Source organism: Xenia sp. Carnegie-2017, unplaced genomic scaffold (genome assembly GCF_021976095.1).
Source record: "Xenia sp. Carnegie-2017 unplaced genomic scaffold, XeniaSp_v1 HiC_scaffold_2, whole genome shotgun sequence".
Classification (NCBI taxonomy): domain Eukaryota; kingdom Metazoa; phylum Cnidaria; class Anthozoa; order Malacalcyonacea; family Xeniidae; genus Xenia; species Xenia sp. Carnegie-2017.
The window spans coordinates 8350206-8456821 of record NW_025813482.1 but is presented as its reverse complement, the minus strand read 5'-3'; the positions used below and the strand labels follow the sequence as shown (position 1 = coordinate 8456821).

General features: G+C 32.3%; 9 protein-coding genes and 1 long non-coding RNA gene across 15 annotated transcripts; 8 read left to right on the top strand and 2 right to left on the bottom strand.

Moving 5' to 3' along the window:
* Nucleotides 1-1785: 1785 nt before the first annotated feature.
* LOC124440811 lies at nucleotides 1786-3022 on the top strand. Its single transcript, XR_006946773.1, has 2 exons — nucleotides 1786-1833; nucleotides 2227-3022. It is a non-coding gene; the product is annotated as an uncharacterized LOC124440811 (long non-coding RNA).
* A 113-nt stretch (nucleotides 3023-3135) lies between these two features.
* On the top strand, nucleotides 3136-7460 carry LOC124440808. The gene is made up of 9 exons (XM_046991247.1): nucleotides 3136-3434; nucleotides 4628-4714; nucleotides 5337-5423; nucleotides 5842-5917; nucleotides 6279-6356; nucleotides 6720-6791; nucleotides 6898-6968; nucleotides 7232-7303; nucleotides 7427-7460. Exons 2-7 carry the CDS (start codon nucleotides 4633-4635, stop codon nucleotides 6950-6952), a joined length of 450 nt encoding a protein of 149 aa, XP_046847203.1. The 5' UTR covers nucleotides 3136-3434; nucleotides 4628-4632; the 3' UTR covers nucleotides 6953-6968; nucleotides 7232-7303; nucleotides 7427-7460.
* Nucleotides 7461-7843: 383 nt separating this feature from the next.
* On the top strand, nucleotides 7844-10077 carry LOC124440806 (relaxin receptor 1-like). The gene is made up of 4 exons (XM_046991245.1): nucleotides 7844-7909; nucleotides 8220-8288; nucleotides 8415-9226; nucleotides 9581-10077. Exons 1-4 carry the CDS (start codon nucleotides 7905-7907, stop codon nucleotides 9772-9774), a joined length of 1080 nt encoding a protein of 359 aa, XP_046847201.1. The 5' UTR covers nucleotides 7844-7904; the 3' UTR covers nucleotides 9775-10077.
* Nucleotides 10078-11308: 1231 nt separating this feature from the next.
* Nucleotides 11309-24322, top strand: LOC124440803 (relaxin receptor 1-like). Of its 4 annotated transcripts, XM_046991240.1 has the most exons (19): nucleotides 11309-11374; nucleotides 11632-11726; nucleotides 12594-12676; nucleotides 14360-14476; nucleotides 15246-15320; nucleotides 15713-16889; nucleotides 18099-18185; nucleotides 18824-18910; nucleotides 19328-19403; nucleotides 19770-19856; nucleotides 20217-20288; nucleotides 20394-20465; nucleotides 20729-20800; nucleotides 20907-20978; nucleotides 21437-21508; nucleotides 21852-21923; nucleotides 22232-22300; nucleotides 22427-23238; nucleotides 23894-24322. In XM_046991240.1, the coding sequence occupies exons 7-19, from the start codon at nucleotides 18104-18106 to the stop codon at nucleotides 24088-24090; spliced, it is 1842 nt and encodes a 613-aa protein (XP_046847196.1). In that variant the 5' UTR covers nucleotides 11309-11374; nucleotides 11632-11726; nucleotides 12594-12676; nucleotides 14360-14476; nucleotides 15246-15320; nucleotides 15713-16889; nucleotides 18099-18103; the 3' UTR covers nucleotides 24091-24322. The 4 variants fall into 4 exon arrangements, with proteins under 4 accessions (XP_046847196.1, XP_046847198.1, XP_046847195.1 ...); XM_046991242.1 differs by lacking the exon at nucleotides 11309-11374 and having other exon boundaries at nucleotides 11385-11726; nucleotides 18154-18185; XM_046991239.1 differs by lacking the exon at nucleotides 11309-11374 and having other exon boundaries at nucleotides 11385-11726.
* A 1301-nt stretch (nucleotides 24323-25623) lies between these two features.
* On the top strand, nucleotides 25624-29499 carry LOC124440054 (heterogeneous nuclear ribonucleoprotein U-like protein 1). 2 transcript variants are annotated; one of them, XM_046990379.1, is made up of 3 exons: nucleotides 25624-25671; nucleotides 25929-26023; nucleotides 27299-29499. In XM_046990379.1, the coding sequence occupies exon 3, from the start codon at nucleotides 27341-27343 to the stop codon at nucleotides 29210-29212; it is 1872 nt and encodes a 623-aa protein (XP_046846335.1). In that variant the 5' UTR covers nucleotides 25624-25671; nucleotides 25929-26023; nucleotides 27299-27340; the 3' UTR covers nucleotides 29213-29499. The 2 variants fall into 2 exon arrangements, with proteins under 2 accessions (XP_046846335.1, XP_046846334.1); XM_046990378.1 differs by lacking the exon at nucleotides 25624-25671 and having other exon boundaries at nucleotides 25681-26023.
* Nucleotides 29500-30375: 876 nt separating this feature from the next.
* On the top strand, nucleotides 30376-35192 carry LOC124440056 (trimeric intracellular cation channel type B-like). Its single transcript, XM_046990382.1, has 6 exons — nucleotides 30376-30670; nucleotides 31040-31193; nucleotides 31719-31782; nucleotides 32185-32305; nucleotides 34377-34461; nucleotides 34696-35192. The coding sequence occupies exons 1-6, from the start codon at nucleotides 30457-30459 to the stop codon at nucleotides 34952-34954; spliced, it is 897 nt and encodes a 298-aa protein (XP_046846338.1). The 5' UTR covers nucleotides 30376-30456; the 3' UTR covers nucleotides 34955-35192.
* Nucleotides 35193-35919: 727 nt separating this feature from the next.
* On the bottom strand, nucleotides 35920-48126 carry LOC124440055 (tiggy-winkle hedgehog protein-like). Its single transcript, XM_046990380.1, has 4 exons — nucleotides 47863-48126; nucleotides 39451-39907; nucleotides 39042-39309; nucleotides 35920-37056 (listed from the first exon to the last, which is right to left on the bottom strand). Exons 2-4 carry the CDS (start codon nucleotides 39748-39750, stop codon nucleotides 36425-36427), a joined length of 1200 nt encoding a protein of 399 aa, XP_046846336.1. The 5' UTR covers nucleotides 39751-39907; nucleotides 47863-48126; the 3' UTR covers nucleotides 35920-36424.
* Nucleotides 48127-51684: 3558 nt separating this feature from the next.
* On the top strand, nucleotides 51685-67121 carry LOC124440299 (tuftelin-interacting protein 11-like). The gene is made up of 27 exons (XM_046990657.1): nucleotides 51685-52007; nucleotides 52283-52384; nucleotides 55344-55386; nucleotides 55471-55528; nucleotides 56342-56383; nucleotides 58236-58325; nucleotides 58405-58479; nucleotides 58666-58713; nucleotides 59228-59281; nucleotides 59357-59447; nucleotides 60174-60279; nucleotides 60437-60556; nucleotides 60742-60841; nucleotides 60917-60961; nucleotides 61055-61197; nucleotides 61684-61746; nucleotides 61969-62086; nucleotides 62502-62580; nucleotides 63764-63876; nucleotides 64538-64643; nucleotides 64838-64932; nucleotides 65101-65153; nucleotides 65247-65305; nucleotides 65649-65760; nucleotides 65937-65982; nucleotides 66071-66139; nucleotides 66321-67121. The coding sequence occupies exons 1-27, from the start codon at nucleotides 51773-51775 to the stop codon at nucleotides 66495-66497; spliced, it is 2442 nt and encodes an 813-aa protein (XP_046846613.1). The 5' UTR covers nucleotides 51685-51772; the 3' UTR covers nucleotides 66498-67121.
* Nucleotides 67122-71485: 4364 nt separating this feature from the next.
* LOC124439909 (ATP-binding cassette sub-family D member 3-like) lies at nucleotides 71486-87814 on the top strand. 2 transcript variants are annotated; one of them, XM_046990197.1, is made up of 30 exons: nucleotides 71486-71645; nucleotides 72561-72618; nucleotides 75522-75571; nucleotides 75812-75863; nucleotides 76038-76126; nucleotides 76439-76508; nucleotides 76608-76634; nucleotides 76962-77032; nucleotides 77362-77431; nucleotides 77510-77563; nucleotides 77675-77731; nucleotides 78002-78054; nucleotides 78127-78216; nucleotides 78358-78427; nucleotides 78610-78679; nucleotides 79088-79185; nucleotides 79836-79927; nucleotides 80122-80228; nucleotides 80867-80936; nucleotides 81040-81103; nucleotides 81317-81394; nucleotides 81591-81656; nucleotides 82287-82400; nucleotides 82536-82586; nucleotides 83034-83078; nucleotides 83720-83824; nucleotides 84389-84445; nucleotides 86038-86117; nucleotides 87286-87300; nucleotides 87546-87814. In XM_046990197.1, exons 1-28 carry the CDS (start codon nucleotides 71491-71493, stop codon nucleotides 86113-86115), a joined length of 2061 nt encoding a protein of 686 aa, XP_046846153.1. In that variant the 5' UTR covers nucleotides 71486-71490; the 3' UTR covers nucleotides 86116-86117; nucleotides 87286-87300; nucleotides 87546-87814. The 2 variants fall into 2 exon arrangements, with proteins under 2 accessions (XP_046846153.1, XP_046846152.1); XM_046990196.1 differs by lacking the exon at nucleotides 87286-87300.
* LOC124439910 (protein patched homolog 1-like) lies at nucleotides 86795-100472 on the bottom strand. The gene is given in 26 exon segments (XM_046990198.1): nucleotides 86795-87726; nucleotides 87938-88037; nucleotides 88104-88246; nucleotides 90285-90422; nucleotides 91441-91632; nucleotides 91793-91881; nucleotides 92024-92078; nucleotides 92214-92324; nucleotides 92397-92533; nucleotides 92607-92682; nucleotides 92889-93125; nucleotides 93233-93911; nucleotides 93914-94003; nucleotides 94115-94233; nucleotides 94300-94425; nucleotides 94559-94813; nucleotides 94909-95043; nucleotides 95132-95300; nucleotides 95565-95686; nucleotides 95835-95927; nucleotides 96065-96179; nucleotides 96345-96439; nucleotides 96574-96640; nucleotides 96732-96915; nucleotides 98260-98452; nucleotides 100107-100472. Coding segments are annotated over 26 exon segments (4251 nt in total). The 5' UTR covers nucleotides 100176-100472; the 3' UTR covers nucleotides 86795-87264.
* Nucleotides 100473-106616: the final 6144 nt, after the last annotated feature.

The window sequence follows — 106616 nt, the reverse complement described above, 5'->3', positions numbered from 1 at the left end:
TCGTCGGTTTCATAATCGATACACGTAACTTGAATATTTTGTAAACACATATATTTTACTTCGACTTTAAATTATATTTATAGTTGCTGTCTAAAATTTAAACATTTAATTTATTTCCTGAGTTTTAATAGATATTTATTGCATTCGCACTTGTTTACAATAAAATGTCCTTATAAATAGCTTCTATTGGATAAATGGCCGTGACATAGCCAGCTCAATAAATGGGGGTAGTGGTCTGTATTCTGTGATTACAGAATTTTTGATGGAGTGATCTTATTTAAGGACGGAGATGATATAAATCTTTTTTGTCGCATAACTTTCTTCCATGAGAATATTGCATTCCGTACAATGATGACGTAAAATGTTTTTCTTTAGCCATGATGACGTAAAATGTTTTTCTTTAGCCATGATGACGTAAAATGTTTTCTTTAGCCATGATGACGTAAAATGTTTTCTTTAGCCATGATGACGTAAAATGTTTTTCTTTAGCCATGATGACGTAAAATGTTTTCTTTAGCCATGATGACGTAAAATGTTTTTCTTTAGCCATGATGACGTAAAATGTGTTCTTTAGCCATGATGATGTAAAATGTTTTCTTTAGCCATGATGACGTAAAATGTTTTCTTTAGCCATGATGATGTAAAATGTTTTCTTTAGCCATGATGATGTAAAATGTTTTCTTTAGCCATGATGATGTAAAATGTTTTTCTTTAGCCATGATGACGTAAAATGTTTTCTTTAGCCATGATGACGTAAAATGTTTTCTTTAGCCATGATGACGTAAAATGTTTTCTTTAGCCATGATGATGTAAAATGTTTTTCTTTAGCCATGATGATGTAAAATGTTTTTTTAGCCATGATGACGTAAAATGTTTTCTTTAGCCATGATAACGTAAAATGTTTTCTTTAGCCATGATGATGTAAAATGTTTTTCTTTAGCCATGATGATGTAAAATGTTTTCTTTAGCCATGATGACGTAAAATGTTTTCTTTAGCCATGATAATGTAAAATGTTTTCTTTAGCCATGATGATGTAAAATGTTTTCTTTAGCCATGATGATGTAAAATGTTTTCTTTAGCCATGATGATGTAAAATGTTTTCTTTAGCCATGATGATGTAAAATGTTTTTCTTTAGCCATGATGATGACACTGCAGAGACCTCAACCAATCCCACTATGCTTGTGCCTGCTATGGTAAATGCAATGTTTCCACTTGTGAGCAACACTCTTTCACAGGAGAATGAAGATACTAGGTTAGTTAGACCCACAACGTATAAACTGTAAGGCTTTACAGGTTAAAAATAATTTTGTAATTTTCTATGGTTAATGCAACTGTGTTTATTTCATATTATTATATGGCAAGCGTCACTTCCGGCTAAATGGCGCGCTTTGATTGGCTCAGAAATATTTTTGCCGGTCCATTATTTTCCCGTAATCGACCACGATCCAAAACGCGTAATTTTGCAGTCAAATGTAAACAAACTTCGTAAAGCAAACAACAAAACGCAAAAAAACGAAACAAAAATAATTTTCGAATGTGAGTCAAAGGAAAACACTCGTAAAACAATTTAACTATCCAGACGATACAATTTGAAACGATTTCTTTTTACTGACAAAAACTGTGCAAAAAACCGTTTTTTTTGTTTTTAAAGCTTGATTCACTAACGACAATGTTGACTTTAATTGTAATCGCAATAATTTTTTGATTTCTTAATTTAATTTTGTTTATTGTATTTTTTGATTGTAATGAAATTTGTTTCCAATGAAATATTTCCACAAAGTTTATTACCTCCAAATAACAACCCAGTGTCTTCACAAGGATTATTATCCAGGTATGAAGAAATTTTTATTTCTTTAATATCTCAATGACACCAAACCACGATTTTGCTGTTTAAATAGAAAATTCGTTGTTAAGTGATTTTAAAATCTTTTTTACATTTGCCACAAATTTTGAACCATACATTATTTGTTTTGTCTAAACTAAAGTTTTCCACTCCTATTATAATGATAAGTTTCTTATTCATGCATGCAATCTTCATTTCGATTAGCTAAAAGTCCCCATCTAACCACACGTCTTGCTAACAACAATTATTTTCAGCTTTCGAGTTTAGTTTAATTTTTAATTTCTGTTTGATTTTTGCATAATATAAAAATTTTCAACTTTCAAACGTAAAATGTGGTAGAAACATTCTCTGCATTAATTGTTGACGATCTGTATTTTTTAGAGATGAACGAGCTGCTGCCCTAAATACTCATATTAATGTTTGCTGTGATCGCTTGGGTAAAGCTGTACGTCTGAGATTACAGGAAATAAATGGCATTTTGAAAGATGATAAATTAAAAGCAACTTTATAAACAAATTTACGATGAAATTGTTTTATCGTGTTTTTTTTTTTAATTATGTGTTTAATGTCAAATGTGTGCAGCTCTTGTACCACAAATTTTACCACATTTTTTACCTACAATCTCCAATTAATTATTCTACATTTGTAAATTAAAACAGTTTATCATTTTTTGATAAGGTTAGCAGAATTATATTGACCGTTACTTTCCTTTCAGGAAGCTACAAAATTCTTTGGTGGGACTCTGCGTTGATAAAGTTTGTTGATTCTAAAAGCTAAAATAGTCTACAAAATTAAGTTTCTGTTTAGCCACAAAATCGTATGAATCTGGTTATTTATAAAAATATAAGTTTAAGTTATTTTGGTTCCAAAACCCTCATTCGTGAAATTTTGTGGTCTGGTGTTTGCCTTGTAGTTAAAACAAAATTTTCTTATGGAATTGATAAGGTTTAACTATGATTTGCCTAGTTTTTAACTTTGACCAGTTTGTATCATAAAATATCTCACAATAATACTAAATATTATCATGGCATTGTAATATTTAGTATTATTAGCAAAAACTCTATTTGTTGTTTTAATATCTAAGCGTTTTAGGCATTAATGAAAGTTCTATGAAATTCTTCAATTTTAATTCAGAGAACTACTACCATATTCTAACAAATAAAAATTGTTCAACGCATGTCTATAACTGCTTTTTTGAATTACCTGCAATTGTATGCAGAAAATTTTGACTAAAATGTTTAAAATGTAAAGAGAAACATCTGCCAACACTTCAACACTATGTTAAGATGATCTGATGAGAGAAAAAGTGAGACACTGTTCGCTGAAAACTAATTAAAAAATTCTTTTGCTCTTTGGTCCTTTTCTTTACTTTTCTAGAAGTCTTTTTGACAATTAAAGTAATTGTTGAGAAATTGCTGTTTGTGAATTTCTCTTTAGCTGTTTAAGCCACTGCAAAGGCTATGACATACGCATGACGAGACAGATGGAACACTTGAATAGACATCTGTTTAAGTTAGCTGTTTTGAAAACGCAACGCATAAAGACCTATACGCACTGTGATAAAACAAGCAAAACGAAGATATAAAATGGTATGAAATACTTAAAGATATTTTTATTTGCAATGATTAATCGTAATGATAAGAATTATGATATATTTATGTGTAAATTCTAGGATAAATAGATGAGCCAAAGTTGTCAATTCATTCCTTTCTTTGTAGAGTACAAAGTGACTCTAAACACAGATAGACTGAATATCGCCTTGGATGTTTGGAGCAGTACTAGTTTTTGGCTAAAGCATGAATAGTTTTGATCTGATAAATCCCCATTATAATAATTTTTGTTTGAGAACGAAACAAAACAAAACACATAAAATAGAAACAAAAAAATAAAAGCGATGCTTTTATGTATACACTGAAACTAGCTATCGTTTATGCAAAGTAATTTTCTTTTGTTTGAATTTTTCTGTGTTAAACATTAAATAAACTTCAATAGTTTTGCGTCTTCAAGATGAAAGTGTCTCACAAACAAAGTGTTCTTTCATTCACTCCCCCTCCCCTTCCACGTCTCCATTTATAACTTAAAGATTGCAACTTGTTAGTGCCTTTCAGTTTATTTGCTACATCGCATTTAAATAATTTGGTGTATTATGAAAGTTTTGAAATCGATAACTTCGTAATCTATATCATTATAAACTATTAGTTGATTATAAAAACACATAATTTATGGCTGTTGCAATATGTGCATTTTCTCCATTTGAAGAAATGAACGTGTAGTTTTTACAACTTGTGGATGGAAGTTGGACAAAATACTATTGAAAAAAAATGATCATGGATGTATCTTCATTTTTCATACTCACTTTTTTCTTATATTTGTCTTGCACAACACAATATCGTCCATATTTCAACTTACATACTAGCTTATTTAATTCAATTTCTTGTGAATACAACTCATTCATTTTACAAAATCTGTCATTAGAGATATTTGTGCTGTGTTTTGCTCAAGATTTGGATTGAAAAAAATTTTGTCGACTTATAAATGACATCTTGTTTTTACCAAAACGTTAGTTTTCCAATTATACTTGTTTCTTTCTATGTCATGCATTCAGACCAGTAAACCACTTGAATATTTATGTTACTATGAACATTTCCTTTTATAAAATTCCTGTTTTTATTTAGAAATCTCAATTAGAAATAGTTTCTAATATTTAGTGAAAGTTTCGCTAATTTTTCGTGCATTTTATTGACATCATCTCATTTACAAAAAATTTGCTATTCCATTGTAGGTACGATGATATCTTACGTAAGAGATTTTTTCATTTTCCTTCTCCTTTCTGCCAGCTCTAAGCAAAAATGTCAGAATAATAATACAGGTTAGTATAACTTATATTTTTGAAGCCTTTTAAGGCGTTTATGTTTTATTCATAAGTAGTTCGCTGTTCATAAGTGATTATTTATAATTTTGATTATTGCCTACTTTACATACAGTAAAATGATATAGTAAAAAAAATTAGTTTCAGTAACACGATGTGCCCTTTAAGACGAGGTCAAGAAAATGAAAAATAGTGTAAACCCCATTCATACATGATGGATGATTGGCACAGTGGAGAAGTCAGTCTACAGGTTTTGGTCCTGCTATGTAAATTTCAGATCAATATTATTGTTAAACTTCTTAATTGGCCGATTATATGGTCAATTTCAACCCGGGCTGAGTTTCAGCCTTGGCTGAAGTTGCTCCATGTACTCGGCCCCTTAGAAACGCTTTGTTTTGGTGAGTGAAGAAACACAGAAATTTGCACTATCGAATTTTATTAATGGAACTTTTTCACTTTAATCAAAAACGATTTCTTAATATGTTGTTTACGTGTAATCATAACATGCGCGTGCCTGTGGCTGGTTTTTTTTAAAACATAGATAACTTTAGCAACTATGTTAAGATACATCCTGGTATTTTTTTGCATTTTGAAGTTCTCGTTGTCTATTGTTTTATTTTAGATGAAAACTGTACATTGGATATTCTTCGTTGCACAGGAAATATTACAATACCACAAACAAATTATTCCTGTGTTCTGTCTAATAAAGGTTATTTTTTAAATCAATGGAAAAAAATGAATAACGCTGCACCTCAAGTGAATGTTTACAACCTTCATTTGTTTCATTGTATCATCAGAAAAACTATTGAATAGGATTGAGTAAAATATGAATTATTTTGCCACCAGGTCAGTGTTTTCACCTTAGTTAAAGGTTGAGGTGATCAACACGGACGATATGCTACGAAGGAAAATTATACATGATTGCTTAATTTATTGTATACGTTCGACATGTTCAAAAGATAAATGTATGAACAAGCAAATCTGAATCATTTTACCTGATTGAATTAACTCAAATTAGGCATACCAGTGACAACAACAGCATGATTTCATTGATTTGCACAATCTTATTTGTCTTTATCCTAATTATTGTCAAACTCCTCGCTGAATTCAATTTTTTGAATTCCTAGATTTTACTGGATGCAAAGACTTGAAAATGAAACACACATATACATCTCAAGTACAAATATGTGATAATGGCGAAATGTAAATAACTTTAAAATAATCGATCAAATAGAAGTTTGCTTCAGAAGAAAGAAAATACACTTTTATTAAGAAAAGACATATTAATTAAGGAAAAGATTTTTATATTATAATAACAACTTCTAATAAACCAAGACAAAAAATGTGCCGGAAAAGTCGTTTTGAAAAAGACTACATGAGACTTTATAAGAACGTTAATAAAGAAAGAGTGTCAATGAAGGTTATCTTTCATGTGTCTTAACAAAAACAAATAATTCACTCATGCATGGAACAATAAAAAATCATTTTAAAGCTTTGTATAAGTGTACAAACTAACAATGCTGCTTACTATAAGTAAAAAACGTAAATTTTGCTCTCTTTTCAGTGATGAAGAGAAAGTCCAACGTATCTGTGGAGATGTATTTCGACAAAAAGAAAAATGTCTTGTTACTGTGAAGGCTTTGTAAGTATTTCTAAGGCTATGTTTGAATATAACAGTTTTATATTCTTTTTAATGTTTAATACCATTCTAAAAGACAAATATTACATTCTTAAATGCCAGCGATGCACAATATTACCATTACATTTAGTGTGACTTATTTACTATTGCAAACTATGATCAAATATTTCCTGAGATATTCGAAGATAACGGGAAAAATTGGAACAAGAAATGCATTCTTTGATTACATAAAAACTTATCATATAATTAATCATAAAATTCAAAGGAAAAAAACAATGTTGTTAAATGTTGGCAAATTTGTGTTGAATAAAGCTTGTATTGTTCATATTTAAACTAGAAGGCTATATTTTTTATTCATTATTTTAGAGATTTGTCAAACAATAAACTTTCATTACAAAACTGTGAGATGTTTCATGGGCTAATCGAACTGGAAAATCTGTAAGTGCATTTGAAGTACATAATCCGATAGTGCACTTATCCATGGTAATGTAACTTCTTTTTTTACATTGAAATTTATTCTTTGCTTTCCATATAATTTTTCTAGCAACTTAGCTGGAAACGGTTTAAAAGAATTCCAACAGACTGTTTTAAAAGTTTGACCAATTTGACACACCTGTAAGTATTTACTATTTTGTATTCTTATAGATTTGTTTTTCTATCTTAATTGTTCAATTTTGGCAATCTATTGTTAAACTTGTCGATCCCATTGTGGTATTGGTCCAGTGGCGCACCTAGGGACGTCGACTTGAAATATAGATTGTTTTCATAGGAATCTGCTTCTTTTTATCAGTTGTTAAATGTTGGAAAATTTGTGTTGAATAAAGCTTTTATTGTTCATATTTAAACTAGAAGGCTATATTTTTTATTCATTATTTTAGAGATTTGTCAAACAATGAACTTTCATTACAAAACTGTGAGATGTTTAATGGGCTAATCGAACTGGAAAATCTGTAGATGTTTTAGAAGTACATTACATAAAGCCCCTTATAGTTATGGACTTATTTTGATTTTCGTTCAAGGAAAACTATATTTTGTCATTTTTCTTGACATGTAGTTCCTATTTCATTTTCTAGTAACTTGTCACGCAACAACATCACGGAAATTCCCAAGGGATGTTTTAAAACTTTTAACAAATTAAGAAATCTGTAAGCATTTTTTTATTTATTGTTTGTTGATTATGTTTTCTGTTTTTATGTTCTGTCAAATTTTCTCATCCCAATTCTTTTTCTTGGTTTACATTTTTAATGAAATTTCAAACACAGGCAGGCTGGTCAATAGTTTTTGAATTAAATTTTTTCTTCGAATATGAATTTACTTTTTCACCCAGCATCTTCTATTTCTTCCTTTTTGTTATTTGATATTGTCCTGCGTAAAAATTTCTTTTATGCATGATCAAAAACAAAATTCAGACAAAAAATGGATCTGTAATCATTTAAAACAGTCTTCCTAAGCATTTTGTAATTTCACTTTCAAATATTTTATAGCAATATTTCTGACAATGAAATAAAGAAAATTGATCGTCACACATTTGATGGACTATGTAGTTTAGAAATGTTGTAAGTGCACCATTTTTGTATATTTTATAACTCCAAATTTGAATCAGTAACTCGTATTGCAAATGATGAATGTATATATCGTCATCATGTGCAGATATTACTGCCATGTTTTGTGATTCATGAACAAACTGAGATTGCTAACCTGGGGTGAAGATCAAGTCTATACCCACTACTAATTAAAGCGAATTTCATCATGATGTCGTTTTCATTAGCCATGGTTTTTTATTTTACTATGTAATATGGTCATAACTGAATATTTTTTTTTTATCAATATTGAGAGTAATAATTAAGATCGTATTTTAATATTTAGATCATTCAATAGCAATGAAACAAAAGTCCAACTTCGTGATATTTTTACTTTAAGAAATTTAAAGTTTGTGTAAGTATACATTGATCAATGATTCATTTATCCAATTTTTGTTAGATTTTCAGGTATATAAAATATAGTTTTGCGTTTATTGCGAGATATAAGTATCCAATAGTGAGCAAACGTTTTCTTTTGTAGTGAAGTGTCCTGTGAAAATTGCTGCCCCTTTCTTTGTTTGAATAATAGTATGATATGTAACTGCAATGGAGACCCGAGAAAGAAATGCCCACGGAGGCTGTTGCATAAAGAAAGTTATCGTGTGTTTGTGTGGATTACCGTTGTTCTCATTTTTGTTGGCAATATTTTTGCTCTGATAATGAGGCTTCTTTTTGCCGAGTTACATACAGTACAAAATCTTTTTATTTGCAATTTATGCTTGAGTGATATGTTGATGGGAGTGCATTTGGTTGGAATAATTTACAAAGATCTTGCAACAGACGGTGAATACCTTCTTCATCAATGTCTATGGCCAAAGGAAACGACATGTAAAGTTCTTGGAGCTATCTCGATTATTTCAAGCGAGGTTTCGGTGTTTACACTAATCTTTATTGCATACGACAGATTTTTGTATGTTGTTCATGGTTTACATCATAAAAAGATCCGATACCGTACAGCATTGGTACTTTTATTGTTTACATGGCTAATAGCTGCTGCTGTTGGTGTTTTGTCTATTTGTCTTCCTAATTACATACCCCAGTGTCAAGGAAGGAAACTTGATTACCAGTATTTCCGGAAGAAATGTGTACCAGTGGAGTTCGAAGAAAAAAACACTGTTTTTTGGTATTACAGTATTGCAATATTTGGCGTTATTAACCCTGCAGCAGCTGTGTGTCTGATCATCCTTTACATGAGAATATTCTTTTCGTTTTACATGACATCAAGAGATGCAGAAAATCGAACTTACGACCATCGCGTTATGGCAAAAAGATTGTCTATAATTGTTTTCACAGGTAAATGAAAAAATATAAAATTCAATTTGATAAATTCAATTTTGTCTATGGAAACATAATTGACCCCAACACCGAAGAACACATTTGGAAATGGGATCTCAAGCTCAAGATAGATTTATTTTGATTGAGCCAAATGGCAACAGCCAGCTATTCTATCTATTTTGACGTTTTTGAAGAAATAATGCATGTTAATAAATGACCGATTCAACCTTCGTTTGGATACAATCAAAAAATATTTCATGATAATTGAATCTTGTGAGCGTAAGGGATATAATTTAATGTTGTTTTCATGGTAACTTTTGATTGCGTCTGTAATTTATATTTTTATATTAACATATAGCTTTATTGTTATAGATGTCTGCTGCTGGATTCCCGTTTCAACACTTTTTTTTATAGATCACGAAAACAGTCATCTTGTTTACAAATTATTTATTTTTGTTGTGACCATTAACTCGGCCATCAATCCGTTCCTCTATACATTAAGTGCTCCCACGTTTTGGAATGTAGTGAAGAAATTCTTTCTCAGAATTTTCAATAAATGGAAGTAATAATGGTTGTGACAAAATGCTATGGATTTATGAATATACTTAATTATTAAGTTGTTTTCGTCAATGGAAATTCTTATCATGAATTAAGCACATTTCACTCCTCTATTTTCAAGTAGATCAGCTCGATTTGACTGATCTAACACTACATAATAATCACAGTTAGTAAACTGCTAAAGTTTCATATAATGTTGCACTTGTAGCTAAATTAACAATTAAAATTTTAGGTGGAATTTTGAACAACTGTGTAACTGTATTGATATTCCTATAGCCATGGATAAATAAACTCATGCGTGTATTTCACAATATGATCACAAGAGATCATGAAAGTGTTTACTAAAACTTTAAGTAGTTCCAAAAAGTAGCTTTTACAGCCCTGTATATAATTTTGATATGAGAGAAGACAACGGCAAAAGATATTCAGTCAGTCTAAAAGCTCCATTTGTGAAATCTAATAAACTGCTATGCGTTTCAAACGAACGAACGAGCATCACCATTAGCTATAGGGCTGCCTCAGGTCAGCCTTGATATGGATTGGAACACAGTAAAATGAAAAACAGTATTGCCTTTTTACAGAAATTTTTCATCTCATATCTTTTCACGCGGTATTGCCACAATGAAGCCAGTAAATTGCTTCTTCCGATCAAGGAAACACTAACAGCAAAGTGGTCCTACAGTTTCCAATTTTTCAATACTGTGTGTTGTTCCATGAGAAATACCAATAAACCTATCATCAGCCGCTCCAATATCAATTGCTCGATCTTTGTGTCTAGTCTGTTCTACCATTCTTCACCGCGATGGTTGTTGAAACAACACTCTCCTCAAATGTAGAGCAAGTGGTAATCTTGTTCAAACGTGTTAGTGAAAGCTTTGAAGTTGCTAAAGAGCTGGTTGGCTTGGACCAAGTCGCATCAAGTGATGCTGAAACTATTTACGGTGTTAACACAGATGTTTTTAAGCGATAGAATCTTGCTATGTCAAAAATACGCGGACAGAATTCCGTTGTGGCAACAAGATTGCAAAGAAAATAGCAAAAAGCCGTTTTAACTTTTTGTTAGGTCATTAGTTTAACTTGGCCTGTGGTGTTACCAAAAAAGGAAGCAAACTTATGCGAGACGCTCTGGACAGAACACACGAGTTAACAAAATTGATTAAGAAATTTTTCTTACAAGATGGACTGTCCGTGCGGAGGCTTTGAATAGCATCATTGACAACCACCAGTTGAAACTATGGAACAATATAATATTTTGATATTATTGTCTTTTGTGTTATATCGTGCAGTTTATCAGATTGTAGTTTTATCTCATCTTTAAAAATTCGTCGACTAATTTATGTAATTTGCCCTACGAGACCAAAGATTGAGGAAGGTGTATCATGTATCACGACAATGCTGTCTAGTTATTCGTGAGAACAGTAAAATTTTACTTTCTAAAACTTTTTTTTACGGTGCGTTACAATGATGCGTTATAACCATATGGTTATAAATTATTCGGGATCTATAATATTATAATCCGGGATTCTAATATTATATATTATATTATATTATATTATTATTATCCGGGATCTAGAATATTATAATTTTATGGCAGATGTAAACACAAGTGTAAGTAAGCTGTAAAATGTGTGTGATCAGAATTGATAACTTCTTTCTTGTATGGTTTCCTTTTTTATAGAGAACAGATTAAACTTAAGTATAAATTTGCTTGGTAAATTACCGATAGAATATCATAGCATTGATTGTCATTTAACTGCGAGTCTATTCTATGTAAATGACGCAATCAAAAAATGGATCGATTTCATGGAAAGACAATGTAAAGGTGTATTTAGATGATTATAACAGTGACCTAAATTTTGTCATAGAAGAAGATGGATTAACTGGTTCCTGTTTGCATAAAGATGGCTTTGAGTTCATTTGGGCCGGAGCTAGAGCTACACATGGCGTATCAAGGGGAAAGGTAAAATTTTCAACTTTTATCTTTTTTTTTACTGACAATGTACGATTTCAAATACCATACTATAACATAATGTTGTCTTTGTAAGAAATTTGATTAAATATCTCGAACATAAAGTGTCTTATACAAGATATTGGCAAGATGGTCTTCTATATCCAAAATATGAAAATAATTATTCAGCTGTCATGTTAAATTAATTGTAATGCATTTGTCATTGGAGGGGGGAGGGATTGAGGTTAGGGTTACCTTGGTAAGTTTGGTATCAGCTCTCTAGTAGATAATGAATATATTCTAAGTTAGACCCTGTTTACACTAGCCCAGGCTGATATTCAATGTGGTTCAATTTAACAATGTAGTAATCTTTGTCAAATGACTTTAGTTTCGACTTATTTTGAACTCACAAAATTTTGCATGAAATAATTTGGTATCTTACTTTTTATTTCACTTACAGACCTAGACATGCCCAAATACAATCTCTGATGATTAATAAATGTATGCACTATACTAGCTAAAATAATTACAATCAAACCTGTATTAAGGGCCCTTCATCAAGCAGACACCCTGTATTAAATAGGACACTTAGTAAAGTCCCGAATTAAATCTCATATAATTTGTAGTAATGAAACCCTATCAAGTGGACACTGACACAAAACTTGTCCAATAATAACACAAAATCTGTGTTTAACAGACTATTCTTCAAAATATTTCATGTTATCTACTGACTTAATGTTGTTCACACAGCTATGCAATTTTTCTTTCTCTCTATGCTGTAAAATATATATATATGAACTTAATTATTATGGCCGAACTACAGTACATGCGTTGTATATGCAGTTAGGTCACACTCACCTTGTTCATTTCTATTTTTAGAACAAGTCCATTTCTTGAGGACCTCCGCCAGAACCACCTGCACTTCTTCAAGAACTGCCAGCTGATGACGTCATGAGGGATTTGTATGTACAATATTTGACAATATTGTAGTTTTTTTTTATCTTTTTACCTAGTTTTCACCCATCATTTTATCTTTTTTTACCAATTAATGGATATTATCCTTTTGTTTTACGAAGCGTCTTTACTTAAAATGGCTCCCAAAAATTTAAAAAAATCACTTTGTCGTCGGTTTCATAATCGATACATGTAACTTGAATATTTTGTAAACACATATATTTTACCTCGACTTTAAATTATATTTATAGATGCTGTCTAAAATTTAAACATTTAATTTATTTCCTGAGTTTTAATAGATATTTATTGCATTTGCACTTGTTTACAATAAAATGTCCTTATAAATAGCTTCTATTGGATAAATGGCGTGACATAGCCAGCTCAATAAATGGGGTAGTGGTCTGTATTCTGTGATTACAGAATTTTTGATGGAGTGATCTTATTTAAGGACGGAGATGATATAAATCTTTTTGTCATAACTTTCTTCCATGAGAATATTGTATTCCTACAATGATGATGTAAAATGTTTTCTTTAGCCATGATGATGTAAAATGTTTTCTTTAGCCATGATGATGTAAAATGTTTTCTTTAGCCATGATGATGTAAAATGTTTTCCTTAGCCATGATGATGTAAAATGTTTTTCCTTAGCCATGATGATGTAAAATGTTTTCCTTAGCCATGATGACGTAAAATGTTTTAGCCATGATGACGTAAAATGTTTTCTTTAGCCATGATGATGTAATGTTTTCTTTAGCCATGATGACGTAAAATGTTTTTCTTTAGCCATGATGACGTAAAATGTTTTCTTTAGCCATGATGACGTAAAATGTTTTCTTTAGCCATGATGATGTAAAATGTTTTCTTAGCCATGATGATGTAAAATGTTTTTTTAGCCATGATGATGTAAAATGTTTTCTTTAGCCATGATGACGTAAAATGTTTTTCCTTAGCCATGATGAAAATGTTTTTCTTAGCCATGATGATGTAAAATGTTTTCCTTAGCCATGATGATGTAAAATGTTTTCTTTAGCCATGATGATGTAAAATGTTTTCTTTAGCCATGATGATGTAAAATGTTTTCCTTAGCCATGATGATGTAAAATGTTTTTCCTTAGCCATGATGATGTAAAATGTTTTTCTTTAGCCATGATGATGTAAAATGTTTTTCTTTAGCCATGATGATGTAAAATGTTTTTCCTTAGCCATGATGATGTAAAATGTTTTCCTTAGCCATGATGATGTAAAATGTTTTTCTTTAGCCATGATGATGTAAAATGTTTTTCCTTAGCCATGATGATGTAAAATGTTTTTCCTTAGCCATGATGATGACACTGCAGAGACCTTATTGCATTTGCACTTGTTTACAATAAAATGTCCTTATAAGTAGCTTCTATTGGATAAATGGCCGTGCCATAGCCAGCTCAATAAATGGGGGTAGTGGTCTGTATTCTGTGATTACAGAATTTTTGATGGAGTGATCTTATTTAGTAGATGATATAAATCTTTTTGTCACATGACTTTCTTCCATGAGAATATTGTATTCCCTACAATGATGACGTAAAATGTTTTTCTTTAGCCATGATGATGTAAAATGTTTTTCTTTAGCCATGATGACGTAAAATGTTTTCTTTAGCCATGATGATGTAAAATGTTTTCTTTAGCCATGATGATGTAAAATGTTTTTTTTTAGCCATGATGATGACACTGCAGAGACTTCAACCAATCCCACTATGCTTGTGCCTGCTATGGTAAATGCAATGTTTCCACTTGTAAGCAACACTCTTTCACAGGAGAATGAAGATACTAGGTTAGTTAGACCCACAACGTATAAACTGTAAGGCTTTACAGGTTAAAAAATAATTTTGTAATTTTCTATGGTTTATGCATTTGTGTTTATTTCATATTATTATATGGCAAGCGTCACTTCCGGTTAAATGGCGCGCTTTGATTGGCTCAGAAATATTTTTGCCGGTCCATTATTTTCCCGTAATCGACCACGATCCAAAACGCGTAATTTTGCAGTCAAATGTAAACAAACTTCGTAAAGCAAACAACAAAACGCAAAAAAACGAAACAAAAATAATTTGCGAATGTGAGTCAAAGGAAAAACACTCGTAAAACAATTTAACTATCCAGACGATACAATTTGAAACGATTTCTTTTTTACTGACAAAAACTAGAAAAGTGAGAGTCAACCCGTACAAAACAGCAAAGACGAGAAAGAAAACAAGCTTCGTTTCAGTTCAAATAATGCCATGTAATAATCCTTTTAATAACCTCGCTTTCTCGGTCTTTACTGAGAAATATCGGACCTCTGTCTTTTTGTACAAACCTCGCCCTACGAGCTCGTTCTGTACAAAAACATCTCCGTCCGTTATTTCTCTGTAAAGACCTCATGCTCGGTTATTAAGGGCTTAATATTGATTTACCTGTTTTACTCAACTGTCCATGAAACCATTTTTCATTGTGGTCTTTAAAGCTGTCAATTCACTAACGACAATGTTGACTTTAATTGTTTGTTACGATATCAATACTTTTTTTGATTGTTAATGAAAAATTTGTTTATTGTATTTAAGTAATGAAATATTTCCACAAAGTGGACGACTACCACCAAATAACAACCCAGTGTCTTCACAAGGATTATTATCCAGGTATGAAGAAAGTTTTTATTTCTTTAATATCTCAAAGACACCAAACCACGATTTTACTGTTTAAATAGAAAATTCGTTGTTAAGGGATTTTAAAACCTTTTGTTTACATTTGCCACAAATTTTGAACCATACATTATTTGTTTTGTCTAAACTAAAGTTTTCCACTCCTATTATAATGATAAGTTTCTTATTCATGCATGCAATCTTCATTTCGATTAGCTAAAAGTCCCCATCCAACCACACGTCTTGCTGGCTACAATAATTTTCAGCTTTCGAGTTTAGCTTAATTTTTAATTTCTGTTTGATTTTTGCATAATATAAAAATTTTCAACTTTCAAACGTAAAATGTGGTAGAAACATTCTCTGCATTGTTGACGATCTGTATTTTTTAGAGATGAACGAGCTGCTTCCCTAAATACTCATATTAATGTTTGTTGTGATCGCTTGGGTAAAGCTGTACGTCTGAGATTACAGGAAATAAATAGCATTTTGAAAGATGATAAATTAAAAACAACTTTATAAACAAATTTACGATGAAATTGTTTTATCGTGTTTTTTTTTAAATATGTGTTTAATGTCAAATGTGTGCAGCTCTTGTACCACAAATTTTACCACATTTTTTACATAAAATCTCCAATTAACTATTCTACATTTGTAAATTAAAACAGTTTATTATTTTTTGATAAGGTTAGCAGAATTATATTGACCGTTACTTTCCTTTTAGGAAGCTACAAAATTCTTTGGTGGGACTCTGCGTTGATAAAGTTTGTTGATTCTAAAAGCTAAAAAAGTCTACAAAATTAAGTTTCTGTTTAGCCACAAAATTGTATGAATCTGGTTATTTATAAAAATATAAGTTTAAGTTATTTTGGTTCCAAAACCGTCATTCGTGAAATTTTGTGGTCTGGTGCTTTGCCTTGTAGTTAAAACAAAATTTTCTTATGGAATTGATAAGGTTTAACTATGATTTGCCTAGTTTTTTACTTTGACCAGTTTGTATCATAAAATATCTCACAATAATACTAAATATTATCATGGCATTGTAATATTTAGTATTATTAGCAAAAACTTTATTTGTCGTGTTAATATCTAAGCGTTTTAGGCATTAATTCAGAGACCTACTACCATATTCTAACAAATAAAAATTGTTCAACGCATGTCTATAACTGCTTTTTTGAATTACCTGCAATTGTATGCAGAAAATTTTGACTAAAATGTTTAAAATGTAAAGAGAAACATCTGCCAACACTTCAATACTATGTTAAGATGATCTGATGAGAGAAAAAGTGAGAGAATGTTCGCTGAAAACTAATTAAAAAATTCTTTTGCTCTTTGGTCCTTTTCTTTACTTTTCTAGAAGTCTTTTTGACCATTAAAGTAATTGTTGAGAAATTGCTGTTTGTGAATTTCTCTTTAGCTGTTTAAGCCACTGCAAAGGCTATGACATACGCATGACGAGACAGATGGAACACTTGAATAGACATCTGTTTAAGTTAGCTGTTTTGAAAACGCAACGCATAAAGACCTATACGCACTGTGATAAAACAAGCAAAACGAAGATATAAAATGGTATGAAATACTTAAAGATATTTTTATTTGCAATGATTAATCGTAATGATAAGAATTATGATATATTTATGTGTAAATTCTAGGATAAATAGACGAGCCAAAGTTGTCAATTCATTCCTTTCTTTGTAGAGTACAAAGTGACTCTAAACACAGATAGACTGAATATCGCCTTTGATGTTTAGAGCAGTACTAGTTTTTGGCTAAAGCATGAATAGTTTTGATCTGATAAATCCCCATTATAATAATTTTTGTTTGAGAACGAAACAAAACAAAACACATAAAATAGTAACAAAAAAATAAAAGCGATGCTTTTATGTATACACTGAAACTAGCTATCGTTTATGCAAAGTAATTTTCTTTTGCTTGAATTTTTCTGTGTTAAACATTAAATAAACTTCAATAGTTTTGCGTCTTCAAGATGAAAGTGTCTCACAAACAAAGTGTTCTTTCATTCACTCCCCCTCCCCTTCCACGTCTCCATTTATAACTTAAAGATTGCAACTTGTTAGTGCCTTTCAGTTTATTAGCTATATCGCATTTAAATAATTTGGTGTATTATGAAAGTTTTGAAATGGATAACTTCGTAATCTATATCATTATAAACTATTAGTTGATTATAAAAACATACATAATTTATGGCTGTTGCAATATGTGCATTTTCTCCATTTGAAGAAATGAACGTGTAGTTTTTACAACTTGTGGATGGAAGTTGGACAAAATACTATTGAAAAAAAATGATCATGGATGTATCTTCATTTTTCATACTCACTTTTTCTTTGCTATTTTAAAGAAATATTTGTCTTGCACAACACAATATCGCCCATATTTCAACTTACATACTAGCTTATTTAATTCAATTTCTTGTGAATACAACTCATTCATTTTACAAAATCTGTCATTAGAGATATTTGTGCTGTGTTTTGCTCAAGATTTGGATTGAAAAAAATTTTGTCGACTTATAAATGACATCTTGTTTTTACCAAAGCGTTAGTTTTCCAATTATACTTGTTTCTTTCTATGTCATGCATTCAGACCAGTAAACCACTTAAATATTTATGTTACTATGAACATTTCCATTTATAAAATTCCTGTTTTTATTTAGAAATCTCAATTAGAAATAGTTTCTAATATTTAGTGAAAGTTTCGCTAATTTTTCGTGCATTTTATTGACATCATCTCATTTACAAAAAATTTGCTATTCCATTGTAGGTACGATGATATCTTACGTAAGAGATTTTTTCATTTTCTTTCTCCTTTCTGCCAGCTCTAAGCAAAAATGTCAGAATAATAATACAGGTTAGTATAACATTTTTTTTAAGCCTTTTAAGGCATTTATGTTTTATTCATAAGCAGTTTGCTGTTCATAAGTGATTATTTATAATTTTGATTATTGCCTACTTTACATACAGCAAAATGACAATGTAACATATTGATATAGTAAAAAAAATTAGTTTCAGTAACACGATGTGCCCTTTAAGACGAGGTCAAGAAAATGAAAAATAGTGTAAACCCCATTCATACATGATGGATTATTGACACAGTGGAGAAGTCAGTCTACAGGTTTTGGTCCTGCTATGTAAATTTCAGATGAATATTATTGTTAAATTTCTTAATGGGCCGATTATATGGTCAATTTCAACCGGGGCTGAGTTTCAGCCTTGGCTGAAATTGCTCCATGTACTCGGCTCCTTAGAAACGCTTTGTTTTGGTGAGTGAAGAAACACAGAAATTTGCACTATCGAATTTTATTAATGGAACTTTTTCACTTTAATCAAAAATGATTTCTTAATATGTTGTTTACGTGTAATCATAACATGCGCGTGCCTGTGGCTGGTTTTTCTTTAAAACATAGATAGCATTAGCAACTATGTTAAGATACATCCTGGTATTTTTTTGCATTTTGAAGTTCTCGTTGTCTATTGTTTTTATTTTAGATGAAAACTGTACATTGGATATTCTTCGTTGCACAGGAAATATTACAATACCACAGACAAATTATTCCTGTGTTCTGTCTAATAAAGGTTATTTTTTAAATCAATGGAAAAAAATGAATAACGCTGCACCTCAAGTGAATGTTTACAACCTTCATTTGTTTCATTGTATCATCAGAAAAACTATTGAATAGGATTGAGTAAAATATGAATTATTTTGCCACCAGGTCAGTGTTTTCACCTTAGTGAAAGGTTGAGGTGATCAACACGGACGATATGCTACGAAGGAAAATTATACATGATTGCTTAATTTATTGTATACGTTTGACATGTTCAAAAGATAAATGTATGAACAAGCAAATCTGAATCATTTTACCTGATTGAATTAACTCAAATTAGGCATACCAGTGACAACAACAGCATGATTTCATTGATTTGCACAATCTTATTTGTCTTTATCCTTTTATTGTCAAACTCCTCGCTGAATTCAATTTTTTGAATTCCTAGATTTTACTGGATGCAAAGACTTGGAAATGAAACACACATATACATCTCAAGTACAAATATGTGATAGTGGCGAAATGTAAATAACTTTAAAATAATCGATCAAATAGAAGTTTGCTTCAGAAGAAAGAAAAGACACTTTTATTAAGAAAAGACAAATTAATTAAGGAAAAGATTTTTATATTATAATAACAACTTCTAATAAACCAAGACAAAAAATGTGCCAGAAAAGTCGTTTTGAAAAAGACTACATGAGACTTTATAAGAACGTTAATAAAGAAAGAGTGTCAATGAAGGTTATCTTTCATGTGTCTTAACAAAAAAACAAATAATTCACTCAAGCATGGAACATATAAAAAAATCATTTTTAAAGCTTTGTATAAGTGTACAAACTAACAATGCTGCTTACTATAAGTAAAAAACGTATATTTTGCTCTCTTTTCAGTGATGAATCCGAAAAGAAAATCCAACGTATCTGTGGAGATGTATTTCGACAAAAAGAAAAATGTCTTGTTACTGTGAAGGCTTTGAAGTATTTCTAAGGCTATGTTTGAATATAACAGTTTATATTCTTTTTTAATGTTTAATACCATTCTAAAAGACAAATATTACATTCTTAAATGCCAGCGATGCACAATATTACCATTACATTTAGTGTGACTTATTTACTATTGCAAACTATGATCAAATATTTCCTGAGATATTCGAAGATAACGGGAAAAAATTGGAACAAGAAATGCATTCTTTGATTACATAAAAACTTATCATATAATTAATCATAAAATTCAAAGGAGAAAAACAATGTTGTTAAATGTTGGCAAATTTGTGTTGAATAAAGCTTGTATTGTTCATATTTAAACTAGAAGGCTATATTTTTTATTCATTATTTTAGAGATTTGTCAAACAATGAACTTTCATTACAAAACTGTGAGATGTTTAATGGGCTAATCGAACTGGAAAATCTGTAAGTGCATTTGAAGTACATAATCCGATAGTGCACTTATACATGGTAATGTAATTTCTTTTTTTACATTGAAATTTATTCTTTGCTTTCCGTATAATTTTTTAGCAACTTAGCTGGAAACGATTTAAAAGAAATTCCAACAGACTGTTTTAAAAGTTTGACCAATTTGAAACACCTGTAAGCATTTACTATTTTGTATTCTTATAGCTTTGTTTTTGTATCTTAATTGTTCAATTTTGGCAATCTATTGTTAAACTTGTCGATCCCATTGTGGTATTGGTCCAGTGGCGCACCTAGGGACGTCGACTTGAAATATAGATTGTTTTCATTGGAATCTGCTTCTTTTTATCAGTTGTTAAATGTTGTCAAATTTGTGTTGAATAAAGCTTGTATTGTTTATATTTAAACTAGAAGGCTATATTTTTTATTCATTATTTTAGAGATTTGTCAAACAATGAACTTTCATTACAAAACTGTGAGATGTTTAATGGGCTAATCGAACTGGAAAATCTGTAAGTGCATTTGAAGTACATAATCCGATAGTGCACTTATACATGGTAATGTAATTTCTTTTTTTACATTGAAATTTATTCTTTGCTTTCCATATAATTTTTCTAGCAACTTAGCTGGAAACGGTTTAAAAGAAATTCCAACAGACTGTTTTAAAAGTTTGACCGATTTGAAACACCTGTAAGCATTTACTATTTTGTATTCTTATAGCTTTGTTTTTGTATCTTAATTGTTCAATTTTGGCAATCTATTGTTAAACTTGTCGATCCCATTGAGGTATTGGTCCAGTGGCGCACCTAGGGACGTCGACTTGAAATATAGATTGTTTTCATAGGAATCTGCTTCTTTTTATCAGCTGTTAAATGTTAGCAAATTTGTGTTGAATAAAGCTTTTATTGTTCATATTTAAACTAGAATGCTATATTTTTTATTCATTATTTTAGAGATTTGTCAAACAATAAACTTTCATTACAAAACTGTAAGATGTTTAATGGGCTAATCGAACTGGAAAATCTGTAGATGTTTTAGAAGTACATTACATAAAGCCCCTTATAGTTATGGACTTATTTTGATTTTCGTTCAAGGAAAACTATATTTTGTTATTTTTCTTGACATGTAGTTCGCATTTTATTTTCTAGTGACTTGTCACGCAACAACATTGCGGAAATTCCCAAGGGATGTTTTAAAACTCTTAACAAATTAAGAAATCTGTAAGCATTTTTTTATTTATTGTTTGTTGATTATGTTTTCTGTTTTTATGTTCTGTCAAATTTTCTCACCCCAATTCTTTTTCTTGGTTTACATTTTTTAATGAAATTTCAAACACAGGCAGGCTGGTCAATAGTTTTTTGAATTAAATTTTTTTCTTCGAATATGAATTTACTTTTTTCACCCAGCCTCTTCTATTTCTTCCTTTTTTGTTATGTGATATTGTCCTACGTAACAATTTCTTTTATGCATGATCAAAAACAAAATTCAGACAAAAAATGGATCTGTAATCATTTAAAACAATCTCCTAAGCATTTTGTAATTTCACTTTCAAATATTTTATAGCAATATTTCTAACAATAAAATAAAGAAAATTGATCGTCACACATTTGATGGACTATGTAGTTTAGAAATGTTGTAAGTGCACCATTTTTGTATATTTTATAACTCCAAATTTGAATCAGTAACTCGTATTGCAAATGATGAATGTATATATCGACATCATGTGCAGATATTACTGCCATGTTTTGTGATTCATGAACAAGCTGAGATTGCTAACCTGGTGTGAAGATCAAGTCTATACACACTACTAATTAAAGAGAATTTCATCATGATGTCGTTTGCATTAGCCATGGTTTTTTATTCTACTATGTAATATGGTCATAACTGAATATTTTTTTTATCAATATTGAGAGTAATAATTAAGATCGTATTTTAATATTTAGATCATTCAATAGCAAGGAAACAGAAGTCCAACTTCGTGATATTTTTACTTTAAGAAATTTAAAGATTGTGTAAGTATACATTGATCAATGATTCATTTATCCAATTTTTATTAGATTTTCAGGTATATAAAATATAGTTTCGCGTTTATTGCGAGATATAAGTATCCAATAGTGAGCAAACGTTTTCTTTTGTAGTGAAATGTCCTGTGAAAATTGCTGCCACTTTCTTTGTTTGAATAATAGTATGATATGTAACTGCAGTCGAGACCCGAGAAAGACATGCCGACGGAGGCTGTTGCATAAAGAAAGTTATCGTGTGTTTGTGTGGATTACCGTTGTTCTCATTTTTGTTGGCAATATTTTTGCTCTGATAATGAGGCTTCTTTTTGCCGAGTTACATACAGTACAAAATCTTTTTATTTGCAATTTATGCTTGAGTGATATGTTGATGGGAGTGTCTTTGGTTGGAATAATGTACAAAGATCTGGCAACATACGGTGAATACCTTCTTCATAAATGTCTATGGCCAAAGGAAACGACATGTAAAGTTCTTGGAGCTATCTCGATTATTTCAAGCGAGGTTTCGGTGTTTACACTAATCTTTATTGCATACGACAGATTTTTGTATGTTGTTCATGGTTTGCATCATAAAAAGATCCGATACCGTACAGCATTGGCACTTTTATTGTTTACATGGCTAATATCTGCTGCTGTTGGTGTTTTGTCTATTTTTCTTCCTAATTACATACCCCAGTGTCAAGGAAGGAAACTTGATTACCAGTTATTCCGGAAGATGTGTATACCAGTGGAGTTCAAAGAGAAAAACACTGTTTTTTGGTATTACAGTATTGCAATACTTGGCGTTATCAACCCTGCAGCAGCTGTGTGTCTGATCATCCTCTACATGAGAATATTCTTTTCGTTTTACATGACATCAAGAGATGCAGAAAATCGAACGTATGACCATCGCGTTATGGCAAAAAGATTTGCTGCAGTTGTTTTCACAGGTAAACGAAAAAATAAAAAATTCAATTTGATAAATTCGATTTTGTCTATGGAAACATAATTGACCACAACACCGAAAAACATATTTGGAAATGGGATCTTAAGCTCAAGATAGATTTATTTTGATTGAGCCAAATTGCAAATTTTTGTGTGAACATACCACATGCAAGTCACGATACTGACCATTTTGTTGAATGAGAGTCTCCTGTTAACAATCAGCTACATTACATCTCATGTCATGTATGTTACTGTAGAAAGTACATAAACCTAAAAATATAATAAAAATGGAATTTGAGATCTTCCCTCAAATCGGAGCTACTGTGTTGATTGGGTTGACGGGGCAAGATCAAATCACCTCTCCTCTTAGGCAGTCCAGCATGCAACGTTCAACTTTGTATGTGGGTTGTGTGATATTTTGATTTAAAACAAAAAGTATTTGGCAACAGCCAGCTATTCTATCTATTTTGACGTTTTTGAAGAAATAATGCATATTAATAAAGGACCGATTCAACCTTGGTTTGGATACAATCAAAAAATATTTCATGATAATTGAATCTTGTGAGCGTGAGGGATATAATTTAATGTTGTTTTCATGGTAACTTTTGATTGCGTCTGTAATTTATATTTTTATATTAACATATAGCTTTATTGTTATAGATGTCTGCTGCTGGATTCCCGTTTCAACACTTTTTTATATAGATCACGATGAAAATCATTTTTTTAAAGAATTATTTATGATTTTTGTGCCCATTAATTCGGCCATCAATCCGTTCCTCTATACATTAAGTGCTCCCACGTTTTGGAATGTAGTGAAGAAATTCTTTCTCAGAATTTTCAATAAATGGAAGCAATAATGGTTGTGACAAAATGCTATGGATTTATGAATATACTTTATTATTGTTGTTTTGGTCAATGGAAATACTTATCATAAATTAAGCACATGTCACTCCTCTATTTTCAAGTAGATCAGCTCGATTTGACTGATCTAACACTACATAATAATCACAGTTAGTAAACTGCTAAAGTTTCATATAATGTTGCACTTGTAGCTAAATTAACAATTAAAATTGTAGGTGGAATTTTGAACAACTGTGTAACTGTATTGATATTCCTATAGCCATGGATAAATAAACTCATGCGTGTATTTCACAATATGATCACAAAAGATCATGCAAGTGCTTACTAAAACTGGAAGTAGTTCCAAAAATAGCTTTTACAGCCCTGTATATAATTTTAATATGAGAGAAGACAACGGCAAAAGATATTCAGTCAGTCTAAAAGCTCCATTTATGAAATGTAAGAAACTGCTATGGGTTTCAAACGAACCAACGAGCATCACCATTAGCTATAGGGCTGTCTCAGGTCGGCCTTGATATGGATTGGAACACAGTGAAATGAAAAACAGCATTGCCTTTTTACAGAAATTTTTCATCGCATATCTTTTTCACACGGTACTGCCACAATGAAGCCAGTAAATTGCTTCTTCCGATCATGGGAACACTGACAGCAAAGTGGTCCTACAGTTTCCAATTTTTTCAATACTGCTTGTTGTTCCATGATAAATACGAATAAACCTATCATTAGCCGCTCCAATACCAATTGCTCGATAATTTGGGTCTAGTCTGTTCTACCATTCTTCACAGCGATGGTTGATGAAACAACACAAGTCTCAAATGTAGAGCAAGTGGTAATCTTGTTCAAACGTGTTAGTGAAAGCTTTGAAGTTGCTAAAGAGCTGGTTGGCTTGGACCAAATCGCATCAAGTGATGCTGAAACTATTTACGGTGTTATCACAAATTTTTTTAAGCGATTGAATCTTGCTATATCAAAAATACGCGGACAGAATTCCGGTGTGGCAACAAGATTGCAAAGAGAGTAGCAAAAAGCCGTTTTCTTTTTTTGTTAGGTCATTAGCTTAACTTGGCCTGTGGTGTTGCCATAAAACGAAGCAAACTTATGCGAGACGCTCTGGAGAGAACACACGAGTTAACAAAATTGATTAAGAAATTTTTTTTACAAGATGGACTGTCCGTGCTGAGGCTTTGAATCGCATCATTGACAACCACCAGTTGAAACTATGGAACAATATAACATTTTGATATTATTGTCTTTTGTGTTATATTAGTTACCAAAGATTGAGGAAGGGAGGGGTGGGGTGTATCATGTATCACGACAATGCTGTCTAGTTATTCGTGGGAATAGTAAACTTTTTTTAGGGTGCGTTGCAATGATGCGTATAATTTATAGCCATATGGTTATAAATTATTCGGGATCTATAATATTACAATCCGGGATTCTAATATTATATATTATATCATATTATTATTATCCGGGATCTAAAATATTATAATCCGGGATTCTAATATTATATATTATATTATATTATTATCCGGGATCTAGAATATTATAATTTTATGGCAGATGTAAACACAAGTGTAAGCAAGCTGTAAAATGTGTGTGATCAGAATTGATAACTTCTTTCTTGTATGGTTTCCTTTTTTATAGAGAACAGATTAAACTTAAGTATAAATTTGCTTGGTAAATTACCGATAGAATATCATAGCATTGATTGTCATTTAACTGCGAGTCTATTCTATGTAAATGACGCAATCAAAAAATGGATCGATTTCATGGAAAGACAATGTAAAGGTGTATTTAGATGATTATAACAGTGACCTAAATTTTGTCATAGAAGAAGATGGATTAACTGGTTCCTGTTTGCATAAAGATGGCTTTGAGTTCATTTGGGCCGGAGCTAGAGCTACACATGGCGTATCAAGGGGAAAGGTAAAATTTTCAACTTTTATCTTGTATTTTAACTGACAATGTACGATTTCAAATACCACACTATAACATAATATTGTCTTTGTAAGACATTTGATTAAATATCTCGAACATAAAGTGTCTTATACAAGATATTGGCAAGATGGTCTTCTATATGCAAAATATGAAAATAATTATTCGGCTGTCATGTTAAATTAATTGTAATGCATTTGTCATTGGAGGGGGGAGGGATTGTGGTTAGGGTTACCTTGGTAAGTTTGGTATCAGCTCTCTGGTAGATAATGAATATATTCTAAGTTAGACCCTGTTTACACTAGCCCAGGCAGATATTCAATGTGGTTCAATTTAACAATGGTGTTCTACAGTAATCTTTGTCAAATGACTTTATTTTCGACTTCTTTTGACTAGCAAAATTTTTCATGAAATAATTTGGTATCTTACTTTTTATTTCACTTACAGACCTAGACATGCCCAAATACAATCTCTGATTATTAATAAATGTATGCACTATACTAGCTAAAATAATTACAATCAAACCTGTATTAAGGGGCCCTTCATCAAGCAGACACCCTGTATTAAATAGGACACTTAGTAAAGTCCCGAATTAAATCTCATATAATTTGTAGTATTGAAACCTCTATCAAGTGGACACTGACACAAAACTTGTCCAATAATAACACAAAAACCTGTGTTTAACAGACTATTCTTCAAAATATTTCATGTTATTTACAGACTTAATGTTAGTCACAAACATATTGTCACAACAATTATGAAGCTATTTTTCATAATACAAGTGCATTGAAGATTAAATACTTACATCAAACATGAAATTGATGACAAATTATTAATTAACCTAACTTGTCAATGTCAAATGTAGCTTGTTGTTTGTCTAAAAGACTCACACGAGATCACGTTTCAGTAACATCTTCATTCAGCCACTTATTACTTACTATATGTTACTAAATATTACTAAAAGTATTTCTCAGTTTTGTTATTATTAAATGAAGTCATTTCTAAATATATCTTCGCTGTTTAGTATTTGATTTTACCATTTATGTTATTTTCAACCGGGAGAGGTCTGGTGACGAGAACCTTTGTTAAACAGTCACCTCCATTAAGTGAACACCAGTCCATTCTCCAAGGGTCTGCTTAATACAGGTTTGACTGTATATCTATAGGAAGAAAGAATTATATAGGTGGATTAACAAATTTAGTTCATCAATAATTTATTTATCTTATTTATTATATAATTTTGTGTATATAATTGATTTACTTTAGGCATGCTTTGAAATTTTCGTGAAGGATAAATTATCTGTTAAGATGCCAGAAAGTGAAACAAAACCGCATGTGTTGAGAGTTGGTTGGTCTGTTGATGCATCATCTCTTGCTCTTGGTGAAGTACCATATTCTTATGGTTATGGTGGTACTGGAAAGGCCTCATGTAACAATAAGTTTGACAATTATGGAGAACCATATACTACCAATGATGTTATTACATCATATATTGATCTAGACTCATCTCCTAAAGTAATATTTTTTGCTAAAAATGGAAAGTATCTTGACATTGCGTTTCAATTGGATTCTGATGTTCATGGAAAAACATTTTATCCACATATTTCAGTAAAAAATATGAAGTTTGTGGCAAATTTTGGAGCATTCAATCCCTACTTTTTACCTTTACAAAGTTTTAGTTTTATTCAGCATCTTCCCCGTGAAATGTTAGACACGACTTCTCCTCCTCCCAGAACTGCAGGAGAATGTGAAGTTCTCATGATGGTGGGGTTACCCTCGTCAGGCAAAACAACGTGGATAAATAAGTACGTCAAAGATAATCCTGAGAAAAAATATAACATTCTGGGAACTAATGATGTTCTTTTAAAGATGAAAGTAATGGGTCTGAGTAGAAAACGAAATTATCATGGACGATGGGATGCTTTAATAAAACAAGCTTCTGAAATTTTGAATGAAATGTTGAAAATTGCCAAGAATAAGTATCGTAACTACATTTTGGACCAAACAAATGTTTATTCCGGCGCACGACATCGAAAGATTAGTAGTTTCATCAATTATCGTCGTGTCGCTGTTGTTCTTGTAAATGATAATTCTGTTCTTATGTCTAGAAATGCGGAAGTAGTTCGCAAAGATGGTAAGGTGGTTCCACAGTCGGCTTTTATGGAAATGAAAAAAAACTTTACACTTCCTGTACAAGGTGACTTGTTTCATGAAGTATGGTACATTGAAGAAAATGAAGAGAGAGCTCGTTATCTTGTGAATGAGTTTAACAAAGAAGGTCGAAAGTGGAATGAAGATGAGAATAAAAGACTAAATGATGTGGAAATAAAAACTGAAGATGGCGGGGCTTTGAAAAGGTGCAAATATGATCATAACGATCATTGCATTGGTAGTACGAATGAGAGAAGATTTTGTGATAGACAATCTTCATACAGTTATGAAAAAAAACCTCGTATACAAGAGAGCCACGATGAACATAAAAACAGAGAAGCTCAACCTTTCTTTAACTCAGCACAATATAAAAATTTTGATCAACAGTCGTATGATAATTCAACAACTCAGTCTGTTCGTGCATTTCATCATTCCTTACCGTTTTCATATCCTTCGAAACTTAACTGCAATCAACCACAATCTGGAATAATCCAACGGAGCCAAAGATATCACGAGGCCAGCGAGATGTACAATGTAAACTGGGGAAGTAACGAAAGAGGAAATAATGAAAAGATAAATAGAGGTGAAGCTGAGATGCAAGAACGTCGCTCATATTTGAATCAATGCAATACGTCAAATGATTGTGGTAACCAACCTCCATATGGTTATTTTATGGAAAAGAAAAGTTTAGGATCTGTTGATGAGCATCATGAACGATGGAAAAATATGACTTCTCATTTTCACAAAAATCATCCTCATCAACATGAACAGAAAGATACCCAAATACATAAGGATGGTTACGTTCAGGAAAATACAGGTACTTTTCATGTACAGAATGAATGGCGTCATCAATTACCTTGGCAACGACATGAAAGGTATTTCCACCAAATCTCTACAAATAGAGGAAATACACGTCCTAATTTAAATAATTCTCATGGTTTTCCCCGCAAATTTCTGGATGCAGAAAGACCATCCATTTATTCATTTCATTCACAGAAGAACTTTAGTGGCGGACCTTTTTATCAATAAAGGATTCGATCTTGCTTATTATTTTAACTATTTACCAACTAAAACCTCCTTTTTTGGGTTTATACCTTTACAGATGAACTAAATTTCTTATTTATAGGGTTAAGAAAATCAAACATTAATCTAATCCTGTTTCTGTGTCTTAATCCTTGTTTCGGTTCCGACTTTCGGTTGGTTGTTCAGACGGTTCGATAATTTTGTTGATATATACATATATATATATATATTTGTTTGGATATTTATAGTCGTGTAAACAGCCATTTGTTTTATCCATTACATTTATCGATATATTTTTCGTATTTTTGTTCTTGTTTCCACGCGTTATTCAAATCTATGTAATTTGACTAGTTGGCTTTCTCTGATCTTGTATGATGAAAATAGAGCAAGTTCTATTTCCATCCGATTTCTCATACTGACGGATCCGACTGTCGAAGGCTCACTTTATATGTGTTCACACGATCCGTTTTTTAGGATCTGACTAAATCGGATCGTGTGAACGGCTCAGATTTCCTATTACGGGTTGATTTGTAACTATTAATATTTATGAATTGTAATTTATTAAATTTTCTTTCTTATTTTTTGCAGTTAGCTGTGAAACGGTAAAAATTTGTAATTAAGCCGATAATTTATCTTCCACTTTGCTAAAGTAATTGTAGTTTTCTAGCTTTAGAGGATGCTAAGCTCCTTACTGTGATATTTTTTGGTGTGAGGATGTGGGACAAAATCATTCTTCGTTGGCCTTTATAGATACTTAACATGCTGTGTGTTTTGTGCTTAATTAAAATTCCATTAATGTTTTTTGACCAATCATTTTTCATAAGTCTCATCGGTATTTTATCTTATCATCGGTGCTACATTTGTGTTTGGTATTACTTTGTATCTTCATTGTTTGTGGGTTTTAATGGTGTCCTAAAATAACTTTCAAAATCTAGCTTATTTATCTCGCAAATGTACAATTATACATTTCAAACACATCTTATCGTCTCTCATCTCTGGTCTTCTTCCCTTAAAAATAAAATTACGACTTATGGCATTATATTGCAATGAAATATTGACAAAAATTGTTAAGCCAATTGTCCATATACTGAATAAGGGAGACGCGAGTGAATTTTTAGCAAAAGATTTATTTAGCAGCACGCGAAAGGGCGGGAGTCTGGGCACAAGCATGGTGACTGCTGTTCACAAAGCTGTTCCTAAATTTTAAATATACTTTGTTTTATCGCTTATAAACAAGGAGGAATTTTAAAATGGATGATTTGGGGATATTTTATGAAGAAGCAAGCAAAGTACTTATCTTTCTGTTCAATAAAGTTGTGAATATCTGTGAACATTTTATACATGTGTTAGGCTTACATGAACACTTCCATTCAGCAGCAAAATCACTTCATCATTACCCAACGACAACATTGCTTATTGTTTCTCATTTTTTAATTTCTATCTTGAAGATCAGATCTTCTCAAGGTAAGGGCTAGAATAAATAATTTTTTCTACGTACGAGCTTGGAAAAATTGTATGATTTGCATGGCATTGCTAACTTTAACGACGGGGCTTGCAGACACATTAGATATGGAAGTTTTATATACTTAGTTTTAATGTATAAATATATGTACAAACATATAATCTTAATTTATAATTAAACTGCACATAATTGCCCTGTTTAAGCTCACACTATTTCAAAGCGGGTATTTTTATTTTTGTGCAAGCTACTTCATAGTCGCCATTTTGGAAGATTTTAACAAAGGATTTTCTTTATTTACAATGCAAATGTCATCCAACATTTGGACGTTGGCATAAAAGTGTGTCAGGCTTTGTGAGAGACTTTTTTTTCAGGTTGTAATTTTGCACGTTCGAATCCATTTGCTAGCGTTTTATCATCAGTGTTGCTTTGTTTTGCTGGATCAACTTTACAAAGTCTTCTCTTGGGAATGCCATTGGTAAAACCATATGAAAATACACATTTAATTGTGGTCCTAATTTTAATTTGGTAAGCCTATTATATATGATCAAATAAGGCATGGCCATTAGAAATTCCTCAATGTGGGCATTTTGGCATTCTGTTTTTGAAAACAAGAGTAACAATGATAAAATATGTGGTATGTTAAACTATGGCTAAATTATGATGAATTGCAAAGTGCAAAACAAATCAAATCACCCCTAGTAAATAAGTATTCAACTTTAGTAACTAGTCAATATCTAAATCAATAAGTAAATGTTATATAGGAACATTGATAAGTAGAATCTTTGACTGTCTGTACCATTTGGTACTATAGGCATATTGCTATTGTTAAGGCTGAATATTTTAATGCTATAATTGGCAGATATATTGTGTGCCAATTGTCAGTAGTGATTATTCTTAAGTTCTAAAATGACTTTTGAAGACAATAGGACTTATGGACATGATGTAGACTTTTACTTTGTCAATTCATAACTTACTTTTTCAGTTTTCAAAATGCAAATTTATACGTATCGTAAAACCAAAATTGAATTATTGAATTTTACTTTATTTTAGGTATTTAATGTATTTTTGTCCAATGGATCTTTTTGCAAGACTAATAGCATTTCTACCTGTGCGGGTAACAGATATATATTTATATATTTATATATTTATATTTATATTTTAGTTTTATTTATATAAGTTTATATATTTATATATATAAAATGAACTAAAATAAAATGGACAATTGTTTGCTGTCGCTACTTGGAGTTTCACGCCATATGGCAATCTTCAGGCAACTGACAGATTATATATTATTTGCTGACTATATACATCGAGTAAAAGGTGTTAAGTTACATGAGGGCATACATTTACGGCATATGCATGTCTATATACATTTAGGGTAACAGTTATATATGTATGTATTTTATATTACTTTTCATTTGTCTAGAACTATATCATTGGTACAGAAGGGTTGGTGTTATAATCAAATATACTTGTATGAAAAATAATGGGAATGTTTTGCAATTAACTTTTTAAGGTTGGATTGACAGCTTTGAAAGAAGTATATAGAACAAAATGTATCCTTGCTGGACTACAACTTGCTTATTCTCAATACCCCAATGCTTGGTTTATTATTGTTGTATCTGGCTCCATTCGAGGTAAGAAATTGATGTTCTCTCCTTTGTAAGTGAAATTGATAGATTTTTAAAAATATAGAAACAGTATTTTTTGTGTTTTGGTTGTTTCAACTCTTCCTATGAAGTTTTAATGTAACATAAGTCTCTCATGATTCATCATTATTGTTTGTAATGGTTTCAAATTGTTTCTGCATTCCATACATCATCAAAATAGAAATTATTATTATTTATTTATCCTTGTAAATTATCAATCCAAGAAAACAGTTGACCGGTAACATGCAATCTTCAATTTTTAAACTGCTATTTTCTGCATTTGCTATTACCAAATAACTTCTGCACTTTGAATTTTTTTTAAAAAAGATTTTTTGCAAAGTTAGGTGGAAAATGTTTGTTGTCAGTGCTAATTTAACATCGTGTTAAAATCCGACAACACTTACCACTGGCAACGTAAAGAAATTTTTTGATTTCATGAAAATAAAAATTAGAACTGTGATATAAGGAAATTGGGATGGAGCGTCTTTCTGACTTCATGCCATCATATCACTGTTTTTTTCTCTAACTGTCGCGAATATTGTAAAACATAGTGTTATAGTCATTTTGTTGCGTATTTGGCATGATTCAATTTTACGACGCATTTAAGTGACGTTAGTTAAAGGTGCTAAAGAAAGAAGTTACACATTGGACTGTTATATTCATCTCAACCAGTTTCAGTAATTATTGTGTTAATCAGATTTTAAATATAATGTGACAGGCAGTGACGTTAGGTCTTGTAAATATAAATTTTTTTACATTTCGTTTAAGAATTATTCAAACGACGGCTACATTGATTTCCAATGGAGTCGATTTGAGTTTTCCATGAGTTGACTTTTTATAATTTATTTCAATGCATCAGTAACTAAATTATCACGAGTCGCTGATTACCAAAGACACCATTATCTCACTGTAAAATGTTATCGACATTTTTGCTTAGCATTATTGATCATTTGTAAGATGGTTTAATTTGTATAAAACTTTTAGTCAAATGGATTGTTTGAAATGCAAAAGTATGAAAAATAGCCACTACCTTTTTCATTGACTATGTACTAAAACGTAACGGCGCTTTATTTCGTATTTCGTATGAAACAATCAAATTAGGCGAAAATTCTTTTACACATGTCACTCGGATTATTATTTGAAAATGAAAATATGGCTCAGCCTCTGACGTTCATATCTACTTTTTTTTATTTGATAGTAGTTTTTTTTAAATTTTTTATCAGTAACCTCTTTAAAAGTAGCCGTAGTTGTTAGTAATAATGTTAATTTGACTTTGCATTATGGGAGTCGCCTTCAGATTCACGCATGTAATTTACAATTTTTTAACAACTGTCCCCTTTATACTGTTTAGTTTACAAGGGCATTCTCCCGAATCTAGTGCATTTTAAGCTTGGAAATTCCCCTCCCTTATCTCTTTTGACTGTCTCTCCTTTATGCGATATCCTGGCTACACCATTGGCAACAGAACGTCGCTAATTCATTTTAACTCTTGTGTTTTTGACATTAATTATGAGACTGTATCGTTGTGATAAATATGTGCCAAGATTATCAGAATTTCCAGAATTTCTTAAAAGCACTATATATATCAAGCATTTCAAAAGTACGACAATTCTCTTTAAAGTAAACATGTTTCGGCGTACTTATGCCATCTTCAGTAATTCGATACCTCTCACATAAATAATATAAGTATAGCTGTAAATAGATATCATAATACCTTGTGCTGAAGATAGCATTAGCATGCGGAAACATTTTTACTCTAAAGAAAATTGTCGTACTTTTGAAATGCTCAATATCAGAATTGTCATAATACAGAAAGAGTACATAAATATACACGAATGCAATATATTACACAAAATATTAACGACTAAAAGATCTGATTGGTGTTTTTTTACTGTTTTGTAATAATTGCTCAATGTGCTTTGTTCACCAACCGTGCACATCGTGTGATCAGATTTAGTTATTTTTTTATGAAATTTCATTGTACTATAAGAATTTTGGCGTAAGATTACTTTCGTGAGAAAAATTTTGTAGAAAATAACGTGAAATACCCAATTTTTAGGTTGTGCTGGTTTGGTTTTGAAACCTTTTATTCATCAGATTGTTGGACTCGGCACTTCTCATGTTGAATTTCACAGGCCAACTTTGTAAGTAAAATAGTTATGGCTTATCATTTCATAGAAATTATGTTAAGAAAAATTGTAATAAATCAGATCAACGTTTCACATTCTCCAGTTAATAATGAAAACAAATCACATCTGTTTACTGTACAACGAAATTGAGAATTTTGTAAGATGTTTTCATGCTTAAGAGCAAATTAATATTGCAGTAACTTTTCGTCTATGTTGGGCCATTAATCATTAAAATCACTTCTCTTTCAGCACAACAAAAATGTCAATACTGATAAGTTGGATATTTGCAATGCAAGTAAAAGGAGTTCTCGACACGAATCTTTCTTCTTTGTCTTTAGTATTTACTGTTTTTATGATTTTGTTCCAACTTTTGCTCATGTTCACTGATATAACTAACCCTTTCCGCAAAATGGAAGATTTTCTTGCTGCAATATTTCTACCGAACCGTCGTCATCAAGCTGAAACATTAACCCCATCCAACAAAGAGAAAAAGACCAAATCCGATTAATGGCATGAAACAATTAGTTGTAGAATTCGTACATATGCATAACTTAGTTTGGTTTGACAGCGATTCAATGGTCGATATCATCAATTGAATAATTATGTCTTGTTTTTCATCTAACACATATCGTTATCTTGCAAGATGACTATGTTTACCGGAGTGTTTCATCCCTCTTGAATCGTCAGAATATGGAATTTTGAATGATGAAACTTAACTATTGATTTAACATGTTATGTGTATTCCACTTTTGTTGCAGTTTGTGATGTTTACTGCTACATTCAGGAAACGAGGAGAATATTTTTCATTGGGGACTGTTGACTACCAAAGTATGATGCATGTAGAGATGTAAAGTACAGCACAAATTACAAAAATTCAAAATGGTGGGAAATTATGTGGGCTATAGTACCTGTCTATATAGTACCCTGCTCAAGGCCGGCATTACAACGTTAATTGAGAATGGGGGGTGTAGTATTAATGTATTTAGTTGTGCCTGACTAATTTTTTTGAAATTCAATGTAAGGACAGGGCTATGACAGCTGGTGTGGCGCATAATTTCAATCGAAAGCTTAAATCGTATTACACATAACCATTTGCAAGGTACCGTTAAGCCGTGCATTCCGATCAACGTTTTAAAAAGTTATAATTAATATGTTTATCGTACAGACGACGGTCATTTCTTTGAGCTGCCAAACATCTCACTTTTACTGTAGTTTTGTGTCCGTACCTGAACGCTACGCTACGCAGATATTACATTTGAAATTAACTAATTTCTGAGATTATGTGAAAATCCGCCCCCCGATGGATACATTTAGCAACGCTTGCTAACTTTGTAATCAATACTTGCGCATCTTCCATTCGTTTAAATGAATACCTAGCAAGTTTTAATGTTTGGAATGCCCGTTAGTGAAGATTTAAAAGGATTTATATCAGTGTGATAAACGACCTCACTATTGCAATAAACAACAACAGACTCTTGGGAAATGATATATTAAATATGGCACACTTTATATCATTGGTAGTTAACGCAAACAATACTTTTCTATTTACACTCAATATAACATTGTGTTTTAGGCACTGTTAAATTTGTCACGACAAAAGTTGACTTATCGTTACACTGAACACAACTTTACATTCATTAATATATGATGTCTTACAGCAACATTAACTTTGTAGTTGGGAATATTTTTATATTATGTTATTTCTTTCGTGTTCTTACAAATGGAACAAGCGCGAAAGTAAGCATCGCAAACGATTTTAAATCATTGAAATAAATTAGAATATTATATTCGTTTTGACATATTATTTTGCCTTAAGGGGTCTCTATTTCATTGAAATAATGGATAATCAAGAAAAGGATACATCAACATCACAGACTATCCATTTCTTTGATAAACTCATCAAGTCGTTATTAAGATACACGTGAGAATGGATAGTCGTTTGTATTATGTTGAGATCCTCTATAGCCATTACATATAATCAGGTTATAACAGAAATATATTGATTAATATACAGCAATAGCTTTGCGTACCAATGAACACCTTCTTGACTCTTTTCATTGTTCAATAAACTTGGAAAATATCTGTAAATGAACTTGGCTGGCCAGAAAACAGTGTTTGCAAACTCATGATCGTTTAATAATGCATAACAGGAAGCCAAAACACCATCTACAATGATGTTTCCTTCTTCAGTTAGTGGTGCAATGACACCTCGCTCTTCTGATATTGATACATTGCTTACTTCGGCTTCAACCAATTTACCGTCCTTCCAGACTTTCACTTTGTCACCTCGCTGCGTCATTTTCGCTAAGTCAACGCTCCAAAACGACGAATAACGGCGTTTTACATAGATGAGATGTGACTTTGTTAGATATAATTTACTCTTGGGATTACTTGTTTCAATAACAAAATACAAGACGCTTCGTTTCTTCGGTTGATTGTCCAAAAACATCACAACTTCGCTGTAAGTAATTTTTCCATGTCTGTCCATAGCTTGAACCATATCACCAACCTTGAGTTCATTCATTGATGATCTACGACCATTCTTCAATCTAACCGTCGAGTTGCTCCTGAAACATCCCATTTCTTTAAATTGACTTTCACCTTTACTGTCTACAAAAAACGGGGTCGCTTAACCTGATGTTTAGCTACTAAACATTGACAAAAAAACGGTTCAGTCGCTATGTCTACGGCCTATATTAAAAAGGTAAAGTATTTCTTTGACTTTCATGCAAAAATGGGTAGGAGACTTATTGGGTTGGAAACAACTTTAATTAAGTGCTTTTAAATAATAAAGACGAACGAATTAAAAAGATTTATGTCAACATTTGCGCTAAAAAAACAAAATAATATCGACCAATTTTGGTAGCATCTGAAAGAGTCAAAGATGCATATCTCTCCAGGTGGTAACATTACTTTCTGCGTGGTAAATTTCAAGGTTTGTTTCCGCAAATTAAAAGGTTTTCTTTAAAATTGAAAAAAGATGAAAGGTGCTTAGGAAATCATAGAGACCAAGAATGGTCATACAAATGTTTTCGAGTAAAAATGATACGAAACGTAGCTTAAGTCTTTCACACAATTTTGGTAGCTTAAGTCTTTCACAAAAAGTAAATGGTAGTTGAACACTCCAAAACATAATCTCACACTTTCCTGTTCTATTTGAAAGTTTGTTTTTATTATTCAAACACAACATGCAATTACTCTTAATTTTTCTTGAATAATTTTGAGTGTATTCGTGTCTAAATTAGGGCAATGCCAAGCTTTGATAACATGGAAACAATACGTAATTTATGCAAAGTAAACTCTGCAAAGGCTCTTCTTTGAGCACTTTGTCTCCTCTGAAAAATGAGACACATTTTTGTTTTGTGATTTTATGAAACTGTTTGCTAGCGGAAAACAGAATTATCCATCAAACCGCGGCTTTTACCAATAAGTTAAAAAATGTCATATGTTATCGCCCGATCGATTATCTGTCGTTTACAAATAAGGCACAAAAAGCACCTCCTGTTTTTGTCAAGTAAAATCGTGTATGCTATGAAAAGCCTTTTCATCAAAATACATTCGAGAGTTGACTAATCTTAACTGTGTCGGAGAACCACGTGACAGCTTTATTCGATGGTGTAGTAATCACTGATCTCGAAAAGACTGGATCAAGAAACTATATTTTTTAGTAAACAAATTTTGAAGCCACCGCCGCCATTACTAAGGGACTTACACATCGAAAGATTTTTTAACAAAACTATGGAAAACATAGCAACACATGGCCAAATTATGCTTTAAGATAACGCAGAAGATGAAAAACAACCTTTATGGCGATAGTAAAGCGAGTCAGAAAGAATAATCGGCCGTATAAAACAAAACCCATACAGGTTTCACTCGGAGTCACTCGTAAAAAGGCTTGTAATTTTAAAGGATTGATCAGTTTATGATCGTAAATGAGATCATTTAATGAGTTTGTACTTCTGAACTACGATTCCAAAAGTTCTAGGTATTTCCATGCAGTTGTGGGCTATTTTCCATACTTTTTCATACTACAATAGAGTTACCGATGACAAAAATCGCTGCATTTTGATCATATTTCATCATATTTCGTCGTATTTTTAGCTCTTCTATAAACTGATTTATCTCTTAGTCATGTTTATGAAGTTACATGTTGAAAATTCTTGATTATTTTCGTATAAATCCACAATATATTTGCTCCTTATTTTCGAAAGTTGGTCCCTTAGTAATGGCGGCCCTCCTTATTTTTTGTCTTTAATTTTTGTGCTAGATGCTTGATCCAGTCTTATTTTGAAATCAGTGGTAGTAATCAGTTTATTTTTCTGGCCACAAGTGAACTTTTAGTCGCTTTAATGAAACTGCAGCTTGAATTGAAGGTTTTTATTATTTTTGCCGTCACATTTGTTATGCAAAAAACATCATGTTACGACGCACATGTTTTCACACAAATCCTCAAAATATATATTTGTAAATAATACTGGATAGCGTGTTTGTATCATAAAATAATTCTTTTTCAAAACTCTTCACTAATTGAGCATTTTTTATTAAGAACGTGATGAACAATCACAAATTGAAAACAATAAAAACCATTTACACACCTACACGAACTGAAGCATGAACTCGATATTTCTCAACGTAGTGCACCCAGTCAAAGCCAGCCTCAACAGCTAAACGTGCCAACAGACCCAACTTTGATCTGTCTCTGTCAGATGTCGTTATATCAACAGCTCTTCCTTCATAATGTAACGAACTAACATCATGCAGCTTTGCTTTTTCATCGTCCCAAGCGGCGATTACACGAAGCCTAATTCCTGACCATTTTTCCTTTACTTTTTTCTCCAGGGAATTTAATGCTTTTAAACATCTCTAAGAAGAAAATCAAATCGATATTGTATAATCTCTTAGCATCCGAAGCTTCTTAAAAGGATTAATTTTGCGAATATGGCGGGAATTCAAAAGTTTCCCTTCAGAGACATCTACATAAAATATGAAATTGTAAATTCAAACCTTGCTCATTTTTCGCGTGTTGCCAAGTCTTTCGTTTGTGTGTTCAAATATTATACCAGGATTATAGTTTATACTCAGTCGTTTATACGCGTCACTATCATAACGAATTGGTTCTGTTGGCTTTCCACTGGCGCCCTGAGTGAATTCATCAATATCTGGAACTTTTTGATGCAAATAAAATGCAGTTCGAGGTGATCTCCTGCCAGAGCCTCCTGGTTTTGCAATACAACTAATGACTGGTGAGATGAAACACAGCATTAAATAAATTTTCAAACAGATATTCTTTATTTTGCACGCCATATATCACAAATTTTCTGAAACGTCCTCGCTTTTGATCGTGACAGTCTTGTCAAAGATGATGTCAAGTCGTGTGTTGTTTGTACTTTTAACGGCGTTTTAAGAATCTCTTTCTGATTGGACAATTTTTGCGTGCGTGAAAACACTTCTATATGGCAACCTGTGAAGGCAAGAATTCAAAAATGAAGTTAGTTAAATCGACAGTAGGATTTACGCCCACAATGTGTTGATCAGTCTAAACTGCAAATGTTTGCGTTTCATTTGATTTGCATGAAAGCAGGAAATTAGAGAGAACGTGCCTCTTTTATTTATGCCGCAAACAAATGAAATTCAACTTGTGGTATTAAGCTCTTTTCAAAGAAGTATTAGCGGTCTTTAGTTATTTGAAAAAATGTAGCTGCACCACTTCCTCGGAGTTATCTTTAACATCTTTTAGGCGGCCTTGACACATACCAGGAAAGATGTTTAAGATAAATGTTTGCATATCTTGGTGAAAGAAATCTCACTTAGAACATTAGCGCGGCACGGAGAGGCTCCTCCTATGTTTTATCGCGACATTAATCGTGTTGTTTGCTGTAAAATAAATTACACTACTTTATCTTAATCCCATCATTAAAATTCAACGTATGCTATTTGACAAGAGCGCCTAGCCGCTCGCTTTAATATCATTTTACTTGCATCTTTAATTGAAATGATTTTAAGCTGTCAATTTCATGTCTTTAATAATATTTAGCTTAATCCCATTTAAACAAAATGAAAAGCCCCAAAATCTCCGAGGACAATATATGATGTCCTCGAATTGAAATATTAATTGCTTTAGCATTATGGGCGTGGTTTGTATAAAAATATCGTGATTTCAATCATTCAAATTAAATGTTTGACATTTTCTGTTTGACGAATGAAAACATCTTATCACCGAACATTTTGTAATGTTGACACAACAAAAATTTGCCCTTGCGTTGTAATTGCTAAGGTATTTTGATTGATATAAGCGATAGAGCGGTTTTCAATGGCGCATGTCAATTTAACTACTACATATTTGAATAGTTTCTCGTATTTTCTCTTGTTAGAAGAGCCTGCATGGGGGATTTTCTCAAAATTAGCAATACTAAAACAGTTTGTGGATGTCATACTTTAGTTATGAGAATAGAAATTGTGGCTAGTTGGTTAGTCTATTCATATTTTAAAATTTTATCACCATCATCTCAAGTCTAGACAAAAAAATACCGATTTTAGAATACTTTTTAAGTCCAATAAAATATGAATAGCAGAATGGCGGCAAAAGTCTGATATGTATGCTATGTGTCCCGTTCTATCTATATTGAATTCTTTCATATACTCAGTTGGTAGTACGTACCACTTAATACAAAATACTGTATCTTATTGAAATCATTTGTTTACTAGTTGATAATTTACATCTTAGTTTGATTTCAAACCACCAATGAGGTTACTCTCATTTGACTTCGCAAGTTGACAAAAATGTCAATTTTGCCATTATTAAGCTAACAGTGTCTACGCATTTTGACTAATTAGTGATATACTATCATGTAATGGGACATTTAATTTTTGAAAGTTGCTCATATCATTGGAAAATTTAAAGTTTATTGTGTAATTCAAAGTTCTAATAAATGACTAAGATACAAATATTTAGCCATTTTTTTAATGCATAAGAGTTTTAGTTTCAATTTATACCAAAGGCAAAAACGTCTTGACGTTTTTTGCTTGATATAAGCTGCTTCAAAATCAGGTTACACAAGACATATGTTTATTTTGAAAACTACTCTGTATTTTGCCATTTGCTCTAATCATTAAGCGTAATATGTTTTGTGTCTTTAACGTTCCCATTTTTTCGGTTTCCAAAGAAAGTCAGAACCACCATGTTCGTATTTCAATTAAAGATTGAGGTCCATATAGATTGACATTAACTTCTTGTCATGCATACATCGTTTTGCATTGTCAGGTTTGAACTAAAGGAAAGTTTTACAAACCAGCAATTTCTAGTCATTCGGGTTAACATTGTTAATTGAGTCAATATGTTTAAATATCTCATGATATGATTTTATGTTTCCCTGGATTTTACAATTGCTATTCATAGTCGGATTCAGCGTCCAAGTTTTTAGTGCCATTTCAAACTAATAGTTTTTAATTCTAATAAAACAAATAGTTTTTAATTCTAACAAAAACAATCTACAATATTTAGCCAGCATTATTATATAAGTGTCTTGTAATTGAAGAGATACGAAGTAGGGTCTTAATTATTGTCTTCTTATTACTGCTTTCGCAAAGTATTTAAAGAATTTTCACTGTTTGCTCTTTGCACCAAAGAACTTGAAGACGTCTTTTCTGTGCTACTGAGGCGTCAAAGATAGTTTTCAATTTCGTCTTCCTGTCCTTGTCTTGTTCTTATGCCTATAAATGGTGTGTATGTTTGTATGTTGCTTTTTCAGTGCATGCGCACTCGCTGTATAACTAGGAATGTCACATCGATCGTTTTTCTGTTGTTTCATAGTTTGATGAATACGTATCAATGTTTTAGAGACAAAAGTACACGTATTTCGTGGTACCAATAGCACTAAAGTAATATAACTCAAGCTTATGTTGAACAATATCATTTCAAATTGATATTTTAATTGATATCCTGTTGAAAGGCTTGTGCCATTGTTTTGAATTACATATTGTTGTAAAAAATTGTAGATTCGATCTTTACTCAAGCACATAGAGTTGGCATTTGCTGATAATATTAGGGTGTTTATCAGTGAAGGACATTCTTTGAAAAATTGATGGTTACGAAAATTTTAGTAAGAACTATGAAATTATGATGATCCTACAGAAAAAATTGCTATCTAAAAGAGCTCACACCTATTTTAAATAGTTTGTCTCCTGTAAATGATCCTCACTTTCTACATTCATAGTTACAAATTCGTTTGTTTGATATTTTGTGGTTTTAAGTCATTTGTTTCTTTATCTTAAACCTACGTAATATCATTGAACACACTTTGTCAAATGGCTGATTTTCAATATAAAATACTTTCTTGTGTTGAAAAACGCGTTTGAACAAACATATGGACAAGAGGTTAAGTCCAATGCGCTGAATCTTGTCATATTATTTGTCAATGTGTAACATATAATAACAAAAGAAATTGGGACAACGCATGAAAGAATTTTTACTCGGGTAAAATTTAATAAATTTTGAAGCTTGTTGTGCAAAAAAGTATTTTTTTAAACTTCACATTGATTACAGCACATTTAGATTCAAGTGTTACTTTAGATAAACTCATTTAAATACATATGACCTTTCTTAAAATACTTCTGCTCTTTGCACGTAAGGACTGAGCTGTGAGAAATTAGCAGTGTCATACCGAAATGTGTGGAGGTAGCTATGCTATGCTTTTTGTCGGATATTGCACGAGTATCTCCTATATCGTGATGCTCTAAAATATGTTTATAGTTCATTTTAGAAAATATGTAAAAAAAAGTGTCAAATTATAAAAACACAAACGCTGGAAATTTATTGCTCTAAAAATTAATTATTGCAGAATTCTGCCCAGATTTCCTATTCCTGAGCACTTTTATAAAGACGTAATCCCAACAGCCAATTTCCTACTGGAAATCATTTCAAAATATTGCTGTCGATCGTGGAAAACTTATTCTTTGAATAAAACCATGGAAACTAAAATGATCACCTACAGTGCTAACGTCTCTCTTTGAAATAAAAGCTACAGTCCAGTATGTTAAGCATAGTTTAGCATTTTTCAAATTGCTAATCATTGCGATAAATATATTGATCAAATTAGCTCGTGCTCAAATTTCTATAAATGCTGTTCCATATTAGATTGACGAATAATTCAATAAAATCAATAACAATTTTCAAAACCTTATATGACATGCAATTGTATTCCTTATAATATACAATGTTTATAAGTTATTTGTGTTGCCTGAGCTGAAAGAAGATTTTTCATGATGTAAAGTCAGTAAGTTGCTATCCTCGCTTATTGCTGCTTCATAAATCATAAATTATTCAAATCTTCTAATATAGTTTTTTTCTAAACCTCGATTATACTTTTACAGTTACCCTTGAGATACGATCTCCATATGGGAGTTTTTCGGTTTTGAGTTATTATAAAGGATCTTTCATTTTCTTCCAGCGTAAAGTAGCTTAATTGCCCACACTTAAACTCCAACATAATTATAGCTTTCGTAAACGCAATTTTGATTTTGAATATTCTACGATTATGAGGTTCATTCTCGATTTTACATTATTACCTAGTCTCATTTATCAGTAATAACTTCCAAGAACTTAGTGTTTGTTAAACGTGAAAAAATAGGTTTCATACCTCAGCAGCGCATATCAGATTTCTTCATCACCATTGGAGAGGTAGAGAAAGATATTTGAAGACAAATGAAACATGCGACAGTCATGAACTTATGACGCTACATCATAATATACACTTAATTAAGGCATGAAATACAGCGGATAAAGGCAAATATAATGATAAACAGATATGAGCATTTCTTTCTTCTTGCATCATTCAATGTTATTTAAATTAGAGACGGAACTCATTTAAAGTAGAAATTTAAGGATGAGTCGCGTTGTTAAGTTGATAAATTATCGCCCTTGTATGGCTTTATTTCTTCAATTGTCACATTTTTATCACCATAAAACTGTTGATATTTTGCGTTTATTCTTGTGAAAACAATAAAATATGTATGTGCAAATGGCCTAATCAGTACATTATTGTTGCCGTATAAATTGATGAACATTGAAAGATGATTATATATGAGAATACCAGCGTAGTTTCTATGGCTTTTGTTTGCTTTGCATAATGTCTTCCATATATGAATGAAACCCACAAAAACATCCCCTCTAATGTTCAAGACATTATATCTTTCCATTATACAATTCATATCTAGCAACGTTAATACTTTATGTTTAATTTACGAATTTTACGTTTGTTTAACGGCATCCAAATTATAATGAAATTACACGTTTGTCTCCGCTATTTCATATGCATTTAAGCGTTACACTTAGTGATATTTTAAAGGTGAGAAAAATTCTTTACTACAGATATAAAAATTTTGCATCATTTCTAGAACTGAAGTGATGAGCAAAATGCATAAGCGCAAAAGACAAAAGTTTACGATTTGATTATGTTTAGTTTTACAAACTCTTCGCCTTTACTAAAGCTGTGTTTTCTCAAATATTGATGTAGCTGGTTCACGTAGTTTAAATACGTCAATCGAAGACTTGAAAATGTATCGTATGCAAGTTATTTATAGTTATTCAGAACAGAAGTGTTTCATGAAGGACTTTGGTGCTTGATCTGGACTTTGTTTTTCATCATTCATTTGTGATAAAGACGCACTTTTCTTGTCATGGTTATACACTTTTGGATGGCTGACAATGCATATAAAAGTATTCCAATCAAACAAATGTGATGTAATATATGATTGTTTTCATACATTATTGTATCGATAGTAATGTACATTTTTGCTGCCTCTTTCATTCATTTAGGAAGAAAACAACCTTTATTCTGATATACATACGTCCAGTTTAAAAATCTTGCTAGTTAAGGTTAATTGTTATGGATCATTTCCGTTGCTTCAATGCAACTTACATTGAAAATAAAAACAGTCTTTATAACTAATGGTGAGAAAGTTTTTGGGTAACCTGAAAATATGGGAGGAATTGGATTCTCAAAATTTTTGGAGCGTTTCACATTGACCAGAAAACTAAAACTCCAAAGAAGTTACATCACTTACTTGCTTCATCGTTTTGTAAAAGTTGACATACCACATTACTTGTCTTCAATCCTTGCACTGGTTAATATAGTCTAACTTTTCTATCTGTTTTTATGAAAAACATTGATAATATAGCATTGTTACGTCATGTAATTCTTGCAAAACTGTACGCACAAGATTAAATTTAGCCATGTGTTAAAGTTTGTGTAAGATTGGTCCAGTAAAGCTTTATCAAGATTGATCAAGAAAAACAAGTTTATAAAATTTGAGCATTTCTATGAATGCTTTTTTCAGATTTCTTTGTTTAAGAACAAGAAAGTCAGTTCAGTTTTTGTGCAGTAGATTCTTCACAAACTGACATGCTCAACATTGAGAAAATTTGCTTGAAAGAAGACAAAAATGCCACCAAAAGCTCCTATTCCAACGTATTTCTGTGATCTGAAGACTCGGGCTGCATGCGTTTACACTACATACCAGATTCGCTCATCACGACATCTTCATTTGCTTTAAAGGTTAACTGTTTGGAGTAAAAGCTTATTGAGCTTATTAATTCATTTGGTCTATTTGATTGTGTTTCTGACTTTGAACAATTTCACTACCTTTTCATACAAAGAAAATTTAACCTGCTACAATAGTAATCCGGTATAGTGTAAACGGGGCGTTAGTCTCCGGCTTCTGGGCGAAATTCATTGATAGTTGCATATCAATGTTAGTAACATCATACAGAAGTGTTTTATTTCTTTGTTTTCTCTTTAATACTGCACAAAACCATGAACAAGAATTCATGATGCTAAAAGTACGAATTTATGTGACAAACAAACGATATGTAACAGTGTTGACATTACGAATAAATTACCTTTGTGGTTTAGTAATTTTCTTACTGAAGTTTGAGGGCAATTGATTTTGAAAACTAGCTAACTTATAGTCTTGCACTCAAGCTAGACTATCAATCTTGGACTATTTAAATTTAATATTTAATATTTAATTACGAAGACATTTATTTTCCGGCGATGACCGTCAAGGCGTTGCTGCATTAAAATTACAGCCATATGTAATATCCTGCCTTTAGTTCTCGCCTTTATCGTGTTTATCAACGATAAATCTTTACACTTTATTAGCTGCAATTTAAATTTTAGTTCTTAAAAAATACTATGACATGTTCTTTTCCACTCTTTTACCTTTGTACGTAGCCACATAATTTTCTTGTTAAACAACTTTTTTATAGAAATAATAATTTTTGTCTATCACTGGAACTGCTAAAACATTTAATTAAAGAGTTTTTATTTCAATATTTTGATCCATGATCTTTGAAATTATTTTAACAATGATTCAACCGACTCGGTCGGAAGTTGACTTGGGTAAGTTAATTAGTTATCGATTTGCAAGCTATATGTTCCTTATAAAAGGCATTGAAATCTAACGTTTTGGCGGATGTGCGAAAAATGAGTAAAAAGAAATGATTCACTTGTTGCAATAAGGTTTGTTTTTTTATCGGTTGGCCAGACATTTAGTTTTAATGGTAAATTATGAACTAAGCAATTCAAATTTCACCGCAAAGTTAAGCCAAAGTTTATCAGTCAGACTTACTAAGCTTTTAACGAATCTTTCTCACAATTTTAAGAATTGCATTCAATGAAACGCCAGTAAATTTTTAGTTTTGCCCACACTATGACTGCAATAAAAGGAAGACCATAAAACCACGTTTCATTACGTACCTACCGTAACTTTTTCGACAACTGCATTAGCTAATTTGTTACAAAAACTAATCATCCTAAAAAATGTTAGTAATTTTTCAACCTAAAAATTTCGAGAAAAATGTCTTTATCTCACATGACTGTGACTTGGCTTGTAAGTATTACAGTTTTATAAAGAAAAATTTGAAGATAAATTGCGCTGCATTGACGCACCGCTCACGGTTGCCGCTTATAAGATTCATCAAAGATATTCATGTTCATTTGTGAATAAAGATAATTCACACTATTAAAATCTTAAAATATTAACATTGCTTAAATTTATAGTCGCATGTTAACTAATGAAGTGATTCATAAAGGCTGACAATCGTTTTATATTTAGACTAACGCATTTTCACAACAAGCTGTGATTTGTGAAAGCATGCATTATTATTATAGAGAAAAGTCCAAAAACATTAAAAGACATTCATCTCAAAGTTTTGTATACTAAAGATTTTTAACGATGATTTGTTAAAACTCATTTGCCAAAATATTCATTCGACTTCTTTGGTGCTTTATCCCTAATCTCAGTAAGTCAAAATTCCATAAGTCAATCAAGTTATACGCAATATTTATACGCATAAAGCATGCAATTTGTGAATATGTGACAAGGTTTCAAGTACTGTTTATATAGATTTTATTTTACCTTGATTTCTGAGCACTACAGCTTTTGTCCTTATGCCACTCCTCAACAGGACTATGAAGATAATTCTCTCTTATCAAGTACAGCTATCTATATTTTACAAGCAAACTTCCCATGCACGAAGCCCAGATATTGATTCTTCACTTATTATCGTTACTGTAATGAACTCAAAATAACCCGCTTTATACTCTGGCTATGTACACTTGAAATTAAGTGCACTTGGGTCTTCGTCAACACTTAAACGTAACGCAGTGATAATTTCTTAGATGCATTACCAAACTGACATTATGATGGATGGTTTTCTTCACGTGATCGTTTGATAAACAATAAAGCGGGCCCTCATGTGGTTTATTGTTAAAAACACAGCAAATTTCGCTAATCCATTATATACTTCATATTATTAAGATACGTGGCTTATCTATTGAGATATAGCTAGCTTTATTTGATGAAACTTTCTTTTTGCAATTGCTATATTGTAGCCATTGCAAAACATTTTTACTTTTACTTTTGGAATGAATACTATGAAATAAAAAAACTCCTTTCGGGCTTGCTTTTTTGAATTTATCAACGTCAAAACTTACAAATTGCTACTTATAGCAAATAACCTTATTTCTTATCCGAACGTAACCACTACACAAAAGACGACGATTCTTTATTCACCTCTTTCTCTTCTATATTTTGTAAAATAAGTTTACTGACGACAATTTACGAACAGAGCATCTTGCAATTATTAACGACTGAAACTTTCGAAGGCAGTAAAATATCTAGTGATTTTACGTTAGCTCATGCAGTAAAATATGAAATGAATGTATGAAAAATAGGAACACTATGATATATTGTTGTAGTACATCGTTTAAAGCAATATCTAACAATGCATTCTTCATTTGTATTAACTGGTTTCATAGTACTTTTCGGAAGTTAATACACTTCAAAACCGTTCTTTAGATGCCATGTTTCGGATTAAGTAACCATGAAATATATGACTGAAGTGATGGAAAATTGGTTACATACAGGCTTTATGTTGTAATTTGTAAGTGCTTGTAGTAGTTAGTGATAGTGTCAATTTTATCTCAATTTCCGTCTAAGATCTGAAGACATAATCCTAGTTGAATTGTTATTATCAATTTCCAACATTTTTATTTTGCGAAAATTTTAGGATTAGTCTACAATGAGCAAGATATTAACAATTTAAGTGAATCGAGCTTTTTATAAATCCCACACACTGTGATTCATGATTTTATTTATTTTTATCAGGTCGGGTCATTTTATTGGGTGTCCTTGTTGCGCAAATTCTATGCAAAGGAAATTGTGTCGGCATGTGTAGAAAAATCCATAATCGTTTAACAGATACGGCATATATTTCACGGCATTTCTTAAAGATATTTGGGCGCTATTATCTAACTTCATTTCGTTTGCTGTTTCATTAGCACAAAAACAATGTTTCAGCGACTGAATTTGAAAAGCAGGGCCTCGAATAAATGAAAAGTAAACAGATTAATTTTCCACATCATCTAACAGATTCCAACACATGCTGGCGTCTCTTAAGACTTAGCATTTCACACTGTGTTTTCAACAAAAATTTATAAATGTTCATTGTGCCTCCTTTCACAGTTGGTTGTCAGTAACGACAGTCTTTCTGCTGAGCTTAATAAGGCAAAGTTTGTTTGCTAAAAATCGCAAAATTCAATTTCCAGATTGTATAATTACTTTTGGATTAAAAATCTATAGATGCCATGAAGTAATAGTAATCGTCAGTAACAGCTGAAAATAAAGAATGCAATACATGTCAAACTTTTATCTATTGACAAAGAATCCCCTTGGCTGCTGACAACTTTTTAAACGGCATAAGGACATTAACCGTCATACACGCAATAAAAGATCACATATAAATCTCAACATTTATAAATCGCTGACAGCATGAATGAACAAAATATATGGACTCAATTTTATTGTTAGCTTTTCTTTTTGTCGTTTATGATTTGTTTCTATGTTGCGAAATTATAGTGAGGACAAATGAAGACAAATGCTTGGTAGGATAATTGCAGGGCAATAATGAGCTACACAGTTAAAATCAAGTAAGAAAACAAGCACATTGAAATAACTTCTTAATTGATCCTCAGTTGGAAATCATCGGAAGTGTGAAGTATGAAATGCCAAATTGTAGGGAAATGAATTGAACGTATGAAATGGCCCACCCACTCTCTCAGGCATGGGTATAAACTCAATGTTGAAAAACGTCGTTATTGTTATGAAGTATTGTAAGAAACAGACACATTACAGAACTTTCCTTGTGTTTTTAATAACGATCAAGATGACAGGGCTATAAGATACATTTCTATTCTGTTATATTTATAGCTTTTTCAAATTGTTAAGAAGAATAGTATTTTGCTAAAAGAATGATGGATATGACTGCGGCTTAAGCATGGAAATACATTTGAAAAAAATCAAATTTTAAAAACGCTATATTTTGCCGAGGAGCAAATTGTTTAATTCCATGTATGAATCTGAAAAAATCCTCTGTGCTAAATTTCATACATCAGTAATCTTGTTATTCTTGCATAAATGTTGAAAAGAAATTTCTACCGAGCAAATAGTCGCTCTGTAGGTTTTGATGCTTCAATATTCATGATACTCCAGTGGTTGGAGAGAGTATCTCTGTTCCTTTGACTTTAGGCCAGGGTCAATGATTTTGAATCACAACTGAGCTGATATAACGAGTATGGGACTTCACGATGGCCAACATCTTTTCTCATCAAAATGAACAACAAATATCGCGAATAATTTTCTTTTTAGCTCAACTTGAAAATGATAGATGATGAAAAAAAATGAAATGTAAACTAAGTCATATTTTATTTTTTACGAGTTATGTTGGTTGGTCATATTCAAAGCCGTTCAATCTAAATCTGTTTATTATAAATGTCGGGCGTGTGTTCACGCACGTACGATGCAACTACATTATGATATTTTCGTTGTCAAGGGGAAAAAAGATTACATGTATTAAGCAACAAGAAAATCAAAGTAAGAATTCCTTTATTAGAAATAAAATGGATTATTTTTGTCCAGTCACTGCTGCATGAGCAAGATATTGAAAGATTACATTTAACATCTAAAATTGAGGAGTAAATTTTCATTCTTAGTAATCATGACAAAAATTATAATCATAATTTGAAAGTAGCTTTTTTAATAATTGAAGACTTTCTGCTATTCCCGTGCCAGATAATAATTTTGACCTATGCCATTAGCTTTTTTCATTAGCAGTATTGATAGGGTATCTATTCAACTGGAGAATACACGGAAGCCTCCCATACAATTTCAAAAGGTGAAAACATTGTGTTCTTACGTTTACTAGAAATGGTGAAAAATTACCAGATTTTTAAATTAATGTAATTAGAGATTATCCAATGAAGTAATATATAGTTTGAAGATTGCAGTATTTTAATGATTCAGTCTCTTTTTGCAAACCGTATTCTTGATAACTGCATCGCAATATTGTCAATGAAAAATATTCATGAAAGTTGTTGATCATGATGAAGTTGGATAGCTTATTAATGATAACTTTTCTAATACAGGTAAAAGCACAACAACGACAGTTGTTCAGGCAACTCTTGAATAATCGTCTTGTCGTCTTGGAAAATTTTCAACTCATGTTCTAAAATGAGTTTAAACGATTCTTTCCCTTTCACAAATGAGCTCTTTCGACAAGATCTCTCAGCTTATTAAAGATAGTTAACTTTGTATTGAATGCAATTGAAACTCTTCTGTCTTGTTAATTTTCGGCTTTCACATTCACAATGTATACTTTTGGTGGATGGAATTTAGTGTCAATTCAAACTCTTCAAACCCAAAACATGGAGAAAACCACGAAAATACCAGTTTGTATTTAATTGTGTGTTATTGTGTTTTTTCATTCGAAATGGCAGACTCGGATAACGAAGTTGAAAGATTTGAAGTAACGGAATATGACTTACAAAATGAATTTTTCCCTGGAATGAAACGTCGCAAAATGACGAAAGAACAAACAATGTTGGGTATCTGGGCTGGAAGAGATTCAGATGAAGATGACTACAGTGAGAGAAAGAGAAATGATAGCATTCCTTTGCAGTTTGTGAGCGGTGGAGTTGTAAAATCCAAAGATAAAGATGAATTAGGTTATCATTGTCTTTCGTGTACTTGTTTTTATCGTGCAATGGCCCCAAGGCAAGCAAGTCCCTGCAATTGCAAGTGTAAAATATATAAAAAACAACGATAGATTGATAGATAGAACAATGATGAATAAGACTAGGCTTTCCTTCTCTATGAACATTTTTTATCATACTACTAAAAAATACTTATGTAAGGAATTTATGTTGCAGTATCTATTTCTATTTCGTCTTTCCCAATCAAGGCAGAATCATACTAATAAAAGCTATTTATATCTACCTAGAGCAAGTATTAAAACGTCAAGGAACTAATCAAGAAAAATCTAAAAAGTTGTTTAACGATTCTTCAATGTTGAGTGCTGCAACATTTAATCAATCTGATCAAGGTAATTTTATTTACATGTTTGTAAATGTAGATTGTCCAGGTTGGTATAGTCCAGAGAAGGACTGTTTTTGTTGTTGTTGACTGATGTTTCGACAAGATGACTATCACTAAGGTTTTCGAAACGTCAGTCAACAACAACAAAAACAGTCCTTCTCAGGACTATACCAACCTGGACGATCTACATTTACAAACATGTAACGATACTCCCGGCTTCAAACCATTTACTTTGTAATTTTATTTCTTGAAATTGGAACTAAGGAATTGATAACGGATATTCATCATTAAAAGAACCTAATGACTTTCTGCCAGCAAAATTTACATTTAAGAAATATAAGATGTTTACTGTGCTTGTACGAGCTTATGCAAACCGAGGAGACCTTTGGGAAAACTCGAGAGCAGATCAGTGCAAGCCCAAGAAAGGTCGATGGTTGCATATGCTTGAGAGTTCTCACAACAGTCTCCGAGGTTTGCATAAGCCAGTGCAAACATTAAAAACATCTTTTATTTCTTTTATAAAATAATAATAATGCGAAAAAGACAGACATTTTAATTTTCCTCTAAAATGTATTCATGATCGATTTGCAAATTCTCTTTGACAGATTGATTGTTTTGATTGATTTGATTGGTTGAGCTCAGATGTGTTTTGCACAGGTTAATGAAAACACAGCTCTAGACCAATCAGTGCAGCATTTCATTGTGTTCATTTTATGAATGCTTTTGAAAAAATGATTTATAAATGATTAAGTGTGGTTTGTTGTTTACTCATAAATATAAGTTTGAAAATTGGCAATCCAGGCATTTGATAGATAAAAGATAAAAGTTTCTCAGGATTTTAAATGTTTTTATTGAGCTTTCACTCGTTGCTTCGAGCCTTCATCAGAATGAGGATATTTATTTACACGTGCTTTTAGCTTGGAGACGCTTAGAGCGTCTAATTGGATTAGTGGGTGGAATAATGTGATTGGATGGGGTGAAATGCGTTGCCATGGGTTTTGGCGTATTGTGAATATGATTGGTGTTAATAATATTAGAGTGTAGTGTTTTAGTTTTGGTGTTGTTTGCAGTTTTTTTGTCCTTTTTCTTTAGTTGTGAGTATATGATGGGTATGTCGATATGTCTGTTTATTGTGTCGTTGTCTTCACTGTACCAAGCTTCTTTAAATTCGCGTGCGTGTTTAGTCTGTGCGCGTCCGAGTACTTTAGTTTCTGTCCAGTCGAATGTTTGGTTGTTTCCGTGGGTATGTTCTGCCGGTAGTGAGTTCGGATCTCGTCGTTTTATGGCGTTTTTGTGTTCTGTGTGTCTTGTTTCAATTTTCTTAGATGTTTGTCCTATGTATTGCTTTGAACAGTCTTTACATGGTATCATGTAGATCGCGTCAGTTGTATCATGAATTGTTGTCTTGTCTTTATGTTTGGTGAAACATGATTTGAGTTTTTGTGTAGGTTTCATTTCTGATAGACTGCCAGAATGACTGCCAGACTTCTTCGACCATTTAATATTAACGTCGCCCACAAACCTACACAAAAACTCAAATCATGTTTCACCAAACATAAAGACAAAACAACAATTCATGATACAACTGACGCGATCTACATGATACCATGTAAAGACTGTTCAAAGCAATACATAGGACAAGCATCTAAGAAAATTGAAACAAGACACACAGAACACAAAAACGCCATAAAACGACGAGATCCGAACTCACTACCGGCAGAACATACCCACGGAAACAACCACACGTTCGACTGGACGGAAACTAAAGTACTCGGGCGCGCACAGACTAAACACGCACGCGAATTTAAAGAAGCTTGGTACAGTAAAGACAACGACACAATAAACTGACATATCGACATACCCATCATATACACAACTAAAGAAAAAGGACAAAAAAACTACAAGCAACTACAACACTACACTCTAATATTATTAATTCCAAAGCCATCATCGGAGAATACATATAATATATAAATCCTTATTAACACCAATCATATTCACAATTGATGAGAAGAAAAAGACTGCAGTGGTTCGGACATGTGTGCCGGCGTGAAGAAGATGTAGACATTCGGAGAGTTTATGAGATGCAAGTGGAGGGGAGACGGTAACGAGGACGCCCAAAGCATCGGTGGAAAGATACCATCAGGAGAGACATGCAGCTATGTGGTGTCAAAGAAGAGGATACCCAGGACAGAGCAGCCTGGAGAAGCCTGATAGAACTGGGTCTCCGGCAAAGACCCGCTACCCGAGCAGGACACAGCGGAGAAAGGTGACCAAGGTGACCATATTCACAATACACCAAAACCCATGGCAACGCATTTCACCGCATCCAATCACATTAATCCACCCGACTAATCCAATTAGACGCTCTAAGCGTCTCCAAGTTAAAAGCACGTGTAAATAAATAATATCCTCATTCTGATGAAGGCTCGAGCAACGAGTCGAAAGCTCAATAAAAATCACTTAAAATCCGGAGAAACTTTTATCTTTTATGTACTCATAAATATATACGAATGGTCTTCAGTCAAGGTTGCTTGAACAGAAAGGATAGTTTTTTAACAATGTAATTTTAAATTGAATGAAGATATGATCTTCGCACTTTGCGGGACAATTTAAGCTATTGTCTCATGAACCTGAAAAATTCAGGTGACTCAACGGGATTCGAACCCATGAGCTCAATCTTATAGAGCTCAATCTTAATGGTCAATCTTAATGACCATTAAGTTCATTAATGATCATTTATGATCATTAATGATCATTATGTTCGTTTATGATCATTAATGACCATTGAGTTCTATAATAACTCAATGAGCTCAATCTTATAGAGCTCAATCTTAATTGTCTTATAGAGCTCAATGGCTCTAACCAACTGAGCTATGAAGTCACACAGTGGAGAGCAGGTCAATTTGTTGGGGTAATGTTCAAACACCGCACTGCATATAACATTCTTTCAAATGTAATTTTAGATAGCAAGGTCTACACAAGGAAAATGCAAAGAGGTGCAGGAAAGTACGTCAAACCTTTTATATTTATCATTTTGGAGGCAAATATACTCTTGTATGAATATGATGCTTATAATTATACTTTTTTTAGAGATTTTGCATCATGGGAGCAACACACCAAAGGATTTGGTTCCAAAATGCTAAAAAAGGTCATAAAATGTCTTTAAAATATTGAACAGATTATTATTCCCACGTGACAAATCAATTGCTTGCAATATTACAGAGTGTGTTTGTATATCAGTTTATTATATAAAGTGGTAAAAGCATTAACTTTTTACTTTTAATATTTGTTATCCTGTATGCATCAATAGTGCTACATACATGATGCCTATATTTACATTATGTCATTTACTATTTCATGAGTTCTAATATGAAATCCTTTTCTAGTCTCTATGTATTTCTATGCAATTTTTGGATTTCACTCCCTAAAATGAACAATTTTCATTTATTGAAATTTTAAAGTGTCATTTTCATGGTTTTCAAGGTTCACTTTCCTCAAAACAATTGAAATGAATCAATTCATAAATTCCTTGTTCAAATCGTTATGTTATTTCATCACTTCATTTATCTTCATGTGAAATCAACAACAGTATCAACAGAAAAACATGTTGAGATTGCTATGATACTGAAGAACATGTGGACACGTAAATTATTTAAGATTGCACACTATATATTCTCATCTTCACACGAGAACTTTCTATGTTATAAAGTTGATAGGACTTTAATGGTGATAGGGTACCTACATACATACACCAAACAACTCCATCCTCCAATCACAACTATCAACATTTGATAGGATGTTAATGGTGCAAAGGTAATGGTACAAACTGTCCTTACAGCACAACTATTATTTATCAACACAACAAATTCAAAATTACTATGGGAGATATACTTTTTTCTCTTATTAAACTCCATCGTTGATTTTTTTATGTTATGATTAACATATTTTTGTTGTTTTATAGATGGGATATGAACCAGGAAAAGGTTTAGGGAAAGAAGGCCAGGTAACATTAACTCTTGTGATTTTATCCATATACCAGCACTGTCACAGCTTTGAGACAGAAATTCCATAAAGTTAAATCTAAATCACCAAATCATACAGTTTTTCTTGCACATATGTAGTTCTTTGCGCTTTTGTCATGTGTAATCGCTATGGAGATAGCTACCTGTCCAACTGCATCAATTTTTTTAGACTCAGGTGTCCGACATTTTCGATGTATCTGAAAATTTGTGTTTCCGTGCCTTGACATGTACAAAGTGTCAGTTTTCTTCATTATTGATGTATTTACTTAAGAATTTGTAACGATACTGCCAGGTTCAAACTATTTACTTTAATAAGAATTTTAATTTATTGGGAGTTTTTTTACTTAAGATCACTAACACTGGATTGGTTTGTATATAATGTTAAAATAACTCATTAAGTTAAAGCCTCACTCAAGAATACTTGGGAATTTAAATAATATCCTCTCAAAAAAAAATGAAAGAATCACAGCGACACAATCGCTTTTTGCTTAACTTTGGTAACTGTAATGTAAGAAAATTAACTTATTATTTTCTTATATTCTTTCATGATAAATATGACGCTTTTCTTTATCATAAATTGCCATGAGAAGGATTAAGTGTGCAGTTGATCAGCTAGTAATTTAACATATTTATTTAAGTCAGTTTTGTTGTCCAAAATGAATTAAAATTTTATGACGTAAGTAATGAAAGTACGTAGAGTTCAATTTAGACTATACAAACGGCTAGACTGATTAATTGTTACTTTGACGTCTTTAATTCAATTATTTATATGAACATTAACGAGATAAGGAAAGCACAAAATCTTTGTTTGCCATGAAGCCCGTGGATTCTTTGTTTATTATGCCTTTATTTTATTAACGGTAAACGAGTTGCAAATAAAACGAAAAATTTATAAACACGTGTACGGTCGGCTTAAATTATTAGTCAAAATGCCGAGAACTCTTGTAGATTACATAAAACTTTGAAACTGAAAACGAACTTTTTACTCTAAAATTGTTGCTAGTAGATGCATTTGGTTTTTGCCTTGATCTTGAATTTAGAAAGTTGGTTAAGTTGACTGAGCATGCTGAGATGATATCTTTAATAATATGTAAGTAAGCAAGCTATTTACACCTAAATTATACCTAGGTGATCCATAAATAGGAGATCCATTTATTTGTCGTCATAGCAATAAACTTGGACAGTTCGTTTAGACGACTGCTTACGTCAGAAAGTTATACTTACTCCAATATCAACAGATCTGATTGGTTGTTGCCACAACGCATGAATTTGAACAGTTGGTCAAGTGGATTGTAAATGCTCGGATGATTTTTCTGATAAATTGTGATTGAGCGAGCAAGTTACTCTCACAGCTGTGAAAAGAGATCCAGTTGATTCGTATGAGCTTGAATACCTGCGCAAGTTTTTTATTTTATTTCAACTTGTTTTAACAAAGGCATTTTCAGTTTCTTCAATGACTCCTGTCAGCCTCGCGTTCCTTCACTATGTTTAAAAGCAAAGTAGCCCACACCATATATGTTACATCGTGGACAAATTGGAAATTGCTTTCATATAAACTGTGGTGATTTAGACTACAGCTTGTTATAGATTTTATAAAACAATTTTTATTTAGAATGAAGTCAATAAATGTTTATCTCATGATACATGAAATTAAATTAAACGGTAGTTAGGGAGAAATGACATAAAATTACGATTCAAATTGCAAGTCAAAAGGCAGTATTTTTTGAAACTTTGCACTATTCTTGGCTTCCTAGTTGTTTCAGCTCCTTGAATTATGGTCTTTATACTTGCAGACTTATTTTCTCACGGTTTTATTGACTGTTTGGCTTTTAGGGAATATCAACACCAGTTGAAGCATTTAAACGTGGTGGTCGAGGGGCTCTTAGTTATTATGGACCTGAAAAACACACGAAGAAACAAGAGGTTTATAACTTTTTCTTTTGGTTCGGGAATTATAGTTTTTGTCAGCGTTGGTTCATTTTAATTCACTTTATTTGTTTAGCCTCAACTGGCTGAAGATGAGAAAGAAGAATTAGAGTTTCGTGAACAGCTTAATCAATGGAAAAAATCCAGCAATGTGAGTCATTGGGACAACGCATACACCGTAATGTTTTTTTCATAAAGCAGTCTTCACATTATATTTGTTTTATCTGTTTCATGAATGGACCACGATCATTTCTATTTTTATCTGAAAATAAATTAGGAGGATCAGAAGAAATGATTTGACTTGAAAATTTCACGTTCAATTACTGTTTTTGTTTAGTTGAAAGGAAAACCGAAATATATTTACAAAACTATTGATGAAGTCAAGGTAATGTATAGAAGACAATGGTGTTGTAGTTACCGTACATACGCAGGAGTTAAAATCTTGAAACATAAAATGGCTTTATATTTTCACTAGAATTCAGTAAAGTTCTCAGGATTCTTAGATGTGATTATCTCTGTTTTTAACAATACAATTTTTTCTAACTTTATAACATTACAATGATCGATTTAGAGAAATTTTAACATCAGTCCCATTAGTTCCATTCATAATACATATATTATATTCTTTTTACATTTGTCATAACCTCATGTGCATGCAAAAACATTGCGATAGACTCTCCTCAATTGTTTTTCTTCTTTAATTTTACGATAGTCACCATTTTTTGAATTGCAATCTTTATATTTTGTACTCTCTTGATGTTAGCGACTTCTGGTATTGCTCTGTACTTTTGGTATAAGTTTTGGTTGTAACACAATTTGGTCTCTTTTTTATGTATGGGTATTGGGTGGCAATTAATGTTTGTTTTGCCATTTATTCAATCAGAATGTCCGTTGTATAGGCTTCTGGAAAATCTAAAAGACCCGGTATATCTTTATCGACCAGTAATGTGAAGGTATAAATACCAATACTAACGTACCATCAATAGCATGTGCTTGATATGAGATTGGTGAATGAGCTTTTTATCCAGGTTGTTGATATGACCGGTCGTGAAGCTAAAGTTTTGACTGGATATGGATCATTTGCTACTCAACATGCAAATCCTGAAGAGATAACATCAGGTATTTCAATGTATATAATATAAATATTTATTTGTAAAGCCCATTATTATATTGGTATAAAGATGTGAAAACTGTTTTACACTCCCTATCCAACCCCCATAATTTATAAATATTGTAAAATAAATGTCTGGCACCATTCTGCTCTTTTTAAACGGGCCAATACCAATGAACGTGCAATGCACGCTGTTTTCAACGCTAACAAAAAGTGCTCAAGTTGTAAGTAAGCTGAGCTTATTAATTTGTTGGTGAACACAATAATGAGGAATTAGCGTTTGCATTAATAATTGTCTTCTGATCACGGTCATGGAATTTCTACGGATTTTGATTCATGAATGAATTTTAGAGTTTTATCTAGTGTACATCATGAACTTTACCTTGAATTACTCTCTTTGTGCGATATTTAAAGCCTCGTTCTCATTCATCGCAAAACGTCGGCGATCGAGCTTTTACGACGTCGGCGACCGAGTTTTTACGATTGCTACTTATCTGACTACGCCGACCATTGCCGACCATTGCCGACTATTGCCGAGTGCTACTTACATAAAAAGTTTAAAACGAGAATCAGTTGATTCGGGCAATTTCGGCGACAACTTACATTATAAAGAATTGATGCTCTGCACAAAAAATATTAACTCGCCTATTCTATAGCGACGCTTTGCGATGAATGAGATAGGCTTAACTGACTTTTTCATTAAAAACTTATTTTTTAACAATTTATTCTTAAAGTTAGCAAAAGTGAACGTGATCGGGCATTTTCACTTCCGGAATTGGAATACAACTTAAATCTTTTGTTGGATTTGAGTGAAACAGAAATTATTCAAGCTGATAAACAGTATGTTATCTCATTTCTAATTTTTTATATCGCTTCAATTTAACATTTAGTATCAATGCAACATGTCGTTACAAAATTCTACAAACGATGTTTAATGTCTGTGTTTTTTATCTTTCGTATTTTTTTGAAGTTTGGAGACATTTTTCATTCTTTTCAGGCTTCGTCACGAACGAGATCTGATAGTAAATTTGAAACACGAAGAACGTCTTTCTCATGAAATTGAACAAGAAGAAAATGACATGAAACAACTCGTTGATGTTTTGAAAATCATTGAGAGGTATGACGTCTATTTTGTTTGCCTTCTTGGAACTCAAAGTTGGAACGTTTGTTAATAATGCGCCTTCGTCTTTATAACAATGTTTTATTTTTAATTCTCTTTAATATTCAATGTCTTTTATAGATGAGTGGTTTAAATTTTATGTGTTTATGATTGTGAACTACTTTTCTCAAATCAAACTTTAGATGTCGACAGCAGAGTACAGGTGCCTCTGATAATCTTTCCCTCCAAGATTGTGAAGCTCTGTTCGTTAAATTACAAAGTGAATTTCTCGATTTGTATAAGGTTGGCATTCGTCGAAATGTCTTTTGCAGCTTTGCTAGAATTGACCATTGTTCTTTATTTCTATTTACATTTCAGATGTACGAGCTGGTAAAAATAGCAATTCCTTTAGTCTTTCCAAAGGTTAGCGTATGTTATTGCTGTTAGTGTTTTAGTTCAAAGTAATTTAAACTATCTTACACGAGTAAGTTAAGTTAATAATAACATTTCACCTAGATTAAAGAACACTTTGAAATGTGGAATCCATTGAAAAGCCCTGGTTATGGCTTAGAAGTTGTAAAACGATGGAAAAAGTTACTCGAAGGTGATAAACCGAAATCTTTCTGTTTATCATCTGGGCCTTCGTTAGATCCAAACAGGTGAAAATTTATATATTTTAAGCTATCATTCGTACCATTCATCATAGCCACAACTATGGTTCTTGTCGACTTCTGCACCTTATTGTGTTGTTGCGATCTGTATTTGTCGTTGTCGTTCTGACATAAATACATATTTTTATTGCATTTTGTCTTCATTAATGTTGAATTTCTTATGGACAGATCGCGTGCTAATACTTAAATAACTAAATAATAGAAAAACTAATGTAGTAAATGGTTTGAACCCGGGAGTATCGTTACATGTTTGTAGATGTAGGTCGTCCAGGTTGGTAGAGTCTTGAGAAGGACTGTTTTTGTTGATTTTGACTGACGTTTCGACAACCTTAGCGGTAGTCATCTTCAGCTAAGGTTGTCGAAACGTCAGTCTACATCAATACCAACAGTCCTTCTCAGGACTCTACTAACCTGTACGATCTACATCAACAAACATGTTATTAGGATAACTATAGTTTATTATATTTTATGTAGCATGGACACCTATGAAAGATTAATATGGGAGATTTGGATGCCAATCATACGTACGAATATCAGGTGCAGTAATGCCAAATTGTTATATGTTAAATTGACTTGTCGTTCTAGTTGTTTGTATGCGTTCTAAATGAAGTATTGTGTATAGGTACGAAACTACTTCAGGGTCTACTTAAGATTCATAGATAAACTTGGCCTACTTTTCATTTTTTCATTCTGTTGTACATAGCTAAGGCATCTCTCTTTGCTTGTTAATCATTAAAAAAACTCACTTTTTGCTTAAAGTGTTTGGAACCCTCGGAACTGCAATGGTCTTGTTGTTTTACTTGAAAATTGGCTTCCTTTATTACCATCCTGGGTATATGATAACATACTTAATCAAATACTCTTACCTCGACTACAGGTAAGAAAACTGATGCCTCTAAGTGTTGTATATTTTGAGTGTTTTACTGGTGAAACTTGCAGCTCTTATAGATTTATATTCTTCACACTTATGTGGAGTTAGTTGCGGATGTATTGGATTTAAAAGCGAGTCTTCGTTATAGTATAGTTGATGAATTAAATCTACCTAATGTTTCCTGGTAAAGATTGTATTTAACTTGAGAACAGGTTGCATTTAACAAACTTAACCAATTTTGAGCTGAAAATTTTTAACGATTTCGTTGACAGCGCAAACTATTCTTGTATACTTAAGCTTGAGTAAATCTACACTGTAGGCTGACAAAAAAAGAAAGTTTCTGTAGTTTTGTTTTGTCTTTGAATAAAATGTTCACTTTTGTAGTTTGATGTGATGAATTTTATGTGTTTGTGGTTTATAGGCTGCTGTGGAAGCTTGGAATCCTTTGATTGATCCTCTTCCTATTCATTCATGGATCCATCCATGGCTACCGTTAATGGGTAAAAATAATTTATTCAACATAATTATCTTTGATTGATCCTCTTCCTATTCATTCATGGATCCATCCATGGCTGCCATTAATGGGTAAAAATAATTTATTCAACATAATTATCTTTGATTGATCCTCTTCCTATTCATTCATGGATCCATCCATGGCTACCATTAATGGGTAAAAATAATTTATTCAACATAATTATCTTTGATTGATCCTCTTCCTATTCATTCATGGATCCATCCATGGCTACCGTTAATGGGTAAAAATAATTTATTCAACATAATTATCTTTGATTGATCCTCTTCCTATTCATTCATGGATCCATCCATGGCTGCCATTAATGGGTAAAAATAATTTATTCAACATAATTATCTTTGATTGATCCTCTTCCTATTCATTCATGGATCCATCCATGGCTACCGTTAATGGGTAAAAATAATTTATTCAACATAATTATCTTTGATTGATCCTCTTCCTATTCATTCATGGATCCATCCATGGCTGCCATTAATGGGTAAAAATAATTTATTCAACATAATTATCTTTGATTGATCCTCTTCCTATTCATTCATGGATCCATCCATGGCTGCCATTAATGGGTAAAATAATTTATTCAACATAATTATCTTTGATTGATCCTCTTCCTATTCATTCATGGATCCATCCATGGCTACCATTAATGGGTAAAAATAATTTATACAACATAATTATCTTTGATTGATCCTCTTCCTATTCATTCATGGATCCATCCATGGCTACCATTAATGGGTAAAAATAATTTATTCAACATAATTATCTTTGATTGATCCTCTTCCTATTCATTCATGGATCCATCCATGGCTACCATTAATGGGTAAAAATAATTTATACAACATAATTATCTTTGATTGATCCTCTTCCTATTCATTCATGGATCCATCCATGGCTGCCATTAATGGGTAAAAATAATTTATTCAACATAATTATCTTTGATTGATCCTCTTCCTATTCATTCATGGATCCATCCATGGCTACCATTCATGGGTAGAAATAATTTATACAACATAATTATCTTCTACGCAAAATCCTATGAAGTTAAGACTCAAATGTTACTTGCATAGAAATGAACTTGTACACTTGGATATCTAATCATTAGGAATATCAATATTTTGGGATGAGATAAGCAATGTGTCGTCTTTCGTTATTAGGCGATCGACTTGAAATATTGTATGTTCCGATTCGACATAAACTGTCTGTGGCTTTAACAAACTGGCATCCTTCTGATCCGTCAGCAAAACTTATTATTGAACCCTGGATTCAGGTATTTCAGTCACTGATTTTGCAAGTTTGCCACAACAATGTAGTATGAGCTCTGCGTAAAAAATAGAACCAAATTTATTGCTTTTTAAATTTTTTTGCTGTCTGCCAATTTTAACGAAAGTTTTCTTTCATATCGTGCAATATTTCCTTGTGTGATATAATGATTCTTTAACATTTTATTCCTGTTGTTCTCAAGCTCCATTGAATAGAAAATGTTAACATCATCTCTTGTGGTGTTGATTTTTATGTTTTTTCCATTCCACTTTCTTTTGCCAATTTGCTGGACAGCTCACCTTTCAACGGTGGATCTTGTCTTCTCGCTGCACAATATTTTTATCCTGTTCCAAGTATCATAGTATCTTCCTATCGTTGATTTAATGGTAGAAAAATCTTATGCTAATTATAAACAGGAGAACTATCATAATGTCTATTTCTGTTTGCACTTCATCAATATTTTTTGTAGTTGTAAAATATATATGTTTCATCAAATAGCTGATTCCAAATTCCCATTAAAGGAGACGTTTCCTACTTTTAATAATGTATCGAAAATTTACTTAACAAACTTAGGCATTATTGCATTGATTTTGCTCTTATCAATGCATGGTGATGTTTAGCAAATATTAATACCTAAAATGACTTTTTTATGCTTTTGTCTGTTGTAGGTTTTTTCAAAAGGTACTTTAGATGCGTTTGTTCTTCGCTCAATTTACCCTAAATTATCCCTGTGTTTGTCAGAGTTTGTCATTAATCCTCATCAACAGCACCTTGGTAAGTTGTTTTGATTTACAACTGCCAGTACTTTGGAAATCGTTTGCCAATAATTATTAAACATTTTGGCATTATACCCACAACCTTTGTCATATATTTTCAATATTTGTTGTCTAACTGTATACTTTTACACTACATTTTATTATAATTCTATGTAGCTATATGAAGGTTCAATGAAGTTCAATTGTTTTCAGAACCATTTACATGGGTGATGTCCTGGAAAAATATTGTTCCTTTTCAACATTTTGTGAGTTTATTAGAAAAGCATTTCTTTCCCAAATGGCTGCAGGTAATTTTTCATTTTATTCGTGTCGGATTAGCACATGTTTGTCGTTTCAAATAGTTTACGACAGAATAAGCAAAATATCGACTACCTTACAAAACATGCCTTGCATTTCTTTTTGTTTAATATTTTGTAGACCTTGCTTATTCTCATTTTGATGTATTTTATTGTTAGGTTCTACGAAATTGGTTGTACAACAAACCCAATTATGATGAAATCACAAAATGGTGAGCAAATTTTTCGTTGAAGTTAACATGTTTGCTAAAAATATTAATTATATATGCATACGTTTGTTCAATAATCCTTCATAACATATGTAGGTATATGGGATGGAAGTCGATGTTTGACGAAGAGTTACTTAGTAATGTTACAATAAAAGGTTTGATGCATTATTTGAAAAAAATTTTTCGTTTATTGCGATAGTATTTGTGTGTATTAGTCATCATTCAAAAAAGTATTATCGGATAAGTTCTACAAGAAGATAACGAGTATTTTGTAACATAACGACGAAAGTAGAATTAGTTATATATCCCTTTTTGTCCACAGAAATTAACTCAAGGAAATATATACCCCGCCTTAAATCATTTTTTTAAGTATTCTTTCATTGAAATAAAACTATAAAAAAGGAAATTTTGTCTGAAAAATATAAAACACTTATTAGAAAATCTGGATTTCTTTTTCGTTTTGTTTGTATAATGGAAATTGAACATAATTTTGTTCAGCTCAATTTAATCGTGGCTTGGATTTGATGAATCAAGCTGTCTCAACACCTGAAAGTCTTCAACAACCTGGTGCCAAAGAAAATGTTGCCTATTTAACTAACAATGAAAGAAGGTAAATTTTCTAACTCTAACCTGACTTCTGGCTAACCACAGGTAGTCTTCTAGCTAATTAATTATAAAGAACAGAGTTGTGCGGGCAAAGTGGAATTACTTTTTTATCGTTCTTACCACACAAATGGTTCGAGTCTACAAACTACAAAATTTCGACAACTCGTTTTTTTTAAACAGACGTGAAGCAGAAGCGAAATTAAGTGCTGGAAAAATGAAATATCAGGTATGCTGTGTGACTTTCACAGTATAGTTTTTATCCTAAATCTTTAAGCTTTTACCATTAATTACATAATATTTATTCTTCATTACAGGCAGAACCTAAGATAAACGTTACCGAGCAAAGCATTCCCACAAATTTCAGAGATTTGTTAGAAAAAATGGTACTTAAATACATTTATAGATATCTTATAAATCGTGAGATCCAACTACACTTTACTGTTTCCGTACTTTTGCAAAAATTGATCGAAAATTTAAACATGGCTCATTCTCTGACCAAGTACATTTAAGTATTAAGTTTACTTTTATCCATTTTAATTTATACTATTTTTCCTTTTTGTTTAGTCAAATGAATACGACATCTCATTTCTTCCAATCACTGGACGAAGACATGAAGGAAAAGCTTTGTACACGTTTGGAAAACTCACAATATTTATCGAACGCGGTGTCGTTTTTTATCAAGCTCCAAATGGTAGTTTTAATCCTGTATCAATAACAACTCTTGTTAGTTTAGCGAAATAATTCTTTTAAATGATACATTCATTTATAAATAACTGAGGTGGGTTATTGAAAGTTTATAAACCGGAAATACGCTTTTATTACGATTCGTTTCGTTGCTCATGCATTGAAATGCATTAAGTCAACCAAATTACATTACACTTAAGTCGTCATCATAATTTAAGTTGTTAATTTGTGGTTTGATATCGTCGTATTTCGTTCTGAAATTATCATTTAAGAACAGGCATCATCGTTCACGGTTCTTCATTCGACCATTTCAGGTAAATGTGGAGATTTTTTTTCTATTTTTAAGATTTTGCAAATGACTTTGATTTCTTATGAGTTTCACAGTAAGTTGGTTCGATATTGTATTATTATTGATTCATCAAATACGAGAAGTTAAAATGATTGATATTGGCTTGATAACCCTTAGAAGTAAATAAATGCTGTATAAATACCGATGATATTGTTATAAAATACGTATAAAAATCGAGCTTGGCTTCACGAGAGACACAAAATTTAACAAAAACAATCAACGAAGTATACTGCTTTTCGTGTATGATAAAATTTGTCATAATCACTTATTGTGATTTGTTGTAGTTAATTTGGTTTTCATAAAAATCCGACAGATTAAAACAGAAATTATAATTTTCTGATTTTTGGTTTGTCGTGCCAATAACTGCCTTCGAGGGTCAAATTTTAACTAGAAGCGGAAATTTCATGACTCCAACAAAATAGCATTTCGTGTCCACAACCAATGAAGCATTTAATGACAAGAATCTTGTATAAGAATTTCAAATGAGTTACAACAGTTATCAATCCAAAATGACGGTGAAATATTATGAATCAACCAAGGCAAACTAAATGTTGCGAGAATGTATGCTTTGTAGAAAAAGAAAATTACGAAAGTTGTTAAGAAAATATGACAAATGCCTTCAATCCAAAAAATTCCCAAAATTTCATTTACGTCTCGCTCGGGACAGTTCGTACTAATTGTAGCCTGAACAAGATTTTTTTGCGTTGACTAAACGAGGAGCAGATATTTTATAAGATTTTAAAATATTGTTCTTCTCAGAGTAACTAAAATTGTTTGGTTGGATCATTTTCAGTCTTTTCATTAAACACTTCAACAAAAGCGAAAAAGGAGTTAGCATTGCATAAAGACTGCAACGCAACACAACGCAACTAAATTCTTTGTAGTTATAAAACTCCGAACTGCATGCTATATCTCGCACATTCATTTCGCAACACCTTAGCTATCCATAAGGCCCTTGAACAATTTCAATAGTTTCATTTCGGAAAAAGCCTTCAGCAAAAAGTAGCAAAGTTTTCTCCTATACCCACTCTAGATGTTGATTACTTTTATTAGTGTAATGTGGCTATGAGGGGGGGGGAGGAGGCAAAAACTAATAAAAAACAAAAAATTCAGTAAGGGTAAAATCTGGTCCTTTCCTTAAAACCCCCTGTCCCAATGAAATTTTTGGAATTTGCGTCCCTTCTTAAACTAATGCACATTTAAAGCAACACATAACTTGATAATATTGCTCATAGATAATTCGCTTACGCGAAAATTATATGATTATGGCTGATACTTGAAATAACCATTGATATGGTATCCCAGATAGATTGAAAATCTTCGACTGTGGCATGAACTACTAGCTAGCTCCACCTACCTATTTGTTTCTTCATGGAAGGCCAAACCAGCTGAATTAAACATTTTAATATCTCTGAGTGATTAAGAGTCTCTGACTCATTTTCAACTATCTTTGAACCGAAAAATGGTCGAAATCAAATCTGAAATTCAACTTTGTATGTCTTTGTACACCTCCAAGCTGTTCCTCATCCTAATTTTTTATTTTTGTTGTGTAAGCCAAGAAATGCGCCAACTCCAGATTCCTAGGTAAACAACATGATGATGTTGTTATGTTAGCTCAGATTCACGAGGTATTGATAACTTAAAAAGATTCACATTTGATCTTATGACAAATTTACTTGAATCTTTTGTACTATTTACATATTAAAGAAATAAAAGATGTTTTTCGTTTTACTGATTTGCTCTCGAGTTCTCTCAAGTTCCAACATCTCGTCGGTTTGCATATAAGCCTGTGCAAACACTTTCTGTTCTTAGCTGTGTAAGATATAACTAAGAAATCCAAGTTTTTCAAATGCGAGCGTCGAATAATCTTATCATGCATGCGTGTGAAGCTGAGGTAGCCATTTATTCGCTAAATATGATTGTGTTGTTTAGATCTACTTGATGGTGAAGTTTTGATATGGTCTTACGAACAAAACAATATATCAGGCAGAAAAAAAATGGAAACAAATCTTTATCAAAGCTACTTGATTTTCATTTGTGCGTTTTCTTTTACAGCGGGTTTTGACAATTCGGTTATCTTACCAACGGTATGGTACTATATAAAGGCTTTAGATCAGACTGAAAACTTTTATGCTGCTGTTTTAGCTGCTCAATGTCTGGGATTCGTCATTGCATTGCCAATTTTTGGTAAAATTACGGATCGACTAAGAATGATGTCCAAACTTGTGCTTTTGCTTGCCATCACCGTAAAAATAATTTCAAATATTGTTTATGCATTACCTTTATCTGGCTTTTGTCCTCTTGTCGGATTATTTTTCTCGGGAGCAGCAAATGGAGTATTCGGAATGTTGTATGGACAAATTGTGCGATTCACAAAGAGCAAATATCGATCAAAACTGTTTATTCTTGTTGACTCATTGTTTACGCTTGGCACTTCTATTGGGTCAGGACTAGGAGGCGTTTTTACTTTCCATACAAACATTTTAGGACTGAAAATCAATGATGGAAATTCACCAGCAATTATCTTGCTTTTTATTTGGTTTGTAGCTTTAATTGTGTTAAGTTTCCTCCCATCTAAATTTGGAGACAAAGAAATATCAAGAAAAGATTGTTTTCCTGGGGAAAATGATGAAAAGCGCTCATTAATAGAAAGTCTTGACTTTACTGTGTTATGTTTATTGTATCTTATTTTTACAAATTCCATTGTCGTGGCAACGTGCACTGGTATTTTAGAGTTAATATCCATGGAACTATTTCATCTTAAGCTCCTTCATGTCAAACTTCTGTTTGCAGTTGGAATGGCGTTTGTGTTGGTGGTAAACATCATTTTTTACAATGCATCAACATATTATAATGAGAAAACTCTATCAATTTTCACTATCATTTTACAGATTCCTGCAATACTACTTCTTTGTACTTATGCAGCTTTTTGGCGTGATGCACCATTCTCTCTAAGCTATACTTTAATAATTTTTGCCTGCTTTGGTTTTCCTCAAGTTTGTTTTGCTGTTGTTAGCTCATTGTTATCAAAGATCACGCCAACGCATCATGCCAACACAATTCAAAGTATTGCAATGTTAGATACATTTCTGGCAGCACTTGTCGGTCGTGGACTGTCTGGTATTCTATTTAAGAAAACCTCTCTCATTATTTGCAGTTGCAGTTATTTTCTCTTTTGGTTTCTGGGATTTATTTGGTTTGGACTAAAATATCCTCATTTAGCTGTCTCATAATGTCGTCGAAGAAACAGAAAACCTTTAAACCTTTACCAAAAACCACGAGCAAGATCAAGATAGAATTCTTTTTTACTTTGCAAATGTGATAAAAATTTGCAAATAACTTACTAAATCAGCTGCACAAATTCTTTTAATGTTGCATAGCAATGTAGCTTAGTTTTTGATTAACATGAACAATATTGTGAATGACTATAAGCACTTTTTTAAATATTGAAGTCAGGTCTTTCAATAGACCTTGCAGAGCTTGTAATTTTGAAAACTATGCATGATTAGACCATTGAACTAAAATACATGGAACGCTATCTAAAGCGAATTGAAGTCAAATCCTACACCCAGACACGCGTGTGTAGTGTTTCAACTTCTGAAAATTGATTGACTACACAAGCGTGTCTGGGTGTAATCTCGCGTGTCTGGGTGTAATCTCGCGTGTCTGGGTGTAATCTCGCGTGTCTGGGTGTAAAATTTGGCTTCAAGAATTTATTAGACTTTTCTATTACAGGTAGCATTCCATGTATTTTAGTTCAATGGATTAAACAGACCAGCAAATTTTACTTTTTAAATATTTAAATTTATTTTGATTTTTGACCATGATGATTGCGTTAAACGCAACTTTTGGCAAGCCCCTTGCGAAGAAAAAACATTCACAAAAGCTTTGTTTTTGTTCCATATTACGATTCTTACCACAGATATTCTTTTTAAGTTTTGGCACAATAAAACCTCGTTAAAATCATCCCTGCGATGGCTTACTTGTGATATGAACATAATCGCGCAAGTTATCAATGCTAAAATCCTCTTATCAATTATCCAAAGCGTCGTTTACACGAGCAATTTTTATGTGACAATTTTTATATGACAACTTTAGGCTGGTTTTTTTAAATATAAGGTTTGGGAATGTGTTTAAAGCTTCTGAAAAGTCCTCAAATAAAAAATTGAGGACTCTTGAAAAAGTGTATAAAAAAATCTAAATCTAAATAAGTGCTTGAAAAGGGCGTGAATGAAAATAACTCCGTAATGTATTCCTACAAATGTTTCAACAGGATATATTATTTATTGAGTTGCAAACTATCTCTGGTTAAATGTTAAAATTGGACGCCCAAAAAGCCCGAGCAGAAACCGCAGAAAGCATCGTCAGAAAATCATCATAAAATTAGGATTCATTTTATGAAGAAACCCTTAAGATTGTCAAAATATAGTAACTACCCTTAAAACGTGACTCGTGTAAATTTTGACAAGCCACAACGTCAACATGTGCTCGATTAAACTACTTAAAAAATCCTTAGATATTTTAACATAAGTACTGCACGTCAAACCTCTAAAATAATGTAAAGACAGTTAGCCGGTTTTCACAAATTTAAATTTTTCGACGCTTGTATAGCACGATGATTGATAAGGTCAATAATTATGCTAACGTATCAGTTATCAGGAGCTTACATCCATCCAGTTAACAATTTGCCGGTATAAGTCAATGGTATATACTTCAATAATGGTGGCGTTTAGCAAACTTCAAAATCGTATCACTTCAACAATTTCAGCAAATAACTATGGTATTGCTGCTGCTGGCGCTGTTGCAGTTGCCTTCTTTATTTGGAATAAAGGACGGCTTGAAAGAAAAGAAAAAATGTAAGTTTGTGTCATCCCTTCATATTTTAATGTGTTTAATGATATGCAAAATTTGGTTTATTTACTCTGCAACTGGGGTCAAAGTATGTGGATTTTTAACCAGAAATTTGAGGTTCAAAATTAAATTATTGTTTGTGATGGCATTGAAATAAGTTTTTGTGGTTCTTGTTTTATAAATAATGATTTTTCAAATAATGCAAAACAAAACATATAAATCCAGCTTTGTACAACATTATTACGTATGTACGTAAATAGATATCTGACTACAGACACGTGACGTTTAACTGCTGCCGTGTAAAATAGTTTTATCAAAAAAAAAATTTCAAAGTCCATAATGCATACTTTCCAGGCTGTCAAGTTAATAGAATGCTTTTCACATATATATTTCTATGCATTTAGTCAATTTTTACGTAATGAAGCATTAATTTGCCTGCGAAATACAGCATGAAACATGACTGTATACTTCATAATCCATTAAAAAGATTCAATATAATCACAAACAAGGAAACATGTACAATAGCAACTGAGATTCAATGATGACCTTCAAAATACGTTGCATGATTAGAATAAAACTGCAAAGTTTTATTTTCATTTTTAAAATTTCATTAATAAGTTACGTATAGTGAAATTTGTTTCAGAATTGAATGGTCAATAGGTAATTTTGTATGTGTTTTTTGTTAAACATTCATGTTGGAAATTATGCAAATGTAATTAACTATTTCTTGATTGCACTATTGAATCTTGTACGTATGACTTCATTCCTGAAAGAAGAAATTGTTGGGTTTTTACCAATTAAAAAAATACCAGTGTTAATTACCTAATCTTATTTTGTTACTTTGTCCATGAAAAACTTAATGACTCATTAGTAAATTCCTATGAAAAAGAACTAGAATACATTTTTGTAATTTACGTTAGGCTTGATGATAAAGATGAAAAAGAGCATTCTGCAGTCTCTCTAGAAATAAAGCATAAGGTAAGTGAAATTTTGCTGTGTGTATTAATCCAATGTATACTGTGTGTATATTATTTACTTGGCGTATCCCTCTCTTTACTTTTATACTTTGTTCAAAATTTGATATTAATAACAATAACAAACCGGAGTAACTTAAAGTTTGTTTCATAGAGATAAAAATTTGCATGAGAACTTTTCTTAATTCTTCTTTTATTCTTTGCCACATCTGCAAAACAAAGTTCCAACTTTCAAACATTACCTCTTATACACACTCAAGGTGTTTATGATGTAAATTTTGTAGAAATTAAATGTGCCTTGCAATAAAATGAGACTTGTCGAATAATGTGGCATTTATTTTGCGTCAGGAAGCATAGTAAAAATGAAGAAATAATACAACAACCAAATGAATAACAATAACTCTGCATAAAGAACTAAAGATACCTGTAGGAAAGAACAACTGCCACACTTTGACTGGTGTAGTTGTGTGAACATTTGAAAGAGTGGGAACATCTGAAAGACACCACATTTTAATGCAAAATTTAAATGTGATTCCATGAAATGATTTACCAGTATCTACTACAAGTGTTTTGACACAAGACTGCTTAAAGTTTATTCTTGTCTAATTTCTCTGAAATTAAATTATTCCAAGAAAAAGTTACTTTTTAAACAAGGAGGGCATGTACAGGTGGGAGGGCACGTACAGGTGAGAGGGCATGTATAGGTGGGAGGGCATGTACAGGTGGGAGGGCATGTACAGGTGGGAGGGCAGGTACATGGGGGAGGTGGCACAGGTGGGAGGGCATGTACAGGTGGGAGGGCATTACAGGTGGGAGGGCATGTACACAGGTGGAAGGGTGGGAGGGCATACAGGTGGGAGGGCATGTACAGAGGGGCATGTACAGGTGGGAGGGCATGTACAGGTGGGAGGGCATGTACAGGTGGGAGGGCATGTGGCAGCAACAGGTGGGAGGGCACGCACAGGTGGGAGGGCATGTACATGGGAGGATGTGGGGATGGCAGGAACATGGTGGGATGCATGGGTACAGGGCATCATGGGTGGGCATGTACAAGTGGGAGGGCATGTACAGGTGGGAGGATACAAGTATGGAGGGCATGTACAGGTGGGAGAACATGTACAAGTGGGAGGGCATGTACAGGTGGGGATGTACATGATGGCATGCATGGGAGGGCATGTACAGGTGGGAGGGCATGTACAGGTGGGAGGGCATGCAGGTGGGAGGACGCAGGTGGGAGGGCATGTACAGGTGGGAGGGCATGTACAAGTGGGAGGCACATGCAAGTGGGAGGGCATGTACAGGTGGGAGGGCATGTACAGGTGGGAGGGCATGTACAGGTGGGAGGGCATGTACAGGTGGGAGGGCACGTACAGGTGGGAGGGCATGTACAGGTGGGAGGGCATGTACAGGTGGGAAGACATTTACAAGAGAGAGTCATTTAGATATATTCATTGCTATATAAATTGTGTAATGTGTATTGGAGGATGGTGTCATTGCTATTGAAGCCAGTCGTGTATTTGTGGAAATATACTACTCAATTATGATAACTTTAAAAGTTATCAATAACATACAACGCTATCAATAACATGCATACAATCGGTTTGCTAATGTGCACTAATTATTTGTCAACAGTGCAATTTGCACAGTTTTTGTCTAAAATATAAAACTTTGCACAAACAATATGCGAAAAAAGGGAATGTTATGCATTAATTATTAGCATGTAAATTGGCAGTACTTGTAATATATTGTCAATATGATGTTTTATGATAGGATTCAAACATTAATAGAAACATGAGGAAATTGAGCCATTGGAGTTGTAGTGCCCTACATTGTACACAATGATTAAATGCCACAAAACCAGTTTACACTGTCATCTGCAATCAAAGTGTAATATCAAGGTTGCAGGCAGTGTAAACACTATTCTTTGACTGTTATGACTTTATTATAAAAACTCACTGAGTTACATTTAATGAGTGAGACTACTAAATCATCACATGATTATTCAAATGCCATAGATGCATGAGAAAAATGACTTTATCGTGGATTAGAAGGAGCACAGAATTTTTATTGCCCTCTGTGAGTGTGAGTTAGCTTTTAGAATACGAACATTGCGGCCTCTGCAAAGCTTAATTAAGAAGTTGGGGCAACAATAAAATGGATTTTATTGTGTATGATCAATTAATAGACAACGTATCTACACAACACAACCAAGTATAATTCACATACAATTTTGCTCACATAAACAGTAACTATGTTTATTGTTATTATCATGCATTACACATTACATATCATCTTAGTGTACGGAATTTAGGACGTGTTCGGAACACAAATGAAGTGCGAACGCTTCTAATCAGTACTGTACAAAAAAATGCACGTATTACCCTTTAACGTACATCGATTTAGTTATGACTTTCAACGTACATACATTTTTCTCGAAAATTTGCACATCGTTTTTTCTTAACTAATTCGCGCACTGCAATACAGTGGAACCCGCCGGGTGCCTCGATAATACGGCCACTTTTTATTATCCTTGCAACACACTAATGTATATTACAATAAAGTTACCCAATTAAGTGCGGCTACCTCTTTAATACGGCATAGAAATCCCCCGTTTATACGGCCAATCCAAATCGTAAATGTATTGTTGGAATTGAGAAGTGTTATGCCAGTTATAGAAGACAAAATCTTAGCTGCATCATATTACAGATTAATTTCAATTTTAACATTCTTTCATGACTGAAAACTTTATGAAGTCTTGATATTGTAAAGTTCAAAATAAAATTTCTCGGATGACATCATGCTTGAAATTTGTATCTAAGATTACCAACATAAAACATAAAAAGTTTCAATTAAATTTTTCTCTAATATTCTCTCTATTAACAAATAAAACACTGTTTATTTACATAGAAAAGCAAGAAAAGCAAAAGTCGAGTTGCCGTAGATAACAAGTTTTTCAGGTATTCTTCTGCTTCTAATAAAGTTATAATTTGCAACATTTCTATTCAAGAATAGCGTTGTAAGAATATTGTATTATTGTTGGATGTAAACTTGCTGCAACTTTATTGCAATTATACTTCATTTTAAGTCCATATAATTTCCAATTGTATATTGATTCCATATTGAAACAGAGATTAAGACTGCACTTTTGTGCGTTATCGTTGTGTTTGTTCCCATGATATTTTGCAACTACATTTCAGGGACCTTTTTCAATTGATTAAAATTGTTATTCCTGGATGGTTAACCCCAGAGGTTTGTAACCGTTTCTGTATAAAATGCAAATTTCTACAGTATACATCATTCTTTCTGTTTCATTTAACAATTAAATTTAATAATTAATTAGTGCAGATTACCAAGACATATGCAAAATTCTAGTTTAATGTGGGTGCCAATGATTGGCTGTTAAGGTGGTTTTTATTACCTTAGACCGGTTTATTGGCTCTTGTCGCCGCTTCTCTTGTAACAAGAACATATTGTGATTTATGGATGATACAGAATACCACAAGCATTGAGAGGTTTGATATTTTCTGTTTGCTAACATATACATATACGTACCTATAATGTGTGTAGAGTAATGATGGTTGAAATTATTTACCACTCTTTTGTGATCATTGTTTTTTTCAAAATGTGAATACTTAAAAAAAGTTAATATGTAGTTTTTTTACACGTAAATGCATTGTTGGTCAAAAACTACACGTTGTACCCTTTTTTTGTCATCGCTTTAAATGTTGAAAGAAAATTCATTCATTGGCTAAAAGTTTGTGAACATTTTAAAGTTTTGTGTCTACTTTCAATGTCTAAATTCATTATTGTTTTTTTTAACAAAGGTCCGTCATTGGTCGTGATATAGATGGCTTTAGAAAGAATATTTTGGCATTTGTTTATCGTATGCCTCTTGTGAGTTCATATATTTTAAAGTCATGAGGACTTGTAAAACTCTTTTCTTTCATATGTTAAACAAGTCTTTAACTGTCAAAAATGTTTTTGCGTTTTTAGCTTTCTATCGTGAACAACATTCTTAAGGTAGATTTCTTGTTGTGTTTATTATGCAAGGCCACGCAATTTTTTGTTATTTTAAACGTATTGTGCACGTCTCGTTCTGTCTTTAATGCTTTAGTTTTATCTATCACTTTTATATTTATCAATTCTATATTATTTACTTTCTTCCGATAAAAACTAAAAAAAAGCTCGACTTTGACTATTGACATGATGACGTGTATTGCTTTGTAGCATATTTAATGTAGCTCAAGACTAGTGAGTTCTGCATTTATTAAGAATGTAGCTAAACCATAATTTATAATCGACTTTTGATGTAGGTACACAAGTTAAGTATGCAAACTTTATTTTTAGTATGGTTTAAATGAATTAGAGCTTTGCTTACGAACAAGAATGACAAAACATCTTCTCTCAAAATATTTGAGGTATGAAACTTGATGTGTTTTTGTAGTGTATAAATGAATGCTATCGATAATTGTACCAAGAAATGAAATGGAATGAAACAAGCACATTGTATTTTGCATGATGAATTGCAAGAATATGTTATTTAAAAATACGTGAACGGTACCGTAACATGAGGCGAAATTAGTCATTTAAAATCATAACATGGTTCATTTAGACATGTGTCTTGGATTGTTTTTCTTCATTTATAAATGAACCAGTGCATTGGTTTCTGTTGATCTTTTTTTTCAATCATGATCGCAATTTTTTTATCACTTATTCATTTATTTATTTGAAATTTATCTATTTTTAGTAACTTCGTCTATTATAAAATCAGTAATTTGGATACGAGAATTTCCAATCCTGACCAATTACTCACCCAGGTAGAAATTTCAAATCTTTACACGTCAATTTTAAGTAAGTAGCCATATGGCGGGAGTTACGTTGTTTTCGTATTTCAGGATGTTGAAAAGTTCTGTAGTGGTTTGGTTGAGTTATATTCTAATCTTAGTAAGGTTTGTGTTTAAGGTTTTTAATGTACCATATGGTAGTAAATTTTATATTTAAGTATTTGGAGTTAATTCTTTTGAAAATTTTTCTATCACAGTATCATTTATTCTTCACAGCCCATTCTCGATATCATTTTATACGTGTACAGACTCTCTGGAGCGATTGGTGTTCAGGTAAACGACTGAAGGTTTTATGTATGTGCATATGTCAATTTTATTTGTACGTAGGATTTATATGTATTCCAAAGGATATATGCGTACATCAATTTTATATGTACGTAGGATTTATATGTATTACAAAGGATATAAACTTGTTCTTCAATTTCAAAGAATTTATACGTTCTTAAAATGTAAAGGAACTTCAATAGTACCGAATGTTTTCAGGAAAATTTAGAATATTGTTTCTTAGTCATTATTAATGTAATGGCATCATCAATTTTTTAGGGTCCTTTAGCAATGTTGGGTTATCTCATACTGTCTGGTGTTGTTTTGACAAGGTTCACCTTTGATATCTTTATAAAGGAGTTATTTTTTATCATCGATTAATTTTAGTTGATATTATTTTAAAGATTAAGGCGACCAGCAGGAAAAATGACTGTTGAAGAACAACATCTAGAGGGAGAGTACAGATATGTCAACTCCAGACTGCTGACCAATAGGTACCGAAGCCTTTACATAGCTACAAAAGCAAATGTTCTTTTAGATACGTACTTCTGATGTATTTTTAACCTTGAGAACGTTTGTCTTAAACCCATTCATATTAATGAAATAATTTATCATCAAACTGGTGTCATTTATAGTGAAGAGATTGCTTTCTATCAAGGCGATTCTCGAGAAAAGTTGGTTATAAATCACGCTTTTCAACGATTGGTAAGCTGTCTAAGGCTGTAAGATTTGTCAAAAATTATATTTATCACTTTGTTTGTGTGTATGTATGCTTTTCTTAACATTATAAAAAATGCCAGGAGTTTCGTTAATTATTTGTCCAGGACAATTTTTAGTCAAAAGTATGTACGTATGTATACATTGATTTTAATTTTCTTCATCTTCAGATGAACCACTTGAGAACGTTCTTGCAATTTCGAGTTACGATGGGTTTCTTTGACAGTATTATTGCGAAATGTAAGGGAAATACATATTTTTTTTCATATTTTCTCATCGCTTGATTTTATGCATGTACAGCAAAATCTTTTATTGTATTTTATAATCGTGCATATACGTTACAATAGTTTTTGTGAAGATTTCAAAAAAAGTTTCATTTATACTAAAATAAGTTTGGATCACAATATCTTCCCCCGTATACAGTTCTTTTTTTGCATACTGTATCACTAAAAGTCTTGTATTTTATGCTCCATCATAAGTTTACAAGCTGTCAATGATTTGTCGTTACTGTGCAACGAACTAAACTTTATAGACGCAACAATAATCAAAGCGTAACTACGTGAATTTACGTACACTAAACGTGAAGTTAATCGAACACAGAAACAACAGTCTTTTGATCACAATGTTTTTATGTGTTTCTGTTCGTAGATATTTCTTTGGTTGTTGGCTTCTCCGTTGTTAGTATTCCCTTCTTAAGTTTGAGCAATCCTAAATATATTAACAGCACTTACAGCGAAAGACTACAGGTGATTAGGTGCTAAATTGTAAAGTTTGAATGGTTTTGATTTTCTGCTGCTGTACTGAACAACCTGCAAATTTTATTCAGTGCTATCACTATTATTTATTTTGTTTGAGATTCAGTGACCATAATCTCGATAAATCCATCATGTCTTTCGATAATCTGTATCGTCTTTCACAATATTCAGTAATTCCATTTCTTATAGTCAACCCAAGCTTTGTGCTTAACAAATGATGACGAAACTAGCAAAGCTTGTTTTGTTTCACCACCTACACTAATACACTTCTCTTGTTATTTTTGTTTTTCGCTTTTCAGTTACTATTTTAATCTTCATTCATTTCAAGCAAGTGACATTTACTTTAACAGTGTTGATCAACATAGATCAACTCACCTGTTTCAACTTTTAAAAACATGAGAACACTCTATTTCTCAAACTTTTCTCCGTCATGACTGCTTTAAGTAATGAAATCTGGATTACAATTTTTTATTCATTGCCGAGCGTCAAGTAGATTTCAATTTTCCAACTCGTGAAAATCTTGAAAATTGAAGTTGAAAGTCAATGAAGTTTAAAAAGTTGAAAATTTTTTAAAATCATTGAATTCATACGATTGCTAGGATTCACGTTAACTGATTATAATTGTCATTGTTTGTCTGCAGGACTATTATGTCAGCGGTCGTATGATTGTTAAAATGATGGAAGCTGTTGGTAGAGTGGCACTTGCTGGTCGAGAATTGACCAGATTGGCCGGGTACGTATACCCGGCTTTGACGTTTTAACATAAGATTCTTGCCATATGTGGACATTTATTGAATTTAGTTTGAAGTTACTTAGTTATGTTAAGTAGCTGCCTGAAATAATCGATTGAAACGAGTTTATTTGTCGTAGTTTCGTGGAATTATGTATATGTTAACTGCTTCCTTTCTATTTTGTTTTTCTCTGTAGTTTTACTGAGAGAGTGAAGGAAATTATTGACGTTTTAAAAGACTTAAATGAAGGAATTTACAAACGAACCATGGTCTCATCTGGAATGCAGGATGCTGCAAGCAATGGTTCGTTGAAAATTGTGATGTGTGTTTGTAATGGAAATATGGCTTAGTTTACGGAACATCCCAAAGTTTAGATATTTTTGTATCTTGTTGATTTATGGAACTTGAGGATGATTGATATGTTTTAAATTGATTAACATTTAAGTTAAAAACGAATTCGAGCGGTTAGTTTCCTCGACGATTTGTCAAGAAAACAATAAACATTTCTCCATCTCTATTGTCTCGGCTACAAGTGTCCCCGATGTTTCTTCTCAATCTCTATTGTTCCGGCTACAAGTGTCCCCTGCGTTTCTTCTCTATCTCTATTGTCCCGGCTACAAGTGTCCCCTGTGTTTCTTCTCAATCTCTATTGTCCGGCTACAAGTGTCCCCGATGTTTCTTCTCAATCTCTATTGTCCCGGCTACAAGTGTCCCCGATGTTTCTTCTCAATCTCTATTGTCTCGTCTACAAGTGTCCCCTGTGTTTTTCTCAACCTCTATTGTCCCTACTACAAGTGTACCCGATGTTTTTCTCAATCTCTATTGTTTTGGCTACCATGTAACGTACTCAAGTTTCCCTCGATGTCTTTTCTTTATTTCCGTAGATTCTGCTTTTTGTTAGTCATAATATTCTGATCATTTTTTACATCAAAATTTAACAGGCAGCAGTTGTGTTCGTATAAACACAGAATGTCCGTCTGGAACAGTCATAGAATGTGATCATATTATAAGGTAATTATGATTATCCTAATTATATGTTTATCCTTATGATTATGTTTTATTATTTCCTTATGATCAGATAACTACGATAATAAGATAATTTTATTCCTTCAAGATTCGAAAATGTGCCTCTAGTTACTCCTAATGGAGATGTGTTAATCCGCGAGTTAAATTTTCAGGTATAGGAGTTAAACACGAATTTATGCAAGATTTGTTTGAACATTATCTAAGTTTAATTCAATTTTTGGTACGCACTTTGTTAAGCAAACGCTGCTTTTACTAGTTACACTTAATATCAATAACTACGTATAATATCTTTTGACTCACTATCATTGTCTACTAACTACAGTTATTTCTTTACAACTATCTAATGGGTTTTAGTTTAACTTTAGGTTGAATCTGGTATGAACGTGCTTGTATGTGGTCCTAATGGTTGTGGAAAAAGTTCTTTATTTAGAATTTTAGGAGAGGTAAAGAGAGATAAAAGCTGTTCTATTTGTTACTATGATTAATTACAAAAATACGCTCAGTTTAACTTCTGTTTGTGTGAAGAGAAAGAATAAGAAAAGTTTATATTCGCTATTAATGTCAACATTATTTATTATATATTCTATTTGCGTGACAAATAGACACGGTGCAATAATTTCCACTAAATAACTTCTATAGTTATGGCCGTTGTTTGGTGGAAAGCTGGTAAAACCTCATCGCAGCAAGCTTTTTTACGTTCCACAGGTAAGTGTAAATTATTTTAACATGACAGGAAATCATTATCGACAATGATTATACAACATTTAAAGTTTTTTAATGAACAGAGCACTCTTGTTTACAAGATTTGATGGTATTTTTATTAAGACAAATGCTATCAAGTATTAGTCATTTAATTATAATTTTATTAGTAACACAACAAAATAAGTTTTTTATACAGATGATGTAAAATTGAAGATATTTTTAGAGATAACGTGATATTATGAATTGTTGAGCAACTTGACTCTGCAGACATGAAATGAATAAGATGCTAACAAATGAATGTCATAATATAAAACATACTCCGAATGAAAAGATCTTGTTTCTCTCAATATTTCAGAAAAATTGAAACTATTTCGAATTTATTGTTTATCTGACTCGAGTCTGATGATGAATTTGTAATAAATTCGAAATATTACTGTTAAAATAAAAAATTGTCTTGTTTTTTTCTCAATGAACTTTTATTCGGAGAATGTTTCATATTGTACTACATACGATTATCGGCTGGTTGTGAAAATGAATGTCATGCATCGAGTGTAGCATTTTGTTTGGCACTAAATGCGCTGAAAGCAAGCAATTAAAGTCCCGTGTATAGTCCATCATTTCTATACTTTGCAGCGTCCATATCTTGCAATAGGATCTTTGCGAGATCAAGTTATTTATCCTGATTCAGTTGAACAACAAAGAGAGAAAAAAATAACTGACGAAGAACTGGAGGAATTTTTGAAACAGGTTTTTTATTCTGCTCACTATATATGCTCTATTTATGTTGAGTTAAAATCGTCATTAGGTATGCTTAGTAAGACAAATGAAATTTAAACAAGATTTCTAAAAAATCAAGTCTTACATATGAATGATTATACGTAGGTTCAACTGGAATACATATTAGAAAGAGAAGGTGGATGGGATGCTGTGCAGGTATTTTATGTACCAAAGTTATTGAGTACGAATAAAGAAGTTTATGATAAATATGTTAACCCTTTGATGCATGACTTTTTGCTCCGACTGAGCTCCGTCGTGTTCTGTGATTGTTGCCCTGAAGCAACGCCGTTTAGCAAAGGGATATTGTCCTACACAAAAATTTTATTTTCAACTCAATATCATATTGAATTGTAATTTTATCATCGTTGAAAGTGTCGTAAAACAGTTTGCATTTTTTGAAATGCAATAAAATTTTTTATTATCGGTAGAAGGGTAACCTCGACACTCTCTCTCAAGTTTACTTTGGAGCACCTAAAAATAAGTAAACTCTTCTGTAATTTAAACTATAGTTTCTGTCTCTTATGAATGGCGAAAGTGTATACGTACCTACTTTGGTTAGAATCATAAAGAAATACAAACATTATTTTACTTTTTGTTGTGTAGGATTGGATGGATGTCCTAAGTGGTGGAGAAAAACAACGTATTGCTGTAAGTACAGTAAAACACTCGGTTAGTTTTGAAAAATGAGAAAATGGCGAATCATCCAACAAATCAAAAATATGCGTACCATCTGTACTGTTGTTTATCAAAATATTATTCGTATTTCGTGGTGTATCGTTGGTACATTACTGGCTTCTTGATATTTACCTCTCCTCCAACTGTCCTGGAGCTGTCCTTCAGCTATCCTGTTGCTGTCTTTCAGCTATCCTGTTGCTGTCTTTCAGCTATCCTTTGCTGTCCTTCAGCTATCCTGTAGCTGTCCTCCAGCTATCCTGTAGCTGTTCTTCAGCTATCCTGTAGCTGTCTTTCAGCTATCCTTTGCTGTCCTCTAGCTGTTCTTCAGCTATCCTGTTGCTGTCCTCTAGCTATCCTGTAGCTGTTCTTCAGCTATCCTGTTGCTGTCTTTCAGCTATCCTTTAGCTGTCCTCTAGCTGTCCTGTAGCTGTCCTACAGCTATCCTGTAGCAGTCCAACAGCTATCCTGTTGCTGCCCTTCAGCTATCCTGTAGCTGTCCTACACCTATCCTGTAGCTGTCCTTCAGCTATCCTGTAGCTGTCCTACAGCTATCCTGTAGCTGTCCTACAGTTGTCCTGTAGCTCATAAAAAATAATTACCATAAACATTTTTAGATGGCTCGACTGTTTTATCATCGTCCGCAATTTGCGATATTAGATGAGTGCACTAGTGCTGTTAGTGTTGATGTCGAAGGCTTTATTTACAGTCATTGTCGTGAGGTATGTATGTTTATACTTGTTTTGCAAATGACATTTCACGTACGACTAGCTAGGCACTGTAATCCGTGCCATTAAAATATTCTAAAATATTTTGTGCCAGCTTAAGGTTAACCAAAAAAACAAATGGTATCGATCATCTGTACCTTAAAAAATTCTTTTATTCTAAGTTTGGCCTTTAATCTTTAGACAATGTACATTTTCTGGGAGATTATGAAAAAAAAAACGAATTTTAAACCTAATAACTTGCGATGAATTTTAAGCCTTTTACAAGGAATATGTATTTTCCATTTAAAACACAATACGTTGTACATGCAGGTCACTATTTCAGAATAGAGAAAATTTTGATGGAATTTATTTGTTTGATAATAAATGTAGTTATTGAATTTTTTAAATCTGTTTATTCACAGCAAAAAATCTTGTAGTTTTTGTTAGTGATGGTGAAATTAAGAAAATAAAAATCAATTTTGCGCTATTTAAATACAATGTTTAAACCCCCTGCATTGTGTTAGAATTATAGTGTGAGGGAAAAACATTTTTGTTAACTTTTGAATATTTTTACCGTAGATCGGTATAACATTGTTTACAGTTTCACACCGGAAGTCACTGTGGAAACATCATGAGGTAATCTTTGATCCAGACTTCATCTCTTATTGTTTCTGTTAAATTTCATTGAAAATATGAGACAATATGAGTAAGGAAGGATATTTAAAAAAATTAAATCCGATCTCTCTGGTTTATTCAAAAGGAATGTAAATAAGTGGCGATTTTAACTGTTCCATTATGTAACTTATCTATAACATTCTCATTTTCAATTATTCTTTCTAAAAACTATCTTTGTATTGTTGCCTACATGGCTGATTGCTTGGATTTTTACGAAACAATCAACTTCATAGAAACGTGACCGACAAAGAAACGTCAATTGAAGGGGGGGGGGCTATTCATTAACAGACGCAACTCAATGAACACCACTCCACCCCGTTAATTCACAATTAACGTTCTAGTGACCACCCTAAATACAAACTAGTCGATGATTTCTATGAATATGTTTTAAAAAAACCTAATTGAAGCTATATTTCTATCAAAATACGAGTTATATTTACGTTATAAAAGAGTTCTCGAATATTCAACACATTTTACTATCGTTCTACACGACTTGAGCACGTCTATAACAACCAAATGAATATTTTTTTATAAGATTATACGACTCTGGTGGTTTATTTACGTTAGGACATGTTGCCTTTCTCGGCGTATTCGCAAAGTTTAAAAGGAAAACACAACTGGTTGTTAAAAGCTGATTATTTTAATCTCTATAAGAGTGAGATTAAGAAATTTCCAGATTTAGACAATGACGTCAACACAATGAAAATCGTTTTATTGATTTTACTCTCCATTTTTTTACATCAGAAACAAGGTTATCCCTTACAACTGTTCTTTTATATATTTTATCAATTTTTATTCGAAGGAATTTTATTAAAACACATAACTCCTCTCGTAATGTTGAACTCTCATTTGCGTATATATTTTATTTGTTACGAGTCTTTGAAAAACTTACTCTTGTATGTTTTTTCCAAAATTTCATCTCATGTTTTATTATGAAATGTTCGCCAATGAAATGTGTAAAATGTTCACCCACAGAGTGTGTGAACTGTGTTGTGTTCACCAATGAAGTATGTGAATTGTTCACCTATTAAGTGTGTGAATTTTTCATCGTGTAAGTTCAACAATATCGTGTTATTGCATATTTTTCATTCATCGATTGGAAAAGCAAGCACCCTTTTAAAATATAACCTCTCTAGATTATTTTTAACAATGCACTAAAAACTATACTATATAAATGTGCTGTGCTCACATTGTTCCTATTTGTGTCAACTGACACGTTTGAATTACACACCCACCGTGTGTAATTTACGTAGCATTTTCATACATAGCACGACCAAATTTGCGTGTTGGTAACGCCACTGATGTAGCTAATTACGTTATTATTCACAAAAACGTTTCTGCATAAGACTAAAATCTTAATCGTATTGAAAAAAATGAAGGCGACATTTTTGAGTTAGCGTACATATAGTTGTTAACATAACAGCGTTTCATGTGCAGGCAAACAGGTCAATTCCTGTTCTTCGACGGCCCCATTAATGATTACTTAACTCCATATACTTTTATTGGACATGAAAAATTTTATTGAAGTCAGTTTGAATTTTTAAACATTTCAGTTTGTGCTTTACATGGATGGCCGTGGTTCTTACGACTTTAAGAAGATTGATCCTAATGTTGAAGAATTTGGATCGTAAAAGTATGAAATACATATTTTATTAACACGTGGGAATTATTTATGTCAATTGATTTTACTTTATAAAATTATGCTTTGTCTTACTCTCTGAATAATTAAGAAAGGTCGATTCTAATTTGAAAACATTCGAATCGTTAAACTAAGGAATATATATGTTATTAACGTATGAAGGGATAATTTATACCTATTATGGTTTTACATCAATGAGAAAATGTCGTCAATGGCTACATAATTTACTCGTAGTAATCTTTTGAATCAACAAAGACTTTGGTAAAATACCTATTTGTTAAAGATCGCATGAAAAATTCCTATGGTTGTTATTATCAATGTTAGACAATTGGTTAGGAATTCATTTTATTTTGAGAGCGTGGGATTTTGTTTGAAAAGTCATCATTGATATGTGTTTTTACATCTACCATTTTGACACAATTCATTAGGAAATATGAAAGGATTCATTCATATTCTGCTCTCTCCTGTCTATCTTCATGTATATAGCAATTTGTTCTCTTCATGTGTGAAGACGTGTCTATTTTTTAGTTAGAAATTCTAGTCTTTCAAGATAATTTCAATGAACAAGCTTTCCTTATCTTTAATCTTTTCGATGAAAGTAAGTTATGTCTGGTACTCGAAGAAAATGTCCATATGTGAACATGAAGGAATGTATACATAAGACGCCTGTGTCAGTTTCATAAATTAAATACTTTGTCGTGTTACAATGAGTATATTTAACATATTTTGCTACATATACTTTCTAGTTGCATGAAACGCCTATGTCAGCGTCATGTTGTCGTGCTGAGTATATTTCGTCTTTTTAGATTTTTACTTTACCATTAATTCATTAACATAAATTCGTTTAAATGATTAATTTCCATTAAACAAAATTCTTTGCTCATTTAAATCCGTAGAGTAATTGCATATTGCAATGGTTACATTATTGTACAAGTGTGTGGATATACGTATATGATGTAGCTCCTACGAGAACCTTTATCTTATTTTAATTATAAATATAAAGGCTCCATGTCTGTTTTACGGTAAATATATACACAGAGGTTTTTTTGTTTAAATATTTGTTCTTCTGCTCTACTTATTTAGTAGTAGATTTGTATGGTCTATATCAAGATGATAATCTTTCCAAATTTTAAGTATATTTTTATACATATTCTTCTTCTAGATCTAACACTTTAAGGTCAGTTGCGTGATGAGGAATAATCGCCTGATTATCGTGAAATTTCTCTGTTTTCTCTTGCTTTAATTCAACAGGAAGTTTTACTGTAACTGTCGCCGTTGCTGTAACTTCTGCAATGTTACGTGATGGTTTAACTTTTTTACTTTCCGTCAAAGAAGGAAGAGTTTTACCGTAGAATTGTTTAGGACTGGTGTCTTTTCTATTCAGATCTTTTTTACCATCAAGCTGTTCTGCTGTCTTTTTAGATGTACAGTTTTCCATATTCTGTAATGTCGCGTAATCTGTATCTAAGGAATTTTTGGAGGTTTCCGTTTTGCCTAACGTCGTTAAATTTGAAGTTGAACTGCACGCGTTACGATCAAAGGATGTCAGACCTATCCAGGATGTTGTAGTCGAGCCAAAGTTTGACGTAGGAATAGGCACGACCTTTATAAACAATCAAAGTAAAACCTTATTAATCTCGACTGAATTCAGCGTTTTTTATGTTTAACATATTATATTCAAGAATTAGAAATTGTGGATTTGGTTCATTGCATGTTGAGGAGTTTTACTTTTAAAATTTACTGAAGAAAATATTAATTTCAAACAAATGAAATGATTTGTTCACAAAATATAGTTACATGACTTATATAGTTACCTCAGGGTTAGGACCAATGAGCGACAAAATGACCGGAAGAAGGACGACTCCGTTGAAGAAACCAATCAGAATCAAGAGTGCCAACACGTGAAAGAAATATCTAAAATAAGCGATGTTATAATGTTATTCAGTTCAGCAATCTAAACATATTTATTTTACTTCTTACTTTACGACAAAATCGAACTCTGAGCCGGCCAACATGACCACACTAAGGATAGTTGACACCGCTCCATTAACAACTGGCGTTATAACACTGTCCAAAGCTTGTTGTGTTCTTTCAACTCTTGTTCCAACTGAAGAGACAAACACCTACGACAATAGAAATCATATTTTCATTTTAAAGTTCTCAGAAATTCTCAGCAATCAATTTATGGTGTGATATTACTTTAACTATTGTATTGTATGCAGTATTTAGAAAATGTACTTTGCGTATTTTTTCTGCGCAAAGATCTGCTCATGTCCATTTTCCGATTTAGATAATGTAAATGATGAAACAGTTCATAGTTTTGTACGTCATGCTGACACAAAATACTTTTTATGTTTAGGATGTCTTAGTTTCATTTGTATTTATGTTAAAAAGATTTGATCGAACTGTTCCCACTGTTTTGTTGTTCGATGCTCGCGATACAGAAAGCTTTGACATCGACATGGAACTTTATTACCATATTAGCCAATGTATGAGCACTAAAATGATGTGCAGTCAGTATCGTTTGCCCATGGTATGGTGGTTGTTCTTGTTTTAAGAGAATAAATTTACTATAGAAACTTGCAATACTATATATGACTTTTAGTCATACCTGTTTAATGATATATGCATTTCATGCGCAGATTATGCAAATTATTTCCTTTTTTCAAGTACACTCTCTTTGGACAAGATGCACATTTCTCACAGTGGGGTTTCATTACTCTATTTGAATGACCACTGACTTGTTCGTAATAACTCATAATATTTCCATAATTTCGTAATAGCACTATTGAAATGATGCATTTAACGCAAACGACAACTTTTTTAAAATTTTTTATGGCGAACATGTTTCGGCAAACTTATGCCATCTTCAGAGCGGTATAATGAATGAATATTTGAATGGAGTTAATATGTGCATAGTTAACATGTGTATAGACAAAAGGGAAGGAAGCGGGTGGGATTGAACTCATAATATTTCTTGTTAAAGCTCTACGAAACTCATAAAAACACACACGCAAAGTGTGAAGTAATTTGCAATCTATTTCACATTTCATCAGTTAGCTCATATTACTGTTGAACAGCAGGTTCTTATGGATTACACGAACATTAATGATATTAGTGCAATGTGAGAGCAAGGGCTAAGAATAGGCTCGTGTTTTTTGCCAATCTTAGTCATAGCTTTCATCGCATTTCTAAAGCATTCTCAACAAGAACCATTTCCTGCTGCAGGAAAAATTTTGATTGTTGGATTAGAATAAATATTTAAAACAAAAAAGTAGAATACAGGGATATGATAGATTTAAGCATTTTATCAATCGAGGTATAGTTTATGAAGATTGCAATGCAGAAGCTTTATGAAGAAATAGATATCCTCCTTACAAATGAAATAGTATCGATCTCTTGCTTCATTAAAATTGTGTTACCTTGTAGTGTCCTACATCTGTGAAAAAGCAAATTTTGATGTGCGTCAGGCTGACGTAAAAACTCTTGTTGAAATATTGTCGACTTACTGACTTTATTTTCTACCGACATGGACATGTGACAAAATATTAGTCAGTCCTCTAATAATATTTAAATTTAATGCTATCTTATAAATCGTAATAAGCTTAAATACTGTCGGTGTAATTGAATCAGCAAACACACAATTCTAAAGGCAAAATTCTATGCATATTTGTTTCGTGTGTGATAAAATGGCTTACTTTTAAGCTAATATTACTAAATAACTTTATACATGATGACATAAAACAAAATAATTAAAACAGATATTTTCCCTATACCATCATTGTGCAATGTTTTGCAAAACTTCTTTTTGTGTATTCTTTGATATATATTGCTTTTTAGCTATGTCGTGATTTTTTTCTTTTGACGATATTAGTTTTACAAAACGTAGGCAATTAATGCTTGCATGCGCTCAAAGCTTTTTATCATTTTGCGATATTGAATTACTATTCTTTATTTGCTTGATTAATATAATTTGAATGGCTTTGAGAGTGACTCTTAAGCTACATCACTTTCAGCAGGAAATAGGTGATTAAAAATTGTTTTCGCAATTTGGTTTCTTGCAAGCGCTTCCCACGACGTAATTCAACGTATATGGCATGAAAAAAACGCCGAAGAAGCTGTTTCAAATTTCTTTGCATATAAGCAAATTGTAAAACCTACCATACAAAGATGAACTGTGAACTCCACACCAACTCCTACAGAGAAAACCAGAGTGACTGCTGGGATTGCACTTAGTTTAATACCAGCCAATCCTAGGAATCCAAACAGCTCAATAGCAGTCAAAGCCAGTATTACAACCTAGAAAAAATGTTCACCAAATTCATTATGTCAATTCATTACAAGTCGATATAATCTACTTACTTCAATCATCGCTGTTGTCAAGAAAAAAGTTTTTATTTGATTTGGCAACTAAGCTCATAAAAAATAAATGAGTTGAGGAAACTTTCATTTTCTTTTACATATTGACTCTAATCATTTTAACTCTAATCATTTTAACTAAACTATTAGCTTTCTATCGTAGCTATGGTGAATAAAAATTTCAATGCTGTTTTTCTAAGGAATATTTCTAACTGTGCTTTAAGGGCTTATCTCCCTATGACTTGGTGTAAACAAACGAAGCGATGATTCAAGTTGATTTGTATTACGACAAATTCCCATATATAGTGTTAAAAAAATCTACACACTTTAGACCTTCAACTGAGTATATTTTCAGCTTTTGCGGATGAAATTGTTTAAAAGAACTTTGGATGAAAATAGTAAAAATACTAGCTTAGCTAATAAAGTGTACCAACTCCTGGTAAAGTTATATACGAACATAAAACAAGTTTTTCGTGCTGGTCGATGGCCGTACAATAAAGAAAACCGGATGTGGAGAATTGCTAGTACTAACGTCAAATCACAGCATCGTGTTGGAATGAAGACAAAAAATGCCGGCGCTTATTATTGGGCATTTCAACAAATGAATATATTAGTCTGTGGAATAAGATTATTGAAGTATCTTGCAGTGGTAACAGCATGTGGGAATATAATACTATAAATTAATATGTTTACAGCAGCTCTGTAAAAAATTCTGTTTGCAAACTATACAAAGCTTTTTTATTGTCTTTGCACATGCAATGCATGCAGAAATTGATTAAATGTACTGAGATACATTGCTTTATAGTTAGGCTCCATTTGAAAAACTCCATCCTCTTAATAGTTAGAACGAAGTTAGGCTATCCATGTTGTCAGTTCAGTTATTTTAAATCTGAGTGCTCGAAAGCCTTTTTGCTTTTAAAATCTGAAATATTCGTTACTTTTGTGTAAATATACTCACCACTATTGTTCCAGCCCAGATATTTACAAGAATGGTTGAGATAATTAGAAAACTCGCCGCCAAAACAACTGAGACTGTAATTAATAATTGCCAGCGTAACCAAATATATTGCTCCCAAAATGTGAAAGGCGCACCCCTGGGGTAGTTGGGAAGACCCTCTGCCGTAAATCTGTCGCATACTGCTCGTACTTGCTGTGAATAGGAAAAAAATCCGTTTAGTTTGGCGTCAGCAGAAAACAAGAAAGTGATCACCGTGTGAAAACAGGCTATCACAATATCGATGAAGAACTCGAGATAAAATAAACAAATGATTTTCAATGAAAATGCGGTGATTTGTGATCAAAACTTATACCTTAATCAATTTGACATAATCTGACGTTTCTTTCAGTCCGTTGACGTAGAATGGCATTCGAGCATATTTGATTTTTTCAGCCGGACGAACTACAGGCAAATTGAAAGATACCATTAATTGACAAAAAACTCGATTTTTTGCAAACCGTCTACTAGCATATTCTAAAGTGTGACAGTATTGAAAGAAGTTTGTGTTCTTTATAAGCGTAGTTATGTATATAACAATAAGAACCTCGTCTTTTGTCATCGTCTTCATTCCAATCATCAAGACTAGGTTTAATTTTTACCTGGACGAAACATAAAATATGTCTTTTAATAACTTTGCGTGAACTAAGAAGTTTACGTATTTCGACTTAAACAATTCATTTTATTTATCACAAATAAGAAACAATTAAAAGTTGAAGCAACATTAAAATCATTACCAAAGAACTCTCATATCCCATGGGATCCATGCGATACCAGGCTCTCAAGAAACTGTAGAATCCTCGTTCATTAATTATACCATTCTCTCGTACCAGTTTTTGTGTTTGAAGCTATAAAAACGAAAATGTTGTAGCTAGTGAAAGTGTAAAATGAAAATATATTTATGAATTTAACTATTGTACCTGAGAAGTTTCCTGGGGTTCTCCTGTCCCTAACAGTAATCTCCGAGCTAATTTCCCATCACTTGTTGCGTTAGGATAACATTCCGTATAAGTAATAGCTCCGTTTTCCCAGTCTTTATCGAACGCTTTTTGTAAACCTAAGTACAATAAGATTAATATCTTCAGGTAAGAAGTATCGAAAAAAAGTTGGCAAAAACATATGTCACTTACTAATAAGCCAATCTCTAAAATAAATCAGCCAGAATTTTGGTAGTTTTTTATCTCTTTCTTTCACAATGAAATCAACCTAAAAAATGTCATAATTATGAAACTTGGTAAAGCATAAGTAAAACAACCTTTTATGAAACATGACTGTCAGAGTTTGATCAATTTGATATTAAAAAATCATTTTATCATGTTTTCAGTTTACCCTGGAGCTCAATAGTTTGTCTGTTAATCTGATGCACATTTTGAAACTTTCAAATTATATTTCTATGTCATCATTTCTTTTACCTTTTTGAAAGCTTCGTGAAGTCTTGTTAACATTTCTTGGTTATTTGGATAATCAAAGTCAGCTTTTGTAATGATGAAAATATCATAAAACGAGAAATGCTCATTTCTAGCTTTCAAGAACTCTGCTAGTTTACTTTCTTTTGGGACAACGTCAGTTAGATCAACACCATCTTGTACTTGAATAAACCCGTAGATTGAAATGGACAAGATAGTCGCAAACAGAATGAGAAGGAATATCTGAAAATGGAAAATTTGAATAAGATATTTATATTAATTGACTTATATTTTGTGTCTCTAAACTGCATGCAAATTAGTATGAGCAGAATTTTTTAGTAAGAGCCTACCTTGACAGAATTTTTCTTTAACAGTGGTGTATAGTACATTTTCGTTAAATCTCCAACACTTAATCTGGTTATAGTCTTCACAAGTTTTGAATTCATCGTTCGCTCCCAGGCTACACTGCGTTGTCGAGATCTTTGTATGTTATTAGGTCTTAGTATAACTTCAGCATTCGTTGAATTTGAACAAGAACCTTCGTTATGGGCCGAAGCATCAGCAGTAACATGAATTTCACTTTGCTGCGGGTTTTTTTCAAAAATTGGTGATACTTTATGTGGAGGCATTGCTACATTGACTTTACTTTGAGCGTTGAAGTTTGGTGTGTTATCCAAGTTCTCTCTGGAGCATCCATGGTTGATCTTTGATGGTATGTTTTTAGATTTTCTGTTGTGATTATGTCGACTGCATATGGCACTACTTGATGCGTTGATGTCGAGTCCTTTGCCTCGTTTGTAATTCGCATTAATTTTAGCGTTGGCGTTTTGGGAGGAATCACCTTCGACGATTTGACCACTTGATGATACGGAAACAACAAAATTTCCCATCTCGGGCAAAGACATCACATTTCCTCCAAGCATACTTTTGCATATTGTGTTGTTTATGTTACAATTTGCTGAAGCTCTCAAGGCAACGCCAGGTAAAATATAACCTTGAGATTGTCCTAAAGTGACGTTGGCAGATGAAGCTATTTGATAATCGTCATCTGTTGTTTCGTTGTAGGTAGCCAGTGAAGAAGTTGTTTCTGGTCGAGATGTGTAACTTCTGTTGTAGTATCTCTGCAAAAAGCAAAAACATTTATGCATTTATTTGATTATGTGTAAGAATGATCTGAAACTTTATATGTAGATGTTTAAAATTATTTCACATTTCCTCAGAAAATCACCCACCTTTTTACACAACAAAATATATCGTAACGGTCGTCTTCTCTTCTCTTCACATCAATGGCGATCATTGCAGGATAGATAATGACAATGGAGAAAAAGTTGAAAATAACAACAACACCAGCCTAAAACAAGCATAGTGAGTTAAAGATAGTATTTCAAATTGACAAAGCACAAAAAGTGTAACGAACCTTGATACATAGTGCTCTCAATGCTGGGATGGGTATTATGGCGGCAAAAAAGAAAGCAGCAGCATTTGTGATACTGGTCAACATGATACTAACTCCTGTAGTGCTCAGACAATATCCAGCGTACTCCTACGTAAAGATTTCATGTTTTTACAAAATTTTCTGAAGTTATACGATTGCAGCCATTACATGAAATGCATACATTTCAAAAAGTCTACACATTGGGACACACACAAACGCAAACCTGGAAACATTTTTCTACCTTAGTTCTGAGATTTTTGCTGTTGAGATCTCTGTATGCATGTGACAGAAGAAACATGTCGTCAACACCAAGACCCAGAGCAAGAAATGGAAGAACCTGAGTTGAAGCAACATTGAAATCAATCCCAGCCAGTGAACACAAACCAAGACCGGCTGCCACAGATAATGAGACAAGTAGAACTCCGAGAATTCCCATGCAACCTTGTGATTGGACAACGCTGTTGCAACGAACCATTGTGAAACATGCATATAAAATCTATTGTGAAAATAAAACATTTTTTATGTTAGGTAGTAGCCCATACCATTCACGAAGCTTTTTAAAGCAAACAGCAAGTATTAGCCATTATTTACCATTAAGGTATATCCACCAATAATGAGGGCAAGGTTAGGTTTCGAAAAACTATTTAGAAGATCATTAAATGATGTCGTTGAAAATGCCATGACTTTTTGCGTTGTATATTTTTCTTCAGAAAAATCATTTACAACCTTAAAGATGAAATATATTTACATAGCTACTTTTAGCGCTTGCAAGTAAAATCATTAATCGAATGTCAAATGCTGTTTCATAACTTACTTTAACAAATTTCCTTTGCCAGGTATTAAGGACGAGCTTAGCTGCCTCAACAGTCCATCCCTCAGCTAAATGCTGAACTTTGTCTTTTGTGAATCCATTGGCATCTCTCCACCATTGATGGATTTCTTCTTCGCTCATCAGATTTATCACACTTTGTAACGCATGCGCTCTAAGAACAATACGCAACGTTTCTTATTAAGATTTTCCTCTTCTTGATAAAATAATTGAATTTGTCCGCAAATCTTTTTCTTCCTGCCTTTGCTACTTTAGATTCACTTATTTAACAAATAAACCAAACTATCACTGAAAATAGACATTTAAAGACTGCAACTTGTAAAAATATAAGAAATAAATACATTCACAGTGATGTAAAAGAAAAACTGGATCAGTAGTTGGTGTTCTTTGGAGTGTTTTGTCATGAAAATAAACACACCTTTTGATATAACCACTTTTGTTTTTTCTAGTTCCACCAATTATCATTTCTTCTGGCCAAATCATCATTTTCTCAGCAAATCCCGTACAGCCACCAGTTACAGTTTCTCCGATATCTAAAGCCTTTAAAATGATAAAATTTGTAATTTTCGGAGTATAAACCTCCACAAAAGTCACTTGTGGACGTACGTACATTAAACACTTGTAAAGAAAAGCTAATCCTAAATTTGTTCATGATCAACTGTAGCTACATATGGACATCTTTCTATACCTTTCGACTTTTTTTGTTGGGTGCCATGTTTGGACAACGGGGGTCATTAGGATTTAGACACGGTTTGTTTAGATAACCATGGGAGATTCCTGCCTTTAAACAAGAAAAATTTCACATTCATTTGTATAATTGATAAGAAATAGACCTTTACGCAAGGTGTTATAAAGTTTTTACAAAAGCGTTGTTTGCAAAAAATAGTTTTTAATGATTGTTAAAAAAAAGACAGTTACCTCTGTCAACATTGACTTCATTTTGGTAATGTCTAAATTTTCTTTTACATAACTTGAAACATGATTTACAAAGTATGTCGGATCAAACGTCGTCCATTGAATTGGTTGTTTAAGTCTAAAAATGAGAAAAAATAGCTACAAGACATGCTAGCTATATCACTAATAACAATTCACAATAATAATGACTCCAACTTTCGAATGACTGTGTCATTTTTTGCTGTGTGTTTGAGTGAAAATGAACGGACACTTTTGAGTTTTCAAAAATAATTTATATACTTACATTATATTCGTTATATTTTGTGGGTGAATTTTTGCACCATCCCAAAAACAATCCAAAGGAGTTATAACTGTACATGGAATTAGCTTTTCCATCATCTATGAAAAGTTCATGTATTCAAAATTGCACCATTAGATGACATAAATTTAAATTTTTAGAATGGAAATTACGGAACTTTATCTGTCATATCGCCATGCGGTACAGCAAAATAATATTCTTTGTCCGATCATACCTTATCTATCCATGGATGAAATTGTGGTACAGAAGGTTTTGCACAAATGTCCTGTATTGACCATGTCCTACAAAAAGAGATTGGTAAAAAGAGTTCGTTGATAAAGCTTAAAGGATGAATTCAATTCAGTAAATTAAATCGTCAATTGACCAACTTACTGTTCAAAAACTTCCACCTCAACTTTCATCGCTTTTTTCAGCACCTCAGCATGTGTTAACATCGAATTTTTCGTGAGTACGTTTCTTCCTTTTACTCTCGGTGTTTGAATAACAACTTCATACGATTTATAATCATAACCGTACGCTTTAGAGTAAGCTAGCTCTTCTTCCAGACGTCCGCCAACTAAAATAGCAAATATTACTTTAGCTTTTCTAGCTTTTTGCGAATTAAAAAGAAAACGTTTTTGAATTATTTATATAGCAGGAAATTCACCGGACAGGTCATCTGGTGAATATGATATATTGAATGTATAAATATAATATGTGATAAAGTTGTCATAATGACGAATTTTTAATCGAATCGCTAACGCACTTCGTGGACTAGCTCCTTGCAATGATTTTTAAAATTTTAAAGAGTTTATTTTCTTCTCTAATAAAATGCAAGTTGACTTTTGCCATCAACCATTTATCTTCTTTTAAAACATATTTAGTCTCGATGGTATATCACTGAATTGAAAATTGTAATTGATTCTCTGCATGTAATAGCTACTATGTTTGAAATATTATTTAATCAATAAAAATGATCAATCGCTTGCATAAAACCAAATAACGAAACATAAAACAGTATTTACATTATTACGCGATATGTTATTGGTTGAAAAAGACATAAAGCTATTTTTATTCTTATATTCAGAGTGTGCATCGAGCATTTATAAGTAAGAACTCTCAAGTATATTCATTGCAACAACGTTTCAATTGTGAAGGTTTAAAATTTCTCTGTAAAATGTATGTTACCACTTGTATTGTTGATTGAAATACTCAAGAGTATTAAACATAGCTGAAATACAATAAACACTAGCGTGAGATAATCGCTAATACTACTGTTGCAATCCTGTCACCGCGACCTTATTGTTTTACCGTTTTAGAGAGTTGTCTTGCTCATCAAATTCCGATTCAGCTATATCTTTGAATTTCAGTAATAAGTTAATGTCGTCAGTTTGATACACAACTTGAAAAATATGCGTAGTAATGTTATAAGACTGTTTTATGACCGCATTGTTCAAACTTAGATATATCAAATGCACCTTATTGTAATAAATCAACCACAACTACAGCATGCATATTTGCTCGGAAAAAAGTAAACAACTACAGAAGTACTTCAGTGTACATGTATATATTTTATAAATCAAATACACAACCTCTTTAAAAACTACAAAAGTTGATGCGTGTTAAAGAGTATTTGTTTCTTAAAACCTTCTCTATAACCTTATTACCCATAGCTGATAAAATATTTATTTACCCCGAAGATGAAAGCTAAGTTAAACATGCTACACTTAAAATTTAATTAGCGTTTCTACTTTGAGAGTCATTTTCTTACGAAGTCATTTACTGTTTTGTTTATGATCAACGAGTGGGAGCCGGTAGTTACAAACAATTTACAGGAATCACAGTGATGGCATTTCCCTTTCCCATGCACTCTTATGGTGCCTTTTAATTTTTATTATGCGTGGTAAAAAATCAAGCTAACCTTTCATCCAAAGCTTTTCTACGTTGGTCTCAACTTTTGCTTTATACAGACATAACGCGAATGCAACAAGAAACAGCAAACCAATCATGATAACCTGTACACTGTGAGTCTGTGCGTAACATCCACCTTTAAAAAGAAACATCTGCATTCTTGCACGAAGCCACAAGGAGCGTCGGTTTCCCCTTGCGCGACCCTACAAATTGATATCATGAAACCAAATATCAATTTCAAGTACTCCGAGCACCTTACTTTCTACAAATTCTGGATGCCTTTTTTCTAGTAATTGAATTTAAGAAATATACAATGGTAAATTCAAAACGGAATAAATTGTGATACACTCAAGTATTTTTATATTATACTTTGTTACATATATACAATCATAAATCTACTCAATGCAATGCACAGCTTTTTGAAAGAGTACAAGTGTTACAATGAGAGATGTCATACCAATGACGTCTTTAAAATATGCATCTCAATACTTCTGGGTGTTGTACATTTAGCGCAGACGCGTGCCACAGTAATGGTCGTCATTTATAAAGCCTTCCTTATATAAAACACGATTGTCCATATCGTGGACAATTGATTGCAAAAATATTTCGTCAAAAGACATTTTTATGGTGTAGTTTTACGAAATCAAAACAATAAAGTATGTTTAATGTGAAAACCTGTCGTTGTCTAAATGATTCATGTGCGCTAAATTGAATATTTTTGTGCTTTAAATTTTTCCTTTCTTAGCTAATCATTATGAAAATTTCTTGCGTAGATTTGCGTGTTTTTGTTCATTTGCTTTTGCCTTCAACATTTTGTTGGTATGTGTGCTTGTGTTTGTATTGTTATAAATATATAATATGAAACAATATGGAAAGTCGATCTTTGTCTGTGTAAACATTACTTTGTTAGGACCTACATCAAAGATTGTTCATTTTTCACGACGGAGCTTTGTGTGTCTATTAAAGTTTATGAATTCAGGAAAACAAAAGGTGAGAACAGCAAAATGCATTCCTGTGAACCTAAAATGTGTTCGCTAATTGAACTAGTGAATGTTTTTCATTTACATGAATAAACGGCACAAACGCATTTTTGATTAGAATATTTGACATATGACAAGTGTCAAAATCGTGCAAATACCTATGAGACAAAATGGCTGTTCCATCAGCCAAAATTCTGTTGTGAAACATTAAAAAACTGCGAGTGTTATATGTTGTAAACTGGCTATCCGTGCAAAATTTTAAGCTAATATGATAGTTTTTAATATGTCATCTGTTCAATCATACGCTAGTTTATTAAAATACTAAAACAATCTAAAATGAGCCACTTTGATGAAATACACGTTTAAAATTACTCAGTTTTAATTGCAGTCTTCTTTTTATGAAAGGCTATTGGCTTTTAAAGAAACTCCGAAACAAAGCGCAAAGATAGTTACCATGAAAGCTTTTGTTACGCTACAATCAGCGGCTGCCACTTGGAATTTCTCATTTATAAATCAAAAGAAAATGTTATTGATCTGAAGAAAATGTGTTTAATATAGGTAAGACTAAAATGAAACATCTGACCTCCCACACAGTAAATGATTATTCCGTGGCTTTGCTGTAAATAAGTTGCCATGTGCCGCGCGTTGCTTATTTATTTGTAAAATATGTTCGTTTCATTTATGCTTGTCATAGATCTTTAAAATGTGCTGTTTTTGCTTTATGCGGTTCTGTTTTTTCTCTTTACTGATATTTTATAGATTTCATTGCAGGCATTTGTAACTAGAAACGCATTCAAAATAATTTGTTGAGGGACATGACACACTGGACAAACCGACGCCATAATATCTTATTTGATACGCATATTATGTAAATTACCTCAACTACTTCGCGCAGAGAAAAGTCTGCCCAGCATAAATATCTTTCTCTGGGTTGTTCTTGCTCCATAACACACAGTAAAATCACCGATCACTCAAGAATGATGCGTAGAAGCCACAATCCGTGCCACAACTTGCCTTAGAAATTTATTATTCCAAATATATCAATTGGTATATTCACGACAAACTCCTCTTGGTCTCTTTGCATTAACCAGACGTAATTTGTTCATCATTTAAGATGGTGTTTTCTACGGAAATAAATGACCTTACTGTGGCCTAACTTACTCACCAAGTGTTGAATATTGCCTAGTGGAGATTCGAGTGGAATTTTTAATGCAAGGAAATTCAAAACAGATCTTCTTTCGACAACAGCAGCCTTTGATTGGATATCATCTGTAATTAAGCCAGATGAACTTTACCTCGGTTCGAGTGGCATGATGGGATTGAAGACCACACACATGATCAAGCTTATCAAGGATAAGTTCAACACCTGACAAAACGCAGGTATTATGTCGGCATATATTTGTTATGTTAGAAGTAAATATTCAAAGATCACTTCTCTTGATACAAACTAAACACTTCAAAACAACAAATTAGACAGTATCCATTAACAAATGGATTGAATTGTAAAGGAATGTGTTGAGCGTAGAAAATATTTAAATGGCTGACCATTGGTCGTTATTTTTCCGTCGAGTTGTCTTCTAACATTCCTAACATCAATATGAAAATCATTTAACCGATAAAAATTGCCTTGAATAATGTTCACTGAATACCTAACATCGTTGAGAGTTAAAAACACGGAGAGATGGCAGAATAATAATTGTTTTTTATTTCCGCATCACAAGCTTTTGAAAAATACTTAGAAGCAAAAAGCGTAAACGAGTGGATGCGTTTCAAATTTAAATATTGGGGGGTATTTTTGCTTGTTTTAGTCCATTTGAGTAAATGTTTTGCAAAGTTAAGCTAACAATCTAACACAACCCAAAACAAAAAGTACGGAACAGAAACTATGAAAAGTTTACGAATTTATATAACAATGTAACTATGTCATTCTAATCCCAATATCATATTAATCGAAGAGACGGCAAGGTGAAGGAAGCGTTACAAATTTAGGAGTAAATTCTTTTTAGGTCGTAAAACTGATCAAAATTTAGGTAGGTTTCGCAAAAAAGACCGAGTTTGAGCGATTGAGCGTTGTTCATTTAAGCGTAGCGGTTCCTCACCAGTGTTGCAGTAAATTAGCCAGTAGTTGTTCATTGATATTCATTCAGCAATTTTAACTGAAAATAAATTACATTGAAAATCGAGTTGCATTCTATATATGTATCTTACTTAAATAGCCGCCTTGCCATGATTTGATGAAAAGTGAAGTCAAATTTCAACATTCCGTAGGCAGTGTTTATTTAATGGCGCCTTACTGTTTACACATCCGAAACTTCATTGTCTTCGTCATTAATGTTGCTATTGTATAATATAAGAAGCCTAAATGTGGCGATACATCAATAATAGACATCATGACGAAAGATATACTTACAGGCGAATTTCTATCACCATTTTAAGACGTTTAAACACTGCAAGTGATTTTTCTCGTCTATTCAAAAGTGACGGTCCATCTATAGTTGTATATGAAACTCACTTACTTTCTTAATGTTTAAAATAAAATTTTTTTCTTTGTAAAGAAACTACATAAACACTTAACGCAACAAAAAGTCATGAATAAATCCTCAAATATCAACAATCACTGATAAATGATGATTGAAAATTAGATTTGCTCATTATTTAAATGAAAATTTGTTCAAAAACCTTTTCCTCTTTCATTGCTGTATTTGTTTTTTTCAGAAAAAAAAATTCCAAAGATAACTAGAAAGATTTGTTAGTAAATATTAAAAATCGGTGGGTTTCGAGGAAATTTTGATGCTTATAACTTGAAAAATTTTTAGAGGAATTTATCGATGATAGATTTTCGGAGAGACTTGAAAGGAAACAGTAAAGCTACACTAAACCTATAAATCACTTCTTATCTTCTGTTCATAGCTGTCTTCAGCCAGTTTTTAACTATTGAATTAATATACTTAATTGTTTGATGAATGAAGAAAGAAGCATGAGTTATAAACTAGTGTGTATTGTATTTTATCGTGTCATTACGTTTTTTAACATTGAAAGGGAACTAAACTGTTTACTGATTAAAATGAAACTACACATAAAGAGAATATACTTATGATATTTGATGATATTTTGTTCCTTTTATCGTGCCGAAATTTGACATCTTTTACTACCTAATAAGCTTGTTTCCACTTTGCCGAAAACGAAAAGAAGGATAACACTTTCATTTAAATTCAAGCAAAGCAACATAAACTTTATTGCTTACTGAAACTTTTTCACTTTCTTTCTTACAATAAATAAATAATTTGTGGTTTCCTGTGTTAAAAGTACGGTAAAAACTGTGGTTGTTTAAGAACGGGCTTTGATCATCTCGGATGTGGTCTGTTATTCACGACACGGCAAATACAATAAAATTGTTTACAAGTAAAAACAGGAGTCGTTTGTATTTTATGTAGTGGCAAGTGAGCTCGCACTATACAATTTTTTACTGTGTTCATGCACTCGCTATGAGAAATGTATGATAAAGTAATGAATAATATAATAATTATATGAAATTCGAGCATAAGTACACTACAAATAATTGTGTAATTTTTGTATTGGTGGCTTGATATAGAAAAGGTTGTATAAAGTATTAGACAAACTAAACTCAATGTTATAATATTCTGCCCTATTCATCTATGAAACTGGGGGCCGGCAGCAAGTCAATGAAATATGACCGTTGACAAGACCTACATGCTTAGAATTGAGACCACCCGTGAATCGGAATGTGGGAAATTATTCATACAATACAGAGAAAGTTTGTATCTAGTTTTTCTATAACTAAACAACCTGAAATAGCAATCTTCACAAAAATAATCTTGATATATTTATTTCGTCGGTTTCAGCATGATTACTTTAATTTGCGTTCATGTATGTTTCACATAATTTATAATTGAAGGATTTTTGGAATTGGTTGTATAATCTGAGTTATTGCAGGAATCAAAGGATTTCATCCATTTACTTATCTTGCGATAGAGTGAAAATTTCTTTTATAAACCAGTTACATTTCACAATTTTCTTATCAATTATTGACAAGAAAGAAGAAGCCGATTCAGAGTCAGAGCTTTGAGTTGTGAAGAATTGACTTGATTTTTGCGTGGGCAAGACATTGGTCTTGAACAATTCATCATGGAAATATACAAAATTTTAATCAATAAATTCTTGGCAGAACACAGAATAACGATAAAGTGGCTTTCCTTGCAATGAAAATAAACGTATTTCCGTTTCAAGCATTTTTGTGATTACCCCATTGAGATCAAAAAGCAAAAACATCTTAATAATTTTGAACAATTAAAGATATATATTTTTCACAAGCATTTTATATGTATTGCCATTAAGAATAGAATTTCAAATTGCTGTTAGCTTCGTACACATTAAAATAATACTTGTACACATAACGCGATTTTTGCAGAGAACATGATCAAACAGCTATTTTTTGTTTTCTTATTCAAGTCATCAGCAGACTTTTTCCCAATCATTTTTTAATATAAATATTTCCATGAATAGCTTTGAAATCATAAAAAATTTCAACTATTGATCATTTGTTGACAAACACCCATCATTGACATTGCGAGCAAGACTTTCTTTCCCACAAAACATCGTTAAATAATAAATGTGTGATTCATACATTCATAGGAGAAAATTTTTCATCGTAAATGTATTCCCCCCGTTTTCAATTACCGAAAGACGCTTCGAAGGAGAAAAGAATTCAAAAGTTAAATATCTTTGATTCATGAACGTGCACGGCTAAGTTTTGAGGATTCTTTAAATCGCTGAATTATGAAGCTGGCGGATTCACTTTTTGTTGTTTTACCCCCAATAACGTGCGTGCTTTTTAATGCGGGACGGGGGGGAGAGAAAATGAGAGCTTCACATGACAATTGACATTCATGTGCACATATTAGTGCTAAACTTATGTCAGCTACATTTTTGTGCTCAATGTAGAAAAATGATTTTCTCACTTCTTTCGGAAGAGTAAAATTGTCATATCAATTATGAAAATTAAAATTCCAATGGAATGACCACAAAGAGATCTAACAAAGAAAGAGACCTATAACAGAGATAGCTTGCCTGCATATGAAAGGGTGCAATACTTGACCCAAAGGAGTGAACTATTTTTGTAGCTGAGTAATTTGATAAGCCAATTTCAATAATTTTTCTATGGCTTAAATGCACTATTTACTGTTTTGCTTCCCAATTTATTTGAGAACTAAAATGAAAAAATCCCAAATTTTAACAAAAATTTTATGTGCGTGTTGTGAAAATGCTGGAGAATTTAATAAATTTAAAAAAAAAAGAAAACCAAGTTTTATCATGCCTAGTTTCACTATGCATGGTTATAACAAGTCTTAATTACGAAATCTTTTAAAGATTACGAACACTATTTACTATCTTGTTTGTAAATTAATCCAAAAAATCATCTTCTTGTCATAGATTGTTTGCATTGCCCTCCACTTCCTCAAATGATCAATTATAATCTCATAAAACAATCGGATTTTTGGATTACACGCGAAACACCTGATTGCAAAACTAAAGTTTCTCTTTGTAACTTTGATTCATAAACGATATTATTAATTAAACTATATTATGATGTTAACTTGACCTCCGTAGTAAGAAAAAAACAGTAAAATTTAAACATTGCATGTCGTCACACAATTCATTTTCCGGGTATAGCTCATTTAATAACTTTTCGTAAAAGGTGGAGAATTTATTCACAACTCGTTTTTTACTTATTTCTTGAAACATTGTTGAAAAACATTGTTTCTGGTGTATCTTAAACTCCAATATCTGAAACAGACAGTGAGTTGGAAAATCAGCATTTTCTCAACATAGACGAAAATGATATGTGCAAACATATCAACAATAAGGCCACATAGCATAGTAGCCTTCTTTCAGTACTGTGAGTTTTAAAAGAGTTAGCAAAGATGACGATCATATATATTAATATGAGCATCGTGTTGATAGGAAATGAGAAAAATGGAGTTTAGCTACGACAGCCATAGTACTCTATCTTTGTGAATTAAGAAGGAAGAGCCTTCGAAAACATGCAATTAATACTTTCACAATGATGCTGGTGAATGGAGCCATTATAGCTAGTACATTTTCAATAGAGTCTTTTACCGCTGCAAATTAAAACACCAACAATACAAAAAAGTGTTGATTCAAGGAAAAACAAGCTGCATGAGGTTATGAAACAGAATAAACTTTCAGATTTGTTCAAATTTAATACGTGCGAAGAAACATGCCAAAATTTTTGAAAAATTTCATTTGCGTGACTTTTAGCACCATGCAGTGACAAACGTTTTATTTCAGTTACGGCCACTTAATTTTAAACTTATCTGGCAAAATTTTCGGAAAATCCACCTAATTAAATCAACATTTTTGTGAAGAATGTTGTTAGTTATGTAGCTAGTTAACATTTTGAAGAATTTGATCTTGTGTAATCTGTTCAAAGCTAAGTGCAATTTATAGTTATATTATCATTATACTTTCTTACTTGTGAAAATTATCTTTCTTCGTTCAGATTCTTCCGAATTTTAATGTTATTTACACTTATTTTTCTATGATCTGTGTTTTCAAAGTACAAGAACAGAAAACAAGTTTTAGACTTTAGCTACTCAGTCCAATTTCTTTTTAAGTTTTTCCATTCAAAATAATTTCCTACACTTCCACTGTGCCATGAAATAATAGTTTATCAAAAAAATAAATTTTACTTATTAACTTTTTTGTACTTGTGTAAAAATGCTTATCTTTGACAATTTAAAATTTGGGTTTGTTTTATGACATTCATTTGATTTGTATCATACGTCAATCTAAGAAAAAGTATTTTAATGTTATACAACCGAGACTTGAGTTCCCGTGAAAATTACTTCTAACCCCAGGTCAAAATTAGCTTAAGGAAAAAATAGCTAAAGGAAAGTATGATCAACAAAAACACCGTTTGTTTTATTAAAATAATGAAATTGACTGAGTCGTAAATGCAAAATGCCTTTTACATAAATTAACCTATATTATAGAAAAGTTCTTTATGAGTTTGCCGGGGTAACTGACACATATATTTAATTAAATCGTAGCTTTTTATAATGGAGCACTGCTGACATTATTGACTAAAAGTAGTGAAATGATTATCATAAATTACGTATATAAACAACAACATTTGAAAACATTATGGATTTTCGATGGACGATAGCATTAAACGATAAACATACACGCCAAGGCAGTTCAACCTTTAAAATATTTACGTTGTGTTCTGTTCATGTGCTTGGCTGCTCGCTGTTGTCATAGGATATTCGTCATCAATTCCAATTAAATTTTATAACACCAATGCATGGCATTTAAATGACTTAATAAATTCTATTGCAATAGAAAC

Coding starts and splice junctions, on each gene's coding strand:
- LOC124440055 (XM_046990380.1), bottom strand. CDS start 39,750: ATGGCGTGCAAAATAAAGAATATCTGTTTGAAAATTTATTTAATGCTG. Junction 39,310..39,450: donor ACACGCGAAAAATGAGCAAG/GTTTGAATTTAC, acceptor TTTTCTTCTTAG/AGATGTTTAAAAGCATTAAA. Junction 37,057..39,041: donor TCATGCTTCAGTTCGTGTAG/GTGTGTAAATGG, acceptor CGTTTTTTGTAG/ACAGTAAAGGTGAAAGTCAA.
- LOC124440803 (XM_046991240.1), top strand. CDS start 18,104: ATGATATCTTACGTAAGAGATTTTTTCATTTTCTTTCTCCTTTCTGCC. Junction 20,801..20,906: donor CTAATCGAACTGGAAAATCT/GTAAGTGCATTT, acceptor TAATTTTTCTAG/CAACTTAGCTGGAAACGGTT. Junction 21,924..22,231: donor CTATGTAGTTTAGAAATGTT/GTAAGTGCACCA, acceptor TTTAATATTTAG/ATCATTCAATAGCAAGGAAA.
- LOC124440299 (XM_046990657.1), top strand. CDS start 51,773: ATGGCAGACTCGGATAACGAAGTTGAAAGATTTGAAGTAACGGAATAT. Junction 52,008..52,282: donor CAAAGATAAAGATGAATTAG/GTTATCATTGTC, acceptor ATATCTACCTAG/AGCAAGTATTAAAACGTCAA. Junction 64,644..64,837: donor TCCTCATCAACAGCACCTTG/GTAAGTTGTTTT, acceptor AATTGTTTTCAG/AACCATTTACATGGGTGATG.
- LOC124440806 (XM_046991245.1), top strand. Junction 8,289..8,414: donor TTAAGAAATTTAAAGTTTGT/GTAAGTATACAT, acceptor TTTCTTTTGTAG/TGAAGTGTCCTGTGAAAATT. Junction 9,227..9,580: donor GTCTATAATTGTTTTCACAG/GTAAATGAAAAA, acceptor TTATTGTTATAG/ATGTCTGCTGCTGGATTCCC.
- LOC124440056 (XM_046990382.1), top strand. CDS start 30,457: ATGGATGATTTGGGGATATTTTATGAAGAAGCAAGCAAAGTACTTATC. Junction 30,671..31,039: donor GAAGATCAGATCTTCTCAAG/GTAAGGGCTAGA, acceptor CTTTTTTTTCAG/GTTGTAATTTTGCACGTTCG. Junction 31,194..31,718: donor GTGGTCCTAATTTTAATTTG/GTAAGCCTATTA, acceptor ACTTTATTTTAG/GTATTTAATGTATTTTTGTC.
- LOC124440808 (XM_046991247.1), top strand. CDS start 4,633: ATGATATCTTACGTAAGAGATTTTTTCATTTTCCTTCTCCTTTCTGCC. Junction 5,918..6,278: donor ATATGTGATAATGGCGAAAT/GTAAATAACTTT, acceptor CTCTCTTTTCAG/TGATGAAGAGAAAGTCCAAC. Junction 6,357..6,719: donor CTTGTTACTGTGAAGGCTTT/GTAAGTATTTCT, acceptor TCATTATTTTAG/AGATTTGTCAAACAATAAAC.
- LOC124439909 (XM_046990196.1), top strand. CDS start 71,491: ATGGTATATACTTCAATAATGGTGGCGTTTAGCAAACTTCAAAATCGT. Junction 75,572..75,811: donor GTAGATAACAAGTTTTTCAG/GTATTCTTCTGC, acceptor ACTACATTTCAG/GGACCTTTTTCAATTGATTA. Junction 83,079..83,719: donor GAGAAAAACAACGTATTGCT/GTAAGTACAGTA, acceptor AAACATTTTTAG/ATGGCTCGACTGTTTTATCA.
- LOC124440054 (XM_046990378.1), top strand. CDS start 25,838: ATGACGCAATCAAAAAATGGATCGATTTCATGGAAAGACAATGTAAAG. Junction 26,024..27,298: donor ATGGCGTATCAAGGGGAAAG/GTAAAATTTTCA, acceptor GATTTACTTTAG/GCATGCTTTGAAATTTTCGT.